General features: G+C 38.9%; 1 protein-coding gene and 1 non-coding gene across 2 annotated transcripts; one reads left to right on the forward strand and one right to left on the reverse strand.

Moving 5' to 3' along the window:
• The first annotated feature begins 277 nt into the window (after positions 1 to 277).
• On the forward strand, positions 278 to 104,190 carry LOC134657692 (dedicator of cytokinesis protein 1). Its single transcript, XM_063513255.1, has 44 exons — positions 278 to 424; positions 12,189 to 12,357; positions 15,543 to 15,645; positions 17,760 to 17,905; positions 21,404 to 21,527; positions 22,739 to 22,948; positions 28,437 to 28,528; positions 29,499 to 29,642; positions 31,286 to 31,409; positions 32,447 to 32,656; positions 34,130 to 34,228; positions 36,477 to 36,653; positions 37,864 to 38,056; positions 41,819 to 41,967; positions 43,747 to 43,910; positions 47,189 to 47,372; positions 48,043 to 48,173; positions 50,287 to 50,461; positions 56,640 to 56,744; positions 57,780 to 57,950; positions 59,713 to 59,930; positions 60,617 to 60,855; positions 64,142 to 64,294; positions 65,489 to 65,696; positions 67,650 to 67,748; positions 68,188 to 68,341; positions 69,767 to 69,868; positions 70,707 to 70,853; positions 73,634 to 73,769; positions 74,186 to 74,329; positions 74,950 to 75,048; positions 76,599 to 76,763; positions 78,040 to 78,189; positions 79,898 to 80,010; positions 80,117 to 80,238; positions 83,593 to 83,725; positions 85,041 to 85,187; positions 97,150 to 97,188; positions 100,798 to 100,897; positions 101,923 to 102,054; positions 102,094 to 102,225; positions 102,265 to 102,396; positions 102,436 to 102,567; positions 104,063 to 104,190. Exons 1-44 carry the CDS (start codon positions 379 to 381, stop codon positions 104,188 to 104,190), a joined length of 6,240 nt encoding a protein of 2,079 aa, XP_063369325.1. The 5' UTR covers positions 278 to 378.
• Trnat-ggu (transfer RNA threonine (anticodon GGU)) lies at positions 15,721 to 15,792 on the reverse strand. Its single transcript has one exon. It is a non-coding gene; the product is annotated as a tRNA-Thr (tRNA).
• Positions 104,191 to 129,163: the final 24,973 nt, after the last annotated feature.

Genomic DNA, 129,163 nt, shown 5'->3' on the forward strand with positions numbered 1-129,163 from the left:
CATAATTTTAACTAAAACGGTTTACTAAGTAATAATTAACTCGTCAATTTATGTGGCATGTTTTAAATAGAATACTTACAGAAGTTTTTGTAGACACCATCATGATTATTAATGATGACATTATAATATGCAATTTTAAGTTTGAGCATTTTATGTATTATCGTTAAAGATACGTTATTTTTACAAATGAAATCATAGACAATAACGTTAATAACGGTTAACGTTATCGTTAACCGGTACGCTTTGTGCTACACTACGATAGCAGGCATCACTACTCTCTTGCCATAGACAACATGTTTTGACAAAGTCTCATTCGAGATAAAAATGACGAGCCGTACGATTTACTAAAATTTAACAAAATAAAAGTGTTTTATCAGTATGACTGTGTGGCGAATTATCGAAGATGAAAACTGCTATGCCGTCGGTGAGTTTTTTGATTCATAAAGTTACTTTTGGCTGTAAATTTGTCGTAATCAGTTATGGGAAGTTGAACCACTTGTTGCTACTATGATGCCCCCCGCAGCGCGAGATAAATATAAACATTATATCAGAACGGTGTCCCTAATACTATCAGTGATATCACTATACTTTTCACTGATATTTTTATGCAATAAAATAGTGAAACATGGTTGTGTACGCACGGCCACTCCCTGTGTTACTGATGATTAAGTAACTTGATTGATAACTAATGCATCGCACTTAATTGAATCCAATGTGACATACGACTCCGTTTTCCTTGACCTTATAACGAAACTGCCATGAATTAAAGACTAATGGTGGCTGTAAGGTACTCTTGCCTTAAAAAACAAAATCAAATTTAAGAAATGATTTTAAAACTTAAGTTGGGTTTGAAAAAAAAAGTTTATTCTATGGTCAACTCTAAAAAGTATTTGCTTAAAAAATGACATCATAATCATAACATTCATAACCTTTGGTGTGTTTGTATTATTTGTTTTTGTTCAATAAGACAATGTAAACATGTTTAAATTCCTAACATCATTGTTTGTTCAACTCATCAACTCTTTGTGATTGTAATTGAATTATAATGATAAATACTGCTTTGTTTTACAATTTTCCTTTTACCCTTATATAGTATGCGGACTTCCTCGAATGAATAACTATACTATTTATACCTTTTATATCCCTTAGTACAATACACTATGGAAAAATATAAAAGCAGGTAAATAACAGCAATATTGCCTGTGTAAATAGGGCTATACCATCCATCCGGTTGGTCTCGGATTTGTTCTAGTACGAAGACATGTATATGACATAGGTTGTGGTTATCCCTATCCACCATTTTATTTTTGTAATAAAAAATATTTTCAATGGTGTGTAGGGAAATAAGTCTGGGGTTTTTGAAATCATAATCAGTATGGAATGCTCCCCATACTTAGTATGGCTAGAACAGGGTATTTGACTGTATTTAAAATACATTATTTTACACCATGCATGAAATAAAGCACCAAAATATTAATAGAGAAACGTAGACAGCAGTTATTTTTAGACACAATTTCTATTTTAAAACCCGTATAAAACTATAAAGAGTAGGTTATTTGATTGTGACGTCACATGCTAGTGTTTCATATAAATTCCATAGTAGCAAAATCGTTTTGACAGTTCGAAAAAAGAAACTGATTTGACTAGTAGTCAAATACCCTAATACAACCTGGAAATCCCTGTACAGGTTTTGTATAGAAAACTGCAATGGGAGCACATTCTACTCCGGTGGTAGCACCTCTGTGATGAAAGTTTAATATTATGTTATCATAACAATCTGTAAATTTTTGTCACTGACTATCTAGTCAGAAATTCCATTATTTTCAATAAATTGCCATTATTTTACTTTGACTACAGTAGAGCCTAGGAAATCCGGATTCTTGTTAATCCGGTGACCACTATATTTTCTATATGAGTTCAAAACTCTAATTTAATTTGTACTTGTACAAGTACACAGGGACTTACGAGGATACAATGACATAATATGACTGTGACACTATGTGAAGCTTCAGCTCAATCGAATAATGGAAAGTGGGTCTAATTTAGCTTGCAATTTTGACCCGAACATACCTACAAACATTGCAAGTTAAATAAAAGCTTGTAATAACGAAATTTAGATTTTCGGTGTTCGCGTTGGGCCCCCTGATTCGCGTATGTGACCCCTTTAGGCCCCTCGCCACCTGAGGAAGTCCAATTGTCGACAGTCAAAACATTCACGCTGTCAATATTAATATTCGCTCAATTGAATTAATTTTTATGCAATTCGTGCTTTACCGCCTTTACCGCTGGAGGTCGTCGGTTTGTATCCCGACTTGTACCAACAAGTTTAGGTATAAGAACACGGTATTTGGTACAGTAAATTGTAAAAATATGGGTGTATTGTATACCTACTCATCATACTCAAAAATATGTCTAATAGCTCTTATGTCAGCGAATTAAGAACTATAGGACATATTTTTGAGTAAGTTATATACACCCATTTTACACTTGACTGCGCTAAAGGGGGAATCTGACTCATTCTGGAGCCAGGTTTTGATTGAGCCACTTGTGTTATTTCGGTAGTTTCTGAGCGATTTTGTAGGAGCCTAAAGTCTGTAGGTGACGAAAATGTGGTGTTCTCCCTGACATCTTGGAAATCTTCTTAAGTCGGTCCCTCAATGCTGAGGATCGTGACATCATGTCCTTCTGTGAAGACCAGAAACACGAAACACCACGAAACGAAACATCATTTCAACTATTTGATGTTTACCAATCGCTTTTTGGAAATAATCGCAACAAAGCCGGGATTACCCTATAAGTGTGGCTACCACCAGTTTGGCACTGACATAAACGCTATCGAGAACGTAACTTACTTTGTATGCATGTCGCTCGTACCCGCATATTAGTGCGTAAACTAAATTACGTAGAGGTTAGCGTATATGTCAGTTTTGACGCTGTCAGTGACTCATAGTACGGGTAAAGGTCTAGTTTCCATTCGGTACTTGGTAGCTCAGTGGATAAAGCGTTAGGCCGGCGTCGCTGGCGTTGGAATAAAATTTTAAACATTACCTTAATTATTTAAAAAGTTCACTGATCACGAATATAACAAAATTTTCAAAGACTTATCAATCACGTACGGATGTATATTGCGTTTTCGCTGCGATGATATGTACCCGTACCATGAGTCACTGACAGTGTCAAAACTGACATACGCTTACGTCTACGTAATTTACTTTCAATACATCTCGCTCGAACTAATATGCGAGTACGAGCGAGATGCATACAAAGTAAGTTACGTTCTCGATAGCGTTTATGTCAGTGCCAAACTGGTGGTAGCCACGCTTGTCGTAACTTTGTAACGCTCCTCATATAAGTCCCACAAAAACGTTGCGTGTTCGCTATATCCGATTACGTTTACAAGCCATTTGCACGTTCGGCGTTTCCCTGTTTAGCTAATATTTCCTAGAGTCGGGCCAAAGCCAAGCTCTTGCACAGACTGCGGTGATAGTGGGAAATCGATTATAATGGTCAAATTCCTATGAAAATATGACAAGGTAAACGTACTGGTGCTCGACGCGGTCCCAGTACCTACATGTCATCTTGAAACTTAAGTCATTGTCAATAGAGGTGACAGCAGGGTGTCATCTATTGGGTTGGGCATTAGCATGTCGAGCACTTAGTACGTTTACCTTACCTCTGTACAGAATTTAATTCAAAGAATTTAATTTCCGAATAACATTAATAAAATAAGATTATTCTTAATAATAACAAAACTTCCGTGAGACACAGACATATTAAATATAGGTATTAAAAACGGGTCACTCACGTATTTTAAGATTATTCTTACTTCTCAATTGGTATTAGTAAGATTAGTTGCCAAGCGGACCCCAGGCTCGCACGGGCCGTGGCAAAATGCCGGGATAACGCGAGGAAGAAGAATAACATTATTCTTACCTGTAAAAATTAAATATAAATACAGACACTTACACGTTAAAACTAAATAATGAGAGAATACATCACAGTGCCTGAGTGCATTAACTTGGTAACTAAGTGCACTTACATGATTTGTATGCAATCAATTACCTATTATTACTGTCCTAAACACATCTAGTGACATAAGCATTATTTTACACGTGCAAAGAAATATAATCCTTAAGTTAATGCATGGTAATTATAATTAACTACGAAACGTGACACACACATAACATTTTCACATTTTGGCAATTTTGGTACTAAATTGTTAGTGAAAGACGCCAGCATTGGGTTTTCAAAGAATAATTATAAAAATCATAGTTCCCTTAGTACGATTTCACAGTTAGAAATAGTTTGACAAGTCTACATTTTAAATTTGTATTTTTTTAATGTGCGTACCTATGCAATAAAGTTACAATGAATATAGCATTACTCTCTATAAGCAAACTAGCAAAAAAAGCACAACGCTCGGTATCATAATCGCGAAATTCTGGCAACATACCAACACATTGCACATAATCTGCATAACGGTTACCATGTCTATTGAGGTGCCGTCGGACAGTTTCGAAAAATTTCGAAGACATCTCTTATTATATGTGGATTGATATTTTCCGTTTCAAAATTAAAGGATTCTAAAATGTATTTTTCGAGTATAATTTATTTTCCAACTCTTTCGAAACTTTCCACAACTTGCACATCTGAGGGCCTACCTAGAAACACAAACACAGAAATTCGCATATTGCAGACTTCTCACTTTTACTCCAATTAAGGCGTGATTGGAGTGATACAGTGTTCGCGGTACCCATGTCGAATTTCCTATTTTATGGAACAGACACATTAGAAATGCGGGACATGTAATAAAAGCATTCCACGAATTGTCTACCGTTATATCGTACAAATGAGAATTTTCCGAAGATTTGCCGGTATAGGAATTTCTTTTTCTGCCACAAAGAATACAAGAAATGCTCAGAAAAACAATAATTGAATTCAGATATCTTGCATTGAGAGAAAACAATCGCCAAGTCATTTTCGTATCTTTTCTAATGATCTAACTAAATTCAGGACAATGTATCCCAAATTGGATAGGGAATCCAATTTGGGAATGAACACTGTCCTGAATTTAGTCAATTTCAGTAATCGAAGATTGGGGTGTCCCGAAATCTTCGCCACGCCTGGTCACCCTAATCTGTATGCACATTATGTGCAGATGGCAGCTGGTGCAATTTGCACATATGCTAATGCGCTTGCCCAATTTTATCCGACGGCTTATCTCGTGTTAAGTTCCTTCGTTTGCAGTTTAAATGTTAAGAGAGGCATTCGCTTTTTCATACAAAATGTAGTCCTCATTTATAAATTTTTTTCTAGACGGCTGAGCCATGTGTGTTCGCGAGGTCTACAGCTCATAGAACCACTAGTTCTATACTATCACTCTCTATATATACTCACTATATATATAGCTGTAGATATATATCTGAGTATATATTGCTCTAGTTCGTTTTTTTAGCATTAGAAAGAACTTGAAAGAAGGTAAGCGATTTTGACATGTCTTTTAATTGAAAAACACTTTTAAAAATCAATAACTATTACTTATGAGAGCAGAAAACTATAAAAAATCGTATTAGATTCATAATTGTTACATATTTACCGTAACTTATTTTTAAAATGTGTTTTTCGATTAAAAGACACATCAAGATTGTTTACCTTATTTCTAATGCTAAAAAAACGAAGTATAGTGTTAATTGCAGGTAAAAAATACGCAAGTAAGTACATATAACGGGTTAGCACTGATTGACTGGCAGGTTAGGTATCTTTTCGCGGATTAGCAAAGTTATATTTTGGTTTTAAGTATTAATAGGGATAATCTGTCCGAAACCATAAGTTTCTTTGCAAGGACCTTCGCGTTACAAGACAACCGTGTTTTTCAAGATCATATTTGTAATTAGAGCGTGGGAATTTTCTCGTTTCTCTACCAATTGGAGACCAATTTAAACAATTGGAGGTTGACTTATGACTCGGTTTGAGATCATTTTATCTGACATCTATTTTATACCTAAATACTTACTAGAAGTTTAGTAACCGACACACTTTGTCTAGGATATTAGCCGCCATTTGAAATATCTCACTTTCAGTTATGTTTAGACTATAAATAGGAATCATTATTAAATGGAACAGAGTTGCGTTGTTTCGTTTGATTTTAAAACAAAGCAATCAACTCTATTTTCCAAGACCATTAATTCAAATTTGCTTGACAACTTTTACTGTATGGTGGGCCGCTAAAGGGTCCAAAAAATTACAAGACGAATACCCGACTCTCAGGATATTCTAAACACTCCATTGACGTATATCTCAGGACTGGCCTTACGAGCTATAAGAATGGTGCATGAATGAGGCCAGAGTACAGCGGTGTGACATCGCCAACGCGATTGGTTGATGAGTTTGCATCACGCGCGCGATTGGTCGCAACTAGTTGCGACTGCTCGAATTCATGAGTGACACCGCTGAACTTGTACCATTTTGAGTGCCCGTAAGGCGCGTTCTGAGATATACGTCAATGTAAACACTCACGTATTCCGAAGTACACTCGCCTAAATAAGTTTTTCTCAAACATGCTATGAAATGTCGTCGCTCCGGGCGTTATATCAGGCTTCGAAGTATCACGTTTAGGGCGGAGCAACTCCAGAGAACTGTAAAGGAATTTGATACGAAATTGAAGGCCTAGACCGGGAAGTAATTTTTTTTTTAATTCTAATGTAAACATGGGGTCTGTGTCCATGAACAGACTAAACAGCCGAATTATATTTTTTTTTATATTTTTAGTGAATGAATGGTTATCGGACCAAAATATCCGTGTTAACGCCTGTTATACACGAACGTACTGATATTAAGAATACGAATCTGTATGATTCAATGTGTTGATGAATAAATTTAAAATCTTGTCTATACATAAGTCACCAGAGACCATAGACAATATTTAAAATCCTCTGCATTTATTTTATTTTATTGAAATTGAGATTCTTTTTATCAGGTTGTGTATAATGGCCCTAATAGGGTCTATTCGAACACTACACACGCGAAATACGGACGACTTCCGTAAAAAAAAAGTCATTATGGCAGGATTGGAAGGAAAATTAAAAAACTTTTGTCGTGTAGCTATATGTGGTTGATATTTATAATTTGTTTTTTTGAGTGGTGATTTTTTTTATTTCATTGCATATGTTTGAGAAAAGCACTATACATGCCTAGCCGTGAATAGGTCTTGCCGACTTCGTATCACTATCCGGCCTCCCTACGGTCGGCCGTCTATACCTACTCACCCGGCAAGCCCTTCTTTCCCGGCGTCTGCAGTAATGTACTATACCACCCATCATTACATTCCTTACGACTGTTCATTGCGTATTCACCGCACCAGCTCGTTGTAAACGTCTTCGCCAATTGTTTTATTACACAACAATACGTTTTATAATGTACCACCTACTTCGCTTTTAACTTTTAGGGAGGCGGCAAAATATCTGTCTCTATATCTATCGGCGGGTAAAAGGTTGAACCAATATATTTCAATAAAATCACTTCATTTCCACATTAGCGCAGCTCTAGTAGACAATATTCTACTTATAATTGGTTCTTAATAAACACATTCCTCGCTACGCATCCTCGCACATCTCTTGTGGAAACGCAGCCTTAGAAATCGCTCAGCATCAAATCAAAAAGCATACATTACGAGTATTATGCATTTAGTTGTTATGAAAATAACGGCTCGTTTTAAAAGGCATATTGTCATTAAACATTCCGTTTGATATTAACTTCCAAAATGATGCTAAAAGCTCAGAATTTGGCATTTCGCTTAAAATTTAAATATTTCATATATTAACGAGAGCAAGCATGTGATAGGTACCGTACAGTCAGCAGCAGAAGTTGCTATGCGGCCGAGGTGTTCAAAATTACCTTGACACGCTCTTGTTCTCTTAACAATAAAGTCGCGTCAAGATCATTTTGAACACCTGGCCCGCTTAGCAACTTCTGCTACTGACTGTACTTACATAGGTATTGCTTGGTGAAAAATTTGTACAATTAGTAAAATCAAAAAATTAAAAATATACCCAAAACAATGTTGACTTTGTGTTGCCCGCTATTATTACTCAATCCTCTGATATTACGTATCAACTGCAACCATTGACTTTCTCCTGATTATGTTTCAGAGATAACATTATATTTTTATAGCGATAAGCTGCGCCGCGACTAAATTATCACTACGGCATCCTGTATCAGGTACTCGATGGGATGTTTGGAGAGTTAGAATATGGATCTGTGGTTAAAAAAAAAACCGGCCAAGTGCTAGTCGGACTCGCGCACCAAGGGTTCCGTACCACTACGCAAAAAACGGCAAAACATCACGTTTGTTGCATGGGAGCCCCACTTAAACATTTATTGTATCCTGTTTTTAGTATTTGTTGTTATAGCGGCAACAGAAATAAATCCTCTGTCAAAATTTCAGATGTCTAGCACGGTTTATTAGATACAGTGGTGACAGACATACAGACAGATAGACAGTGAGTCTTAGTAATAGGGCCCCGTTTTTCCCTTTAGGTATGGAACCCTAAAAAGTCAACGTAATTTTGAACATTAGCAAAATCTTAACAAATTTAACCCGACTACTGGGTCAAGCAAAGTAGTTCCATAAAAAGCGTATTGAGGAATTAATTCCCAGCCAGCTGGAAATAATTTTAATACCTTTATTTGCTCCTGAATACGTGTAATCAGAGTTTGCGCAATTCCAGGAGGTGTGCATACATTTTTGCTCTATTCCAGTTTTTTGTCTAGATCGAAAACGGAAAATTTGCTACGCAGGCGAAGCCGGGAGCAGAATCTATTATACATATTTATAACGCGAGATAAGCCGGGTGTCTGTGCTAGCTTATCGGCGGGTCTTGTTACCGTATCCTGTGTCAGGTGCGCTGCGGGATAGAGTTTCGATGGCATACACATGGTTTAGACGCGGCAGATTATGCACATCTTGGGAATAAATCAAATTATTTTATTACTTATTTTGCTTTGTGTTTTTTAAGTAGTCAGACTACTATACATATATATATCACTGCATAGTATGAAACAAAGTCGCTTCCCGCTATCTGTCTGTCCTGTATGCTTAGATCTTTAAAACTACGCAACTGATTTTGATGTGTTTTAGAGTGCTTCAAGAGGAAGGTTTATGTATAATTTGTTAACCCGTGCGAAGCCGGGGCGCCTGCCTTGGAATATCTCGATATGCCCGATTTTACGATTTGCCGCCGACATAGACATACCTAATACCTATCTACTCCACTTACAAAAAGGTCCGTAGAGCAGGAGCAGGCGTAGAACTCTTCCTTTCAGATTGTGTCAGAGTGTCTATTGTAAAGTTAAAGGTTAATAAAACACCATGTACAATACAATACAATAAAACATTTACAGAGACACACACATAATATATGAAAACAGAGGTATAAACAGGCGGTCTTATCGCTAAAGAACGATCTCTTCCAGACAACCTTTAGGTATGTACCATGTACGTATCACCTATCCAAAATACTCGAAAGAATCGAAGACTAAAAAGCTTAGCCAGTCTAGATTTTCTTAGTCCTTCGCGCGCGCACCGCACGGCGTGCGCAGAAGCACACGCGATTTAGGCGCGCGACCACATTCTTGCCATTGTGTGTAGGTCTTTCACATATTAATTGAGTGCGTCATATTGTATAGTGTGCGTTATCCTTTATTTTATAGTGATGTTGGTAAACATGTTTGTAATGGTGTGTGAGATATCCCAAAGAACAAAAAAGTTTATCGCGTCCTTGTATAGTCTGTCTATAAGTGACATTATTAACGTTATATTTTTATAGAAATTATATTGATTTTAGTGTAGATATTGTTACAATTTGATTAATAATGTTAATCAAATATTGGATGAACGTCAGAAAAAAACCCACTTATGACCATGACTCTTAGCTTTAATTATTTTTAGCTTTATTAGTTTAAATTTTAAAGCACATTAGGTACCTATAGATAGAGAGTTAGAAAATTATTACTGAAATGCAATCCCATTTTACTATACGGCAATTTTATTAGAGCCATTTCAAAAGAAGCCTGCTTTTGTGTTTCAAATCGTATCAAGTTTCCTACTTAACCTAATTTTACATTTTTTTGTTCCGAAAGCAGCTGCCTCACGCTTAGTGTTGTGAACAACTCGAGCCTTTTATTTGTATTTTAGAAAAACTCGAGACTCGAGGTTTTGTGGATTTATAACAAAACTTGTAACCAAAAACTTGGTGTACTTAATTATAAAAAAAAAACCACAAAACCACAATACCACGCAATTCCGACCGATCGTAAGTCGTTAGTTACTTTTTAAACAATGTTGACGGAACTTGTTGTAAGATATTTAAAGTATTTAAACTATACTCGCCCCAGTACCAATTAGTACCATACCAAGTGACGAGTCGGGCAATATAAGTCAGATACCGTACCTTTTATAAATGCGTATACTATACCTACCTGCACTACTGTTGCGAGTCCCGCTCTATAAGGCCGTGCAAGTGCGCAAGAGATATCATAATTCCGATGCTTAACGACTTGACTCGCCACTTTTCGGCAAGTTATGTTCATACTACTATATAGTACTACTACTACTACTATACTAGTATACTATACTAGTAGTACTATATAGTACTTCTCGATATTCACTCGTCTGAACTATTTTTGCTCGCGTATTGATTTGAAAAATAGAGAAATTAAAACTCGAGAACTCGAGTATTTTCGGTACAACACTACTCTCGCCTCGAACGTGTACTACTGAAAAATTCAGATCGCGTTCCCCAGAAATTCGTGTTATTAGGTGTTTTATTATTTTCATAACGGCCTGAAATCGGCCTTTATACAATTAAGGCTTGTTCGTTAATTAACTAGATTTGCGCCTCCGTTAGTTTGGACTTTATTTTATGTACGTGATTAATTAACTAATGTGATAACAATTTAGATAAGTAAATTAAAAATAAAGAGAATAAGGGAACATTGATTTACCTACAAAAAAAAAATGTAGTCTATTTTTTTGGCTGATGATAAAAATTGGCAATTTTGAATAGCTCATTCTAGGCGGAATGAACTATGAATACAAAATAAAAACAATGTGTGCAATTTTCGGTTGAGTCATGAAAATATCATACGTTTCGTAACTTAGAGGAAGATTTTTTAGGGCATACGGGGAAATTACGGTAAAATAAATACATGCCAACAAAATAAAAGTGGTTGACGTTAACCACGCTAACTTTGCAAAAAACTTAAAACAACTCACAATTTGCATCTGATTACTTTTCCTCACATGTGGATAAAATGCAACTTATCAGTTTTTGAACAATCAAGAGAGCCTTTACTAGCTGGTGTAGTGAAAATTAAATTTTACCTACATTAATTTTTAGCTAACCCAACCTATGCAACTCAAACGTCGTTGCAGTTCATTGATTTCGTCCGTGCGATAAGATACCCTTTTTGGTCGCCATTTGCTAATACTATTGTATGCCAAATCTGACAGCTGTTACAACAGGATGTATTATAGCCTGGTCTCATTAAAAAGTCATAGCATATGATTTGTGATTACATATCGACAGTGTAACGGTCACCTTTCCTTGAAATTGTGCTGGATTTGGTCGGGGCGCCTAAAATGTGGTTGCCATTGTTTATGATAATATGTTACATTACATGCATTATCTATTACTAGCGACCCGCCCGGCTTCGCACGGGTTAACAAATTATACATAAACCGATTGAATCACTCTATCTATTAAAAAAACGCATCAAAATCCGTTGCGTAGTTTTAAAGATCTAAGCATACATAGGGATAGACAGACAGCGGGAAGCGACTTTGTTTTATACTATGTAGTGATAATATACAGCCTAAGACGTAACTTAAACGAAAACATTAAGTACAGCCAGCGGCAGAAATTGCTAAGCGAGCGAGGTGTACAAAATTACCTTGACACGCTCTTATTCTCTTAACAATAAAGTCGCGTCAAGATCATTTTGAACACCTGGCCCGCTTAGCAACTTCTGCTGCTGACTGCACACGTGATTTGTACGTAAGGAAAATGTCGCAATTAAGCAAATCAAAATTGAAGAAAATATTTAAATAAATAGTGCGACTACTTGAAAAACACAAATCTAAATATTTGATAAAAATAATTTTATTGTTCTAATAAAACTGTTGTCAACAGCCATATACAATTACACCGGGCCGTCCCCCCACCTCCCCCTGGAAGTCGGAGAGCTGGTCCACTGCGAGAGAGAGACAGAGCACTGGTATTGGGGTCGCAGTCTACGGAGAGACGGTGTGGGCGCCTTCCCGAAGAACTACGTGCAGTTGAGGGAGTGCCAAGTCGAGAGGTAAGTCTCTTTCTATCCTAATAGGGCAAGAGCGAGATAGAGTAGACAGAGGCAGAAGCTCGTCGGTGAGCTGGTCCATCGCGAGAGAGAGACAGAACACTGGTATTGGGGTCGCAGTCTACGGAGAGACGGTGTGGGCGCCTTCCCGAAGAACTACGTGCAGTTGAGGGAGTGCCAAGTAGAGAGGTACTTAAGTCTCTTTCTATCCTAATAGGGCAAGAGTGAGATAGAGTAGACAGAGGCAGCTCGTCGAACAAGTCGGTGAGCTGGTCCACTGCGAGAGAGAGACAGAACACTGGTATTGGGGTCGCAGTCTACGGAGAGACGGTGTGGGCGCCTTCCCGAAGAACTACGTGCAGTTGAGGCAGTGTCAAGTAGAGAGGTACTTAAGTCTCTTTCTATCCTAATAGGGCAAGAGTGAGATAGAGTAGACAGAGGCAGGAGCTCGTCGAACAAGTCGGTGAGCTGGTCCACTGCGAGAGAGAGACAGAGCACTGGTACTGGGGTCGCAGTCTACGGAGAGACGGTGTGGGCGCCTTCCCGAAGAACTACGTGCAGTTGAGGCAGTGTCAAGTAGAGAGGTGAGTCTCTTTCTATCCTAATAGGGTAAGAGCGAGATAGAGTAGACAGAGGCAGGAGCTCGTCGAACAAGTCGGTGAGCTGGTCCACTGCGAGAGAGAGACAGAACACTTATATTGGGGTCGCAGTCTACGGAGAGACGGTGTGGGCGCCTTCCCGAAGAACTACGTGCAATTGAGGGAGTGTCAAGTAGAGAGGTAAGTCTCTTTCTATCCTAATAAGGCAAGAGCCAGATAGAGTAGACAGAGGCAAGAGCTCGTCGGTGAGCTGGTCCACTGCGAGAGAGAGACAGAACACTGGTATTGGGGTCGCAGTCTACGGAGAGACGGTGTGGGCGCCTTCCCGAAGAACTACGTGCAGTTGAGGGAGTGTCAAGTCGAGAGGTAAGTCTCTTTAAAAAATAAAATAAAAATAAAAAGATATTTATTTACCGACACAAAAAAATACAACGAATTGCAAGTACAGTAAAAAAACAGGTAGAATTTACAAATATTAGTGCAGTAAAATGGATGAGACTCAGCGAGACCGCTGATTTTCAGTCCCCAACCAGAAAAAACCTAAAGCTAATTCTTAACTAAGTTCTTAAATCTAACCTAACTAACTTCCTAACTAACCAGACGAATAGTTCGCTCCCAAGGCGATGTTATTGGACAGTTTATCATTTCAAAGGCTTTATTAATAATACATAGTTTGATAGTAAATAATGCATAGGTATTAGGCACTAATAAACGTGTTTGGTTTTAATAAGGATGTTGATTAAAGGCACTATAAATTGACAACTAGTTATCAGAAGGATTCATCGTGCAACTGGTACCTTTACTGGCGACTTTTACAGCCAGCTTTTACACAATGTTTTAAACATGCACTGAGATTTCGTTTTCTTTATCGGAGGAGGTAGGTCATTCCAGCATTTAGATGCTGCAAAACGATCTTTCTATCCTAATAGGTCAAGAGCGAGACAGATATGTATAGACATATTAGACAGAGACAGGAGAGAATAAAACAGAGCTCTTAAATTTAATTGAAGCTAATATTATTATCGTGGGCCGTAAGATAGTTAATATTTACAAACAAACACCAGCGAAACATGCGAATACGAAAGGTCGGTATGAGTCATTGCGCACGCGCTATCAAAGGTCGTTCAACTTTAATCTCTTTACATTATAAACTCGTACACTGACAATTTTTTTTTTTTTTTTTTTGTTGTTATTAATGTGTATTTTTAGAGTGAGTTGACGAAGCCTGTTGCGGATTTTATCGCTGTAGTTTTTTGTGACGATGCCTGTAGCTGATTGTAAGTTTGTGTTTACCTGACGAAGCCTGCGTTGCGGATATAAAAGTATGGTCTCTGAATAAACTTTAAGGCACGTTGTAAAAAAAAAAAAAAACTGACAATTATTACGATATTTGTTCTAACATTTTTTTTTGTTTTTCAATACCTACTTGCTTGATGCTTATTTAAGTATATTTTTTTTTATGATATAAGAGGCAAACGAGCAGACGAATCGCCTGGTGGTAAGCGATGACCGTCGTCCATAGACACCCGCAATATCAGAGGGGTTGTAAGTTCGTGGCCGGCATTTAAAGATGGGAGTACGCTCTTTTCTTGAAGGTCGTATCGGTAATACTGCGTTAACTTTGACTAAAATATTGATCGTCTAATTGTATTGAAACGTCAGGTGTCAAAATTGACTTCTAGCATGCATGTTACAACCTAAACAAACTCAATCAACAACATAGTCTCAACTCTGATAATTATCGTCTAACACTATAAATAGTCGGCCCAGTGCCCTCTATCGCCAATTGAAAGTGACAAATTTTAGGTCGGGACTTAGCCCCGATGCTCGGGTTAATAGTTTAATTGATTTCGATAACATGAATTCACTTCATAGCAGCCGCATTGAATTGTTTACTGTATTCTTGCGTAATAAGGTACAAATTCCAATTGGTTATCTAATACTTATTTGTGATGGGTCAACATTGAGAGATAATGTAAAGTGTTTGAGACAGTTTGTAAATGTATTGCAAATATTCCAGTATGGGTCAAATAAAAGCTGGTGACAGATGACCATAAGAGCTATCGATTCGATGAAAAAGACCAAATTCGATGATTTTTTCCGAAAACAGTAATTTTCGCTAAACATACGAATGGGGGTCGAATCGATAGCTCTTAAGGGACATTATCATTATATAGGCTTTGCTTGATCCACATTAGGGGTATTTCATGAGAATATCATTAAAAAATACCAGCCAATCTTCTATTTTTCAATATGCTGAGAAAGCTATATTTTATCTGATAATATTGGCTTTGACTTGACTAGCAAATTGGCAGTAGGTATATTATATTAAGCGGGTGCCCCGTAAAAAATATAACGTCGATGAAATAAAATAAGAAGCAACCTAAGGTAATCATAATCATAATTCTTTATTGCAACCTTTCTATATATTCTCGATCTTTACGCATTTGATTGAGCTGCCATATAAGGCAGTAAAATTTAAAATGCGACATTCCTGCGGAATGTGCAACATACTGTACACCCTGTATGCACCGATAGTAAACTGGGTTTTGTTATGTACAAGTTTTCAAGTATCAATTTTATTTACAGAGTCGGTGAAACAGTGGTTGCCTCCGCAGGAGGTTCGGGCGTGGTTCACGACATAGCCCTCACATTGAGAGACTGGCTACAGCATTGGAAGAAACTTTACACGGTAAGTGCGACCTGTAGAAAGCTATATACCGAAATAAATGTCATATACGAAGGAAAAAATGACCAAAGCCTCCAGTGTCCAGAGCTGGAATCGAACCAGCGTCCTCTGTTTACCGGACAGGTGCCTGAACCACTCGGCCATCCGCGCCCCATGAAAAAAGCTCTGCCCTGTAGAAAATTCTTAAACTTCCCTCACAAAATTATAACTGATTGTACAGTCAGCAGCAGAAGTTGCTAAGCGGGCGAGGTGTTCAAAATGATCTTGACGCGACTTTATTGTTAAGAAAATAAGAGCCTGTCAGGTAATTTTGAATACCTCGCCCGCTTAGCAACTTCTGCTGCTACTGTAACTTTGGCATAATTTCGGTTTCTGACATATGCTTCATGAAATGAATGTCACGAATAAAAAATATACACCTGAGTCTAATAATCATTTGTTTTTGAGGTGGGCTTATTATGGCATGGGAGGAGTATGTTTCTCAGCGGCCAGAATGACTTTCTCGTGTTAAGACGGAGCGTAAAGAATTTATAGACGCTCGTCTCATTGACCTTGACACGAAACGTCAGATACGTAAATCCCGGCCGAAACCCTCCTATAATTACACTTATAATAGTTCTGGCCAACTTCTCTGCCCCACCTGCGATAGTTTTTAAGAGTAAGTTCGACTTTGCCAGCCATATCAAAGCTCACGCGCGTAATTATCTATTAGGGTCGCCGTTGCCGATTTAGTACGGCATGGATCTATACAGGGTGCCCAGTAATTAGTGGATAACCTTCTAACCACCGACAGAGCACCTTAGGCTGGTCCAGAAAATGCACTTATAGGTCTAGTAAAAGTTTCGTGGTTTTCGAGATAATCGAACTTTTCTGTCTTTTTTAATGGCTAGCTCCATACTTCACTTTAATCACAATCTAGGCCATATCTTTGTCTGTAAAGATGTAATTAGCGTGTGTGATACCATTTTAGAATCAGTATTAGATAAACTATTTTTAAGAAAGTTATTTTTATGGTGGCCACACAAAAAATTCCAATCAATTTTTTCTTAAAAAATTTCAATAAGTTTGATCGTTTGTGGTGAAAAAAAAATGTATGGAGAACAGAATGGCCAACTTTCTTAAAAATAGTTTATCTAATACTGATTCTAAAATGGTATCACACACGCTAATTACATCTTTACAGACAAAGATATGGCCTAGATTGTTATTAAAGTGAAGTATGGAGCTAGCCATTAAAAAAGACAGAAAAGTTCGATTATCTCGAAAACCACGAAACTTTTACTAGACCTATAAGTGCATTTTCTGGACCAGCCTAAGGTGCTCTGTCGGTGGTTAGAAGGTTATCCACTAATTACTGGGCACCCTGTATAAGGCAGCACAATAGTGATATCTGTAAGTTGTTATTAATCACTACATAGTATAAAACAAAGTCACTTCCCACTGTCTGTCTGTCCCTATGTATGCTTAGATCTTTAAAACTACGCAACGGATTTTGATGCGGTTTTTTTTAATAGATAGAGTGATTCAAGAGGAAGGTTTATGTAGTGATTTGTTAACCCGTGCCAGGCGTGTCTCACTCCGCGATTTCGTCGCTTTGCTACAGGTAGCTAAAAGTACATCCGTTCGGCCCCAATTTTGGGGAAAGCCATAAGCCGCGCGTGGCGCTGTCGCCACCTAGCGGCCATATCTGTGCTGATCGTAACAGACGCGTTTTGTTAGAGAGTGAGTCTTCTGTACTTAGTACTATTATTTATTCTGTGCCCGTGCGAAGTCGGGGCGGGTCGCTATAGTCATAGAGAAATAAGTAAGACAAGAGTGCTCACTCCATACATCAGTTCAGACTATTAATTTCAGTATCTACATCTAGCATCGAGTAGCGGAACTATCAGTACTGCTATTTGACAATAGATGTAGCACCGACCGGAAAGTCTTATCTCAACAGCATAAGACTTTCCGGTCGGTGCTACATCTATTGTCAAGTAGCAGTACTGATAGTTCCGCTACTCGATGCTAGATGCTAATAGTCTTTTTGGTACTAAAACTGATGTATGGAGTGAGCACTCTATGTATTTTTTTCTCTATGCTATAGTAAATAATATTAATCTATTTAATTCCAGACGTGCGATGAACGCTTCAAGTTCATGGAGGTGAGCATGCGCGCGCTGCTGGAGTTGCGCGCGCAGGCCGCGTCCGGCGCCCTGCCGCTAGACCAGCTGCGCCGCGTCGCCAGGACCGCCATCTTTACCATAGACAAGGGCAACAGGTAAATTAATTACAGGGCAACACTCTAAGGACTAGCGATGGGCGAGTCGAGTTATCTGATTCGAATAATTCGAATCAGCCTACATATGAGTTAATTCGAATCAAGACTATGGGCAATTCGAATCAACTCGACCACTAGCTAACTCGGCGAACAACTCGCCGAGCCGAGTCAACGCTATCACACTGCTACTAAGACCATTCAAAAATAAACCTTAATACTGTAGCCCGAAGGCTCTTTTTACAACAACTGCCGCTCGATTCGCCGTCTCAACTCGAGTTGGTACTATGACCATTCAAAAATAAACCTTAATTCCATGACCCGAAGGTTCATTTTACAACAACTGCCGCTTGATTCGCCATTCCAAGTATCCCAACTCGAGTTCACTGCTAGTATGGCCATTCAAAAATAAACCTTAATTCCGTGCCCTAAAGGTTCTTTTTACAACAACTGCCGCGTAACTCGCCGTCTCAACTCGCTCCGCGCCTATGCCTGTGACCTTGTCGCGAACCACGCGAATCGTCGAGTCGAGTCAACTCGATTTTGAATTCGAATCAGCGGCCGAATCAATTCGAATGATTCGAATTGAAAAAAAGTGGACTCGTCACATCGCTACTAAGGACCACTTGCACCAAAAAGCAAAATCGCTAAGGAGCTTCTGGGGCTCAAAAGGCACAAAACTTGCGCGGTGACTACAATACTGACTGGACACTGTAAGTTGAACAAGCACATGTTTCAAATTGGCAAGAAACAAGATGCGACATGCAGGTTCTGCCAGGAGTCAGAGGAGACTGCAATGCACATTCTCTGTTCCTGTGGACCACTAATGTCAAAAAGAAGTACCTACCTAGGGCGGCACGTGACCAACCCTATGAGGTACAGAACGTTACGGCCCAAAGCATCTGTAATTTTCTGGATGCAACGGGCATTAGTAATGAACTTTAAAGGGCCGTCACAATAGATCAATACTTGGTCGACGTGACACTCAAAGGCCCGATACCACCCCAATAATAATAATAATAATAAAATTAATTAAAGGGCAACACTCTAAGGACCACTTGCACCACTCGCTAAAGCTTTGAATTCCTCCGAAAGCGGTGCCGTCATATAGCGGCCGCAAAAACACGGCCGTCTTTACGGTGACGACATGCGGAAAGTTCCACGGCGTCATAACTCACCGTCAGCCACCAAGGTCAAACGAAACGTATCCAGGAGAGAAAATGGACGATCTTGATTTAGCTTTAATAATTTACTTGGAGGATGAAATGTCATCAGAAGAGGAAAATATTCGTAGTACGGAAGATTTATTCAAATCTCGTGGTACAGAAGGTGCATTTGAGATTTTAGTACAAAATGGCTTCACCGCTATCAAATAAAACGTTCACGAAACTATCGACACCGTCATGACGGCCGTCATGCAAATGGCGGCACCGCTTTTTGACGTTAAGGTGTCAATCACCGCCCTCTAGGAAACCGCGCCATTTGGTTTACATAGACACCGTTCTAGTGACGTCATTCACCGCTATATTACGGCCGCTATATGACGGCACCGCTTTCGGAGGAAACCAAAGCTTTACCCGAGTAAACCTGGACGGGTATTCAACATGCGACGTTTGACGTATCGTGTTGAACTCCCGTTGAATCGGAACAATCCTGTGTCAAGATTTGACATGAGCAATCCACAGTTAGGTGACAACCAAATCAAACTATTATTAAACCTTAAAGTAGTAATAAAATAAAGTTTTTTGTTGAATTATTGGTTGTACCAAATGATATTATCCGCAGTCGATGAACATGCGATTTAATCAACTGAGGAGTGTCTTTTCAAAAGGGTTTATTTTTTCTGGGAATCTATTTCTAAATTGGACCTTAAGTTTTCTTGAGCAAGGTTCTCTCTAGAAGTACCGCTAAGAAAAAAATAAACCCTTTTGAAAAGACACTCCTCAACTGTTGAATTGAAGTTGACGCGAAATCTGACAGTTGTACATCTCGAATAGGGGTCCTGGAGTTACCATGGTTACCAGTACAATTTGACACTTGGTTAACGGTTTAACCGCTGAAACCTGGAGGAGTAGGTTGGGCCTAAAGGATTTACAAACGATATGATCAGCACGAGGGAGCTTCTCGTCATAGCTTACAGAGCTAACAGATTTAAGTAGCGATAGCAAGTGCGGAGTCCATATTCTCCTATACAGGTCGCATTTCTGAACATATCTTCGTGAGCATTAGCATAGAGAAAAAAATACATAGAGTGCTCACTCCATATGTATGGACTTTACTGATGTCAGTTTTAGTACCAAAAAAACTATTAGCATCTAGCATCGAGTAGCGGAACTATCAGTACCGCTACTTGACAATAGATGTAGCACCGACCGGAAAGTCTTATGCTGTTGAGATAAGACTTTCCGTTCGGTGCTACATCTAATGTCAAGTAGCGGTACTGATAGTTCCGCTACTTGATGCTAGATGTAGACACTGAAATTAATAGTCTGAACTGATGTATGGAGTGAGCACTCTTGTCTTACTATATTTCTCTATGGCATTAGTAAATTACATGCGAATTTTTGCTAACACTGTTTTGAAAATAATTCAAAATGGCGGAGCCATCGAGTTCTCAAGGTGTATGGCGTAAAGAGCCGATAGTTTTTTTTTATAGTATTTAAATGGGCTTACTCATGGCCACAGACTAGCCGAGGCGAAGACGTGGGCAACGATGGAGCGAGCCTGCCCAGAAGGTGCCTGTTTACCCTTGATTTGAAGGTTGCCGGGTTATATGAGCTCGGAAATATAGACGCCGGCAAGGAATTCCATTCCTTGGCAGTGCGCATAAGAAACGAGGAAGCAAAGCGCTTCGTGCGAGTTGTTAGGGTTCCGTAGTCAAATGGCAAAAAACGGTACCCTTATAGATTCGTCATGTCTGTCTGTCTGTCTGTCCGTCTGTCCGTCTGTCTGTCCGTCCGTATGTCACAGCCACTTTTCTCCGAAACTATAAGAACTATACTGTTGAAACTTGGTAAGTAGATGTACTCTGTAAACCGCATTAAGATTTTCACACAAAAATAGAAAAAAAGCGGCCAAGTGCGAGTCGGACTCGCCCATGAAGGGTTCCGTATTTAGGCGATTTATGACGTATAAAAAAAAACTACTTACTAGATCTCGTTCAAACCAATTTTCGGTGGAAGGTTACATGGTAATGTACATCATATATTTTTTTTAGTTTTATCATTCTCTTATTTTAGAAGTTACAGGGGGGGGGGGGACACACATTTTACCACTTTGGAAGTGTCTCTCGCGCAAACTATTCAGTTTAGAAAAAAATGATATTAGAAACCTCAATATCATTTTTGAAGACCTATCCATAGATACCCCACACGTATGGGTTTGATAAAAAAAAATTTTTGAGTTTCAGTTCGAAGTATGGGGAACCCCAAACGCACTTGGCCGCTTTTTTTATTTATATCTAACCACAGAGATTTATCTAAACGTGTATTTTGTCCACAGGGCATTGGATATGGAACTGGCGGTCAGGAACGCCAACGGGCAACTAGTCAACCCCCTAAACATGTCCACATACAAACTCAACGCGTTGCACGACGAAACTAACGCCAAGATAGACAAAAATATGGTGAGTGAAAATGAAAAAAAAAATGAAAAAATGAAAAAATGTTTATTTGTTAACAAAGAGGGTACAGTTGTAAAGGTTTGAGTCTTCTAGTAAGTATAAAATACTTGTAACAGAAGACACCACTCTTCCATATTATCTAAGGCTTTATTCTTTATTTCTTTATTGCTTAGAACTTAATTAACAAATTTAATATAAGTAACAACAATATTGTTGTCTAAGAAGAAAATAATATCAACTTAATATTGGGAATATTAACTAATTACTTAGCTTTTACTAATACAATTTTATTTGTTTTGATTTGATTGGAATAACCTGAGGGTTGAGTAACCTGAGGGTTAACATAAGCATTACATTTTGGTCGATCTGAGTCGACGTCTGCTATGGAATTTCTTACAATGGGGTTGGCCGGTCGAAGTATTTAGCAGATGGCGCCATCATAGCTTGCCCTGTCAATCCCTAGAATTGTGTAAAATTTTTGTTTTTTTAATGCCTGCCCTTTAAGCCAAATCTCATAGAAAAAGGGGCAAGCTATGATGGCGCCATGTATGGAAACCTTTGACAGTTGCCAATCCCATTTTTGGGGGCCGCACGTTAACGTTACCTTTTAGGTAATATTTTCGCGCACTTCCTGTAAGTTCGGATGAGAAATTAACGCGATCAAATTTCATTATTTTACCTTTTTAGGGTTCCGTACCCAAAGGGTAAAAACGGGACCCTATTACTAAGACTCCGCTGTCCGTCCGTCCGTTCGACCGTCCGTCCGACCGTCCGTCCGTCCGTCCGTCCGTCTGTCACCAGGCTGTATCTCACGAACCGTGATAGCTAGACAGTTGAAATTTTCACAGATGATGTATTTCTGTTGCCGCTATAACAACAAATACTAAAAACAGAATAAAATAAAGATTTAAGTGGGGCTCCCATACAACAAACGTGATTTTTGACCGAAGTTAAGCAACGTCGGGCGGGGTTAGTACTTGGATGGGTGACCGTTTTTTTGCTTGTTTTGCTCTATTTTTTGTTGATGGTGCGGAACCCTCCGTGCGCGAGTCCGACTCGCACTTGGCCGGTTTTTATTTCCAAGTTTCTTTGTTACGTTACCACAGTTAGTGCAACCGGGCTGAAACGGTGGAAAAAGGGTAAAATAATGAAATTTTTCATTGCGTTGGTCTGATGCTTTTACCACTATTAATAAAAACTTTAAATTTTTTCAGGAAACCACCCCAGCCTCACCACCCAGCACCACCCACCCTTCAGCCCGCTCCTACACCGTAGCCGTCAAAGTACACAACTTCGTCTGCCGCATGACGGATTCAGCAGAACTCCTGTTGTCCCTACATGATTCCAGTGGAAACAAGCTCACTGAACACTTGATGATGAGGTGGCCCAGTCCGAACATGTCTACTGGACAAGTCGTATTCACTGTGAGTATACCTTATCCCCTCCACAACCGTAGCTGTAGCTGTCAAAGTACACAACTTCGTCTGCCGCATGACGGATTCAGCAGAACTCCTGTTGTCTCTACATGATTCCAGTGGAAACAAGCTCACTGAACACTTGATGATGAGGTGGCCCAGTCCGAACATGTCTACTGGACAAGTCGTATTCACTGTGAGTATACCTCATCCCCTCCACAACCGTAGCTGTAGCTGTCAAAGTACACAACTTCGTCTGCCGCATGACGGATTCAGCAGAACTCCTGTTGTCTCTACATGATTCCAGTGGAAACAAGCTCACTGAACACTTGATGATGAGGTGGCCCAGTCCGAACATGTCTACTGGACAAGTCGTATTCACTGTGAGTATACCTTATCCCCTCCACAACCGTAGCTGTAGCTGTCAAAGTACACAACTTCGTCTGCCGAATGACGGATTCAGCAGAACTCCTGTTGTCCCTACATGATTCCAGTGGAAACAAGCTCACTGAACACTTGATGATGAGGTGGCCCAGTCCGAACATGTCTACTGGACAAGTCGTATTCACTGTGAGTATACCTTATCCCCTCCACAACCGTAGCTGTAGCTGTCAAAGTACACAACTTCGTCTGCCGAATGACGGATTCAGCAGAACTCCTGTTGTCCCTACATGATTCCAGTGGAAACAAGCTCACTGAACACTTGATGATGAGGTGGCCCAGTCCGAACATGTCTACTGGACAAGTCGTATTCACTGTGAGTATACCTTATCCCCTCCACAACCGTAGCTGTAGCTGTCAAAGTACACAACTTCGTCTGCCGCATGACGGATTCAGCAGAACTCCTGTTGTCTCTACATGATTCCAGTGGAAACAAGCTCACTGAACACTTGATGATGAGGTGGCCCAGTCCGAACATGTCTACTGGACAAGTCGTATTCACTGTGAGTATACCTTATCCCCTCCACAACCGTAGCTGTAGCTGTCAAAGTACACAACTTCGTCTGCCGCATGACGGATTCAGCAGAACTCCTGTTGTCTCTACATGATTCCAGTGGAAACAAGCTCACTGAACACTTGATGATGAGGTGGCCCAGTCCGAACATGTCTACTGGACAAGTCGTATTCACTGTGAGTATACCTTATCCCCTCCACCACCGTAGCCGTAGCTGTCAAAGTACACAACTTCGTCTGCCGCATGACGGATTCAGCAGAACTCCTGTTGTCTCTACATGATTCCAGTGGAAACAAGCTCACTGAACACTTGATGATGAGGTGGCCTAGTCCGAACATGTCTACTGGACAAGTCGTATTCACTGTGAGTATACCTTATCCCCTCCACCACCGTAGCCGTAGCTGTCAAAGTACACAACTTCGTCTGCCGCATGACGGATTCAGCAGATTTCCTGTTGAACACTTGATGATGAGGTGGCCTAGTTCGAACATGTCTACTGGACAAGTGGTATTCACTGTGAGTATACCTTATCCCCTCCACCACCGTAGCCGTAGCTGTCAAAGTACACAACTTCGTCTGCCGCATGACGGATTCAGCAGAACTCCTGTTGTCTCTACATGATTCCAGTGGAAACAAGCTCACTGAACACTTGATGATGAGGTGGCCCAGTCCGAACATGTCTACTGGACAAGTCGTATTCACTGTAAGTATACCTCATCCCCTCCACCACCGTAGCCGTAGCCGTCAAAGTACACAACTTCGTCTGTCGAATGACGGATTCAGCAGAACTCCTGTTGTCCCTACATGATTCCAGTGGAAACAAGCTCACTGAACACTTGATGATGAGGTGGCCCAGTCCGAACATGTCTACTGGACAAGTGGTATTCACTGTGAGTATACCTTATCCCCTCCACCACCGTAGCCGTAGCTGTCAAAGTACACAACTTCGTCTGCCGCATGACGGATTCAGTAGATTTCCTGTTGAACACTTGATGATGAGGTGGCCTAGTCCAAACATGTCTACTGGACAAGTTGTATTCACTGTAAGTATACCTTATCCCCTCCACCACCGTAGCCGTAGCTGTCAAAGTACACAACTTCGTCTGCCGCATGACGGGTTCAGTAGATTTCCTGTTGAACACTTGATGATGAGGTGGCCTAGTCCAAACATGTCTACTGGACAAGTCGTATTCACTGTGAGTATACCTTATCCCCTCCACCACCGTAGCCGTAGCTGTCAAAGTACACAACTTCGTCTGCCGCATGACGGATTCAGTAGATTTCCTGTTGAACACTTGATGATGAGGTGGCCTAGTTCGAACATGTCTACTGGACAAGTGGTATTCACTGTGAGTATACCTTATCCCCTCCACCACCGTAGCCGTAGCTGTCAAAGTACACAACTTCGTCTGCCGCATGACGGATTCAGCAGATTTCCTGTTGAACACTTGATGATGAGGTGGCCTAGTTCGAACATGTCTACTGGACAAGTGGTATTCACTGTGAGTATACCTTATCCCCTCCACCACCGTAGCCGTAGCTGTCAAAGTACACAACTTCGTCTGCCGCATGACGGATTCAGTAGAACTGTTGTCTCTACATGATGCCAGTGGAAACAAGCTCACTGAACACTTGATGATGAGGTGGCCTAGTCCGAACATGTCTACTGGACAAGTGGTATTCACTGTGAGTATACCTTATCCCCTCTACCACCGTAGCCGTAGCTGTCAAAGTACACAACTTCGTCTGCCGCATGACGGATTCAGCAGATTTCCTGTTGAACACTTGATGATGAGGTGGCCTAGTCCGAACATGTCTACTGGACAAGTCGTATTCACTGTAAGTATACCTTATCCTCTCCACAACCGTAGCTGTAGCTGTCAAAATACACAACTTCGTCTGCCGCATGACGGATTCAGCAGAACTCCTGTTGTCTCGACATGATTCCAGTGGAAACAAGCTCACTGAACACTTGATGATGAGGTGGCCTAGTCCGAACATGTCTACTGGACAAGTCGTATTCACTGTAAGTATACCTTATCCCCTCCACCACCGTAGCCGTAGCTGTCAAAGTACACAACTTCGTCTGCCGCATGACGGATTCAGCAGAACTATTGTCTCTACATGATGCCAGTGGAAACAAGTTCACTGAACACTTGATGATGAGGTGGCCTAGTCCGAACATGTCTACTGGACAAGTGGTATTCACTGTAAGTATACCTTATCCCCTCCACCACCGTAGCCGTAGCTGTCAAAGTACACAACTTCGTCTGCCGCATGACGGATTCAGCAGATTTCCTGTTGAACACTTGATGATGAGGTGGCTTAGTCCGAACATGTCCACTGGACAAGTCGTATTCACTGTAAGTATACCTCATCCCCTCCACAACCGTAGCTGTAGCTGTCAAAGTACACAACTTCGTCTGCCGCATGACGGATTCAGCAGATTTCCTGTTGAACACTTGATGATGAGGTGGCCTAGTCTGAACATGTCTACTGGACAAGTCGTATTCACTGTGAGTATACCTTATCCCCTCCACAACCGTAGCTGTAGCTGTCAAAGTACACAACTTCGTCTGCCGCATGACGGATTCAGCAGAACTCCTGTTGTCTCTACATGATTCCAGTGGAAACAAGCTCACTGAACACTTGATGATGAGGTGGCCCAGTCCGAACATGTCTACTGGACAAGTGGTATTCACTGTGAGTATACCTTATCCCCTCCACCACCGTAGCCGTAGCTGTCAAAGTACACAACTTCGTCTGCCGCATGACGGATTCAGTAGATTTCCTGTTGAACACTTGATGATGAGGTGGCCTAGTCCGAACATGTTTACTGGACAAGTCGTATTCACTGTAAGTATACCTTATCCCCTCCACCACCGTAGCCGTAGCTGTCAAAGTACACAACTTCGTCTGCCGCACGACGGATTCAACAGAACTTCTTTCTAGTGGAAACAAGCTCACTGAACACTTGATGATGAGGTGGCCCAGTCCGAACATGTCTACTGGACAAGTCGTATTCACTGTAAGTATACCTTATCCCCTCCACCACCGTAGCCGTAGCCGTCAAAATACACAACTTCGTCTGCCGCACGACGGATTCAACAGAACTTCTTTCTAGTGGAAACAAGCTCACTGAACACTTGATGATGAGGTGGCCTAGTCCGAACATGTCTACTGGACAAGTCGTATTCACTGTAAGTATACCTTATCCCCTCCACCACCGTAGCCGTAGCTGTCAAAGTACACAACTTCGTCTGTCGCATGACGGATTCAGCAGAACTCCTGTTGTCTCTACATGATTCCAGTGGAAACAAGCTCACTGAACACTTGATGATGAGGTGGCCTAGTCCGAACATGTCTACTGGACATGTCGTATTCACTGTAAGTATACCTTATCCCCTCCACCACCGTAGCCGTAGCTGTCAAAGTACACAACTTCGTCTGTCGCATGACGGATTCAGCAGAATTCCTGTTGTCTCTACATGATTCCAGTGGAAACAAGCTCACTGAACACTTGATGATGAGGTGGCCTAGTCCGAACATGTCTACTGGACAAGTCGTATTCACTGTAAGTATACCTCATCCCCTCCACAACCGTAGCTGTAGCTGTCAAAGTACACAACTTCGTCTGTCGCATGACGGATTCAGCAGAACTCCTGTTGTCTCTACATGATTCCAGTGGAAACAAGCTCACTGAACACTTGATGATGAGGTGGCCCAGTCCGAACATGTCTGCTGGACAAGTGGTATTCACTGTGAGTATACCTTATCCCCTCCACCACCGTAGCCGTAGCTGTCAAAGTACACAACTTCGTCTGTCGCATGACGGATTCAGCAGAACTCCTGTTGTCTCTACATGATTCCAGTGGAAACAAGCTCACTGAACACTTGATGATGAGGTGGCCTAGTCCGAACATGTCTACTGGACAAGTGGTATTCACTGTGAGTATACCTTATCCCCTCCACCACCGTAGCCGTAGCTGTCAAAGTACACAACTTCGTCTGCCGCATGACAGATTCAGTAGATTTCCTGTTGAACACTTGATGATGAGGTGGCCTAGTCCGAACATGTCTACTGGACAAGTCGTATTCACTGTAAGTATGGTTTTAAAAGTAAAGGCTGTAATAGGCTCAAATACTACCATCTGTTTGTTAAACACCTCTACGCTATAAAGATAACGGCGCAAGGTACTCGGCGGGACACAGTGTTAAAACCGTGTTTTTCTAAGAAAAACACAGTTTCATCAACATTACGAACATTAGTAATACTTATAACTAAAACTCCCGTGAGATTCGAACATAAATGTCGAGCGTTTATTAGACTTAATAAAACGTGAGTTAACCCGTTTACAATAATTTTAATATTACGAACATTAAATTAATAGAAGAAAGAATATCGAAATCTGACTGCTTAACGCGAACTACATACTTAAAAAGTTTGATATGCTTTCTTATCTCAGTTTGGTCAATCTCGGTTTTGAATTCTAGATAGTAGTAAAATATTGACACTAACATGTAAAATTTACTTTTTTTCAGGACCTCGGAAGTGAGATAAAGCGAGAGAAAACATTCCTAGTCTGCCACGTGGTCCGGATAGGCTCCATGGCTCCTGAAAACGTGGACTACAGGTAAAAGTTAAAACTTTTCAATGGGGTTGGCCGGTCGAAGTATTTAGCAGATGGCGCCATCATAGCTTGCCCTGTCAATCCCTAGAATTGTGTCAAATTCTTGTTTTTTTAATGCCCTGGATGCCAGCCCTTTAAGCCAAATCTCATAGAAAAGTTCCACGGCGTCATAACTCACCGTCAGCCACCAAGGTCAAACGAAACGTATCCAGGAGAGAAAATGGACGACTTTGATTTAGCTTTAATAATTTACTTGGAGGATGAAATATCAGAAGAGGAACATAATCGTAGTGCGGAAGATCATTCAAATTTCGTGGTACAGAAGGTGAATTTGAGATTTTAGTACATATAGGCTTCACCGCTCGCTATCAAATTCAAGCGGCACCACTTTTTGACGTTAATCACCGCCCTCTAGGAAACCGCGCCATTTGGTTTACATAGACACCGTTCTAGTGACGTCATTCACCGCTATATGACGGCACCGCTTTCCTAGGAAACCAGAACTTTAGATTTAACCCTTTGACCGCCAAAGACGTCAACTGACGCGCGCGACTGTAGCCAAATATCCACTGGCACGACAGGCGTGGTGAAAGGGTTAAGAAAATTGTTTTTTAGGGTTCCGTACCCAAAGGGTAAAAACGGGACCCTATTACTAAGACTCCGCTGTCCGTCCGTCCGTCCGTCCGTCTGTCACCAGGCTGTATCTCACGAACCGTGATAGCTAGACACTTGAAATTTTCACAGATGATGTATTTCTGTTGCCGCTATAACAACAAATACTAAAAACAGAATAAAATAAAGATTTAAGTGGGGCTCCCATACAACAAACGTGATTTTTGACCGAAGTTAAGCAACGTCGGGCGGGGTCAGTACTTGCTTTCGTTTTTTTGCTTGTTTTGCTCTATTTTTTGTTGATGGTGCGGAACCCTCCGTGCGCGAGTCCGACTCGCACTTGGCCGGTTTTTTTTTCCAGACGATCTATGGCCGGAGTGCCCCCCCCTCCCAACTCGGGGGGCGGTCTGCGGCGGCCATTCGGCGTGGCCGTGGCCGATGTTACAAGACCGCTGGCCGACCATTCGCATTCTCCCGACCGACACATACAGGCACCATTCTATGCGTAAGTATTTAAAAGTTCTTATACTTAGCTATTTTCTGTTCTTATACATGAAGCGTAGCGAAGGTTTACGTTTTGACTCGCGCATTTTGCTTTTGTATGTCCGGATGTTCTCTACAGGTCACAATTCTCAACCGATTCTTGTGAAATTTTGTGACCAGATTCTATGAGTAAATAAAAATTTTTTGTCGATCCCGTTTTTGGAAATTTTCAAAAATGGAGGAGTTGTGATACCTCGCGCTTAAACAAATAGTCGTATCGATATTATAAGAGTATTTTCTTTTTGAGACATATTTACATAGTAAATGGCAAAAAATGCAGAAAAATTGTATTGCTGGTTTAGACGGTATTTAGATATTTAGTTTGTACTCGAGAATGAGTAGCCGAATTTCGTCAGCTTAGCTAAGAACTATCATGGCGCATTTTGTATACAATCGCTTTTTTTGTTTGCACACAGAAAGTCTGGATTCGATCCCCAGTAAGACAACTTTTTGTATTTTTTTTTTTCACTTAAACTTCGTATTTTTTTTATAAATTAAAATTATTGTATTGTTGATTGATCAAACCGCTGTGTGGCGCTGTCATCGTGCACGGTCCCAATAAGCTATGCTCGCGAGGTCTATAGCTCACAGAGCCACTAGTTATATTTCATATATTTATATATTTATAGTTTTCATCTTATATCATTTGATATTGTTAATAATTTAGTTTATTAATTGATTGCTTATAATCGTTTTTAAATTGTGTATTGCTTGACATTTGTATAATTATAATCTATTGTTATTTTCCTACTTGACGATCATAATATAAATTCGTATAGATTAGTGTAAAATAATTTATATTGTTTTTTTAACATGTGTGGAATATGACTGTATTTAGAATTATGAACTTAACTAAAATATTGTAATTTCATATTATGAAATAAATAAATCTAAATCATATATGATAGATTTCCCTTCACAAACCTGCTTGCCTCTGTAACCTGCTCTAATATGATTCATCCTCCACATATTGGTCATCTCACTTAACTGCAAAAAAGTTTACGAGTCAACAAAAATAATACTTTAAACTTGTAGAATCATAATATAGGTAAACGAACCAAAAATATACTACTAAGATACGCGAGCAGCCGCGATACCTTCATACTTACGTGCGAGTCATATATTTGCGCCTTAAAATTACCATACATCAATGAACTATGACCTTTATTTTTAGGGTTCCGTACCCAAAGGGTAAAAACGGGACCCTATTACTAAGACTCCGCTGTCCGTCCGTCCGTCCGTCCGTCCGTCTGTCACCAGGCTGTATCTCACGAACCGTGATAGCTAGACGGTTGAAATTTTCACAGATGATGTATTTCTGTTGCCGCTATAACAACAAATACTAAAAACAGAATAAAATAAAGATTTAAGTGGGGCTCCCATACAACAAACGTGATTTTTCACCAAAGTTAAGCAACGTCGGGTGAGGTCAGTACTTGGATGGGTGACCGTTTTTTTGCTTGTTTTTTGTTGATGGTGCGGAACCCTCCGTGCGCGAGTCCGACTCGCACTTGGCCGGTTTTTTTTTTTTCATATAGGCCTATTTCAATATTTTTTACACATTCGACACTATCCTATATGCTAACAAAATGTGACTTGTTTCAGTTGCGAGAAAGAGACGATGGACACATTACTCAAGAAAGTAATAACGAATCGTGAGTTGAAGGAAACCAAACATCAGCAAGGCCTCTGGGTCTCTATACAACTTGTCGACGGGGATTTGAAACAGGTATATACTAGAAAAAAAAACAGTTTTTTTTAAATACAGAATGCGCATGAACTGTAGAGTGCAGTAACAGTAAAGATAAAAGATAATTTATTCAAGTAGGCATATTACAATACGCTTACCTCTGCCTCGAGAAGATTTAAATCCCCTCTCAATTGGAGGAGGGTATCCCAATATGGGACTGACAACAAACTCGGCGGGACACATATATCTTTTCCAAACATTTAAACAGTCTGTCCGGTCGGTCTGGCTGTCCGTCGTGAACTGATCTTATTTTGTCGTGTCGTTGTCATGTCTAATTTTGAATTTAAATGTCCGTAGTTCCAAATATGTATGTCAGTCAGCCAGACCGTCAGTTGGTCTATGTCAGGTCGCCACGGAGGTTGGAAGCCACGACATATTATTACATCTTATAATTAACATGCATTATGAGTAAATAAGACAAATACAATTTAAATTACTATACAATTCATGCAATTATACACAGTAGGTACTTTTACTTTATAGAAATTAGCAGTATAGTAGTGTGTGAAACAATTCGTATTTAGACCCCGGACTTTTGTCGCAATGACGTCGCAATAGGGTAGTCTGGGGAGTAAATGGAGCGGTGTTAATTAATACGCTTGTGTTAATCAGGCATCTACGGTATAATTATTACCTATAAGTTAATTGTCAATTGATTAATATACCGATATGGACGTTGTTCTTTCTGTAACTGACTCTCCGTAACAAATCAAAAGTTTGCGGTGAGCCTACGTCTTCTATCAGAATATTATCCTTTTCAAAAAGGAAAATCTTTCCACCTCGATAGATGTTATTGGTAGGTTGGTACATATTTGAAAAGTTTGCTTTTATCAAAGCAGGAGTTGTAACGGTTCCTTGGATTTATTTGTATTAACTTATAGATGATTTATATCGTGATTATTAAATTTTTATTAATACAGCCGTATTAATTAACACCGTTTCATTTACTCCCCAAACTACCCTATTGTGACGTCATTGCGTCAAAAGTCCGGGGTCTCATATTTTCCTTGTCCCAGGTCCGGGAAGAGAACCCCCACATCCTGGTGAGCAACACAGCCATAGCCCGGAAGATGGGCTTCCCCGAAGTCATCCGGCCCGGGGACACTAGAAACGACCTCTACGTCACGTTGTGCAGCGGAAGTTTCTCGAGGGGGGGGGTCAAGAATTCTGAGAGGAATATAGAGCTTTGTGCGAGGATTGTGGACAAGAATGGACAGATTGTGCCTGTAAGTTATAACTAGCTCTATTTTATAGTTCGTTTTTTAGGGTTCCGTACCTCAAAAGGAAAAAACGGAACCCTAATAGGATCACTCGTCTGTCTGTCCATCCGTTTGTCACAGGCGTCACAGCCTATTTTCTCCGAAACTACTGGACCAATTAAGAGGCAACAGGAGTGCTCATTTCTCCATACAAACGTACTCGACTGTTTCCTCCGTGGGTTTTGAAGCTAGAGGAATGATTTTTTCAACACAGATTAATATTGTCAATATCTGTGTCGGACCGTTTTGCTTTTTTTCATATTTTTAGGGTTCCGTACCCAAAGGGTAAAAACGGGACCCTATTACTAAGACTCCGCTGTCCGTCCGTCCGTCCGTCCGTCTGTCACCAGGCTGTATCTCACGAACCGTGATAGCTGGACAGTTGAAATTTTCACAGATGATGTATTTCTGTTGTCGCTATAACAACAAATACTAAAAACAGAATAAAATAAAGATTTAAGTGGGGCTCCCATACAACAAACGTGATTTTTGACCGAAGTTAAGCAACGTCGGGCGGGGTCAGTACTTGGATGGGTGACCGTTTTTTTGCTTGTTTTGCTCTATTTTTTGTTGATGGTGCGGAACCCTCCGTGCGCGAGTCCGACTCGCACTTGGCCGGTTTTTTTAAGGTTCCGTACCTCAAAAGGAAAAAACGGAACCCTAATAGGATCACTCGTCTGTCTGTCCGTCCGTCCGTCCGTTTGTCACAGGCGTCACAGCCTATTAAGTTGAAATTTGGCACACATATGTAAGTTTGTGACCCAAAGATGGACGTGTAACGTAAATAAATGAATTTTAAATATGGAGGCCATTTTTGGGGGGTAAATGACAAAATTTAAAAATAAAGTTTTTCAAACTGTATCGTGTTACATATCAAATGAAAGAGCTCATTGTAAGAATCTCAAATATATATTTTTTATAATTTTAGGATAAATAGTTTAGCAGTTATTCAAGAAAATAGGCAAAAGGTGACTATCCCCCCCCCTTGGAACGCGAGTCCGACTCGCACTTGGCCGGTTTTATTTATCATTAGAAAGAAGATAAGCGATACTGACGTGTCTTTTAATAGGGAATATTACGCGAGACTCTGCGTAGGAGGCGCCACTCCCACAATAAGTCACAATCTAAGGGTCTACCGCAAACGATTCAGTCGAAATTGTGTGTGACCTCTCGGTCACTCTGGCATATTCGAGCGATAAAGAGGCAGATAGCCGAGTTTCGATTTCGCGTTTCCCGGTAGACCTCTTTGTAAACAAACCGCTTTGATGTATCAATATCATATTTGACTGTCTGTGAAAGCTTGTCAAAAAATAATTTAAGGTACAGTATGCATGTATAAGTTACTCTATGGTTTACTAAAGGCGCTAGTGCTGCACTCTGGCGGCAAAACGCTTCACTTCTACTATGAAAAATGTTGATTTCTTATTGTTTTGTTCACAGGGCGTAATATCAGTAGGAGCAGGCGTCCAAAAAGTGAACGAATACACGTCTCTAGTCTACTACCACGAGGATAGACCACGATGGCAGGAAACATTCAAGGTATTTTTTCACACCACCTATTCGGAAAAGAGCTTTTTCACCTCAGCAGCTCGAACAAGGGTACTTCGCTACTTAAAAACAGTGAGCAAAATGGTATTTTGCTCACTGAGTGAGACAAAATGAGCAAAATGCGATTTTGCTCACTGTTTTTAAGTAGCAAAGTACCCTTGTTCGAGCTGCTGAGGTGAAAACTTAATTGTTGCTATATCTTAAGAAAACATAAGTGAATAGAGGTAAGTGATGAAGAAGGAATACATTTTTCGGGTTCTCTAATATGTTCTCACTGCTGAGGTGAAAAGTTTTGTGAACTACACGAGATCAAAGTTATTTACATCTCGTGCGCTTTTGAGTCCCTTACTACGCTCAAGATTCTAAATTAGATTCACTCGCTACGCTCGTGAATCTAGTATAGAATCTTTCGCTTGCACGGGACTCAAAATAAGCACTCGAAGAAATATCAAACTTTGATCTCTTGTTGTACAAATAACTATTTCTTCCCTGCTAGGAGGGATCAAAGTGGCACTTTTCCTCCCTGCTAGGAGGGATCAAAGTAACACTTTTTTGTTCTAGCACACTATTTTTAATTTTTTTTGCACATTATTTTTTTTAGCTTAAATAATCTGTTTAAGCATCAGATTGTGTCAACACTAAGATTTTTTTATTTTCCTCATAGTTGATGTGGAAAGCAGTATGTGTCACACGGTATCAAAATTATTTCGTCTTGGGCGTTAACACTTGAATCCCTCATTACGCTCAGGATTCTACTTTAGAATCCCTCACTACTTTCGGGATTCTATTGTAGAATCCATCGCTTCATTCAGGATTCAATGTACGCCCTTGACGGAAATATATCATTTTGATCCCTTGTAACACAAACTACTATTAACACATTCAGTGCCGAAAACCCGACTATCGGGTATTTTATGATTTCGTTCCCAGGCCGGACGACCCGATAGTCGGGATCGTGGTACTACAGCTTTATATGACGACATTTTTGTGGCTTGGCGCGGATGTCTTGTTTGGCTGGGTGGCAATGAATGTGTTAATTTGTTATAACAAGGACGTCGTACATCTAATTTAGTTTTCTCAAACTTTAAACTTTTAAGAAAAGAGGGTACTCCCATCTTAAATGCCGGCAACGCACTGTGGTGTTGTAGTGTCCATGGGCGACGGTAATCGCTTACCATCAGGCGATTCGTCCGCTCGTTTGTTCGTTCGTTTATACTAATACATTATATCGTCAGGTGACAACCAAAATTCACTAATTACCACCACACGTTCATAGCCATAGTGAACCGTATTAGTACCATGATAAGGTTGATTATTGTTTAGTTATTCTTAGTAATTAGTGAGTTTTGGTTGTCACCTGAGGATATAGTAGTGATTTAAAATCTTAGTTTTCTATGTCAAAATATTCTTTAGTTTGTTAAGGGCCACGTGCACCATCCGACTAACCCGGGGTTAACCGGTTAAACCTGGAGTTACCATGGTTACCAGTACAATATGACACTGGATTAACGGTTTAACCGCTTAACCCCACGTTAGTGGGATGGTTCAAGTGGCGTTAAGAGTAATAACTATTTATAGTTTGTAGCTTTCTAATAGAGCCCGATGGCTAATCCTATTGTCTATTGTTAAGTAAAACCGCTCGTGCCACGTGCCACAACCACCTGCATAAAAAATCGCTCGTTCACTTTACCCAGGTAATTGAATTACAACTCCTATGGAAATTGCAATAAGATTCAAAATGAACTAATGGATAAATATTTTGTTACGATGTGTGTGGTCAGTACATCGGTTACTGAGTGCCAGGAGAGTCGAACGCTACAGAACCAGTCTAAAATGTGTCATCGAGATGCGTAACAAAGGCGCGTTATCGGAGAGCGCACCTACACTGGTTTTTTGAGCGTTGGACTAGCCCGCGCTCAGGTGCCAAATAGAATAATTAGGACCCTTTTTTGCAGGTAAGTAGCACGTGCGGTTTTACTGAACAATAGACAATAGGATAAGCCTGTGCCGTGTGGTGCCGGCATCAGAAAAGAATAGCACCACCCCATCTCGTCCCGTGGGTGTCGTATAAGGCGACTAAGGGAAAACTGGCGACAGATATGCATATGAGCAAAGTTCGCCCGTATCCTTAGCGGGGTCCTTGCTCACAAGAGCTGTGCGTGCGCCACATCGAATAGGATAAGCCTTCGGGCTCTACTAGAAAGCTACTAACTATACCATAATATGCAATTTATTTCAGGTCTGTCTCGGTATAGAAGAGTTCAAAGAGGCCCATCTAGTATTTCTCTGCAGGCATAGAAGTTCAAACGAAGCTAAGGACCGAGCGGAGAAACACTTTGCGTTGTCATTCCTGAAGCTCATGCAGCGAGAGGGAACCACGACGCCTGACAAACATCACACGCTATGCGTTTACAAGGTTGGTTCATTGAACTTTAAAACATTTTGACTGGTTATTAAATTGTACAACGGGACTTAATCGCGTATCTAAGTTTTAAGATTTAGAGTGGCATCCCTAGTGCGCAAAACGTTCAAGCTGATAAACAAGACCAAGTGCGGGTAGTTCGAAAAACTCGCGCGGTTAGTAGATGCTGATGTCAACTTAAGCCAGTCTTCTCCGAGACCACGGGGACAACGCCGTCCTCGAAACGTCGGAGGTAAATCTTAAAACTTTGATACGCGATTAAGTCCCGTTGTACAATTTAATAATGTGTAAAAATCGTGAAAGTTTAAATCAGTATTTTGACTGGTGACAGACAGACACGGATGGACAGAGGACTCTTAGTAATAGGGTCCTGTTTTTACTCTTGGGTACGGAACCCTAAAAACACCCCTGCCCCGTGAAGATGGCACAATAAACCCGATGTGACCTATATTGTTCGTGTTGATTTTTACAAAAAAATACAGTTGTACCACCATTGCGACCAATCACGAAAGAAAATAAAAAAAAACTTATAGAAATCATTTTGAAGTTCCGTTGTACTTATTTAGGTGTCTAGCCAACGTGCCAATCGTTCGTGCTCCGTAGCGTAGCGTAGTCATCTCCCTATATCACTCTTCCATATTAGTCAGACAGAGACAGTTGCGTTTAGTTTGTAAGGCACCATGGGAAAACTTAAGAATATAGGATAGATTTTTTCAATTTTCAATTTAAAATATACTTTATTCATGTAGGCCTAGCAACAAGCATTTATGAATAGTAATTAGGTATTACATACATATGTAGGTACATATTATCAGAGCAATTTATTGAGGTTAATATTATTCCATTATAACATTGGATTATCATACAGATCAAATTTAAAACTAAGAATTTCACAAAAAGATCGTCAAACATACATTTTTTTTTATAATAATTACTAGTCAAGAATGTCTAGAATAAAATCTAAATGTCAAAAAAAACATAAAATTACGTAAGGTTTGTTCTGGTAATTCCGGAAATCGGGTAATCCCGAAAATCATTGTAAAATCACTCATATTCCGTTGTAGTAAGAGTTAGCTTTCGGAATTATCCGCCACTATCGTTCATTCGGAAATACCCGAATACGCCTTATCTGGAATTTTTGAAAAGGATAAACCGAGATAATATATTATATTTTTTATCCATATTCCCTTTTCCTTCATCACAGATCGACAGCAAAAAGGCAAGCACAGAAGACATAGAATCGGAAGCGGCGGCCGCCTGCCTCGCGCTGCCTTCCCGCCGCGATGAGTTGCCCGCGCAATCTGAACGAGGCCTAGTCAGGGGGCCTCTGTCTCTTGTGCATCGGGACTCGCTCGTCGTACACTCCAAGCTGTGCTCCACTAAACTGACGCAACGAGGTAACATTCAAACAATATATACCTTCATATATAACAAGATAGCTAAAAGACACAGACGGCAAGGTAAAATAGACTCTAGTACAGTAGATATAGAGTCAGTTCATCGGGATGAACCAACGAAATCTGAACGAGGCCTAGTCAGAGGGCCTCTGTCTCTTGTGCATCGGGACTCGCTCGTCGTACACTCCAAGTTGTGCTCCACTAAACTAACGCAACGAGGTAACATTCAAACAATATAGCTAGAAGACACAGGCGGCAAGGTAAAATAGACTCTAGTACAGTAGATATAGAGTCAGTTCATCGGGATGAACCAACGCAATCTGAACGAGGCCTAGTCAGGGGGCCTCTGTCTCTTGTGCATCGGGACTCGCTTGTTGTACACTCCAAATTGTGCTCCACTAAACTGACGCAACGAGGTAACATTCAAACAATATAGCTAGAAGACACAGGCGGCAAGATAAAATAGACTCTAGTACAGTAGATATAGAGTCAGTTCATCGGGATGAACCAACGCAATCTGAACGAGGCCTAGTTAGAGGGCCCCTGTCTCTTGTGCATCGGGACTCGCTCGTCGTACACTCCAAATTGTGCTCCACTAAACTAACGCAACGATGTAACATTCAAACAATATAGCTAGAAGACACAGGCGGCAAGGTAAAATAGACTCTAGTACAGTAGATATAGAGTCAGTTCATCGGGATGAACCAACGCAATCTGAACGAGGCCTAGTCAGGGGGCCTCTGTCTCTTGTGCATCGGGACTCGCTTGTCGTACACTCCAAATTGTGCTCCACTAAACTGACGCAACGAGGTAACATTCAAACAATATAGCTAGAAGACACAGGCGGCAAGATAAAATAGACTCTAGTACAGTAGATATAGAGTCAGTTCATCGGGATGAACCAACGCAATCTGAACGAGGCCTAGTTAGAGGGCCCCTGTCTCTTGTGCATCGGGACTCGCTCGTCGTACACTCCAAGTTGTGCTCCACTAAACTGACGCAACGAGGTAACATTCAGATCAGCAGGCCAAATTATTACAGTGAGAAAGAGACGGGTAGTTTATCTCGCGGGCGAGATATTGTCGCGCCACTCCTATGCTAGGCCTACAGTACAGACAATATATAACACGCCTACCTTCACGCCTTCAAGCTACAAGCATACCTTCATACAACAAAATAGCTAAAACGGCGGCAAGGTAAAATAGACTCTAGTACAGTAGATATACAGTCAGTCTTTCCAGCATAGTCTGAACGAGGCCTAGTCAGGGGGCCTCTGTCTCTTGTGCATCGGGACTCGCTCGTCGTACACTCCAAATTGTGCTCCACTAAACTAACGCAACGAGGTAACATTCAAACAATATAGCTAGAAGACACAGGCGGCAAGGTAAAATAGACTCTAGTACAGTAGATATAGAGTCAGTTCATCGGGATGAACCAACGCAATCTGAACGAGGTCTAGTCAGAGGGCCCCTGTCTCTTGTGCATCGGGACTCGCTCGTCGTACACTCCAAGTTGTGCTCCACTAAACTGACGCAACGAGGTAACATTCAAACAATATAGCTAGAAGACACAGGCGGCAAGGTAAAATAGACTCTAGTACAGTAGATATAGAGTCAGTTCATCGGGATGAACCAACGCAATCTGAACGAGGCCTAGTCAGAGGGCCTCTGTCTCTTGTGCATCGGGACTCGCTCGTCGTACACTCCAAGTTGTGCTCCACTAAACTGACGCAACGAGGTAACATTCAAACAATATATACCTTCATATATAACAAGATAGCTAAAAGACACAGACGGCAAGGTAAAATAGACTCTAGTACAGTAGATATACAGTCAGTCTTTCCAGCATAGTCTGAACGAGGCCTAGTCAGAGGGCCTCTGTCCCTTGTGCATCGGGACTCGCTCGTCGTACACTCCAAATTGTGCTCCACTAAACTAACGCAACGAGGTAACATTCAAACAATATAGCTAGAAGACACAGGCGGCAAGGTAAAATAGACTCTAGTACAGTAGATATAGAGTCAGTTCATCGGGATGAACCAACGGAATCTGAACGAGGCCTAGTCAGGGGGCCTCTGTCTCTTGTGCATCGGGACTCGCTCGTCGTACACTTCAAGTTGTGCTCCACTAAACTGACGCAACGAGGTAACATTCAAACAATATAGCTAGAAGACACAGGCGGCAAGGTAAAATAGACTCTAGTACAGTAGATATAGAGTCAGTTCATCGGGATGAACCAACGCAATCTGAACGAGGTCTAGTCAGAGGGCCCCTGTCTCTTGTGCATCGGGACTCGCTCGTCGTACACTCCAAGTTGTGCTCCACTAAACTGACGCAACGAGGTAACATTCAAACAATATAGCTAGAAGACACAGGCGGCAAGGTAAAATAGACTCTAGTACAGTAGATATAGAGTCAGTTCATCGGGATGAACCAACGGAATCTGAACGAGGCCTAGTCAGGGGGCCTCTGTCTCTTGTGCATCGGGACTCGCTCGTCGTACACTCCAAGTTGTGCTCCACTAAACTGACGCAACGAGGTAACATTCAAACAATATAGCTAGAAGACACAGGCGGCAAGGTAAAATAGACTCTAATGCAGTGGATATAAGAGTCAGTTCACCCCATCGTCGTATCTCCAAGCTGTGCTCCACTAAACTAACGCAACGAGGTAACATTTAAACATTATATACCTTCATATATAAGATAGCTAAAAGACACAGACGGCAAGGTAAAATAGACTATAGTACAGTAGATATAAAATCAGATCATCACACATACCTCCGTCGGAATAATTTGACACAATCTGAACAAATGTACGGCTCTTCATAGCACGCAGCATGCGTATTACGGATCGCTTTATCCACGTGATTTATTGTCACTTTTTAACTCCGCCGGATAGAAAGTGACACCGTTTTATCACGCCGTCACATAGACAAGAACGACCATCATATGCGTACTGAAATCGGATTTGTGGACGTTTGCTGATCTAATTTTAATTTTTAACAAGTAATCTAATTTTAGTTTTTAACAAGCAGAATCGTTTGCGAACGATGCTATTAAGCTTAGAATAGTGGAAAAATTACTGTCTTGGGTGAGACTTGAACTCACGGCCTCTGGATCGATACTCCAGCGCTCTGCCATCTGAGCCACCAAGACCCTCATCCATAGCCAGCAAATCTTTCCACCATATGGGTCAAGGAGACCCGAGCGACATCTACCGTAAGAGCGTCACACTTCTTAAACGCAAGCTGCTGATAATCTATTCGCAAGTTAAATCATCTCAAATACGTTAACTATTTGTATCAGGGATGTTGCGAACATCCGCATCCGCATCCGCAACCGCGGAACTTCCGCATTATTTTCAACATCCGCATCTGCATCCGCATCCGCATAAAATTGATGCGGAGCTTATGCGGATGCGGATGTCGAACAAGTCGGTACAGGAATGTCTTAGCGGCGGCGTAAGTGCTAGGAAATTACGTCATTACCTATAACGAAATCGTCTAGATCCAGAAAAGTCGGCCAAGTTACTGTTTATTAAATATAACGCTCCTATATGCTTGCTCAAATACTAAACGTTTCGTTTTTTTTAATGAAAAAATACTAAAAATGTGATATTTGACGTTTTCTAAGTACCTAATCTTGACATCCGCATCCGCGGATGTGAGCCTTTAAATATCCGCATCCGCGTCCGCGGATGTCAAAAAATCGGCATCCGCAACATCCCTGATTTGTATGTAACATATCTATTTTGTTTACAGAGGAGATCCTAGGCGTGCTAAAGTGGAACACGCACCACGCGGAAGGCACGCTCCGGCAAGCGCTAACTAGGCTCATGCACGTGCCGAGCGAGGAACTAGTCAAGTTTCTGCAGGATATACTGGATGCGTTGTTTAGTATATTGACACAGGTACCGTTTTCCCTACCGTTATATGTTCATTTAGACAAGGGTACATACTTGCTATGTTTACTTTTTTAGTACCATCTGTAAAAAGGATCATACGCTAGTTCAGATTAAGAATAAGTTCTCAAACGGATTTCAAACCACTCGTACGTCTGAATTAAATTGTATGTAATATGAAAACAAAATAATCAGTAACCAAGGACTGACTTATAAGCAGCGAAAAGATCTGACACCATAAATTAAAGATGAGATTTCATTTAAAGTGTAGCTCATATATTCTCATATGGAGGTATCTTGGTCTACATAAAATTGTTAAATTTTTAATATAACTCTCTTTTTTATTAGTGTATGATATCTTTTTCAGTTTATAACTCACGAGAGTTTCATTCGATTCTCTGATACATCAATTTATTTCATTAAATGTTTATCGTCTACCTAACTACCTATATTTAATCATACTTATTCCATAGAGAAAAAAATACATAGATTGCTCACTCCATACATCAGTTTTAGTACCAAAAAGACTATTAGCATCTAGTATCGAGTAGCGGAACTATCAGTACTGCTACTTGACAATAGATGTAGCACCGACCGGAAAGTCTTATGCTGTTGAGATAAAGACTTTCCGGTCGGTGCTACATCTATTGTCAAGTATAGTACGGCACTTCTGAGGTGAACTTTTCGCTTCAAACCGTAATCTTTCAAACAAAGGCCATTGTCTCTATTATCGCAAAAGCGCTTGCTCCCGACTTGGCACGTGCCAGTACAACATTCATATTGAAAAACAACCGGTATCGTCATAGTATTAAGGTTCAAATTGAATGTCACTGATATTCTAGATATTACGTTTTGGTAGTGTAGGACGATAAACCGCCCCGAAGCGATACGGCGCTCATATTATTTTGATACTTAGTGTGGTGTTAAAAATGAAACGCGGTTATTTATTATATTGTTTTATTTAAATTATTAGCTTGCGGTGGTAAATGTAATAATTTACAAAGGTGCAGCTGCAAGCATTGTTATTTTTTCTTATCTTTAAAATAACGATACTGTGAAATTAGCACCTCTGATGTGATGCCGACGCATAGTAACAATAAAAACACTGATAAGGCAAACGTGGAGCTTTGAAGCGTACAGCTTTTCTAACAAAACGTCACGTGTCAACGGTCAGAAGAAAGGTCGGTTATAATATAAGAAAGAAATTGATTATATCTGATTTTTTATGACACGATTTTATCTAGTAGTACGTATAACTGTTTATATACCTACACGGAAAAATTTTGATTATACCTATGTTAAACTTATTAATCTTAAATTTACATTGTTACCTTAGATTTTGTTATATAACAAATATACAACGCTTTATCATAAATAACCGTGTTTCATTTTTAACACCACACTAAGTATCAAAATAATATGAGTGCCGTATCGCTTCGGGGCGAACTATCGTCCTACACTACCAAAACGTAATATATAGAATATCAGTGACATTAAATTTGAACCTTAATACTATGACGATACCGGTTGTTTTTCAATATGAATGTTGTACTGGCACGTGCCAAGTCGGGAGCAAGCGCTTTTGCGATAATAGAGACAATGGCCTTTGTTTGAAAGATTACGGTTTGAAGCGAAAAGTTCACCTCAGAAGAGCCGTACTATAGCAGTACTGATAGTTCCGTTACTCGATACTAGATGTAGACACTGAAATTAATAGTCTAACTGATGTATGGAGTGAGCACTCTTGTCTTACTATATCTCTCTATGATTATACTAATCTTTTTTCAGGTCCCCGAAGAGCAAGAAAGCTACACAGAGAATAGCTACGGCGTGCTAGTTCTGGAAAGCCTGATGCGGGTTGTGTCTTTGGTGGCGGACCACAAATACCAACACTTCCAGCCCGTCTTGTACGCGTATATTGATGATAGCTTCTGTGACGCACTAGCATACGAGTGAGTATCTTTAACCATAGATATTAATACATACAGGGTGTAATCTAAAACGTGATACAAGATAATCAAACCTGAATCTTTTCATGATTTTGAACAACTTTTACTATGGGGTCAACTTTGTAAATTAACAATAAAAAAAATCTTTGCCATACATTTTGTCAAAATCAAATCAAAATCAAAATCAAAATATCTTTATTTGCTAGAATATGGTACAAGGCAAGATCTTATGGTTAAGTTTACGTCCATGCATATTCAACCTGCATGCAGGCGTGCAAATTGTTTACACCTTCATTATTATTCAATAACATGTCACTACAAATTCTAAACTAAAATATGATATTAAAATGACAAACAACTAAAATACATACGAATACTGGATAAAATATTAATCTAAATTACGAACAATTACAATTTCACTATTATCTAAATTTCACATGTCAAATACTCTTTAACGCTATAAAAACATTTGTCTAGTAGCCATTTTGATAATTTAGTTTTAAATGAAGTATTATTTTCTAATTTTAAGTGTTCCGGCAGGCTATTGTAAAGGACTATACACATGTTGTAGCAGTTTTTTTTATAAATGGCTGTTTGGCAGGAAGGTTGATGTAAAAGGTTTTGATATTGTGCCCGTGTATGTCTTGTACTAAAATCGCAACGATTGACAAAGTGAGAGGGGTTGTTCTTAACGTGGAGACATGCGTCTCTGATATAGAGACACGGAAGTGGAAGAATATTAAATTTCTTAAATAGAGGTCTGCAGCTCTCTAGAAACCATGCGTTATCTAGCGCTCTTATACATCGTTTTTGAATTATAAATGCCCGGTCGGAGTCCACGGAATTTCCCCATAACAGTAATCCATAGTTCAACACCGAGGAGACGTAACCATGATATGCTATTATGGCCGCATCAACTGACACCGTTTGCCTTAGTTTTTTGAGCGCAAAGATAAATCGGTCTAGTTTTTTGCAAACTTGATCAACATGAATTTTCCAGTTTAAATGAGTATCGATATTAAAACCCAAAAACGTAACCCTATCGACCATCTCTATAATTAAATTATCATATTTGATTTGTAACGGCAATGGACTTGAATTATAAGAACAGAAATTCATGGCTTGAGTTTTTGTTATATTAATTTTAAGATTGTTCTTTTCAAACCATTGAATTGCATCTGCTAATGTATTGTTCGCTATTGATTCAAGACTGGTATGATTCTTGCTATCGTCTTTTATTATAAGAGTAGTGTCGTCAGCGAAAATTATGCAATCTTGTATTATGGCCTTTGGGAAATCATTAATTGCTATTAAGAATAGCAGTGGTCCGAGAATGCTTCCTTGAGGGACACCAGTTTTGTTCATCAATACACCGGACCTATATTTTTTTCTTATAAGGGTGGTATCATTTATTCTAGCTATTCTTTCAATTTCCGTGTATTGCGTTCTTCCCCTTACATAACTTTCTATCCAGTCAAGCGCTTTACCTCTTATTCCGCATGTTTCTAACTTTTTTGTAAGTATTGAATGGTCAACAAAATCGAAGGCTTTACTTAGATCTAAAAAAAGAGCCATTATTGGGTGTTTGCTATTTAAACATTCTGTAACAGTTTGTAACAGTTTTTTTTACTCTCCTTTTTTTAGTCTACCTCTCCTTGACCATTTCTATGGAACAGCTCAATTTTTTTTTAATATTACAAAATTGACCCCATAGTAAAAGTTGTTCAAAATCATGAAAAGATTCAGGTTTGATTATCTTGTATCACGTTTTAGATTACACCCTGTAGACTAGGAATCCTCTAGACGGAGCTTAGAGCAATTATTTCATGAAACCGATGCTGCCAAAAATACTGGGGTGCGGGGGACGAGGTGAGCGAGTCCCGTGCCGTGATTGGTCCGTTCAAAGACACGGACGTCACACAAAGACACTTTGACTCGAAGATGGAGTAAAACTACCGTATATTTGTGGCAGAGGGGGTAGCGCTACTATGCTCAGTCTGGAAGATGTCTTGTCTGTGTATTAATACGTACAAGGGCCTTATGCGCTTAAGCTTTGGATTCCTCCGAAAACGGTGCCGTCATATGACGGCCGTCATATAGCGGCCGCAAAAGACGGCCGTCTTTAGGGTGGCGACATGTGGAAAGTACCACGGCGTCATAACACACCGTCATCCACCAAGGTCAAAGCGGCAAATTTGAAAAATGTAGGCGCGATGGGATAACGACCCATAGAAAATTTGAATTTCGCGCCTTTTCCTACTGACAAGATTTGCTTGATCATCTATCATTTACTTGGAGGATGAAATATCATCAGAAGGGGAAAATAATCGTAGTACGGAATCATTTATTCAAATCTCGTGTCATTTATTCAAAATGGCGTCACCGCTATCTAATAAAACGTTCACGAAACTATCGACACCGTCATGACGGCCGTCATCTTACGTTACGTTGACAATCAACGTAACGTAACGCCGTCTAGGAAACCGCGCCATCTTGTTTACATAGACAACGTTCTGGTGACGTCAGTCAACGCTATATAGCGGCCGTAATATGACGGCACCGTTTTCGGAGGAATCCAAAGCTTTATTGTGATTCTGTTTAGGACCTAAACTGAATCAGAAAGGACGGAGCTATATAACTCATATAGCTCCGTCCTTTAGCGATTCATTTTAAGTCCTAAACAGAATCGCATAAGGACGTCATGGCAAGGCCCCAGGTCTCACTATCTTAGGCGGTCTTGACTCTTCTGTGACGCATTGGCTTATGAGTGAGTATAATCTATCATTTTAATTACCTGGACTGGGCTTACATATTATTTGTTTGTACTGACGTTGCCGAGGCTGGACTTATACATATTTGTACAGACGTTTCATTCTGAATGGTACATTCTTATTCGCAGAAAGATATGTGACGTTCAACGGGTGAAGGTACCTTATGGCGTTTGGCGCTTACGCTATTATTAACGACACTCCATGCTAACTGCCATAAGTCACATATAGTTTTAAGTCAGGTCCCTACTGAAAACCAGCGCCATGGATTGCCGCGGCATTATGCTGTCCTATTTTAGCGTCCAATGTTTTTTTTTATGTCTGTATGTCTTCTTTTACATATGTAATATGTTGTGGCGTTAAATAAATGTATTTTCTTTCTATAGTTGCGCAATACTTTAAGGAACACCTTTGTAATATTTGGCTTTTGTATTAAATAAAGCGCAGGTTTTTCAAAATTTACGACATGTTTCAAGGCCGAAGTTTGCAGTTATTCATTCATTATCTTTTCAGGAAACTGATATCCGTAATAGTCTGGGTGATCACTTCGGCAGAGCAAGGGGAGTTAGCCTTAAAGAGGCTACTGCAATGTATGAAATGCCTAGAATGTCTGATCCGGTTCATCGTTCGGAGTCGGCAACTAAGAAGCGCGCTCGGCGACCCACAAGCTCATGAAGACTTCAGGTTTCAGTTTGAGGTACTTTCCAGAAATTGTGTTATTTCTAATCTTAAGTCTCGGAGTACCTAAATACTTGTCTACTCAACTGCCTTGTCCCGTATCCGTCCCAGACAATTTGGACTTTAATTCAATGAAAGGTTATTAATTCAGCAGCAAATTTTTGACACTGGCGTTCGAGGGGTTAAAAGCCTAATTTGGTATATTTGTCAATGAAGTCAGATAGACTCAAAGGTTAACTGGAAGAGATCCTTCAAAGGGATAAGTTCACCATTTTACTTCTTACTATTTTTTTTTGTTATTTTTAATATGTCTTTTTGTACAATAAAGAGACTACTACTACTATTAAATTCTAAATTCTACGTCCGGGTACTTTGCACAAAAATACCAATAAATCTATGTGTGCTGAAATGTTCTTTTTTTTACTTTATTGCACAAAATACAAATAGAATGTACAAATGGCAGACTTAAGGCCTTCTCTACCTAACCTAGGCAAACAGATGTAATAAAAAAGTAAGAGAATTATCAAGAGTAAATGCAGCAGATGGCCATAGGAAATGTCAACTGTGTTTGGGTTTGTTAGAATTGTCTCGATGAGTATTAGTTGTCCGTACAGAAAAGTACAGTCAGCGTTCTTGTTTTAAATATGAAAGTTTTGGCAAAAAACTTATTTAATGTTTTTTTTTTCTAGAGTCTAATGGAGGCGCTAGTATGGTTGATGCGGTGTGGAGACTACGCCCTCACGTGTCAGGGCTCCGCGTTGAAGTATTTACCACACGCCGTGCCGCACGCCATCAAAGTTTTCCCGCCCACCGAGCTCAGGTAATTAACTTATACGGCACTAGCGACCCGCCCCGGCATCGCACGGGTTAACAAATTATACATAAACCTTCCTTTTGAATCACACTATCTATTTAAAAAAAAATCGTTGCGTAGTTTTCAAGATTTAAGCATACTTAGGGAGAGACAGCGGGAAGCGACTTTGTTTTATACTATGTAGTGATACGGTGGACGGGGCCATTCTTTCTTTTTTCTACTCCCGTACTTTTAATTGTCATTTAAAGGGTCGTGCACACACCTTTAAAACCCTAGCTTATAGTTGTCAAGACAAGTCTTTAGTCTATTCCCTAAAAAAGAATTTGGGCATACACGCAGTATCTTTTTGGCGATTTTACGATACTTCGTGTAATGACCACTTAAAAAATATTGAATGAAATACAGTGTTGCCAACCTTATTTTAAATGTCATCTCTAACAAATAAATGAACCATAGACATTTATTTTTTTAAATTTCATTCATTCATTCTTTTCCCGCCCATTTTTAGGGTTCCGTAGCCAAATGGCAAAAAACGGAACCCTTATAGATTCGTCATGTCTGTCCGTCTGTCCGTCTGTCCGTCTGTCCGTCTGTCTGTCCGTCCGTATGTCACAGCCACTTTTCTCCGAAACTATAAGAACTATACTGTTGAAATTTGGTAAGTAGATGTATTCTGTGAACCGCATTAAGATTTTCACACAAAAATAGAAAAAAAAAACAATAAATTTTTGGGGTTCCCCATACTTCGAACTGAAACTCAAAAATTTTTTTTTCATCAAACCCATACGTGTGGGGTATCTATGGATAGGTCTTCAAAAATGATATTGAGGTTTCTAATATCATTTTTTTCTAAACTGAATAGTTTGCGCGAGAGACACTTCCAAAGTGGTAAAATGTGTGTCCCCCCCCCCTGTAACTTCTAAAATAAGAGAATGATAAAACTAAAAAAAATATATGATGTACATTACCATGTAAACTTCCACCGAAAATTGGTTTGAACGAGATCTAGTAAGTAGTTTTTTTTTATACGTCATAAATCGCCTAAATACGGAACCCTTCATGGGCGAGTCCGACTCGCACTTGGCCGCTTTTTGCTACTTCTTGAATTAAAAATATTTGTTAAATTTACAATTTTATTTCAAAGTAAGTAAGTGCTTGGTCGTAGAAAAAATATTGTATGCAACGTTGTTTAACTGGGTCAAAAAAATACTCGTGGCGTCTTTTATTAACAATTTTCGGCTTCGCCTCAAATTGTTACTCACGTCACTCGTCTTTTTTGACCTCTCTTAAACAACGGTTGCATAAAATACTATTGTGTATGTTATCTATTTCAGTTTATAACTTACAGCCGTTAAGTACTCTAGGTGCAGGCGGGGAAGGAGCCGCTTAGGGTAAGGCCCGAGTGGACGCTCGAAGCGGAGCGTTCGGCGGGGCGTGCAGCGTGGCGTCGGGCTCAAATGATATGAAATGAAATGATTTATTAATAACAATAGTTACATGTCATATACCATTTTTGGTATTATACATAATTTATACATAAATTTATTGAGTACACGTTCGCAACACTTTGACTTATATTAGAATAGGTAGGTTAAAGAACTCTTCATAACTATAAAATAAGTGAGTCGCGAGCCACATTTTTAATTTATTCTTAAAGCCCGCGGCGGTAGCTGCTTTTCTAATACTATCGGGCAAGCGATTGTACACGCTAGGTCCCAAAATATGTGTCAATTTCGCTGATTTGGAGAGTCGGTGTGTCTCGACTACCAGCCTATTTTTATGTCTGTTACTGCGGAGGCTGTACCTGTCGTTAGTACCTTTACATTTGAACCTGGCAATATTTTCTCGCGTGAACACCGCTATCTGATGTATGAACAGACATGGGAGGGGAAGGATCTTAATATCCCGAAAGAGGTCACGCGCGGGGGCATCCGCTGCCTTGCCGGCCATAGCGCGGACAGCTCACAAGTGATTTGAGCGGCGTGCACTAAGGCCGCTCCTATACGCTTGCATTTGTTTAACATGGACGCCGCACGCCCCGCCCCGCTGCACGCCCAACTCGAGCGTCCACTCAGGCCTTACACTTATGGTTAATGAACGTCTGATAATTTCCCGGCAGTGCGCTGGTAGTGCGTGCGCTGGACGCGCTGCCGCTGTCTCGGCTGGGCAAGCAGCGCATGCTGGCGCTGCTGGAGCTGGTGCGCGGCGCGCTGGGCGGCGCGGCGGGCGCGCGCGCGCTGCTGGCGCCGCACGTGGCCAACACCGCGCGCGCGCTGCTCATGGAGAAGGTGGAGGTGAGTGACGCACCTTGCCGGAACTTACTGGCCCCTGGGATGTTCTAGACGACACTAAAAATAATAGAGCCCGTGTACGATTTTGCCCCATACTATAACCCCATACCTCGATCGAGATTGCACGTAACAATAATCAACCGTATTATTATGTTAAATTAAAATTAAAAAAATTCAGTCTGTATACGATTTTACCCCATACTATAACTCCATACCTCGATCGAGATTGCACGTAATAACAATCAACCGTATTATTATGTTAAATTAAAATTAAAAAACTTCAGTCCGTATACGATTTTACCCCATACTATAACTCCATACCTCGATCGAGATTGCACGTAACAATAATCAACCGTATTATTATGTTAAACTAAAAAATTGACAGTCCGTAATGTCCGTATACGATTTTGCCCCATACTATAACTCGTTACCTCGATCAAGATTGCACGTAGCAATAATTATTTTTATTTTGAACTTAATAATCGTTCTACTTTTTTTACTTTACTAATTGGCGAAAACCGAGAGGATTCCTATTAGTTTTGGTGCATTATTATGAAATTTATGAAACAATGAAATAAATTCGCATTACATTCGAAATTAATGATTTTGTTTTTTTTTTTGTATTTGCTAAAAATATGCTTTTCAATGGTTGGTTTCCTATTAAGTACTAATAAATAATCCGATGTAAAAAATAATGTAACTTGTCGTATTTAACATGCCCCAGTGGCCAGTAACAGTAATGGGGTCAAGTCTCATTCTCACTGCAATATAATTTAGTCACAACAAATGAATGATATTTTTTTCAATCAGCGATGAAAAATAAAACTTATATTTTTTAAATATAAAATTTAATATTACAAAATTCCTCTGTTTATAATTGATGAATATTAATTTAGTGTCAATCCCAAGATTTTTTATTGAAATTCAAATAAATAATAAGTGCATTTGCACACGATTTTTACTTATAATTTTATATAGAAACCATATCAGAAACCATTCTTGTTATGGGTATAACAATAATAAATGTGGCGTCCTCTTATGTAATAACATTTGTCCGTCCGTGTCTAAACTTCGAAATGGTATGTACACTTTTTATTTTTACATCAACATTTATATCGCAGGAAAACCTACTCTAATTTCTAAAACATAAGGTATAATTTTGATTATTATCTTTCGGAAAAATATATAGTGTGTTAAAGAAATTTTAACCTTAAATGTAAAGAATTTGAGTCTATTTTTGCTGCGATAAAAATGTACTGCACAGCACCACATGAATTGGCTCGTAACAATCTAGCGACCGAAAATAGGTGACAGGCCCGATGCGAGCGAATTTGGAACATTTTATTAAAAAAACCAGCCAAGTGCAAGTCGGACTCGCGCACGGAGGGTTCCGCACCATCAACAAAAAATAGAGCAAAACAAGCAAAAAAACGGTCACCCATCCAAGTACTGACCCCGCACGACGTTGCTTAACTTCGGTCAAAAATCACGTTTGTTGTATGGGAGCCCCACTTAAATCTTTATTTTATTCTGTTTTTAGTATTTGTTGTTATAGCGGCAACAGAAATACATCATCTGTGAAAATTTCAACTGTCTAGCTATCACGGTTCGTGAGATACAGCCTGGTGACAGACGGACGGACGGACAGCGGAGTCTTAGTAATAGGGTCCCGTTTTTACCCTTTGGGTACGGAACCCTAAAAAAGATCTTGTAGGCTGTATTATTCTATTAATTTTATTGCAATGGATTCTTACCTTACTTTTTGGAAAATGATTCTATCCACAAAAAGCTGTCAATAAAATTTAAACTTTCTGTCAAATAGAAAAGTCATTCATTATTCTGACAAATTTTTGAAAATGGATCCTTTTTGCTAAACTACCGTAATATTACGTCTGTGAGAGCAATATCTATATTATACTCTATGAAAATAATACGAGTATTTTCCGAATGCTTGTACCAAATATGATATTTTTGTACGAAATGTGACGGCTTGTATCAAATATGATACTTCTGATTTTTTGCGTATAAAATGTTCCGAAATTCGCTAGTATTAGAGTCTAAAGTCGCCTGGCAGGCGTGTATATGTCGGCTCCAGTACTGAGGTAAGCACGCATGTCGATGCATGTTGACTGTTTGGCACAGTATTTGTGTTGTTTGTGTACTTACAGCTTACACTAAACATTGGGGCCTTTTGTATGACAGTCTCAAGTTACGTTCAGTAAAGGAAAGTCTTTTGGAACGCCTTAATGATTTATTTGAAGTTTCCATTGTTGTTTTGTGCGTAATGACAGACGTTGAGACGAACATTTTCTTACGCACAAAGCTAAAATGCAAACATAATATATAGAGCTATCGATGTCATCGCCCGGATAACGAATGTTTTATACATAATACTAATTTATTAAAACTGGTTAGATAACGGGTCCCTGGATATTCGCAATTTGAATAGGTATCACAAGTTATGTGTCGCACTTAAATTAGCAAGTAACTCGTATAAGGCGTTATTGGAGGTCTTAATAGAAATTCCTTTTTGATAGGTGACATCATAGAGAAATATAGTAAGACAAGAGTGCTCACTCCATACATCAGTTAGACTATTAATTTCAGTGTCTACATCTAGCATCGAGTAGCGGGACTATCAGTACTGCTACTTGACAATAGATGTAGCACCGACCGGAAAGTCTTATGCTGTTGAGATAAGACTTTCCGGTCGGTGCTACATCTCTTGTCAAGTAGCAGTACTGATAGTTCCGCTACTCGATGCTAGATGCTAATAGTCTTTTTGGTACTAAAACTGATGTATGGAGTGAGCAAACTATGTATTTTTTTCTCTATGGTGACATCGACAATCTAAATACGATTTTCATCAGCACTAGACAAAAATCTAACATTGTCACTATCAAAATTGACATTTGGAACTAACTATGTAGGTAGTCTTGCAAGAATAAACTGTGATATTGTAGTAATGTAAATTACTAGTTAAAGTGGATATATATAAACTAAAAGCGTATTTTTACATACGCGTAAAGTCGTATTGCACTTGGGCTTTGTTACTTATATTGTATGTACATTGTACATAAAGCCGTTCTGTTTATTCTTGTATGAGACTTCCTTTTTTATGCGAGGAAAAATAAATTTTAGATAAATATACTTTGTTTAGTAATTCTAGTTTTGTGATGAAAGATACTTATACACTTGCAGTCAGATCGCATAGAATATAGATGAATAGAAAACATAAAATCATATCAAAACTAATGTTTGCACTAAAAAATACTAATAAAATTATCAACATCATGCTATAAACACAAAATTAATTATCTCTTTTCAATCATTTAACAATTTTCGTTAATCGTGTTTCAAAATAGTTACTTCAAATCGGCTTTACTCAAGAATAAAATGGGGTAAAATACATGAAATACTCTTACTCACTTTTAATAGTGGTTTAGCATGTTATTTATAACTAACGTTAGGGGTTACTTGCATTTGGAATAACTAGTTTCATTCAATCGGCCGTCATTGGTCAACAGATTTATATTTAATCCACTATAATGACAAATGTACCGTACCATAGACACTGTGCTATATGTGTTATTAAATGCAATTAGCTGCCTATTTGATGTAATACTATTGTGATTATGTGTGTGTGTGTGTGTGTGTGTATGTGTGTATTGTGTGTCCGTCGTCGTTATTAACACCTCAAAAGTCCGAGTCGCACCCGCATCATGAGACTTGCACACAAAAAGATAATCTAACTTAAAAAACCACAAAAATAAAATTAATACCAACACAAATCTTCACACCATTATCTGGATCTATTTGTTAATATTATATGTACACTAACAATATATTTATGTGTGTGTCCACGTGTGTGCATGTTGTGTGGTCACCTACTATGTGTGTTCTTCTAGTGTTTCGAGTAGACCAGTTTTTTTTGGGTTAAGCACCTGTCTCTATCGCACAGTAGGTCTACCACATGATTGGCGTGACAGTATCTCGCGGCTAGATAGACTACCCGTATTTTTCTATGTTAATCAAAGAGGAACGGGTAGTATATATCGGCGCGTGATATTGTCGCGCCAATCATGTGCTAGGCCGAATGAAGTTGTGAGAAAAGGACTATTGTTTATGTTGTGTAGTCTTAGTAGCCGTTGGAAAATCACAGAGCCTTTAGTCTTCACTCGTTCTAGTTACAATTTCGCATAAAAAAATCCTAGATAAGTAGTTGAATTCTTAATTATAACTCTATTAATATTTAATTAAAGTAAATACTAAAGTTACAAAAATATCATTCTTGTATAACAGAAGATGCTCTTCAAATATTTTATTACTTATAAAATTATTACTCTTTGCATACATATTTAAAATTTATTTCGAATATTTTGAGTGAATTACACTGGTCATCACAAAAAGATAGCCAGAGGGTTAAGTAACTAATAAAATGGTCGGATGGCTAGGAAGTAGCACTTCCAAGTATAAGGGACCTGCAACAACTGGGGAGTTTTAAGGGAAGGGTAGTTTTAAAGAGTCTGATAGATGTGTGTCCTGGTCTATGTTTCAGTAACTAATCATTAATTAATAATAACCAAGTTATCACTTTAACTTTCAAACATCACTTCACTTCGTATTCCTTCTATCACATGTTTGGAACTTTATTATATTTAAATGAAACAAATAAATATTTATTTATTTCTCGTATTATAAGTATTTTTAAGTTTGTCGTAAATTCAACTAGTCTAGTCTTACCAATTCGTTTTTAACAATGCCTTAAATAAATTTAATAACACAAATGATTAGAACATCACTGACACTGCAAATTATATTTTTTTTCCATCAAAAGAATTCGATCGAGAATAGTTTTATATTTATTCAAAAGTAACCTTGATAGATTGGTGTTGATGAAAATCTCATTAAAATGTATTTTTTTTTTATAATTTTATGTTGAAGGGAATAAAACTTGATAATGATGTAACAATAAATCACGTTTCAGTGAAGTTCGTGTGAAGAGTCAGACCAAACGAACTATGCAGCGATTTTGATAGCACAGACTTCATAAGTGATATTTCAATCATCAAACTTTGAAATTATTACGTTTAAAATAACACTTACGCAGTCTGTGCTATCAAAATCGCTGCGTATTTAGCTGGTCTGACTCTAGAATTAATACCTCAATTAAAATTTGTATAATTCATAAGTATAAAAATCACGAGTTGAATTTACTAATATCTAATATATGTTTAAACCCTATATTTAAACAAGTAATAACGAAACATAACAATGCAATGATTTTTGATATTGGTGTTTAAAAATTTAAAAAAATAAAACATTTTAACATGAGCATTCGATGTAGCTCACTAAAATTGTGTGCAAATTCTTGATGTTGTCGCATGTTTCACGTTTGACAGTTTAAGGAACTGTCAAACGTGAATGTCACTGGTCATTTTATATATGAGTTTAATTGCTAACGTGGCAAGTAATGAGAAATACTTATTTTGATGGATAAAATGACCAGTATGCATTAAATTTGGTGTACACTTGTACATGATATCCGATACGCAATGTGAATCCAAGTAAAAATTAGTACGATCCCGTCCTTTTCATATTGTCCTATGAACCTTCAACTTTCCGTAACCTAACATCAATCTTTAGCAGATTTACTAGCACATGGGGGACCCACCCGCACTTCTGTCGTTAATTTAAATACCAAAGTTGGATTTTCATTAGCTGAATGTCACCCTGATGCGATTCTACATTCCCTGAGCGGCGGTAGCACGGTCGCATTTTTATCGCTTGTCACCATGCCTGTGACGTTCTTACAAGTATATAAGTGCGAAAATGACGGGAATAGTGACAGGTGATAAAAATGGAACCATGCTGCGCCCGCTAAGATGAACGGGATAAAGAAAAACCACTGACGCTAGTTACGAGTATTAAAGGCATTGTAGAGTCGAGAGACTCGACTGTGGCCACAAGAAGACGAGGCTGGCATGCCTCGCAATCGCTATTTCCCTAATTATTTTCTTTCTCCCTCGATTTAAATGCAATGTGTTATCGAACGAGTCCCTACTTCCTCTCCACTCTTCCCAGTCCAATCAGCCTGGTATTCTGTACACTCGGGGATCTGTGTATCACATTGGATACATTCGTATCGGGTATCGTTGCACCAAGCTATCGGGTGTGACAGTTGGACCGCGAGGCGGCGCACAAGTCTCGCTCCGTGGACAAGGCGGCCCGGCTGCTCGGCGCGGACTCGTCGCGGCTGCACGACCCTACACAGCATCAGCAAATCGTATGTATTGACATGGAAGCACAGACAAGACATCCTCCAGACTGACCATAGTACCGCTACTCTGCCACAAATATACGGTAGTTTTACTCCATTTTCGGGTCAAAGTGTCTTTGTGTGACGTCCGTGTCTTTGAACGGACCAATCACGGCACGGGACTCGCTCACCTCGTCTTCGCACCCCAGTATTTTTGGCAGCATCGGGTTCATGAAATAATTGCTCTAAACTCCGTCTAGAGGATTCCTAGTCTATGCATGGAAGCCACTGGTGGACCTTATGTCTTTACAGTAAGGTCCATTTATGGTTAGTTTACTGCGAAGACGTGTGAATTACAAGTTACTCGCATTTTGGTGCTCATAGGTAACGGCAAAATACCAAAATAAAGCTTGAAAGTGTTATGGAGCGGCATTTGTTTACAAAAAAAATGGTTTCATCGAGAGCATTTTCATCGCATTTTAATTTTTTCGATAGCTATAAGTTTAATTATTATTATTATTTCTAATTATGTTTAGAAAAAAATCTTTTTTTAAAGATTTAATCTCAGTTTTAGGTGTTTTAATAAGTTTCTTTGACTTTTCATTCCCTATTTTTGGTTAAGTAAAAAAATGTATGACTATATTAATAATTAAATCCTTTGATGGATAGCAGCCTGTGAATGCAAAAGGTCAGTGCAAAACTAAACACAACACACCTCTATCACCTACCCTACATTCTTCAAAATTACATTACATCGTACTAGGAATGTACAACCTAAGATTCCATTTAATGACATTACATAATAGTGAAACGGCGTCAAATAGGTACATCACATCGGCTACAAAAGATCCGCTGTTCAAAAGAATTGACGCATAATTTACGCAGCAAAATGTATCTATATTACAAAAACACTATACGTATTACGGTAAGATACGTCACTCGCTTACGCTGAAAAAAATGTCGGTAAGATTGGCATTGGAATTTTAAACGAGATTCCAAAACACTGATACAAGTTAGCTGCACCTCTATTTGCAAATTAATAACTTTCCTAAACCACTCCAGGTGGAGCTATGCGTGGAAACACTAGGCGAACTAGTTACTCTGCTAGCCAGAGACGACGTAGGCCCCGTGGAGGCCGATAGAGGGGAGCTGGCGAAACTTGTGTTGCCCACCGTACTCCGAGTAGCCGCTAACATGATGAGGGATGATAGAAACAACGATGACCCTTTACTGGTAAGTTAGATGTTCCATATTTGGTTTCTATGTAGATAAGGATGTAGGCCTCTAGAGGCCGACAGGGCTGGGGAAACTCCTGTTGCCCACCGTACTACGAGTAGCCGCTAACATGATGAGGGATGATAGGAACAACGATGACCCTTTATTGGTAAGTTAGATGTTCCATATTCGGTTTCTATGTAGGTAAGGATGTAGGCCTCTAGAGGCCGACACGGCTGGGGAAACTCCTGTTGCCCACCGTACTCCGAGTAGCCGCTAACATGATGGGGGATGATAGGAACAACGATGATCCTTTACTGGTAAGTTGTGTGTTCCATATTTGGTTTCTAAGTAGGTAAGGATGTAGGCCTCTAGAGGCCGACAGGGCTGGGGAAACTCCTGTTGCTCACCGTACTCCGAGTAGCCGCTAACATGATGAGGGATGATAGAAACAACGATGACCCTTTACTGGTAAGTTAGATGCTCCATATTTGGTTTCTATGTAGATAAGGATGTAGGCCTCTAGAGGCCGACAGGGCTGGGGAAACTCCTGTTGCCCACCGTACTCCGAGTAGCCGCTAATATGATGAAGCACGAGCGGAATAACGACATATAACGGACGCATTCTCTACCAGTCAACCTTAGGGCAAAGCAGAAAAGATTGTAGGCGATGCATTTGAAAACTAAAAGAAAACATTAATTAATTCCTTGTTTAAAATAAAATAAAATTTTGAATGATTCACGGTTAGTTTCACTAGACTTATATCGACCGGGATATGAACCGTGATTACCTTTTGTATTGTTTTCGAGCTCCCGATATTTCGACGCAGTTACATGCATCTTGTTCACGGGTAACTGAAGATAGCGGGTGGGTGTCAAAGTTGTGTAGACCGCGCTCGGTCTACCCTCATTCGTCAACTTTGACACACACCCGCTATCTTCAGATGCGTTCGCTTTCAACGTTACCACAGGTTATGTAACTGCGTCGAAATATCGGGAGCTGGAAAACAACACAAAAGGTAACCACGGTTCATATCCCGGTCGATATAAGTCTAGTGAAACTAACCGTGAATCATTCAAAACTGTTATTAGAACCTTTTTTGGAATTCACGGGCCTATAAATCCCGGTCTTTTGATAGGCTTGCGTGGGGATATAGATCCAAAACGTAGAGGGCAGTTTGGAGAGATTTAATGTCATATAGAACGCCTGCTGGGACCCGTTCACAGGTGCAACAACAGACACCCATGAACCGGTCTCAGCAGGCATTGGGACTTGTAGAAAATGTGAACAGTATACCGGTCTATGAATTGAAGTTTGGGTGGGCAATGAGACTGGGTTATTGCAAAGATGTCCGGAACCTTATTATTAAACCGATCCTGTGATAATGCTACTTAGTAGCAGCGCATGCATGTCTCGTTGCTTATATAGCTGATCAACCAAATCTTGTCAGTAAAAAAAAGGCGCGAAATTCAAATTTTCTTTAGGACGATATCCCTTCGCGCCTACCTTTTTCAAATTTGCCGCCTTTTTCTACTGTCAAGATCTGGTTGACCAAGTATATCTACCCGCTTTATATTTAATAAGTAATAGAATAGTTTTAGATAGTTGTATACTTAGTTGTTTAGAATTGGCTTTGTAATTTTTGTATAATGATTAATTATCCTCTCCTTAGTATTATGTTAGTGTAAACATGTATTTCTCAGGAAGTGATTATTCTTGTAATCTTTTGAGAAATAAACATCTTAAACCTGAAAACCTAAACACTCTTATTCTTTTCAGCGCCGCATCGTCAGCATCCTACTAGACATAGTCCGCCAAATGTCCGAAGAGCAATACGCGCTGGTCGTGAAGGCGTTAGAGCAAGAAACGGGCGGCTCCGCTAGTCTCGTGGTAGACGCGCTAGCGTTGCTGCAAGCGCTGCTACAGCGGCCGGTATTCCGCGCCCACTGGGCGGACATGCTGCACGTGCAGCATTACGTCATGCTGCATGCTCTAAGGTTAGTCTGGACTCCTGGTAGTTCGAATCCCTAGACGCTTTAAAGTAGTACTAATCTACTAATCCAGTTGTCTTGACAGTGTCAGGTTTTCACGTGTGAACTTAGTTAAGAAAGTTGTCTAGAAATGCGCAATCTAATATCAAATACATTAAAAACGGGTCACTCACGTATTTTAAGTCGAAAAACGCTCGACATGTTTCACTCCGTACCGAGTAGTGTCGTCAGGAGCTTGCGTAGGTGGACCGGCGCACACCATTTTTATTAATATATTAAATTTAATATGTCTGTTTCTCACGGAAGTTTTGTTATTAAAGATCAAATATCGCTGGAGGTGTACACTTGCGCAGTAAGCGTGCTATTTCACGCTAAATTCCATTTTACACGGGAGTTGTAAGCTTTTGTTATCTTAAGACACTAACTAGGTAACACAAGTAGGTTATAAGTAAAATACACCGAGGGTAAGAATAGTGCAAACTCGAGTCTTTAATTCACCCCAGCCTGGGGCAGTCGTGAATTAACACCCTTGTTTCCAATATTTTGCTTACAATTTTTTTTTACCGGCCACACCTTTGTTCACGTTAATTTCGGAAGAATCAGATCTTAAGTATGTGTTCTAGAAGCTAAAACTTGATGCAATATCCTTAAACATCTAAAAGATCCATATATTGAATTGTATTTTTTTGCAGACTCATCTCCATAACTCTCTGCAACCGCCTCCAATCCATCGACGAGACCGACACAGAAGGCATCGCAGCCATCCACTCAATGTGCCGCTCGTGGTTCAACACTTGCGCGTCTTTGGCCTCCTCAGAACCGCTACAGTTGGAGACGATGCGGGCCGCAAGGCGAGCGAGGGCCGCGGCGGTGTGTGGCGATGTCAGAAGAGCTGCTGCGGCACTACTGAGAGACCTCTGGTTTGCATTAGGTAAGTGGAGCCACATAGACCTGATCCATCGACGAGACCGACACAGAAGGCATCGCAGCCATACACTCAATGTGCCGCTCGTGGTTCAACACTTGCGCGTCTTTGGCCTCCTCACAACCACTACAGTTGGAGACGATGCGGGCCGCAAGGCGAGCGAGGGCCGCAGCGGTGTGTGGCGATGTCAGAAGAGCTGCCGCGGCACTACTGAGAGACCTCTGGTTTGCATTAGGTAAGTGGAGTCACATAGACCTCATCCATCGACGAGACCGACACAGAAGGCATCGCAGCCATCCACTCAATGTGCCGCTCGTGGTTCAACACTTGCGCGTCTTTGGCCTCCTCAGAACCACTACAGTTGGAGACGATGCGGGCCGCAAGGCGAGCGAGGGCCGCGGCGGTGTGTGGCGATGTCAGAAGAGCTGCCGCGGCACTACTGAGAGACCTCTGGTTTGCATTAGGTAAGTGGAGCCACATAGACCTGATCCATCGACGAGACCGACACAGAAGGCATCGCAGCCATCCACTCAATGTGCCGCTCGTGGTTCAACACTTGCGCGTCTTTAGCCTTCTCACAACCACTACAGTTGGAGACGATGCGGGCCGCAAGGCGAGCGAGGGCCGCGGCGGTGTGTGGCGATGTCAGAAGAGCTGCCGCGGCACTACTGAGAGACCTCTGGTTTGCGTTGGGTAAGTGGCGACACACAGACCTGATCCATCGACGAGACCGACACAGAAGGCATCGCAGCCATACACTCAATGTGCCGCTCCTGGTTCAACACATGCGCCTCTTTAGCCTCCTCACAGTGTTGGCCGAAAGTTAATGCAAATTGAAAATGCTGGCCATTAACCATTATAAATTGAATCGTAAACTATAATCGTCCGATACGGTTTAAGGTTCAATTTATAATGGTTAATGGCCAACATTTTCAATTCGCATTAACTTTCGGCCAACACTGCCTCCTCACAACCACTACAGTTGGAGACGATGCGGGCCGCAAGGCGAGCGAGGGCCGCGGCGGTGTGTGGCGATGTCAGAAGAGCTGCCGCGGCACTACTGAGAGACCTCTGGTTTGCATTAGGTAAGTGGAGCCACATAGACCTGATCCATCGACGAGACCGACACAGAAGGCATCGCAGCCATCCACTCGATGTGCCGCTCGTGGTTCAACACTTGCGCGTCTTTAGCCTCCTCACAACCACTACAGTTGGAGACGATGCGGGCCGCAAGGCGAGCGAGGGCCGCGGCGGTGTGTGGCGATGTCAGAAGAGCTGCTGCGGCACTACTGAGAGACCTCTGGTTTGCGTTGGGTAAGTGGCGACACACAGACCTGATCCATCGACGAGACCGACACAGAAGGCATCGCAGCCATACACTCAATGTGCCGCTCGTGGTTCAACACTTGCGCGTCTTTGGCCTCCTCACAACCACTACAGTTGGAGACGATGCGGGCCGCAAGGCGAGCGAGTAAGCGGAGTCATAGAGAAAAAAATACATAGAGTGCTCACTCCATACATCAGTTCAGACTATTAATTTCAGTGTCTACATCGAGCATCAAGTAGCGGAACTATCAGTACTGCTACTTGACAATAGATGTAGCACCGACCGGAAAGTCTTATGCTGTTGAGATAAGTCTTTCCGGTCGGTGCTACATCTATTGTCAAGTAGCAGTACTGATAGTTCCGCTACTCGATGCTAGATGCTAATAGTCTTTTTGGTACTAAAACTTATGTATGGAGTGAGCACTCTATGTATTTTTTTCTCTATGGTGGAGTCATATTCTATTATTTGACGTGGGTAGTGGGTAGTGACCCTGCCTGTGAAGCCGCGGTCCTGGGTTCGAATCCCAGTAAGGGCATTTATTTGTGTGATGAGCACAGATATTTGTTCCTGAGTCATGGTTGTTTTCTATGTATTTAAGTATTTGTATATTATATCTATCGTTGTCTGAGTACCCACAACACAAGCCTTCTTGAGCTTACTGTGGGGCTTAGTCAATTTGTGTAAAAATGTCCTATAGTATTTATTATTATTTATTAGTATTTATATTCTGATCCATCGACGAGACCGACACAGAAGGCATTGGCATCAGAAGTCATGGAGATCTCCGGTTTGCATTGGGTAAGCTGAGTTTTCTTTATACTACAAGCATACGGCCCGATGGTGAGCGGTTACCGTAGCCTATGGACGCCTGCAACTCCATGCGCTTTGCCGACCCTAACACCCCGCTAGTTGAACTCTGGCAACCTTACTCACTGGCAGGACACAACACTAGTAGTAGGGTCTAGTGTTATTTGGCTGCGGTTTTCTGTAAGTTGGAGGTATTTCCCCAGTTGGGCTCTGCTCTAATCTCCGAGTCGTAATTAGATTCCAAAAAAAGTAAGAGAATGTTGCCACTGCAATAATTTGATTGTAAAATAGTAAATTCCTTTTTATAAATAAACACGCTAAGATAATTTATTTATTGGTAATTTTACTCCTACGATTTAAAAAAGTACTTTTATTTACTTATTTTTACATAAATACAAGACGTGCTAGTAAAAAGTAGCAACATTGTCTTACTTTTTTTGGAATCTAATTACGACTCGGAGTTTAGATCTGGAATAAGATCCGCTGCGCTGTGCCTTACGAGATGACATTCACAGTGCCCATACCTCTCTTTTGGACGTAGTTTAAAGACATGCCCGGGAAAAGTAAAAAGTTACTCAGTTACCTTCTAATCTTCACGGTTATTTGTGGCGTTCCATGCCTAAATGGTCGCTATGATGCCTTGGCATTAGGATGACCACAAATATTCTGGACTTTTAGAAACAAATACGCAAGCTGGGGACAGTTTTCAAAAAGTGTGAATTTATTCACATCAGCATACGTATGCTAACACGGAGGAACACTAAATTAAATCCTACTTTTGTACTTTATTGACTGGGAAATAGAGGTCAAATATTTTTTTTTTTAATTTTTTATTCATGATAAACTAACATACATTTTATAAATTACATAAAACTCGCCAAACTGTGGAGTTTGATGGCGAGGTACGCTCTTTTTTTATGCTAATAACTTAACCTATTTGGGTCAAACCCGTTTTATAGTATGGTATGGTTACCTCGTTCCTGTAGACATCGCAAGGTTAAGGAAATCTAAGGGGTTACATTTTTCGAGTACTTGAGACTCAAGTTACAAAACAATAATAAAAAAAGGGTTAGACATGTACCAGAATCGTTAACTTTTATTGTATTGTCCACATAAGTGACCTTTTTCTAAAAAATAAATACTTGTTTCATTCCCTAGGTGACCACAAGCGCACCTTCATCCCGTGTCTAGTCGGTCCGTTCCTCGAAGTCAGTTTCCTTTGCGACGAAGAGGTCCGGATCACAACCATACCCCTGTTCTTTGACATGATGCAGACAGAGTACAACCATAGCGTCAGCACTGGGGATAGCTGTAAGTATACTTGAAACCAATTAAACGGGTCACCGTTTGTTTCAAATTCTGTACAAATAGGCTACATGACTAATTTTCATTTATGGTATCAATCGATCGGGTTTGATTTTAGGATCAAATGTCTATATGGGACCCATTGCATTAAAGTAACACAAAAGACAGAAATTGTAGTCAAAGGCCGACAGTCGCACTTCACTCGCGAAACGCCCTATACAAAACGGCCAGGGGCCGTGACGTCATCGCCCATCTTGTAGTATGGACAAAACAAGAAAATTGCGTTTTTGTCGGTGAAATATTGCGTTTATGTATATAGTTGCTGTACAATATTTTTTGGGTGAAATGTAAGGAATCGAATGGTACCCTTACTTTTATCGTTTTTGGAAGTTTAAAAAAACTTAAATTTTGAGACTTTCAGGTCCTGTATTTTTGTAATTTTTCAATATTTTAGTTTAATATCCACATTATTGTGATAAATTGCTCGTTTGATATCTATTTTTTTACTAGATTTTGTTATAAAATTCAACATGTGTCATCATCCCTATTGACTTGCGAGATAGCGGAGCGGTTATGTATTTTCATAGAGAAATATAGTAATACAATAGTGCTCACTCCATACATCAGTTAGACTATTAATTTCAGTGTCTACATCTAGCATCGAGTAGCGGAACTATCAGTACTGCTACTTGACAATAGATGTAGTACCGACCGGAAAGTCTTAACTCAACAGCATAAGACTTTCCGGTCGGTGCTAGCTAAGACATCTATTGTCAAGTAGCAGTACTGATAGTTCTGCTACTCGATGCTAGATGCTAATAGTCTTTTTGGTAGTAAAACTGATGTATGGAGTGAGCAATCTATGTATTTTTTTCTCTATAGTATTTTGTTGCTTATCATATCTATTTTGCATTATGAGAATGTTATTATTAACTGAAAGTTGGTAATTTGACATATAAATGTAATAAAATTTGATGAATTTTTATTTTGTATAAGATAGGGTTGTGATTGCCAATTAGTTTTTTTGTAATATGTGGACATTTATTTACTACGTGTATAAAATGCGACAGAATTTTGCACGCCAACAAATGGCTGAATGTAAATGGAGACCAGAATGATCACCCTAATATCTTGTACCTATGTACCTACATTCTTGCAATTTTTTTTTTTTTTTTTTCATTTATCTTATCTTATTTTCAGCGGAAAGCCCTCTAAAAGACTTGGAAAGCGAGCTGATAGACAAAATCGACGTGCTAGTCGAACGCGGTAGCGGTGACGTGGCGTGGCGAGCGCGTTTCGTTTCATTATGCGGGGCGCTTTGTAAAGCGGCCACGGGCGGTTTACGTGCGGCTGCCGCGGCGCTAGTCGCCGCTGCGGCTAGACAGTTAGACACGCTGCTGCAGTACAGGTACCATAGACTAGGAATCCTCTAGACTGAGTTTAGAGCAATTATTTCATGAAACCGATGCTGCCAAAAATAAGGGGCGCGGGGGGACGAGGTGAGCGAATCCCGTGCCGTGATTGGTCCGTTCAAAGACACGGACCAATCACGGCACGGGATTGACTCGAAGATGGAGTAAAACTACCGTATGAGTGGCAGAGGGGGTAGCGTTACTATGCTCAGTCTAGAGGATGTCTTGTCTGTGACAGGTACAGACCAGGGATGTTGCGAATATCCGCATCCGCAACCGCGGAACTTCCGCATTATTTTCAAATATCAAATATATCAAATATCAACATTTATTCAGCAAATAGGCCACAAGGGCACTTTTACACGTCAATATCGAATTTACATACAGCAAAAAAAAAACACATCAATAATTATAAAATACAACTAGGGTTTGCACGACGGATCCGAAATGTATGGGAAGATCCGCGGATCCGGATCCAGATCCGGATAATTGCATACATTTCGGATCAGGATTGCAAACCCTAAATACAACTAAGCCGTAAATATCAAATCAAACTAACATAGAGATGTATAAAGCCTCTAAATGTCGAATTACAAAAAAACGCAATACAATAGTATTGAAAAAAAGAACACAAAGATACAAAAACTATAATCTAAAATTATTTAGAGATGTAAATGTCTCTAAGTGTCATCATAACTAAAAGATTACATTATATAGTAGTTAATCAAATTATCCTTAGAGATGTATAGGGTCAGGGGTCAGGTCGGGTAGGGTCAGGGTCAAAATCCGCATCGGCATCCGCATCCGCATAAAATCGATGCGGAGTTCAATGCGGATACGTATGTGGAACAGGTCGGTACAGGAACGTCTTAGCATCGGCGTAAGTGCTAGACTGCTAGGTAATTTAGTTATTAGCCAAAAAAACCTATTAGAAATGAGCAGTCAAGCGTGAGTGGGACTTAATGTACGGAACCCTTGGAACGCGAGTCCGACTCGCACTTGGCCGGTTTTTTGAAATAAAAATTACTAAAATGTAATATTTGACGTTTTTTATATACCTATCTTGATATCCGCATCCGCGGATGTGAGCCTTTAAAAATCCGCATCCGAGTCCGCGGATGTCAAAAAATCGGTATCCGCAACATCCCTGGTACAGTCTACACAGACACCGCATTAGGAAGCGTTTCCAAACAGCACGAACTGGCAGGGTCGCCATGTGAGGTGGGACGTTGAAATGATACTACTTGCTCGGAGTATAGATCTATGTACTAAAATAACATAAGTAGCAGCTTATATAGTGAAGCGCTATACACGTGTGAGGGTAAGGCGTAGGCGTAGCTCACACCACAATATCACCACACATAGGCACATAATAAATAATAGGTACCTAGTACAAAAGGTACAAAAGATTCATTCTCTAAATTAACATAGTTGTAATAGCACTGTATTCGAATTGAATTAATTGTTTTGTTAGTGTTAGTTATGTAATGTGTATGCCTGAAAAGGTAAGATTTTAGTTATATAAGTTATTAATGTACTTAATGTGCTGTACATAGCTTAAATCTATTACACAATAAATTAAATTTCAAATACAATATAACGCGTCTTGTACAACAGATATGGCCGCTAGGTGGCGCAAGCGCGAGCAGGCGTCCGTTCCGTAGCGGTGCGCGGCAACTACTTTGGCTAGACACCAAAATTGGTGTAGGCCGCATGTACTTGTAGCGACGCGACGAAATCGCTGAGTGAGCCACGCCTGGCAATTTTACTTGCAAAATACTACGATTGGATAAATAAATTTTAAATAAATTTTGATTTGATTTTGATTTTGGAGCAGCACAACTGAGTTGTATATAAATAAACCATGCCAGCATACCATGCTGAGTTATATATTATAATTATTGCCAATAATTTTAATTTACGCGAAGAATGTCTTTATTTTATTCCAGAGCGGCTGCTCTAAAGTCGGCGATATCACATAGAATGCTTCTCACAACCAAAGTACTACATTTCTACGAACAAATCGAGAGGCCGCATATGTATATACGGTAAGTTTATGCGAATTAAAGCATTTAATAATAATTCTTCTTTTCATAGGTTTGTTTATCATTGAAACGCCTAAAACTGTTTTTAGGGTGCCGAACCTCAAAAGTAAAAAACTAAACCCTTATAAGATCACTCGTGCGTCTGTCTGTCCGTCTGTCACAGCCTATTTTCTCGGAAACTACTGGACCAATTAAGTTGAAATTTGATTTGATTTAAGACGGACATGTAACGTAAACAAATAAAATTCAAATATACATACTTTTGGGGGGTAAATGAGAAAGTTATGAAATAAAGTTGTTCAAACTATATCGTGTTATACAAATGAAAGAGCTCATTTTGAGAATTTCAAAAATATATTTTTTTTATCATTTTAAAATAAATAGGTTAGGAGTTATTTAAGAAAAAAAAATGACCATTGACATTTTTCCTTTTTTTCCCCAGCTACGTGCACAAACTATGCGACATGCACCGTTCATGTAACCAATGGGCTGAAGCGGGTCTAACACTACGGTTACATGCCAGACTATTATCATGGCTGCCTGCTCCCATTGACCAACCGACACAACCGCAAACTACTAGCGAAAGAGATCTTAAGGTAATGTTAACAAGCCTACTACACTACCGCTAATAAGTATTTAGGCACCCGCAATTTTCTTCATACAATTGTATACAGTAATTAATTGCAATATCATACTGTTAAATCACAGACACTGGTCCCTTTTACATTTTAGTTTGAATTTTATTTAGGTAATACACTAAGCCTCAAATCTGTGCGAAAAACATCACTTGAAAATGTTGACTCTCATAAAAAAAAAACAATAATGTACTGGACATAGGATTATCGATTGTTTAACGATTGCCAGACCGCCACCAGATCTATCAGATGGTAAATACCGCACTCTAACGCCTTGACAATAGAGGCGTGTTCAGATATTTGTGAACGCCTTGACCGCTCCGATATATCTGATGGCGACTGTATAACGGTACTCTGCACATCATTCTGAAGCCTCGATATGTCTGCTAAATTAAAACGGTAAACTGCACACGAAATTATTACGCGACTGTGACTTGGCGGTATAATTCTGAAAGTCGATTTTGTATACAATTGTATGGAAAAAATTACGTGTGTCTAAATACTTATGAGCAGTAATGTATGTCAACAATAGTATGATCTTTAAGGTATTTTTCTCAAAAATGGACGGCAAAGTCGATGTTGCCGGTTAAAAAATAGGTCGCGAAGTGCGTAGTTTATGATCATTCAAAAAATTAAAAAGTTAAAAACATTGCAGTCTCGATTTCGGGACTGCAATGTCGCATACAAATTCCATTATTTAACGAGTTCCAAACTTTTTAAAACTTTAAATGGCCATATCAAATGAAGGCATAGGTCCCTTAAACAGCCAAACAGATGATCAGCACTTATTATTATAAAGCCTATAACAGACTATCGCACCGCACCGCGACCTTAGAGCGTCGCACATGGGTGTGTTTCTCGCTCTCACTTATGGAAGTGAGAGCGAGAAACATATCTCTTTCTCCCTCTCACTTATGGGTGAAACAGATATCTCTTTCTCGCTCTCACTTATGGGTGCGACGCTCCAAGGTCGCGGTGCGGTGCGATAGTCTGTTATAGGCTTAATGTTGGTACCGCGACTATTTAGGTGTATTTTCAGCAGAAAAATACACTTTTTTTTTTAAGGCGGCAAGCAAATTTTTTTAATGGTTGTATTTTTTTCTGTGAAAATTAGAACGTTGCTTCTGTAAGTTCTGTAAAATATTTCTATTTCTTGCACCATTTTTGAGAAAAGCACTATATATGACTCGGCTGGAAGGCTACTTGCTGGCTTCGGATTCAATTAAACGGACTCCCAAGGTCGTCCGTTTAAAACGAATCCTCAGCCTGCAAGTAGCTACTTCCGAACCTCGACAATAATGTACTATAAATTGTTCTTGTAAATCCACATAGTCCAGCAAACAAAACCAAAACAAAATCACTAACGAGTAGTCCATTTGGTTTCAGGAAATGCTGTACCACGAAGTGGCAGACCTGCTCGACCAGGGCCACCAGTGGGAGGTCGCTGTGGAAGTCATTAAGGAGCTAGTTGAAGTATACGAAGCAGAGGTATGTAGTTAAAATTTCTCTCCATACATTGCCAGAGTTGCAAAAATTGATTCATATTTTTCGCTCGCGGTGATATACAGTGTGTAAATCCAATACGGGCGAATATTTAAACGGTGGTTAGCATAGGACCTAAAAAGTATATTGAGATAGATTTTACTTAGAAATGCATTGAAAATTATAACCATACAAAATAATTCGGCCCGCAATGTAATACACCACACACGTTACGGGATACGAGCTTTTTAAAGTAACTGTCAACGCTTGTTGGCAGTTACTATGAAAAGCTCGTATGTCGTAATGTCATTATCATCTTGTTTCTTAATGTTTACAGTACATTGCTGCTCGGTACAGGTGGAAAAAAATAATCACGGGGTCATAATTAAGTGTAACTTAAAAAAACATCTTAATGATAAGACGGGTAAATTCTATATCTGGTTTAATTTATTGCCCGTATTTGACTTACACACTGTATAATTATATATCACTCATTTCGCTCACTTCGCTCAGTGGATCTGTAGACTATATTGTTCCCGAGTGAGTAGAGAGAGAAGTCAATCAATCAGATACATACAGCCATAAGTGCGACCAAGATGGCGAATAGGGAATGCAAATCGGTTATTTTTTGTGTGGAAATAACCGCGGTTTCGGTTAATAACCGATTATTTCCATACAAAAAATAACCGATTTGCATTCCCTAATGGCGAATCACGCGATACGATCCCGCCATGTTTTTCCGAAAGCCTCCGAATTCTTCCGAACCGCTCCGAAACCTATTCGCAGTCTCATTCGTGTCGGATGATGGTCCTATAATATTTTTATCATTATTTATTTATTTCAGGCACTGGGATACGCACCTTTAGCAGATCTCCACTCACGCTTGGCCGCATTCTATACAGCAATGATGCGTACAGTACGATCACACCCGGGGTATTTCCGGGTAGTATACTTCGGAAAAGGCTTCCCGGATCATCTCAGGGTGCCACATGTTAGTATCTACGTGTAACCTTAGACACAAAACAGATACAGTACAGAAATCAATCTACATCATGGTATAATAATATACTCCGCCTGGTACTCTATTCCGAGATTCGCGAATGACCTAACTGGCACTTGCCTACGTCATCATGCTGTTTACAGGTTCTCAAACTTTAAAATGTGGGAGAATTTTAACCAACAGTGAAAATTATTTTAACGGCATTAATTTTAAGTTATTCATGTAGAAACATAGTAAAATAAAACAAATCTATACTGCACTTTTCACTCCTACTCTTACAGTTCCGAATAGAGCAGCCAACCATTTTCGTAACAAAACATTAATTACGAAGCTTACGACGTGAAAAGTTTGGAAAACACTGCGACTGCTGACACTGAGCGAGAAGGAAATAACAATTAACACGCGTTCGACAAGGACGGTCGGTCAGGGACAAAATGGCGGATTGTCAAATGTGACAGCGCTATCCTGTGTTGCCAGTAGTGTAAACAGAATTACCCGAACGTCTGAAATTTCTTTTGTGAATCGGAAGATATTGCTAACGAATAATTAAAAATGACGTGTTATTGTAAAATTTAAGATAAAATACATATAAATGAAAATTATTAAATTATAAAGAAATAAATTAACTTATTAACCATAGATATAATGTACCCATGTAACATGTTATGTTGAAATAAAGTGGCAATGTTATTGTGACGTAGGCAAGTGACACTCTGGGAAGAGAAGACCATGTTTTATTAGACCATGATCTACATACAAAGTGCGCTCGAGCAACGCACACATAGACACTGCTCACGGACACGATATCTCGGACCGGTTGGGACCAGTGCGAGCGCGAGTGTCAACCGCTTGAGACACGCGTCTGTGAACTTTTTTGTGCAATAATGGAGAAACAAAAACAAAGTTATTATAACTGTTCAGTGGACGGTTGTTTAAATTCAACATTAAACAGTGAATTGTCGTTTTTTAAACTACCAGTTGTTTCAGAAAGGTAAGTAGGTATCTGCTTGTATTTCGATGGTTCGTTTTAACGTTAAACAGAACAGTTAGGTAGGTATAGGTATAGGTAAGCACCCCGCCCCGGCCACTACTAGATACGAGTGCCACTACCACGATAGTTTTTTGTGCATAAGTCATAGTTGACAACCCTAGAGCGACCGCCGAGCGTAGGTATGAAAAGTGAAGTACATACATGTGATTGACTTCTGTACTGTATCTGTTTTGTGCCTTAGATCACCTCCATTACAAAGGGGGCCAGGGGGGGCTAGAAAATTAGTAAAGGATAAAAGATATGGCGCGCCGCACGAAACTTGCGACGCTAGTTTTAACGTTTTACCTCTATAACTCTAAAAGTATACTTTTGTTTAAAATTTTGTTAGTCTAATCCCTCTGCTATATCAGTAACAATTTTATGCTAAAATTATGTTGCTGTATACAGGGTAACGATATACAATAGGTAATATTACACGAAACTCTGCGCAGGGGGCGCCACTTCCACAATCAGTCACAATCTAAGGGTCTACCGCAAACGAGAGAGTCGAAATTTCGTTATCTCACCTCTCCATCACTCTTGCATATTCGAGCGATAAAGAGGCAGATAGCAGAGTTTCGATATCGCGTTTCTCGGTAGGCCCTTTGTAAACAAACCGCCCTGATGTGTATCAATGTCATATTTGATTGTCTGTGAAAACTTGGCAATAGTTATTTGTACAACAAGAGATCAAAGTTTGATATTTCTTCGAGTGCTTATTTTGAGTCCCGTGCAAGCGAAAGATTCTATACTAGATTCACGAGCGTAGCGAGTGAATCTAATTTAGAATCTTGAGCGTAGTAAGGGACTCAAAAGCGCACGAGATGTAAATAACTTTGATCTCGTGTAGTTCATAAAACTTTTCACCTCAGCAGTGAGAACATATTAGAGAACCCGAAAAATGTATTCCTTCTTCATCACTTACCTCTATTCACTCATGTTTTCTTAAGATATACCAACAATTAAGTTTTCACCTCAGCAGCTCGAACAAGGGTACTTTGCTACTTAAAAACAGTGAGCAAAATCGCATTTTGCTCACTGAGTGAGCGAAATCATATTTTGCTCATTTTACCTCACTCAGTGAGCAAAATGCGATTTTGCTCACTGTTTTTAAGTAGCAAAGTACCCTTGTTCGAGCTGCTGAGGCGAAAAAATAGTTTAAGGCACATTATGTATAAGTTACTCTATGGTTTACGATGTGCTAGTGCTGCACTCTGGCGGCAGAACATTGCAGTAATACCAATACCCCCTATTATAGTGCGTCAAGCAAATCTTGTCAGTAGCAATGTACTGCAAATTAAAGTAGGGTAACACCATGTACCACCCAATGAGCAGAATTGCGCTAAGAGAAGCAGCAATGTACATCGAACCAAAACGTGTTTATTTTTCCGCCCTTCATACGTCAGTTCGAATGAATTATCATAACCTCAAATTTTAGTAATATTTACCGTCAACGAGCATGATTGTACATTGTAGGCACCTTAGCTTTGCTTGAGGTCATGCATAATCTTGGTATTTAATGGTGACAGCAGAAATTTCTCTTGAAATAGAAACGATTCAGAATGTAAACAATAACATGATGGCTGTCATTCACGATCCACATTCCACAGATAACACACGGATGACACGCGATTTTGGAATTATTCGAACACAGTGTTGCTAACCCGCGATTTTTCAAATTTGCCGCCTTTTACTACTGACAAGATTTGGTTGATCCAGTATAACATGTTTATTGTGGTAGGGTTTCGTGTACCGCGGCAACGAGTATGAGCAGCTCGGGGACTTCAAGGAGCGGCTGCTGGACGAGTGGCCCGAGGCCGAGGTGCTGCCCAAGCTGGACCCGCCGGGGGACGAGGTCACCGAGGCCGAAGGACAGTGTATCCTTTTGTGGACAAAACAGTATTTAGGCACAAGAAATGTAATAACAGGGTATTTGACTACTAGTCAAATCAGTTTCTTTTATCGAACTGTCGAAACGATTTTGCTAGAATTAATATGAAACACTAGCATGTGACGTCACAATCAAATTACCTAATCTTTATAGTTTTCTACGGGTTTAAAAATAAAAATTGTGTCTAAAAATAACTGTTGTCTACGTTTCTCTATTCATCTTCTGGTGCCTTATTTCATGCATGGTATAGAATATAATTATTTTAAATACAGTCAAATACCCTATTGGTTGTTACATATTAAGAATAACTCTTATTATGAACGATTATAGGGTGTTGATTTAGTTACCTGCAATAATTTACGGGGTGAATATATAGGTAATTCTCCTTATATCGTAAATCAGATTTACAAATAAACGCCGTAGAGCCAGTAATGGGTGACAAGCTAAAGCGGTTATCCGGTAAACCGATATCGGGGCAGATCCTACAGTACTACAAACATAATCACGTCAGCAAGTTTATATTCTCAAGACCATTCCACAGGCCGGGTAAGTAGATTTAAGATTTACCATACTGTGACCTGGCGCCCGTCTCTCAAAAGCTTGCAACTTGTAATACAAGCGGATGTCATTTTTTGACAGCTTTTGTTAGAAAGGGAATCCCACTTGTAATATAATAGCATAAGTCTAACAAAAGAGAAAGGAATAATCTTTCCTCTTATAGGAAATTAAAGTGTTCTCTCATCATCATCAACAATCAAATATAAACATATTTATTAAACATATTATTGCGCTTTTATCGATTTAAAGATTAGTCTTATACTGACATATCATTTTGACTTAGATTTTACTGATTAGGATACTAGTCTATGCCCCATAGTATAATTCCGTATCGTATCTACGATCAAACACGATCATAATTCGCCAATGTTTATTACCCCTCTACTGCTTTATAAACTATGTACAGTCGCCATCAGATATATCGGAGCAGCCGAGGCGCTCACAAATATCTGAACACGCCTCTATTGTCAAGGCGTTAGAGTGCGTGTTCAGATATTTTTGAGCACCTCGCCCGCTCCGATATATCTGATGGCGACTGTATATTAATTTTGAAGGTGTATAAAGCTTTCTACCTTATATTTGTTTTATATGTTGCTGTTTTTGAACAGAGGAGCAACTTGATGGATCTAAAGACGATCTATCTGTCAACGAGTTCGCTACGAGGTGGCTTGAGCGGACTGAATTGGAAATCAGTGATATGCTGCCAGGTGAGTTTTGACAGTCACAGTTTTACAGTAGTGTTAACTTTAATAGGATTTGACTGTATTTAAAATAAATTATTTTACACCACGGATGAAATAAAGCACCTGAAGATTAATAGAGAAACGTAGACAGCAGTTATTTTTAGACACAATTTCTATTTCAAAACCCCGTATGAAACTATAAAGAGTAGGTAATTTGATTGTGACGTCACATGCTAGTGTTTCATGTTTAATTCCATTGTAGCAAAATCGTTTTGACAGTTCGAAAAAAGAAACTGATTTGACTAGTAGTCAAATATCCTATTAAGTACCCACCTCTTGTTGGACAGATTGTGATTATATATACGGTCATAGAGAAATATAATAAGACAAGAGTGCTCACTCCATACATCAGTTAGACTATTAATTTCAGTGTCTACATCTAGCATCGAGTAGCGGAACTATCAGTACTGCTACTTGACAATAGATGTAGCACCGACCGGAAAGTCTTATGCCGTTGAGATAAGACTTTCCGGTCGGTGCTACATCTATTGTCAAGTAGCAGTACTGATAGTTCCGCTACTCGATGCTAGATGCTAATAGTCTTTTAGGTACTGAAACTGATGTATGGAGTGAGCAATCTATGTATTTTTTTCTCTATGATACGGTATCTACGTGCCATAATCATATCAACAAAGAGTCCTTATACACATTTAGCATAAGGACTATTTAGGCATGGCCTGCCACATATCCTTCTAAGGCCCAGCCATACAAATGAAAAATCCGAAATTTGCTACTGAAATTTGAACTTATAGCGTAAGAAATAGAGTTGATTTTGCGTTGTTTGAAAACTAAACGAAACAAAGCAAAAGCAACTCTGTTCCAATTGAATATGATTTTAATTTCACCGAACTGAATAAGTACTATAGATAGGACCTTGGGCTATAGGAGGATATGTGAATTACAAGCATCATATTATTGGGCGGCATATTTTAAATATTTTATATCTATTTAGGTAGTTGAAACTTTCTTAAATAATAACATTGGCAGTCGATTTCAAGCTTTTAATTTTTTTTTTGTACTTGAATATAGTTGGTCAAACCAAATTTGACAGTATATAAGAACAAAAAAAACTACTCATCCTTTTTTTTGGGTGCTACCTATTACTAGTATGTATAAGACAAATATAGTATGATTCTCTCTATCTATGTTTGAAATGAGACAGTCCTTTGACAAACTATAGTTTCGTCAAACCAAATTTGACAGTATATAAGAAAAAAAAAAACTATTACTCATTCTTTTTTTTTCGGTGCTAGAACTAGTGTAAGACAAATATAGTATGATTCTCTCTGTCTATGTTTAAAATGAGACAGTCCTTTGGCAAACTATTAGTTTTATCTTTAACCTTTTAGCCATAGAATAAGTCATCGAGCGTGCTCGTGTCGCCGGGAGGTACGAAATTACACGAAGTTTTGTCTTATTTATAAGACAGCGGCGAAATGAGCCCGATTTTGTATATCTTATATATCATCAGTCTACGGCGGTTAAAAGGTTAACGAAATGTTTTTAATTTGCAGGAATCCTGCGATGGTTCCCAGTAGTAAGGCAGCGGACATTCTGGGTGTCACCAGTTGAGGCTGCAGTGGAAGCCTTGAGAGACGCGAATCGAGCCTTAAAGCAACTGGTCCTAGAAGCGCGAGCCAGCGACGCGCCTTTACAGCCGCTTACCATGCGACTCAGCGGTAAGATTATAAATAAATAATAAATAAATAAATATTAATGGACATTTTTACACAAATTGACTAAGCCCCACGGTAAGCTCAAGAAGGCTTGTGTTGTGGGTACTCAGACAACGATAGATATAATATACAAATACTTAAATACATAGAAAACAACCATGACTCAAGAACAAATATCTGTGCTCATCACACAAATAAATGCCCTTACTGGGATTCGAACCCAGGACCGCGGCTTCACAGGCAGGGTCACTACCCACTAGGCCAGACTGGTCGTCAAAATTATATACTTAGAATACATTTAAAAGTGAACAAAACCGGCCAAGTGCGAGTCGGACTCGCGCACGGAGGGTTCCGCACCATCAACAAAAAATCGAGCAAAACAAGCAAAAAAACGGTCACCCATCCAAGTACTGACCCCGCCCGACGTTGCTTAACTTCGGTCAAAAATCACGTTTGTTGTATGGGAGCCCCACTGAAATCTTTATTTTATTCTGTTTTTAGTATTTGTTGTTATAGCGGCAACAGAAATACATCATCTGTGAAAATTTCAACTGTCTAGCTATCACGGTTCGTGAGATACAGCCTGGTGACAGACGTACGGACGGACGGACGGACAGCGGAGTCTTAGTAATAGGGTCCCGTTTTTCCCCTTTGGGTACGGAACCCTAAAAATTACTGTCTTGGGTGAGACTTGAACTCACGGCCTCTGGATGAGTTGAAGTCTCACCCAAGACAGAAACTTTTCCACTTTTACATTTATTCTAAGCTTAATAGCATCGTTCGCAGACGTTTCTGCTTGTTAAAAATTAAAATAACATTATACTTATACATTATATGTAGTAGAGTAAGTCAGGTCAATCTATAGCAAGGAGAATTAAGAAGACATAGAGTGCTCACTCCATACATCAGTTTTGTTGCCAAAACGACTATTATTTTCGTAGTCTAGATCTAGCGTCAAGTAGCGGAACTATCAGTACTGCTACTCGACACTAGATGTCACATGTGTCGCGACTGACGAAAAGTGTATTGCTCAACAATTTATAACGTAATATTATAAGCAGAAGGAGTTGAAAATAGAGTTCCGATTATAATATTCGCTGAAAATCGTTGAGCATTGACTTTCCGCTCGCCGCGAAATTTATTGTCGAGTAACAGTAATACGCAAATGCCCTCAATCGGGTCCCCACTATTTTTGTTACTTAATACACCAGGATCGAAAGTCTTTTCTGAGCGTAGACTCAGATTAGTGTCTTGAAACACGAAATCGGAATTCTTACAGGAATATTGGACCCAGCGGTACAAGGCGGCATCGTGAACTATGAGCGCGCGTTCCTAACGCCGACGTACGCGGAAAAACATCCCGACCACGCGCCGCTCCTCGCACAACTCAGGGACCTGATCGCTGACCAGATACCCCTGTTACAGTTCGGTACGTTAATGTTCAGATAGTCCATCCGTCATTCCATCTTCCACCCACCTTTCTATCCACATATCTATCAGTCCATCTTACTATCCAAATATCCATGCATATATCTATTAATCTCACCTTTTATTGATCCATCCAACAGTCGAATCCATATTACTATCCACATATCCATTCTTCCATCCATCCATGCATATATCCATTTCACCTTTTATCCATCCATCCAACCGTCGATCCATACGCCGAACCATCGATCGAGCCACCAATCCCATATCCAACCATATAATCTGAGACCCAGCAGTACAAGGTGGTATATTTGAACTATAAGCGCGCCTTCCTGACGCTGGCGTACGCGGACAAGCACCCCGACCACGCGCCGCTCCTCGCACAACTCAGGGACCTGATCGCTGACCAGATACCCCTGTTACAGTTCGGTACGTTAATGTTCAGATAGTCCATCCGTCATTCCACCTTCCACCCACCTTTCTATCCACATATCTATCAATCCATCTTACTATCCAAATATCCATGCATATATCTATTAATCTCACCTTTTATTGATCCATCCAACGGTCGAATCCATCTTACTATCCACATATCCATTCTTCCATCCATCCATGCATATATCCATTTCACCTTTTATCCATCCATCCAACCGTCGATCCATACGCCGAACCGTCGATCGAGCCACCGATCCCATATCCAACCATCTAATCTGAGCCCCAGCGGTACAAGGCGGCATCGTGAACTACATCCTCTAGACTGAGCATAGTAACGCTACCCCCTCTGCCACTTATACGGTAATTTTACTCCATCTTCGAGTCAATCCCGTGCCGTGATTGGTCCGTGTCTTTGAACGGACCGCTCGCTCGCCTCGTCCCCCGCACCCCAGTATTTTTGGCAGCATCGGTTTCATGAAATAATTGCTCTAAACTCCGTCTAGAGGATTCCTAGTCAATGAGATAGGTCCATTCGTCATTCCACCCTCCCTTCTATCCACATATCTATCAATCCATCTTACTATCCAAATATCCATGCATATATCTATCCATCCCACCTTTTATCCATCCATCCAACCGTCGATCCATACGCCGAACCGTCGATCGAGCCACCGATCCAATATCCAACCATCTAATCACGAGACAGGTATATGAGACCCAGCAGTACAAGAACTAGAACTTGAACTAGAATATTATAAATATTAGTACTACCGTATAGAAAGGAAACTTCCTACAAATACAAAACCGAAGTTTGACGGCGGTTCAGGGACTCCACATCCACTTATATAATAATATGTGGCACTATCCCTTTCGGCTAATTAGGGTTGTCAAAATTCCATTATTTTATCTCTGGTTGTGCACGCAAAGGGACGTCAAGTTGTGCCAACCCTAATAATTGCTCGGAGCAATGCTGAGCCGAACGGAATCGAAAATGCCCGAACGCTCTAGTTTCCTACACCTGGTTGACGTACGAACAAGCGTCCTTCGGTTTAAAAATCACACTTTACCATTAGGCCACCAATGGCGTTATTCATAAATGGCTTCTAATTTAATCAGTTGATGATCGTCGTTTGTCCCTATCGATCATTATGCCAGAGAGAGGGACAATCGACGATCATCAGTTGATTAACTTAGCAGACGTTTATGAATATAACGCCGTAAATCTTCGAATGATCCAGTATACGTATAATTTATAATTTTCTCCGTCCCCACAGGTCTGGATGTCCACGGGGCGCGTATGCCGACTGCCCTAGAAGGGCTGCATGCGCACATGCTACAGTGTTTCCGCAGGATACAGAACCATGTCCACCAACGATATGGCCGTAAGGTACATAAAAGAACTTCGTTTTGTTTAGTAACTCCGGCTCTTTTTTAAAAACCCTAATTATGTACCAGTTGCACAAAATACTATAATTCAACCGTAAATTGTTCAGGCGTGCGACTTTGAATCGGAGGCGGCAGAGGTGCAGCTCCGCATGCCGCCTCGAGACCGATCCTATACAGAGACACAGACAAGCAACCGAGTTTCAGACATATCCACCGGAACATCCACAGAGTAAGTAATAACTCCTAAGGCCCAGCCCACTGACAATCCAACCTCTAGACTGAGCTTAGGCCAATTATTTCATGAAACCGTTGCTGCCAAAAATACGGGGGTGCGGGGGGACGAGGTGAGCGAATCCCGTGCCGTGATTGGTCCGTTCAAAGACACGGACCGATCACGGCACGGGATTGACTCGAAGATGGAGTAACGCTACCGTATGTGTGGCAGAGGGGGTAGCGCGACTATGCTATGTCTAGAGGTTGGATTGTCTGTGGGCCCAGCCATACAAACGAAACATCCAAAATTTGCCACTGAAATTTGAACCTAAACTTTAGGAAATAGAGTTGATTTTGCGTTGTTTGAAAGTTTAACGAAACAAAGCAAAAGCGACTCTGTTCCAATTGGACTTGGTTTAAATTACATCGAACTGAAGAAGTATTATTAGGTAGGACCTTGGGCCTTAGGAGGATAGGATAACATCTTTTTTTAGAATACTTGACGTTGTATGTTTAGAAGGTGGAAATCTAGATCTCTCTTTAGAAGGCTGTATTTAAGCAATTGATAACGCGTGTAGTGTTCTAGCGTCATCTGTTCAAAAACTGCGTTGGTAAGGGAAGTGGCATAATTGTGGGGCTAAATAGTATGCTAAAGCTGATCAAAATGTAAAACTCAGAATTATGCTTCCACTAGTATCCTTATTACTTGCTTTGGATCCTCAAAATAGGTTCCTTGAGAGTTGCCCCACAGTATCTAGCCGTACGAAATTATTTAATACACGTAGGCGTAATAAATCTCTTTAAAATTTTGTTTGATAGTGAAATAATTCATTTTTAAAAATATAAATTTATTTCATGAATCTCTGACTTTTCGTGTATCGTGATTGCGTTTATTTTCAGCAAGGAAAAGTGTTCGATTGACCGTCAAATGTCGACCCAGTCGCAAAATGACGAACCGAGGACGTGCAGGTCTGACCGGCAGACACCTACGTTTGTATCTGTGTATTTGTTTTATGTCGGGGCTATCATGTGTCTTATGCTCAAATAATGGAGTTGGCAACTGTCAAAGGTTTGCATAGATGGCGCCATCATAGCTTGCCCCTTCTATGAGATTTGGCTTAAAGGGCTGGCATCCAGGGCATTAAAAAAACAAAAATTTTACACAATTCTAGGGATTGACAGGGCAAGCTATGATGGCGCCATCTGCTAAATACTTCGACCGGCCAACCCCATTTCATATCAGTTTCATGAAAATTTGTTTATATTTTTATGTCGGTTTACTTAAATTAACAATGCGGGATATGTGTTAGTGATTAGGAACTTAGAATTGTCTTTTATGATTAAAACGATGCTTATTAGCTTTTGTGTTGTGAATAAACCTAAGTGGGTTTTCGTGTCGACCAGCTCTCGATTTTGACTTTCGCGAGTTCGCTCCTGGGGCCCGTTTCGCAAAAGCTTGTAATACAAGCGGATGTCACTTTCTGACAGCTTTTATTAGAAAGGGACTTCCAGTTGCATTACAAGTTACAAGCTTTTGAGAAACGAGCCCCAGCTCGGTATTCGTCCAATCAAAACGTTTTCGCTTCCATTCCAAGGGATGCTTTCTACTTTTGCTTTTCATTTTCATCATATCATTGAGATTGTTATGTATGGTTGTATTTTGTTTGTGCTCTTCGTCAAAATATACATCTACTATAGTGGCATACGAATCTTCATTATTGCATAGTTAGTTAGTTTAGTTAGTTTATTTATTTCATAATGATAAATTACAGTATAAATTATTCTTACGCTAATCTATATGAATTTACATTATGGTCGTCAATAATGTAGCATGCAAACGTATAATTATAAAATGTCAACAATGATAATCAAAAAACAATACAAACTATTAACACTAACAATTTATAAGATAAGTTCAGAAATTTCAGAATACGTAAATAAATAACGGAATACATGTCAAACAAAATATATATAGTAGGTATCTCATAATGATCGTCATACTTATACTAAGAGCGGTAAGAATAATAAATCAGAACGAATGTCAAATAAAATCAATTTTACATAAACAAAGTAGGTATACAATTTCAAACAATTATTACAATTTTAATTCCATATATTCGTCCACTGAATACAATGGGTTATTCAATAAAAATCAATTTTGTGTATAACGGGTATTTTAATTTAAAAATAACTTGAAACTACTAAAATAAAAACCGGTCAAGTGCGAGTCGGACTCGCGTTCCAAGGGTTCTGTACATTACCCAATTTTTAACAATGTATTTTTTCATGTGAAACGTGAATGAAATGTTTTTAAAAAACCCGTAGGGGTCGGATCAAAAACTACGTAATTAAGTCCGACTCACGCTTGACTGCACATTTCTAATAGATTTTCCTGTCATATATAGGTAAAGAACATTTTGTGTATTTTTGTCAAAATTTTAGACCTAGTAGTTTCGGAGATAATGGGGGGAGGGGGGAATGGTCGGACAGACAGACAGACGAGTGATCCTATAAGACAGCGGTCGGCAACCTGCGGCCCATGAACCTGTCACTTGCGGCCCGCTTGTATGTAATATTGACAAATGACAATGTCTTATCAGACAGTACAGTCGGCTTTATCAAGCCATAAATACTAGTGGCTCTGTGAGCTGTAGACCTCGCGAGCATAGTTTATTGGGACCGTGCACGATGACAGCGCCACACAGCGGTTTGATCAATCAAAAATACAAAGATTTTATTTTATTAAAAAAAATACGAAATTAAGTGAAAGAAAAAAATACAAAAAGTTACGTCTTACTGGGGATCGAACTGTGTGCAAACATAAAAAGCGATTGTTTACAAAACGCGGCATGATAGTTCTTAGCTAAGCTGACGAAATTCGGCTACTCATTCTCGAGTACAAACTAAATATCTAAATACCGCCTAAACCAGCAATACAATTTTTCTGCATTTTTTGCCATTTACTATGTAAATATGTCTCAAAAAGAAAATACGCTTATGATATCGATACCACTATTTGTTTAAGCGCGAGGTACCACAACTCCTCCATTTTTGAGAATTTCCAAAAAAGGGATCGTCAAAAAAAAAAATTTACTCATAGAATCTGGTCACAAAATTTCACAAGAATCGGTTGAGAATTGTGACCTGTAGAGGAGAACATCCGGACATACAAAAGCAAAATGCCCGAGTCAAAACGTAGACCTTCGCTACGCTTCGGTCAATTAACAAAGTGCGGCCCGCGTCAACTTCGTTAACTACTATGTGGCCCGTGGCTGCTAAAAGGTTGCCGACCGCTGCAGTAGTAGTTAGATTTTTGCCTTTTGAGGTACGGAACCCTAAAAATGTAGTAATTATTTGTTTCTGTTTTCAGTTCCGCGTCGAAATCCAAGTTCTTCAGTTTTAACGCGGCCATAAACCCGCTGGCTAGGAACAGCGCGGCCAGCAATTACTTCGGAACTCTCAACAGCTCACCCAAGAAGAAAGAGAGGAGACGAGCGAGGAAGGTAAGATACTTATTGCTAATAGGGGTCGGACAAAAAGTGCGGATGACGTCAAACCACTTATAGGATGATTTCAAATAGTATTTTTGATTTTCATAAACAATTATCACTTATCACTTATTAACCTCTTTATTAAACGATATCGCCACTTGAAATGAGTAAGTACGTTTTTGACTGACACATTGTCAATCAGATGGACAATAAATTGACTTCGTTATTGTTTAGCTATTGTATCTTCACGATTATATTTAGCTAAAATTTATATTTACTAATGTATAAGAAAACGCTCTAAAATGTCATCTTTACTCGAATATTGTGGCAAGTTTCGTGAAATTTATTTTATTCACTACATCACCCTACCACCTGTATTATTAATTCCATGGATTTATTTACGATTATTTTGTTACTTCATTAATACTACTTTGTTACTACATGTCACACGGAAGTTTAAATACAAACTCAAACATCATCCTGTGTGCAAGATTACGTCATTTTTACGTCATCCGCACTTTTTGTCCGACCCCTGCTAATAGGACATTTTGCGAATTAATTTTTTATTTGGCCTTTGTCAATATTATTATTTATTTTGGATTTCACGGGCCTATAAATCCCGGTCTTTTGATAGGCTTGCGTGGGGATGTAGATACAACACGTAGAGGCCCTTTGGAGAGCTTTAATGTCCTTGAACGCCTGCTGGCAATAATAGACGTCCATGAACCGGTCTCAGCAGGCATTGGGACTGTTGTAGAAAAAGGTAACAGTATACCGGTCTATGGATTGAAGTTTGGGTGCACCATGAGACTGGGTTATTGCAAAGACACCTGCCGTAACAATTTTTACACAAGTTACTATTTATTATTTTTACAAATTGCAAGGTCTCGTTTGATATCCTGTTGGGTCTTGCAACAGGAAACTTTATCAGGAACCAGTGGGGGGATCTACTACTCGTATTTCTTGACCATATACTCTACCATTCTCTACCTTCCATACACTACCACAAAAATGCATGTTTGATTAGATGATTAGTTGTAATACCATAAAACGGGTGAAAAGTGACCAAAGATAAAACAACCGTGGCAATATGGACCTATCGTGTACTTTGGCCTTTTGCTAAACATATCATATCTTTGAATAATTTTACGGTTTGGACTAACTTGTTTTAGGTCACTCGCGCGACATGTTTCGGAGAGCTTAAGTCTCCTTTCTCAAGCACTAACAGTGCGAGCAGCGTTCACGACGGCCGTGTATCGCGTACTGATTTTGTTAGTATGTCTCACAACAGTTTAATTTCGAATATCATATCTTATTCACTTTTCAGAGTGAAATCGGCACTCAAGCCAGCGGCAGTCAATGGTACACCAGCCCTTTTGCGAATGGAACCAACAACAGCATAAATACCAGTCACGCGAGCAATACCAGCCTCGCCTCTCAATCGGACTCGCCTCTACGCGAGCTACGGCAAGAGGTACATACTATTATTATCACTACAACAAAACTAAAAGCCTTTATAGCGCGAAGTCTGGACGCAGAAATGATGGCAATACCTGCCTCGATTTTTAAAAGGACTCGCCTCTACGCGAGCTACGGCAAGAGGTACATACTATTATTATCACTACAACAAAACTAGAAGCCTTTATAGCGCGAAGTCTGGACGCGGAAATGATGGCAATACCTGCCTCGATTTTTAAAAGGACTCGCCTCTACGCGAGCTACGGCAAGAGGTACATACTATTATTATCACTACAACAAAACTAGAAGCCTTTATAGCGCGAAGTCTGGACGCAGAAATGATGGCAATACCTGCCTCGATTTTTAAAAGGACTCGCCTCTACGCGAGCTACGGCAAGAGGTACATACTATTATTATCACTACAACAAAACTAGAAGCCTTTATAGCGCGAAGTCTGGACGCGGAAATGATGGCAATACCTGCCTCGATTTTTGAAAGGACTCGCCTCTATGCGAGCTACGGCAAGAGGTACGTAACACATAATAATATATGTAAAAAGTGCATTGATATGTTTCAACCGTAATATTAAGGCATTACGGTCGACATCTATCCATGCAGTTTTGAACGCCACTATATTATTTCTACAACAAAACTAAAAGCCTTTATAGCGCGAAGTTTGGACGTAGAAATGATGGCAATACCTGCCTCGATTTTTAAAAGGACTCGTCTCTACGGGTGCTGAGGCTAGAGGTACGATATCTACAGCTAAACTCCTTCATAGCAAAGATAATTAAGAAGACATAGAGTGCTCACTCCATACATCAGTTTTGTTACCAAAATGACTATTATTTTCGTAGTCTATATCTAGCGCCAAGTAGCGGAACTATCAGTACTGCTACTCGACACTAGATGTCACATGTGTCGCGACTGACGAAAAGTGTATTGTAATCATAATCATAATCATTTTATTCGTAAAGCTAATTTACATGTCAGTTTGGATACAAATTTAAAATTATACGTAAAAATAAATAATCCTTACATAGTAAGCATAATCCGATTAAATATCAATTTGTAAATGTAGTTCTATAAAGCTAGAATATACGAAATAAAAAAGTCAATTATACAAATCTAATAATAAAAATGTCAACACTTTCAATAGAAAGTAATCAAAGTAATTTACAATAATTATTGCTTGGTCATTGTTGAGTTTCAAATTTGATATTTTTATTTAAGGTAGTTTTTTCCTATTATTTTAAATGTAGGTACTTGTGAAACGTTCTATACCCTTCCAAGCTACCTATCCTTTGCCAACGCGCACAAAGCCGTATTACCGTCTCGCTTCACGGCAGTCCTATGAGACGCCATCTTGTCGAATCAGTTCCTGAATCGATGCGGACCTAAACGCATCTTCTAATTGAAATAAATCAAAATGTAATGTGAAATTAGCAAAAACTGTTACAAACGGAGTGAAAGTGGCACAGGTGTACTGACGCTGAAGTTTGGGAAAAGTTTTATAAAGTGCTGGCCAGCTGAAGAATCCTACAACGAGATCACCAGGTATGTGCGCAGGCATTTCTCCTAATCCTTAAATCTGGGCGTCAAACAAGTACTTTCTTATTTTAATTTCCTAACATACAGTCCACTTAAAATCCCTTCTGGTGTCTTGAGGGCTCCCATACATATTTCCCCGCGTATTTTTATTTCCGCATAAATATTGGTTTAAAGGCACTACCATAAAATTTTGGTCCATTCGTACCGGATTTTTAACCATTTGTCATAAATATCCCGCTAGCTATATGGTCATTGTGCTTTGTAACTGAAATATTCTGTCAAATTATCCTATTTTATCTCCCGCATCGGCAGTTATTTCATTTTGTTTCCGCTCCGCGTTGCGAAGTACGATAGATCGTAGGTTATTACCTATTTTATTTTATTTTTATGACAAACATACTTATACACGTGTTCCACTTTTCCTTTGTTCACGTTTCATAATTGTTAGCCATCTTGGAAATAGGCAAATACTTATTTCAAGTCATTCGTGATAGTTCGGTTTTGTTCGGCTACGTTCATTCATTCCGCTCGTTTCGCTCCTATACGATTGCACGGCACAGTATAACGCCACACCGCTCACTCAAATATTTCGGGTAGAAAAATATTCCGTTCGCTATATAACGGCGTTGACCGCAGCTAAGTATTCGTTAGGTATACCTATTTTCAACAGGAACTCATTTATTTAAATCGCATATATTTTATTCCATCCATATAAATACTATAAATACGTTTAGTCGAATTGCTAAACTAAATAGTACACTACACCTTCATACAAATAACTCGTAGGTACATTATTTATTTACGACGGTTTAATTTTAGTTTTATTGCAAAACTTATTCATACCTACTCAATAAAAATGACAAAGAATTCAAAGAATAGAAAAGGCAGCGAAGGCTTTTCTAGCGATGATTACAATACAAACAAAAATCAGCTAGCCCTCTATACAGTTCGGCGCGACGTTATATACAAGCGCGTAGAAAACATCTTGGAACTTGCTTACAAGGCGGAAACCGATCCTACACAATATAGGGCATTTCACACGAGTGCATTAAATTTAGACAAGATGCGTGAAGACTACCAAGCCGTCTTAGAGTCATATAATTTATTGCAATTGCAACTGCACCCTGACTCTGAAATAGATTACGAGTCATGGACGACCTTTGAAGAAATGTTTTGTTATATTAAGCAAGTTCTGATAGATAACGAATCCAAGATTCCCTCTGAACCGGCAAATTCTCCGAAACCAAAATGCCGCCTGCCTAAATTGGAGTTAGTTTCTTTTGACGGAGATGTCAAAAACTGGCCTTTGTTTTACCAACAGTTTAAAAGTATTATTCACGAAAACGCATCGCTGACTGACAGCGAAAAGGTGTACTATTTGGTTGGCAAATTAATTGGCAACGCAGCAAATGTTTGCTCCGGCTTGCCCACGACCGCTGAAAATTATCCAATTATTTGGAACGCATTAATACAAAAATACGATGATCCACGTTCGTTAGCGTCAGCGTATTTTAATCAGCTGCTAACATTTAAACAATTAACCGCAACCAACGCCGCCAGCTTGGATTCATTCATAAATAAATTTAACTCGTCTGTCGAAGCCCTTAAGCAGTTGAATCTGAGTGACTTAACCGACTTCATGTTGTTACATTTAGCGCTGCAAAAGTTGGATTCCGATACAATTAAATTGTTCGAAATTACATACCGCAAAGAGAAGATTCCTTCTTATCAAAATTTAATTGAGTTTATCAAAGAACAAAACAAAGTTTTATCCCGTTCGCCAAATGCGACAATTAGTAAACCGGTTGATAATTCCGCTAAACAACGCTTGTTGCAAAAAACTAAATCGTTTGTAAACACAGATGCGGCCAACGGCACAAGCGCTAGCGATAAATGTTCACTGTGTAAAAATAAACAACATGAGCATTTATATTCATGTCAATCTTTTAATAAAATGACACCGCACGACAGGTTTAATTTTATAAAATCAAACGCTTATTGTAACAACTGCTTAAGTGTGAAACATAAGACGAATGCTTGCACTTCCAAGCGCCATTGTTCTCATTGTTCGTTGAGACATCATTCGATGTTACATTTCAATACGAAAGAGAAATCGCACTGCAACCTTAGTGCAGTGGTATCCGCACCCGCTTCTAATAATTGTTTTCCCGCGACAACAAATAATGTTGTCACTCCCGCACCCGCTACCGCTTATGACTCGACCCCCGCCTGTTCAGGTGTACGGGCCGATAACCCCGCTCAAGCTAATGTAGACTCTGCGATTGCCGCAGTTAAGGTCGAAAATAGCTTGCCGCCTCCTCATGAGGTAAATTCCGCATCCATCCGCACTATGGCATGTAAGGACAATAGTGGTCCATGCCTAACCACCGCTTTACTCGCAACCGCTAAAATTAAGGTTATTGATTCCTTAAACCGCACGCATATCCTTCGCGCGTTAATTGATCCGGGATCAATGTCGGACTATATTACTGTCGCTTGTTGCAAACGTCTTTCGCTTGCTATGAATAAACCGCTACATATTACTGAAGCCTCTGGCTTGGGAGAAATAACTCTCAAGACAAAGGGCAATACCGCGCTCACCTTTTCATCTTTATTAGATGATTCTTATAAATATTCGATCCGCCCGCTGATAGTAGATCGCATAACTTCACAGTTACCCGACTCGCGTGTAAATAAGGAGGTTGTGGATTTTGCTCGTGACTTAACGCTCGCCGATGATGGTTTTTCGGAACCTGGACCTATAGATATACTCTTGGGGGTTAATGTTTATTGCAAAATATTGCTCTCTAAGAAAATCGAGAGTTCGGATCCTACCATACCTACCGCTTTAGAAACGACCTTAGGGTACGTAATAATGGGTGACGCCGCTATAGTTAACCCGCCTACCGCTTCTCGCACTCTTTGCGCGTTTACTAGCGATCCTCTTCATAGGCTCGTTGAGAACTTTTGGGCAGTAGAAGAAATACCTTCGCGTACTTTTTTAAGTCCAGAAGATCAAAAATGTGAGAATATTTACGCTTCAACCACTGTCCGTAATACTGACGGCAGTTATACCGTGGACCTTCCGTTTAAAGACGATCCTCAAACATTGGGCGATTCCTTTAACACCGCAAAAAGGCGTTTTTTACTTTTGGAAAAGAAATTCGCTAAAAATCCTGAACTTAAATCTGGATACGACGAAGTTATTCGCGACTATCTTGATAAAGGTATACTCACCCGCGCGTCAACTGATGACGAATCTAACACTCCTGGATTTTATCTACCGCACCACCCTGTATTACGTAGCGATAAAATAAGTACAAAAGTGAGACCGGTCCTGGACGGAAGTTCAAAGACAGATACAGGTTTATCTTTAAATGATATTTTGTATTCTGGATGTAACCTACAGGCGAATATTTTTCACATTTTATTAAATGTGCGAATTTATAAAACAGCATTTTTCGCTGATGTAAAACAAATGTACTTATGCATTTATGTGAACTCTTCGCACCGCAAATATCAACGGATTTTATATCGGTTTTTTGATACCGACCCGCTCGAAGTGTTAACGTTCACGCGTGTGACGTTTGGACTTCGACCTTCAGCTTTTTTGGCAATTCGGACTTTACGTCAGTTAGCTGCCGATGAGCGGCACAAATGGCCGAAGGCAGCCTCTGTGCTCGAAAGAGATGTCTATATGGACGACCTCGCTTCTTCTGCTTCTTCACCCGAGGAAGCCGTTAAGATAGCAGATGAGTTGATCGCCCTTTTCAAGGCAGGTGGATTCGATTTACTTAAGTGGTCGTCGAATTCACGCGAATTGCTCGAACATATACCTGAGTCGCACCGACAATCTAAATCTATTTCCTTCGATGACGGAAGTACTTTTAAGGTTTTAGGTTTGAAATGGTTACCTGCACGAGACAGCTTTGTTTTTGACATTTCGAGTCCTCCGTCCGTTTGTACCAAGCGCGCCATTCTTTCGGCTACCGCACGCCTGTACGATGTCTTAGGACTCGTCGGCCCAGTTATTTTGTATGCCAAATTGATTATTAAGCAGCTTTGGCTTCTTTCTATCGATTGGGACGAAGAGCTCCCCTCGCACATTGTTAAGCAGTGGCAACAATATTTAGCCGAGCTACCGCAAATATCTCAGCTTAATTTTCCTCGTCATTTAGGCATTGAAATGAGGTCTCAAGTTTCGTTGGTTGGTTTTTCCGACGCCAGCGAATCCGCATACGGCTGTGTTATATATTCACACGTCGTGAATAGCGACGAGCCGCCCGTGGTTACGTTGCTTTGCTCAAAGTCTAGAGTCGCTTCCGCTAAATCCAAAGTCACTCTTGCTCGTTTGGAACTTTGCGGAATATTACTTCTTTCTAAACTTCTTAAGGAAGTTTACGAGACTATGTCGAATAGGCATAAAATAAATAATATTTATGCATTTTCAGACTCAGAGGTCGCCTTATGTTGGTCGGTCGCCTCTCCACATAGATTTGACACTTACGTCGCTAATCGCATTTCGCAAATTCAAACAAATATTTCACCTGACAACTTATATCACGTTGCAGGTTCGCAAAACCCTGGTGACTGCGTGTCACGTGGTCTTACTCCTTCGCAATTGCTCCAGCATGAGCTTTGGTTTAAAGGTCCCGCTTGGTTATCACAACCCGTAGAGTGTTGGCCTATGCAAAGGTTCGTTCCAAATCGGTCGCACCTGCCCGAAGAGAAAACTTTGTCCCACGTGACCACGAAGGTCACTAAAATTGATCACCCTCTTTTGACGCTCGCCCTTCGCTGTTCTACTTGGAGCAAACTTCTTCGAATTTCTGTTTATGTGCTTCGGTTTCTAAAGAAGTTACCGCGAAATGATGTAATTACCGCTAATGACCTAAATACCGCTGAACTTGAAATTATAAGAGCGGTACAAGATGCACACTTCTCAGCTGACATGAAATCCATTTCAAAAGGACGCAAATGCTCGTTAAAGTTACAGAAACTGTTTCCTTTCCTTTCCGATGGAATTTTACGCGTTGGAGGTCGCTTATCGAACTCATCGCTCGATTACGCATCTAAGCACCCTATAATTTTACCTAAAAAAGGTCATATCGTAGATTTAATAATTGATTTTTATCACCGCAATAACCTGCACGCAGGGCCTCAACATTTAGTTGCAATATTAAAAACTAAATTTTGGATTATATCCGCGCGTCGCGTTGTTCGGCAACGCACACAAAAATGCAACCGCTGTTTTAGGTTAAATCCTAGACCTACTTTTCCTCTTATGTCAGACTTGCCGAAATGTCGCTTAGAGCAATGTAAGGCCTTTATGCATACGGGTATAGACTTTGCTGGACCTCTGTATGTTACTCCTTACAGAAAACGTGGCGTACGCAGCGTTAAGGCTTATATATGCCTTTTTATTTGCCTCGTTACGAAAGCCGTTCACATAGAACTGGCCTCAAATCTAACCTCTGCTTGTTTCATAGACGCTTTCAAGCGCTTTTTATCGCGACGAGGTCCCTGTAGCTTTGTTTACTCGGATAACGGGACAAATTTTGTATCCGCAAAGGCTTATTTTAAAGAGCTTCACGATCTTTTACAATCGGACGATTACTATAAAACTTTCAGCGACGAGCTCGCGAAACATCGCATTACTTGGAAAATGAATCCTCCTACCGCTAGCCATTTCGGAGGTATATGGGAAGCTAACATAAAAAGCACCAAGACCTTACTGTTCAGAGTAATAGGAAAGCAGATCCTAACCTTTCAGGAGATGGAAACAGTCCTTACTCAGGTAGAAGCTTTACTTAACAGCCGTCCTTTGTATGCTTTAAGCTCTGATCCTTCCGAACCGCTCGCGCTTACTCCTTCTCATTTTTTGACCACGTCTCCGTTGGAATTTTTACCCGCGGCTGATTTATCTGATGAACGCCCCGATTTGCTGTCACGGTTTTCATTAATGGACTCACTAGTGCAGTCGTATTGGAAGCGATTCAAAACGGAGTATTTACATAATTTGCAACAACGTGAAAAGTGGAATACTCCTTCAAATCCAATTAAAATTGGTACCGTAGTAATATTAAGCGTTGATAACGCTCCGCCTTTACAATGGCCAATAGGAATTATAACCAACGTCTATCCTAATAGCCAAGACGGAGTCATACGCGTGGCGGAAGTAAAGACGAAGACTGGAACGTATAAACGTCCAGTCATACGGTTATGTCCGTTACCGACTCAATAGGAGTCTTATTTTAGTTAAGTATCTTAGGTTTAGCTCGCGTCTAATATAGACCAATTAAATATAATACTTAAGTTAGCTTAGCTTATATGTACGTTGTACTTCTTAGTTTATTGGCACGATTGTTGTGCATTATTATTTTTTAACCTTTTTTTTTTTTTTTTTTGGTTGAGGTGTTAGGTTAATTTATTGTTTTGTACTTTTACTACGAACTTAGCAAGTAACTTGGCACAATGACCATATGCCGCGATTATATTTTTTATAGTTTGAGCACTTTGGCTCTTTACATCCTTTTCTTTGAAGGGTTCCTTCAAGGCCGGGGGGATGTTGAGTTTCAAATTTGATATTTTTATTTAAGGTAGTTTTTTCCTATTATTTTAAATGTAGGTACTTGTGAAACGTTCTATACCCTTCCAAGCTACCTATCCTTTGCCAACGCGCACAAAGCCGTATTACCGTCTCGCTTCACGGCAGTCCTATGAGACGCCATCTTGTCGAATCAGTTCCTGAATCGATGCGGACCTAAACGCATCTTCTAATTGAAATAAATCAAAATGTAATGTGAAATTAGCAAAAACTGTTACAAACGGAGTGAAAGTGGCACAGGTGTACTGACGCTGAAGTTTGGGAAAAGTTTTATAAAGTGCTGGCCAGCTGAAGAATCCTACAACGAGATCACCAGGTATGTGCGCAGGCATTTCTCCTAATCCTTAAATCTGGGCGTCAAACAAGTACTTTCTTATTTTAATTTCCTAACATACAGTCCACTTAAAATCCCTTCTGGTGTCTTGAGGGCTCCCATACATATTTCCCCGCGTATTTTTATTTCCGCATAAATATTGGTTTAAAGGCACTACCAATGCAAGGCACTATGAACTCGTCGTAATTGTAGAACGGGCGCTCAATAAGCCAACTTTTTAGGCGATGCTTAAAATTTTAAAATTTTATTGCTCAAGAATTTTAAAAATTGACAATTTATAACTAATATTATAAGCAGAAGGAGTTGAAAATAGAGTTCCGGTTAATCCGGTTATAATATTAACTGAAAATCGTTGAGCATTAGACTTTCCGTTCGCCGCGAAATCTATTGTCGAGTAGCAGTACTGATAATTCCGCTACTTGACGCTGGATGCCGAATACGAGAATAATAGTCGTTTTGGTATCAAAACTGATGTATGGAGTGAGCACTCTATGTCTTCTAAGATATCTTTGTTCATAGTTAGTGCACTAGGCCACTAAATGGGACCAGCAACAGCACAAATACCAGTCACGCGAGCAACGCTAGCCTCAACTCTGGTACCGATACCTAGTTATCAGTTTAGATACTAGACCATGGTCTCCAGGTAAGGCCAAAGCGCAAACTCTAAGTAATATGAAAAAAAAAGCCGGCCAAGTGCGAGTCGGACTCGCGTTCCAAGGGCTCCGTACATTAAGTGCGAGTCACGCTTGACTGCACATTTCTAATAGGTTTTCCTGTTATCTATAGGTAAAGAGTTTCGGAGATAAAGGGGGGGAAATGGTCGGACAGACAGACAGACGCACGAGTGATCCTATAAGGTTTCCGTTTATTCCTTTTGAGATACGGAAACCTAATAGACTACTCAAGTTTAGGAAAAATAATCCAAGAAAGGTGTTTTTTCTTAGAACAATATTTATAGCAAACAAATTATGACAACTGTAGTGTTTTTGTCGATTAGATGCAGCTTCCGGTGGTGGTGGTTATAAAAAAAATAACAGTATGTTTGACGCTTGCCAATATACTTTTTTGCTAGCTATGAGTAAGGAATGTAAGTTTATAATAATTCGGAATAGTTAAATGTGTTCATACACCTACATTTATTAATCATTTGAATCAATATCCCTAATTCCCCACTCTAGAAACATAAATAAGTGAATTCAACGTCATTTTCTAGAGTTGTAATGTCCCCCAATACATTTGTGAATTAATACAATTGTTCATTAGAATGATATTGACGTTCTAGGGCAGTTTGCAACCGAGAGGCAACCAGCCGCGGGGACCTCGCAAACGCATATACAACGTTTTTGTCGATTGTTTTGTATGTTCTTTTGATTTTGGTCCCCTTTTAACAAGTATTAATATTGTATGTAAAAGTTTAGCGCGACTGACTGTTTAAAAAAAACGTACAGTCAAAGAATTTAATTTCCTACTCATTATGTATTTTGTCACAGTGACAATAGTATGAGGTCTCTAGCAACTTTCATATTGATTGTCACTGTGACAAGGTACGAAATGGGTCGGAAATTAAATTCTTACACTGTACCAAATTTAAAGATGCTTCAAAATAAATTGATAAAAATTGGAGCTGTAAATTATTACGTAACAGTAAAATATCAAAAATCATCCCTTCCGGGTGAGATTGGAAATCAGATTATAAGCAAGCGGTAGCATAGAGAAAAAATACATAGAGTGCTCACTCCATACATCAGTTCAGACTATTAATTTCAGTGTCTACATCTAGCATCGAGTAGCGGAACTATCAGTACTGCTACTTGACAATAGATGTAGCACCGACCGGAAAGTCTTATCTCAACAGCATAAGACTTTCCGGTCGGTGCTACATCTATTGTCAAGTAGCAGTACTGATAGTTCCGCTACTCGATGCTAGATGCTAATATGTAGTCTTTTTGGTACTAAAACTGATGTATGGAGTGAGCACTCTATGTATTTTTTTCTCTATGGCGGTAGTTCGGTGTCTCCAGAGCCACAATTCAAAATAATTGAATCATTGATATAGTATAAAGAACTGGATACCCAATCAGCCGCCAAAAATGGCCCCACAAAAGTGATGTCAAAACAGATCATGCATTACTTTTTCGTTTAGTCTTGTTTGAAACGCTCAAATGTGAAGTTGTCAACAATTACGAAATGTGCCGTTAAAATATGTAAAAATAACAATGATAAAACAAGGAAAAAGGATGGAATGGATTTCTTTCGGTTAGTTCTTTGGATAGCATTACATAATTTATGTAATCTGGTGGTAATTTTATGGTTTTGAATAAATTAATTTGTTAGTACCAAAGAAGGGATGTTAAGGAACAAAAATCTAATGAGTCGATGTGAGGTCAATATTTTTTTATATTTTTATATGGAATTCATAAGAAATAATATTATGTTTAAATTCAAGATTTCCAAGAAAACCTATGCGACGTGCAAAGTGGACTCCTATTTAATTATAGCAAGAGATAGGGGTGATGCAGTTTTAAACCAGGCAAAACGGCACTTGTGTGTTCGGGCCATTTCCCTGTTTCCGACATATACACCACCAATAAGGGCTTATATCGACTAACTGTAAATGCTAAACCTGTCGGAACACAGTGACAACCACAGGATTTTTTTATAAAGTATAGGTAGACTTTATAAAAAAAATCCAATCAGTATCTAAATGTCCCCGTACACCCGCGCTATGAGTAAATGTAGATCTTAGATACACAGTTATTTAATAAGTAGAATTTATTTCAAGGAAATTAGTATTTAAAGACGTATACTTACGAATTAAAAATTTAATTTGTTTGAATTTGAACCACGAATTAATTTTATTTGAGCTCCCGATTAAATTAAATTTGTTTTATTTATTACTTCTATTGGTTTTCCTGTACAGTAATACATATTAAAGTGTACCAAAGTGACTCCATTCGTTAATTATTCTCGTTTGACGTTGTTTGACGTAAATACGTTACGTTTAGTGCCATCGGACTAAATTTTTTAACAGTGTTGGTACTTATGTTTGCAAATTTGACACTTAATGCTTACGACATTAAGCTCTTTTCTGTACGAAACATTTATCTTGACTCAAAATTTACGTAAGCGTTTTTATCATCAATGCAAATGGTGCGAAACGTCATTGGGATCCACATTTCTTGACGTTTTTGTTCTGCTTTGTGTGTCTATTTCTTTTATATTAAGTCAGTGAATTGAATAATTAATTACGTATGCTGAGTAATAAAAACAATATTTCAATGTTAGGAAAATAGCCATTTCTAGATATTTTGAATTTAATTTACGATCCTCTTCGACCTTTGTATGCAGTCATTAGTCATTAGACCAAATGTAACGAGCTAGTTTTTGTGTGACCATAAGTTTATTTAATGTAGTTTTTAGACATTTTTTGTGTGTGATTTTGGGGAGTGTGCGCTTTTTACATCTAACAATTATTTCTGTGAACAGAACTTTCAGTCCACGATGGCTGCCCGAATTCAAAACGCTGTAAGTGACATTTAGAATTACGATCAGCTGAATGTGGATATAACTAATGCCATTACACGATTCTGTACATTACTTGAGGGTGTCTGTACTATTTCTAACCTAACCTTGCACTTCGTTACACCATAGAGAAATATAGTAAGACAAGAGTGCTCACTCCATACATCAGTTTTGGTACCAAAAAGACTATTAATTTCAGTGTCTACCTCTAGCATCGAGTAGCGGAACTATCAGTACTGCTACTTGACAATAGATGTAGCACCGACCGGAAAATCTTATGCTCAACAACATACGACTACATCTTGTCAAGTAGCAGTACTGATAGTTCCGCTACTCGATGCTAGATGTAGACACTGACATTAATAGTCTTTTTGGTATCAAAACTGATGTATGGAGTGAGCAATCTATGTATTTATTTCTCTATGGTTGCACCTAGTTCGTTCGTGTTAAGAATGCAGTAAATTCATGAAGCATTTGTAACGCGTACGAACTACAACTTACACTGACTACTTGACGCATGGTATAACATTTTACGATTTTAATTTTTAACGAACAGAAACATGATTTTACGATTTATTACTAGCTCAGAGTCTTTCTAATGAAAGGGATTGGTAAGAGCTAATTTACAATAATAAAATAGTAGGTACAGTCGCCATTATATATATCGGAGCGGCCAAGGCGGTCACAAATATCTGAACATGCCTTTATTGTCAAGGCGTTAGATATTTTTGAGCGCCTCGGCCGCTCCGATATATCAGATGGCGACTGTATAAATTAATTGACATTTTGTAATTATGATGTAGCGATCTGTCTTACTCAGTCTCAGAATAGATACTTACATTGATTGAGTAAGGTGTGTAAAATCTAAGACAATTTCGTGCTTCGAATTTGACAGGTATACATTTTGCGGTAACTCTGATTGTCAAAAGTTGACGTTTGACAATTCAGTGACCGCAAAACATATGGCGCAGTACAGCTCCATCTATTTCGGATGTCAAACTAAGGGGCACGTTTTTTCTTAGACTTACCTCTCTATTACAATCAATTCTCTTTGGTCTTAGTCAAAATATGACGCTATGGTAAATTAAATGTTATAATTTAGACGTCACAAAGTTCCAAACCTTAACATATTTTATAGATTTGCATATTTTAATAAAACTATGGAATTTGTTAATCAAAATTAGATTAACAGATGTCAACTTTCTTTTAAACCCTTCCAGGACACCCTCAAAAGTACAATCGGCCGAACACGTCGTCACATCGATCACAATTAATAAAAATTTCGCTTTTATGTATAAAGTCCGTCAACCAAATCTTGTCAGTAGTAAAAGGCGGCAAATTTGAAAAATCGCGGGTTAGCAAAACTGTGTTCAAATAATTCCAAAACGCGTGTCATCTGTGTTTTATCTGTGGAATGTGGACCGTGAATGACAGCCGTCACCTTATTTGTTTTCATTTGGTTTTCATTCTGAATCGTTTCTGTTTCAAGAGATATTTCTGCCGTCACCATTAAATACCAATACATTAAATAAGAATAAGCAAAGCTAAGGGGCCTACAATGTACAATCATGCTCGTTGATGGTAAACATTACTAAAAATTGAGGTTATGACAAGTATTGGAAGAACTCTTTCGAACTTTTAAGATTATGTTCAGTTTTTTTGTTTTAGGGTTAAAAGGCATAAATAAAATTAAAACGTATGCCTAAATCTATCCAACAAGACCATAAATTGTGTCCTGGAAACCGTCCATAGGCCCACATGTCTAATATTTTCAGCAATCAGTTGTGACTATTTACGAAGGTAAACCTTTTAAACAGTATTAAGAGCCTTGATTATATCGCCGTTCTTTCGCAATATCTACCTAATCCATACATGTTTGTTGCAGGATTAAATCTTGCCCAATATAAGGCGTTCGTAGTAGGTAGTATCTTTTCAGACAATACTTACCTATGGCGGTTTATGTACGTGTACAACGCAACCAAGTCGAAAAGTGACCCTTATCTTATTTACCTTTAAATTAAATAAACACCCAAATATCAGTTGTTTTATTTTTAATATGTATATTGTACAATATATACCAATCAAAAAAATTACACAGGTATGTCATATTCATCCAGAACAGTACACTAATTTACATTAACAAGTGGCATATTATATTGTAAATAACAAATATATGCACTATCTAATTATCTGCATTTTGATATGATTTTATTTTAGTAAACTTAGAAGACATAGATAGGGAACAAAGAGAATATAAGCACTACGATAGAGAGTTGTTTTTGATATCTTCAAATTTGTTCATCATTTTGATTAACATTGTTTTAACATCGCTTTTAAATTGTCCGTCCATGTTTCAATTTTTTTCAATAAACCGCGAGTGACAATTTGAATTGACGTACGCAGGGCGCGCTCAGCGGAAAAAAAAAACTGTTGGTTCGATGTACATTGCTGCTTTTCTTAGCGCAATACTGCTCTTTGAGTGTTGCCCTACTTTAGTTTGCTTTACATTGCTACTGACAAGATTTGGTTGACGGACTATAACAACATTGTCATTGTAAATAACACTAAATTGACACCAAACTATATGTATTGTATTAATTGGCTTTACATGTCAGCTTTAATAATAAAAATGTTTTACTTGTCATTATGTTCGTGTATTATGTTTATAAATAATGGTAAGTTTTTATGTAAAACAATTTAGTTAGTAGGTAGGTACAATAATCGGTGCAAAGTAGGTACCTAAACCTATTGGTTGTTATTTTCAATAAGGCCATTTTATTAATATTTTCTTTCTAGCTAAAATTAATATTATTTATTTACATAAAAGATATAGGTATACGTACAGTGATACTATAGACTATATTTAATAATTCTGACAGGTGAAAGACATTAAAATTTAACAATTATTATTTAATTTTATTTAATGTTCATTGTGTTTTAATTTTTTCAAATACCTCTTTCTCATATACATTACTGACATTACGTAGATTTCGGTATTTTAGTCTATGGTTTACAGATTTCTATATAACTTACACTAGTAAATATATTGCTTTCAGGCCTAGCTTTAAATTCGGGCAGTCTCTATGTATATACCGTTCAAAGCTTGGGATAACCTCTTAAGGCCCACGGTCCTACCTACAGTACTAATTACTACTAATTTATTTAATTTTCAATCAGAGCATTTCTTTTATTTCGTTCGATCCCAAAACAAAAGAAATCAATCATATTTTCTGCGCTATTGATTTCAATTTTAAGTGCCAATTTTGCTTCTATGGGCCTTAGGAGGTTAAGAACTTTCATCGTTGTCAGGATATCGGAGCGGCCGAGGTGCTCAAAAATATCTGAACACGCATTCTACTGCCTTGACAATAAGGCTTAGAATGCACTGCGACTAATTTCTTGCGGTTTCGGAACCGCAAAAAGTGTAACGTAAGGCATGCTTCATAAGCGCACTCACTTGCAAGACACCACAAGAAATTAATCGCAGTGCGTTCTAAAGACGGGTTCAGATATTTGTCAGCACCTTGTCCACTCAGATGTATCTGATGCCGAGTGTACCCCAAAGTTTGAACGCTGAACTAACACGACTGACATACGCTTGTCTCTGTCTAGCTTGTGACGGAGCGACCGCTGCGCGCCGAGGTGGAACAGAGACGGATGTCACAGCGCGCCAGCCTGGTGTCCGCGCCGCCGTCGAATAGGAACTCTATTGGTAAGGGTTTAAGACTTCAAATCGCTTGTTGTCTAGTTTGTGACAGAGCGGCCGAGGTGGAGCATCGAATGTCGCAGTGAGCGAGCTTAGTGTCCGCGTTGTCTTCAATAGGAACTCTATTGATAAGGGCTTAAGGCTTCAAATCGCTTGTTGTCTAGCTGGTGACAGCGGTCGAAGTGGAACAGAGAATGTTGCAGCGAGTGAGCTTAGTGTCCGGGCCGCTTTCCAATTTGAACTCTATTGGTAAGAGTTTAAAGCTTCAAATCGCTAGATAATAAATCATACAAAATGATGTTTTCAATATAGTTTTTACTTGGCGCAGTCGGTAGGTTTTTAAATTGCATGAAATTGCCGAGTTAATACTTTAGATAATTCTAAATATTGTCTTTAGTTTGTGCTTGCTGGTTTTTATAAATTTGACCCTTGTTATAATCATAAATTGGATTTAACGGCGTGTTTTATATCGTCATAGGCAACCAAAACTCCCTAATTACTAAAAAATAACTGAACAAAAATTAACTTTATCATGGTATTAATACGGTTCACTATGAACTTGTGATGGTAATTAGTGGGTTTCGGTTGTCACCTGAGGGGCTACCGCGAAAACCGAAATTCGCAAATTGTGGGGATCTTTCTCTTCTACTCCAATGCAGGCGTAATTGAGAGTGACAGAGAAAAATGCCCGCAATTTGCGAATTTCGATTTTTGTGATATATTGATTCCCTTTTATTTGCATTATGAAGGTAAATAAATATGTGGAACTCAAACTAACTTTGAAATAACATGTTTTCGTTGAATTCTCAGCCAGATAAAGTTGGTTACATGGCTAGGGTCTTATAATAAATAAAATAAATAGTATAGGACATTCTTACACAGATTGACTAAGTCCCACAGTACGCTCAAGAAGGCTTGTGTTGTGTGGGTACTCAGACAACGATATATATAATATACAAATACATAGAAAACACCCAAGACTCAGGAACATATACATATATCTATCTATATTATATTTTCACATATCGCAGGTACAACGGACTCGAACCAAGAGGACGAGGAGCCCCCGCCGCTCCCAGAGAAGTCCGGCAACCGGAGCACCCTCGACAGCGACCACAACAACAACCCCGAGCCCCTCCCGCCGCGCAACAACTACGACACTGGTAAATACATTGTATTTTATTACATATCACATATCGCAGGTACAACGGACTCGAACCAAGAGGACGAGGAGCCCCCGCCGCTCCCGGAGAAGTCCGGCAACCGGAGCGCCCTCGACAGCGACCACAACAACAACCCCGAGCCCCTCCCGCCGCGCAACAACTACGACACTGGTAAATACATTGTATTTTATTACATATCACATATCGCAGGTACAACGGACTCGAACCAAGAGGACGAGGAGCCCCCGCCGCTCCCGGAGAAGTCCGGCAACCGGAGCGCCCTCGACAGCGACCACAACAACAACCCCGAGCCCCTCCCGCCGCGCAACAACTACGACACTGGTAAATACATTGTATTTTATTACATATCACATATCGCAGGTACAACGGACTCGAACCAAGAGGACGAGGAGCCCCCGCCGCTCCCGGAGAAGTCCGGCAACCGGAGCACCCTCGACAGCGACCACAACAACAACCCCGAGCCCCTCCCGCCGCGCAACAACTACGACACTGGTAAATCTGGGGGCACGGCAGTGCCCCCGCCAAGTCGAGCGCGAAGCAAACACTGCCGTACCATCCTTTACTGGAACCATTTCGCCGCATTTTCAGGCCCCTATTTGAGAACCTCTGGATAAGAACAGAACGCAGAAATTTTCGTCATCCAGTAAGCTATAATCAGTAATCACATACTTAAAATCCAAAATTTCAAGGCTGTAGGTAATTGAGTTCCGAAGCTAAGCGAAAGCAAAGTTTCGCATTTATGACACTCACTCACTCACTCATGATCATCAGAATGGAACTAGTACTTCCCATAAACTCAGAGAGCTGAAATTTGGTACAGAGTTAGGGTTTAATGGCCACATAAAGGGAAAACCTAAAAATATTGCAATATCAGTCACGTTTTAAAGATATAAGAACTGCATAAGTAAGTTTGTAATCCCATATAAATATATGATATTACAAAGTTACTGTTGCAGTTCCTACAAGTAGTAGGTAAAGTAAAGGTACACTACGATGTACGATGTGAGTATGAATGAAGATATGTTTAGTTATGATATGTGTATACATAGTATGGGTATGAGTACCCGAAAAGAAGGACTGCCTACAAAAAGAGATGAGATCCCATCAAAAACATTACATGTAAAAAGGTGCAAGTCTCGCAACGCTTTTACTACAAAAAAGGTTTGAGATGTAATGTGAAACCAAGTCGGTTATTTTAATCAGTGCCAGGGGGTGTAAAAACCGTATCAATAAGATATCTTTAATTTGTAATACATATAATGACTTGGCAATCGCACATAATGCTTAACTCGTGCTGTACTCGTAAATATGTGTAATGCTCAAACTGCAATTAGCGCTAGCGTTATGTTCAATTAGATTTTTTTTAATAGGTGACGATGATCCTTTTGTTATTATGCAGCCGTGCGATGGCCAAGTCATTATACGTATTACAAATTAAAGATATCTTATTGATACGGTTTTAACACCAACTGGCACTGATTAAAATAACCGACTTGGTTTCACATTACATCTCAAACCTTTTTTGTAGTAAAAGCGTTGCGAGACTTGCACCTTTTTACATGTAATGTTTTTGATGGGTACTTATTTTACAGTACATATGGTGCTACTTTACCGCCCTAGTACCGCACTAGGGCGGTAAAGCAGGATACGTGCGTATGTCGAAAATTTAAAGGGCCATTATGTACTGTAAAACGTTGTATGTACAATACACATGCGAAAAGGTAATTGGCAACGAGTGGCGATAAATTAAAACACGACCGAAGGGAGTTCTTCTAGCATGTACTTGCTCGAAAAAGGTCTTATTTCATCCAGGTGTACTGAAACACTAAATCTATAACTCCCTATACAGTAAGAGGCGTTCAAAATGATCTTGACGCGTCTTTATTGTTAAGAGAATGAGAGCGCGTCAAGGTAATTTTGAACACCTCGCCCGCTTAGCAACTTCTGCTGCTGACTGTACAAATAATAATGACTATTATTGTTTCAGTATTGACGCCTCGGGGATCCTTCCTCTACAACTCCATGATGCGACGAACGAGCGCCGGCATACCAGTCGGACTTACCCCTCCCACCCCACCGCCCAAGAAGAAACATCAGCAACAACATCAGAGTTAGTGGAAAACCATACTGTTGCGAAATATGCAACTGATTATGCATAAGTAATAAAACCATACTATTGCGAAATATGTAACCGCCCAAGAAAAAACATCACTCCCGAGTTAGTAGGCTTAGTGGAAAAACCATACTATTGGCGATTACATATTTCGCAATAGTATGGTTTTATTACTTATGCATCAAGTTCAGTTACATATACTGATCTTGATGCATAAGTAATAAAACCATACTATTGCGAAATATGTAATCGCCCAAGAAAAAACATCAACAACATCACTACTGAGCTAGTAGCTCGGCTTAGTGGAAAAACCATACTGTTGCGAAATATGCAACTGATCCTGATGCATAAGTAATAAAACCATACTATTGCGAAATATGTAACTGATACCGCAAGTTAGTAAGCATACTGTGAAAAGTGGATTATATCGTTACTTGTAATTAAGTAACAATGATTTTTCCGAAGCGGGCTAGAACTGTGAACGGCAAATTTTTATGCCAAGATAGTTTTGCCTCTTAGGCAGTATTTTACTGCTGTTCTCTTATCACTTTTCTTTAACTTGAAAAATAAAGATAAGATAAAATATAGTTTATTCAAGTAGGCATATTACAATGCGCTTATGAACGTCAAATAAAGCTACACCGGCTCCAACCCTACACCTCTGCCCCGAGAAGATTTAAATCCTCCTTCAATTGGAGGAGGGTATCCCAATATAGGACCGACAACAAACTCGGCGGGACACATCTTTTCAAAAAATTACATCTTATTTCTTAAGAATTTTATTTCTTTGATTGATTGATTGATTTTAATATTGTAAATAAGAGTTATGTTTATTTCATGAGTTACGTAAACTCGACGAAAGAAAACTTGAATAATTACAAATAGTAATACTCAATATGACAAGATGCTATCGATTATAAGATTGAGGTAACTGCGTCTATGGGACAATTGCGCTTTCTAGAAATACTAGTAGATACCTTTAGACGCGATTACATGTTGGGCGCATTTTCCCTATCATGACACCATGCTATGAAGCTCACAGATTACAAGTACACAGACACCGCATTATGAAGCGTTTACAAAGAGCACGAGATCACCACATACTGCGCTGCTTAATTTAAAATAGTGGCACAACTCAAATTGAAACGCTTATCGCACTTACTATGGCTTTTACTGGTAAGATTTCAAATTGAATGGCGGTCCATTTTTTGTGTCACTGTTATTGATAAGCAACTTTACTTGCAAAATGCTACGATTTGAGCAGCACAACTGAGTTGTGTTTCTACGCCATTTTGTACTAGAAAAGCCCAGGTACAGCTTAATTTTTGTAAATATTTTTAATTTACGTGAGTAATTGTGAGCGCAACTGAAATACGCGGTCGCGCTTCCATACTTTTGTACAGGAGCGCTTATGTGCAGTGACCTCGATTGTCTCATATGCTCCGTCTAGTGGTCGAGGTCTGTGATGAAACTACTTGGATTCTAGTAAATGCGCATTTATCCCATACACGCATTTACTTCAGATTTATTTGTGTATGAAACTACATTCGTTTGAATAATTGTAAATAATGTGTTCTTGTAAATATGTTAAGAGTTGATTATTTGTCTTTACCGAGTTATGAATAATACAGGGTGGATGTGACCGTGGGCCATTAATCCATTTAGAACCAATTCGCGTACCAAGTACCATTAATTATATCCAAACGGGCACAGCAGGCGAGCCATTGAGACAATTTGGCACTTTATTCTTGTAGAAAAAGTTAGCTAAATTGGCTTTGTTATGCCAAAAGAACAGTAAATCGCCTCGCCGCTAATATACTACCAAATGCGTTACAACAGTAATAAATATTAGGTACATACATAGAATAATGTAAATATTACTTAAGTATTATATAATTAAAATTATTAAGACAATGTTGAAACTCAAAACACATCAATAAATCATTTTTTTTGTGTATACAACAAATTATTATATTTATAATCAGTGAAGAGTTAAGAACTAATACGTATCAAGTAGAATTATATACGACATACACAATAGATAGGTTTAACATAAATAGGAATCGACTCTTCCATTTTAAATTCCCTAGGTCACATGCATCCTGTATACAATAGTAAGTAGAGTGCACAAAACATTATTATAGAATAGATGCAACCACATGTCACATAATGAACTCACACAATAGAATATGGACTCTATTAGTTTGTAATAAGGTCGATATTCAACAATTGTTAATAAAGGTAAAGGCAATTAGTAGACGTATACCCACCATTAATATAATGTAGTACTTACCATACTAGTTACCACTCTCAACATATATAGTGATAATAATACCAGGCCATAGAAATGTGGATAATATTATGTTTTGTTTGTAATCCTATATAGAAATACGGACAAGCGTAAGGTAGTAAATATTGTATTCAATTTGACAGCTAAACTAGATGGCGCTGTAAGGTTACCAAGCGCAATCGATTGATAATCGATTAATTCCAGTACATCGCATTGGTTTCGTCTTGTCAAATTTGCGGGCACAATATTTTGCAACAATTTATGCGTCTTAGCATTATTTGGTCTATCATTTTGTATGAAAATAGCTAAATAATGTTTTATAATTCCGGTAATAATGTTTAAAACCATTTATTTTATTTGAAAACTAGGCATTTTCCTCTTGAATATTTTAGTTGTCACATTATGGGCTCTAATACGGTTGACCAAGACTTGATCGATAGATTTGAACCAAAATGTTTCAAATCGCAATTTTTTCCAATCCCTCTCTGAAATTTTCTCAAGGGCTTTTTTATAAATAAAAATAGATATAAATACGTTTTGCCTTAATATTTTATATGATAATTTTTTAACCACCTGTATTTTATACGTAATTTTCTAATAATGTTTGTGATAGTGTCACTTCACTTGATGCCATTTTTCCAAAGGACTTTAAATGATATTCAGATTATGTGAAAGAAATTATATTTAAAGTGTGATTTTAAAATCATATTATTATGAGATATAAATATAGAAGAGTTATGTAATTGTAAGTGGTGTTAAAGGCATATTTTCGATTAGGGGTCATCCACATATTACGTCACAGCAACAAAGGGGAGGGGGTCCACAAAATCGAAATTTGTGTGATGTAATATATGGACGACTCCTTAGATGATTTAAGATTTATTTTGTAGAATGTTTTATTAGTTTTAAAATTTCTTAACAGTTATTATAGCACAATATTTTCAAATGTGTGTAATTATAGTTTTCACATTAAAATTTTGTTTAAAATTAGAGGCTAGATTTAATTAGAAAAATTGGACTGCAGATATTAGTTTGGTGATAATCTGGAATAATTCAAGTATTTGTATATAACTCTATTTATTTTATAAGTGAATAATTGTTTACAGTATTCGATATAGGAATTAGGTATAATATGAGATTTTGTTGAGATCATTTGAACAAGCTGTTTCTTTTATGATTAAGGTTATAATTATTTGACTATGAAGAAACAATATCGTCACAATAACGGTTGTTAAGACGCCAAATATACAGGGTGGATTTTCTTTTTGGGTCAGTGAGGGCAGCTACCAGATCCCGTGCTGCTACAAGAAAACGGTCTAAGAAGACCTTCCCTCGATTTCAAATTAATGAAGATTGGCGTTTATAGATTTTGGAAAAAACATACAGGGTGCGAGAAAAAGGTCATTTTTGACAAACTTTTTTTTTGATGCCAAGCGATCCCATTCCTATTAAGGATCAAAAGCTTGTATGGAACCAAAAAAAAATTTCCGGCTAGAAAAGCCACAAATCGAGGAAAACTTTTCCCATACAATTTGTATGAAAATGAAAACTTTTATTTTTCACATGCTATTTTTGTATGCCAATCGATTCCATTCCTATCCAGTATCAATAGTTTCTTTGGGGTCAACTTACGGTAATGTACTAAAAAGCCACAAATTAAAGAAAACATTTTCCATACATTTACTATGGAGAAAACGTGAAATTTAATTCACATTTTTCTATCTGGCCAATCAGTCCTGTTACATTTAAGGACCATAATACTGTATGAAGACATTGCTGTAGGACTGATGGGCGAGATAGAAAATTGAGAATAACATTTCACATTTTCCCCATAGTAAATGTATGCAAAAAGTTTTTATTAATTTCTGGCTTTTTAGTACATTACCGTAAGTTGACCCCAAAGAAACTATTGATACTGGATAGGAATGGAATCGATTGGCATACAAAAACAGCATGTGAAAAATAAAAGTTTTAATTTTCATACAAATTGTATGGGAAAAGTTTTCCTCGATTTGTGGCTTTTCTAGCCGGAATTTTTTTTGTGGTTCCATACAAGCTTTTGATCCTTAATAGGAATGGGATCGATTGGCATCAAAAAAAAAAGTTTGTCAAAAATGACCTTTTTCTCGCACTCTGTGTGTTTTTTCCAAAATCTGTAAAAGCCAATTTTCATTAATTTGAAATCGAGGGAAGGTCTTCTTAGACCGTTTTCTCGTAGCAGCACGGGATCTGGTAGCTGCCCTCACTGACCCAAAAAGAAAATCCACCCTGTATTTGCGTCTTAACCGAAACAGCATAATTTTATCCACCAATAGAAAAAAAAAACTATGTAATGAAAGGGCTTCCATACAAACAAAATTATTGCTGCTGCATATCAAATGTAATTTAAAAAAAAAGTAGATTCAAGTTCTAGTACAATGTTATGTATTTGCAAAAAAAATTGATATACATACCTATTTTTAGTGTTTGAATATTCAGAATTGATAACTTTAAAAGTAAACACAACACGTAGTGGCCATAAGACACCAAATAAAAATGTTATTGTGTATGTATAGATATTATAGTTGTATAATCATGGACAATAAATCACGAACAATAAATAGATTTTTCTATTATGTTGAGTTTCCATTATAGCCTTATTTCTGTCTACTGACCAGGGACCGGAAAACCCCTTTTAAAGATTAATCGTATCGATAAAGTAACCCTATTAAATGCTTACCCAGAGGTCATGGTTACCCTATCGTTTGGCTTACCGTATCGTTATGGAAACCATTTTGAATATGATTAATCATATTAGATGTGGTTACCAAATCAAATAGGGTGTAGATAAGGTAGTTAAGCCTATAATATTTACCGCTTACCCCTTCATAGGGTAACCCTTTTCCCGTCTCTTTTCTACGTAGGCGGCGATTCTACCTTTCTCATTGAACAGAACAGGATAGATAGAGATAGGTAGGCGGGGGGCGGGGGGGCGGCAGCCGCAAAAGCGAAACAAGTGGAGTGAATTGGAGCAGTCACATCACATTCTGGAGTCCTCTCTAATTACTCGTGTTACTCGCGTCCTGAGTTTGGTGACACGACGTCATGGAATATACAGAATAGATTTTCTTTTTGGGTCAGTGAGGGCAGCTACCAGATCCCGTGCTGCTACGAGAAAACGGTCTAAGAAGACCTTCCCTCGATTTCAAATTAATGAAGATTGGCTTTTACAGGTTTTGGAAAAAACATACAGGGTGAGAGGAAAAGGTCATTTTTGACAAACTTTTTTTTTTGATGCCAATCGATCCAATTCCCATTAAGGATCAAAAGCTTGTATGGAACCAAAAAAAATTTCCGGCTAGAAAAGCCACAAATTGAGGAAAACTTTTCCCATACAATTTGTATGAAAATGGAAACTTTTATTTTTCAGATGCTATTTTTGTATGCTAATCGATTCCATTCCTATCCAGCATCATTCGTTTCCTAGGGGTCAACTTACGGCAATGTACTAAAAAGCCACAAATTAATAAATACTTTTTCCATACATTTACTATGGATATTTTTTTGGTTCCATACAAGCTTTTGATCCTCAATAGGAATGGGATCGATTGGCATCAAAAAAAAAGTTTGTCAAAAATGATCTTTTTCTCGCACCCTGTATGTTTTTTCCAAAATCTGTAAAAGCCAATCTTCATTAATTTGAAATCGAGGGAAGGTCTTCTTAGACCGTTTACTCGTAGCAGGACGGGATCTGGTAGCTGCCCTCACTGACCCAAAAAGAAAATCCACCCTGTATAAATGCAAGTGTCCGGACGGACTGACTGATTCATCAACGCAGAGCCGAAACTACAAAAGATAGAAAGTTGAAAATTACACACCAGATTACATTTATAAAGTGTACAAGAGATAAGAAGCGATTTTGAGAAATTCAACCCCTAAGGGGGTTAAAAAGGGGAGGAAAGTTTGTATGGGGTTAAAGTTTTATTTTAAGCTAAGAATTTGAAACTTCGTAAAAAGATATATTATTATAATACAAGAAAACTAATTTCAGCGGTTTTGAAAATTTATCCCCTAAGGTGGTGAAAAAGGGGTTGAGAGTTTGTATGGATATCAACCATTTTTTCGAACGCGGGACTTGAATCTTTGTATTTGGGAATATTATTAAAAGACAGGAAAAGCAATTTCAGCGTTTTGTAAAATTCATCCCCTAACAGGGTTAAAAAGGGGTTGAAAGTTTGAATCCATTACAAATGCTTTGAAACTTCTTAGAAAGGCATAATTGCCGATTACAAAAAAAAGTAATTGCAACGGTTTTGGAAATTCAACCCCTAAGGGGGTTAAAAAGGGGAGGAAAGTTTGTATGGGGTTAAAGTTTTATTTTAAGCTAAGAATTTGAAACTTCGTAAAAAGATATATTATTATAATACAAGAAAACTTGTTGCAGCGTTTTTGAAAATTCATCCCCTAAGGTGGTGAGAAAGGGATTGAAAATTTGTATGGATATCAAACATTTGTTTGAGTGCGGGACTTGAACCTTTGTATTGGGGATATTATTAGAAGACAGGAAAAGTAATTTCAACGTTTTGTAAAATTCATCCCCTAACAGGGTTAAAAAGGTTTTGAAAGTTTGTATGGGGTTTAAATTTTATTTTAAGCGAGGAACTTGAAACTTCCTAAAAGGGTATTATTTCAAAACGGCAAAAAACGAATTTCAGCGTTTTTGAAAATTCATCCCCGGTGAAAAAGGGGTTGAAAGTTTGTATGAAGATCAAACATTTTTGTGAGTGCGGGGCTTGAATCTTTGTACAGAGGCATATTATTAGAGTACAAGAAAAGTAATTTCAGCGTTTTTAAAAAAATCTTCCTTTATAAGGGTTAAAAAGGGGTTGAAAGTTTGTATGGAGATCAAACATTTTTGTGACTGCGGGGCTTGAATCCTTGTATAAAGGCATATTATTAGATAACAAGAAAAGCAATTTCAGCGTTTTTAAAAATTCATCCTTTAAAAACTTTTTACAAAAAAAATAAAACCGACTTCAAAAAGGATGAAATAAAATATTATCCTTTTTGAAGTCTATGCGTTACCAACTGATATGTTTGAAGTCGGTGCCAAGCCAAGTAGTAACAATACCAGTCAAAAATGGGATTTATAGCCGTAAAGCTGATTATTTTTGACTGGTATGGTAGTGTTACTACTTGGCTTGGCACCGACTTCAAACATATCAGTTGGTAACGCATATACTTCAAAAAGGATAATATTTTATTTCATCCTTTTTGAAGTCGGTTTTTTTTTTTTTGTAAAAAGTTTTTATTTTTCCATTTTTAGTTTTAACGCATTGTTAATAGCGCGACACATGAATGAAAAAAATCGGACTACTCTGTAAAAAGTTATGCGTGGTCATAAGTTACAATCGGTGAGTGAAAAATCAATCATCCCCTATTTTCCTACCCTTAAGGTTGGCTTTTTTTTCCAAATTTATATGGGACCAACTTCGGGGTATACCAAATCCAATAAAAAAATAATTATCAAAATCGAACTACTCTGTAAAAAAAAATATGTTATCATACATAAAAAAAAATACGCGTCGACTTGAGAACCTCCTCCGTTTTTTCGTCGGTTAAAAAGGGTTAAAAAGGCCGGGGTTGAAAGTTTGTTTGGGGTTCAAATTTTATTTTAAGCTATGAATTTGTAACTTCGTAAAAAGTTATTTCATTAAAAAAGAAGAAACCTATCTCAGCGTTTTTCTAAAATTCATCCTTTAAGTTAAGGTGATGAAAAAGGGGTTGAAGATTTGTATGGAAGTCAGACATTTTTTTAAGTGCGCGACTTGAATCTTTGTAAAATGGCATATTATTAAAATACGAGAAAAGTCATGTCAGCGTTTTTAAAAATTCGTCTCTTAAAGGGTCGAAGGGGGGTTGAAAATTTTATAGGGTTCCAATTTTATTTAAAGCTACAAAGTTGAAATTTCGTAAAAAGGTATTTTATCAATATAAAACTAATTTCAGAGTTTTTGATAATTCATCCCCCGAGGTGGTGAAAAAGGGGTTGAAATTTTGTTTTTTGTTTTTCGTGTTTTTTAAATATTACTTACGGGTTTCAAAGGGGAACGAAAATTTGATTATTTTTGACTACGATAAAGTTCTTTTTTTGTTTTTTTTTTTTATTTCTCATTTGTGTTTTTTTTTAAATATTTATTAGGGGCTTCTTACAGAGGAATGAACATTTATTATTTTTGCGCTACGACGCACGGTTTAGGAGATACAACCCATAAACATTTTTCTTTATTTTTTTAATTTTTTTTTTGTTTTTCGTGTTTTTTAAATATTACTTACGGGACTCAAAGGGGAACGAAAATTTGATTATTTTTGCGCTACGACGCACGGTTTAGGAGATACAGCATTATAAAGTTTTTTTTGTTTTTTATTTTTTCTTTTTTTTTATATTAATTAGGGGTTTCTTACAGAGGAATGAACATTTTATTGTTTTTGCGCTACGACGCACGGTTTAGGAGATACAACCTATAAACATTTTTCTTTCTTTTTTTTAATTTTTTTTTTGTTTTTTGTGTTTTTTAAATATTACTTACGGGTTTCAAAGGGGAACGAAAATTTGATTATTTTTGCGCTACGACGCACGGTTTAGGAGATACAGCCCTATAAAGATGAAAACTGATGATGATGATGATGATTAACCAAAACATGTCTATGGTTCACTCATCTGTCAGAAATGACAATTAAAATTAGGTTGGCAACAATGTATTCCATACAATATTTTTTAAGTGGTGATTACACGAAGTATCGTAAAAGTGCCAAAAAGATACTGCGTGTATGCACAAATACTTTTTTGGGGAATAGACTAAAGACTTGTCTTGACAACTATAAGAGAGGGGTTTAAAGGTGTGTGACACGACCCTTTAAATGACAAATAAAAGTACGGGAGTAGAAAAAACATTTTTTTTTAATTTTGGCCATATGAAACGTAGAAATGTAGGTATATTATTATTTACCAAGTCCAGCCTCCTACTAAATAACTATGATTTTTAAGCCGGGACAATTTCCTTATCGGCCGGGACGCCGGGACACCGTGCTTCAAACCGGGACATGTCCCGGCGAACCGGGACGTATGGCAACCCTACCTTAGGGGCTTGAAACTTCGTAGGTTGTGAACACTTGTGAAAGAGAAGTCTCATGCGTTGTATAATATTAATAATTAACAACTGATTAACCGTCCTACTGCAATCTTTTGCTGCATAATGTTCTAAGCTAACGTAGAATATATATATATAACTACCAAGTGAAGTAAGTATTCACAATATTTTGCAATTTAAAATTCCGCCGACCGCAACGCACTATTACGAGCTCCGTCCGAACAATTCTATAAACACAAACAGCAAGCTCGGACTTGTTCGCCGCCGCCGCCCGGCAAATCACAACGATATTTTCGCGCACGGACAAGCAATAATAGCATCTTGATCAAAGGCGTAAGCGCTACGGCTAATGCATAAAGTCTGTTTATTTGTGTGTGTAGGCTCGCTCGTGCCGCCATACTTGTACCTATTGTCAACCATGCGCTTGTATGTTGCTGCAATAATCAGCCGAAAGCCTTGGTCACAGAGATTAAAATAGCTTGATCGCATTTGAAACCCACTTCATAGGGAAACTTTAATAAAGGGTTTTTGGTTTTGGTAAGCGCTTACCCGAGTTAACTGTATTCAATTTGGTAATTTTTTCGTTTGGGTAAGTCAATGATGTGCTTTCCGAATTGATAGGGTTTTTAAAAACCACTCTATCATTAACCCGGGGTAAAACCCTCTTCAGGGTAAGCGGTTCCGGTCCCTGCTACTGACAAGTAAGTTTAAAGTGAGGTTGTTGAGGCAGTTGTGTGGTTTTCAATTTTAAACACGCTTGGAGCCACGGCCTGCAGGACACACCTATGCTAAAGCACAGAATAACGAATAGTACTACCGTACAGAAAATTCACTCCTTCACAATTTCAGGTTTAGGTATAAAAATACACCTATATCGCCGCCTGCAAGCAAAATTTAAACTTATAACCGCGCACGAACCGTGAATCTCCTTTGCGCGCCGCAGTTTTATGACCGAGCTGTAAGTGTCGGCACGGGGTTATCACTTGACAAGTTTTTATACCTATACCCACTGATTTATTGTTTTTAAGATAAATATGTAGGAATTACAAACGTTGATTATGTAAACATACATTTTTTATCCGAAGATAGCATGTCTGATTCTCACGGAAGTAAGTTTCGAAGCCATTGTGTATTTTCAATTTTGCGCGAGCGCCACGTGACACGACTATCGTGCGCGCCGAGCGGCAGCCCACTGCTATACGCCAGTCCGATGGGCGCGCCGGCCAAATGTACCTAAACTGCGGAGTGACACCCCCCTGGCTAAAGCGAGAGATGGATACATTGTTCTGGTATAAGTTTAATACCAAACCCACAAATCTAAATTAACCAAATTGTCCCTTATCTCCTCTAGATAAACAGGCAAATTCGTGCTTTAGTTACATATTCGATCTGTTTCCGATATGATACTGATCCTTCTGTTTGACGTTGGCGAAACACCGACAGTATCGATGGAGCCATATTACCCAAAGATTGATTGATTGAACTAAAAGTCGAATTGGCCTAAAACTACACGAAGGTACCTACATTATTTACTATTACATACTGAAAAATCATTTATTTACAAACAAGATATATACAGTGTATTACTAAAAGAAATTAAAAACTAGCTTAAATCTAAAATAGGCCCTTGAGGCATTGTACCAAGGATGCTGGCGATACATACATTACATACTTATTTTAATTCCCTATTTGACTCATACCACTAATCAATGTTTAAATTGTCTCAACTTTTACATAAACATCATTCCAATCTCAACTACACTTTGTTATTAAGGTTCAAGATTTAATAATGTTTTAACGAGTATAGTTCGTATAGCAAAGGTGTCAGTAGGTAAATAGTGCTATCTGTGTAGGTGAAGGCATAGACTAGGAATCCTCTAGACGGAGTTTAGAGCAATTATTTCATGAAACCGATGCTGCCAAAAATACTGGGGTGCGGGGGACGAGGTGAGCGAATTCCGTGCCGTGATTGGTCCGTTCAAAGACACGGACCAATCACGGCACGGGATTCTGACACTTTGACTCGAAGATGGAGTAAAACTACCGTATATAGTGGCAGAGGGGGTAGCGTTACTATGCCCAGTCTAGAGGATGTCTTGTCTGTGCTTTGTCTGTGAGGTGAAGGTGACGGTTATTTTAAAACTGGTTTAATTACAGTTTTATTATGTTTACAGGTAATTTAGATATTTTTGGAGAGGTCGGTGATCTGTTATCATTTATCAATGCAGTTTGCTGGGAATGTGCGTTTTGACACGATTGCCCCGGGGGGCTACCGCAAAAACTGAAATTCGCAAATTGCGGGGATCTTTCTCTTTTATTCTTAAAAAAAACATTTGCGACGCTATCTATGAAAAGGAACCTTATTGTCGATGACGCTTACGCCATTATTAACGATGATCCGATATAAATACAATGCCGCGCGACGCTGTGCGGCGTAAGCGCCATCGACAATAAGGTCCCTTTTCATAGATAATGCCCCATTTATTTCGTTAAATAGTACAACATAGCACTCTTAGTGTAAGGCCTGAGCGGACGCTCGAAGTGGAGCGTTCGGCGGGGCGTGCAGCGTGGCGTCGGGCTCACAAGTAATTTGAGTACCGTGCACTAAGGCCGCTCCTATACGCTTGCATTTGTTTAACATGCACGCCGCACGCCCCGCCCCGCTGCACGCCCAACTCGAGCGTCCACTCAGGCCTTACACTTATTAAGACGTAATTAGAGTGACAGAGAAAAATTCCCGCAATTGACGAACTTCGGTTTGTTCGAACGATTTAGCACATTGTTAATCAAGGAATGAAAGCCACTCATTTCTGTCGACGTAGTTTGTCGCCCGAACGCAGTGATAGCGCCAATAGTCCGAGGCTGAATTATACCTTTCAACCAAGTTAAACACTCTACTTTTCATTTAAAGTACGAGGAAAGTAAATTACTTGTGTTTAAAAAACATGGCTAAGTATAAACTTTTATAGTATTTCTTGACGGTGCTTTCAATTAATAATTTAGGTAAAAGTAGGTATCGTTTATTTATGGAATGGAAAGTTAAACATCAGAATGGAAACTACAACAAATCCATTTAAAAATAAATTTTAATTTGCTTTCGTAATAAAACGTATCAAACCTACTTTGAAAGTAAAATGCTCTAGAGCAGAAACGTATCACTTTCTGCACACTACATAGAACAACAATGACCCACTTTCAGAGCAGGAGAAATGAAAAAAATAATCCACGCACGAATAAATAATGAATGCACGCGCGAATGCTAAATGGCATTATGTCGATGTCGATGTCAGAATAAGTAGTGCTACCGTACGGTAGTACAGAAAGGACACTTCCTACAAAACCGAAGTTTGACAGCGATTCAGGGATGAATCATGCTATCCCTTCCAATTTATGGTTGCCAAAATTCAACTCATTATCAGTCATATCTGTGGTCGTGCACGCAAAAGGACATCAAGTGGTGCCTACCCTAAGAGTGGGCGCGCACGAGCAACTTTTTCACCGCAACTTTATATTTTGTCTCTGTCGCACTTGACTTCGACACTTGAGCGCGACAGAGACAAAATATAAAATATAATAATAATTGTCTCTCCACTGCTTCTAGTAGAAATAGCTGAAGTTTCCTCAATAATAGTTGCACAAAACTATTAACAATGGACTTATGTTAATTAAGGTCATGGAAAGTTTTAATCTGTGCAAATCAGACGCAGTGCGGGGACAATGACGTACACATAATTATTTTAATTCTTGCACAAACAACATTGTTATCAATTTTCCTTCTACTTGGCTTGGCTACTGATGTTTACCGCATTTTCGCGAAAGGTTCCCCTTAACGCGTTCAGCGCCGGTAAACGGCTATTACACTCGAGCGTCTGTCTGTCCGTCTGTCACAGCCTATTTTCTCGGAAAGTACTAGACCAATTAAGTTGAGGTACACATATACATTTTTTTTTTTTTTTTAATTTATTGAATAATACAAGTTACATGCATGTTAATATTACAGGACCCATCGTGGGCAAAACCTTGAGGAGGTTTGTGTGCCGATGGGGAGTTCAAGAAAAAGAAATCATGATACATATCTATCTTATAATAACTAAAATTATTATTATATGTAACTAAGGTCGTTAGATTGCAACAAGTGCATTTTAATAACTTTTTTTATATTTTTCCCGTTTACATATTTTGCTCTAGCATCTTCTGGTAAATCATTTAATATTTTAGGCAATATATATGTATACAGCCTAGTGCCATATATGTTATTATATTTGGGTAAACAATATTTGTTTTGGTTCTGTAGGCTTCTTAGTTTTGTACATCTTTTATATTCTCTTAGTTTAGTGACATGGTGATATTCTTCAGTTAGTATGGCTAGTTTACATTTATTTTGAACTGGGAGTACATTACAGTATTTGAAAAGTTGTGCGTAGTCTGTTTCGTGCTTCTTTTTTATATGCTTAGGTACAAGTGTCTTTAATAGTCTTATCTGTAAGTTATATATTTTTTCTATATATGTTTTAAAGGTTCTACCATATGTGCTCAGAGCGTAACCGATCACAGAGTCAGCGAGGGCTAAATACAACATACGTAAGGTTTTGTACGGTAATTTGTACCTTAGTGTTGACATTTTACTTAGAATTGCTCTTAATTTATCGCACACATAATTAATATGAGGCCCCCAGTTGAATCTGTGGTCGATTATGAGCCCAAGATACATGTGTTCTGTGACTACTTCGATTTTATCACAGTTACACGTTGTGATATTAGGTTGGTGCAGGCAGCTATGTTGGTGTGCAACCACAGTAATGTCATGAGTAGTTTTATTCTGAGCCGAACGAATATGCATTATTTTCGTCTTTTGCGCGTTAATTACTAAACCGACGTCATGCGCCCATTTGCAAAGGGTGTTGAAGTTAGATTGCATTGTACGCTCGGCGGCCACTATGTCACGGTCGGCTGTGATAATGCATGTGTCGTCCGCGAACTGATAGACCGAGCCCTCGGTTATTATGTTGCACATATCATTAACATACAGCAAGTACTCAGTTGGGCCGATTATGGATCCCTGCGCTGTGCCTTTTTCGGTTTTTATTTCGTCACTGTATGTGTTGTTTATCTTTACGCGTGTATGTCTATTTGTGTGATAGTTTTTCAGCAAGTTAACTAAAGGGCCCTGTATACCGCTCTGCTCTAGTTTGTAATACAACGTTTGATAATCTAACATTTCAAAAGCTTTGCTGAAATCAATGAAAACAACGAGCACATGCCTTTTTTCATGCATGTGCTCGTTGATTTCATTGTTAAAGTCACAAAGTAGCTGAGAGGTACTTCGGTTTTTTTGGAAACCGTATTGTTTACTGTTTATTATATTGTTTTCAGTCAAAAAGTTACTGATTTCGTTACCGAGGTATCTCTCAACTATCTTATCGATACACGACAATATAGTTATTGGTCTATAGTTGTTATAGTCTTTATGCACTCCTTTTTTGTAAATAGGGCGTATTATACCCGTTTTGAGTTCGTCGGGGTATACAGATGTCGCAAGGCAGGTGTTAATTAAGTGAGTAAGAACTGGTGTAATGTTAATACAATTTTTTTTAATGTCTATGACTCGAATTTGATCATACCCCGGGCTTTTTCTATCATTTAGGGCTTTGATTATTTTCGAAATATTGGCACATGTCGCTTTTTTAATCCTCATTGCCACCTCTGCGGCCCCGGCAAACCCAGTATGGTCGAGAATTTGTGATTTACATTGAACTGATATTTTATTTACATTATTATGAAATTCTCGGGCAAAATTACTAGAAATCTCTCTTTCATTCATTTTAAAATGGTTCATAATTACATCATCAATAGAACAATTTATTTTTCCGCACAGTTCATTAATTATGCGCCATATTTTTCTTGAGTTTTTGAAATTTTTAGTAATTTCTTGTTTAATGTACCTATTTTTAATAAAGTTAATGTATTTATTTGTTTTGTTACGATACTTATTATATAAAATTCTGTTTTCAATGTTTTCCGGCGATTTTTTCCAAATTTTGTACATTTTATCTCTTTGTTTACACATTATTAACATTTTTTTATTTACCCATTTACATTTTGTTTTTATATTTTTACACCTTATAGTCTTTTTACATTCATCGTATGCAGTTTGTATTTTTTCCTTAACGAAGTTAAATATTCTATTCGGGCAATTGTAGGCAAGTGCTTCATCCCATTCAACCTGCTGCAGCGCAATATCGACCTTATCGTTATCTAACACGGTGACTAATCGCGCCGCGGGCGCACGGGCGCTTGCGCCGGCTATCTATGTAAACATGGAGGCCACTTTTGTGGGGTTAATTAGTTTTTCAAACTATATCGTGTTATAAATCAAAATAGAGAGCTCATTTTGAGAATTTCAAATATATATTTTTTATAATTTTAAACTTAATAAGTTATCTTAGAAATTATTTGCCAAAAAATGAACACCCTATTTTGTGTAGGTATTATGAAAAAAAATAGACATAATAGTTCTTTATCTATAGATGACAGGAAAACCTATTAGAAATGTGCAGTCAAGCGTGAGTCGGATTTAATTTACGGAACCCTTGGAACGCGAATCCGACTCGCACTTGGCCGGTTTTTTCGGATCGGTTGTCCTCCGTATCCACCGTGGTAAAAGCAGCAGTGTGGCCGACCCTTAACCTTTTCGACGCCGTGTCAAACACAAAAGCTGTCACGCTGACGCCACGTCACCGAAGTATCAAAACTGAAATTGAACTTTATGAATATGCACGCAGGTCTATATTGGTCTGTGGTCTGTGACGGTCTGACGGATTAATCGGTCTTTGGCGTTGAACCTACGGTGCCGATATATCGGTCATTGGCGTCCAAAAGGTTAAAACAGTCTTTATGGTTTCCTGTAATAACAATAGTCAATCGATCGATAATCTCACAACACGTCTCGGAGGCCGCTTACTGCGAAATAGACATTAAATGTTATGTGTGTTGGTAACTTGGTACACAGAAGTGATACGGAAAACTAAACTATTATGCAACCTTCAATACTTCAGTAAATTAGACGTTTATCCCGGCATGAATATGAACTCTGCAAGAGCACTGCTTTAATTCTTAACAAGATATGTAATATTTATTTACAGTATTCATTTAAATATAGCCCTAATAAAGGCCTAGGACTTCTAGAGACATTTGCCCTATTCATGATACAAATATATGCCCCTTTAAATATTTGACATAGCAACGGAAAGTACTTATTTCCGCACTAGTGCGGCAAAGTAGTACCATATGTACTGTAATAGTTATTTTCGATACAAGTGCGAAAACGAGGAAATTCGAAACGAGTGGCGATAAATTAAAACACGACCGAAGGGAGTGTTTTAAATCGACACGAGTTGCGAATTACCTATTCGCACGTGTATCGAACAACGTTTTACAGTACATATGGCACTTTAAAGTTTCGACATACGCACGAAAAGTGCTATTTTACGCACTAGTGCGGAAAAGTAGCCCCATATGTACTGTAAAGATCATTACGTACGCTTTACGAACTGACCTTTGTACCTAGTTATTTCTCACCCCCACACCCCACATAGATTACTCAATAACAAAACCCATTTGTCTCCGGAAAGATTTTAATTAAGGCAAATAACTAGGCCCGATTCAGATTTTACATCTTGTTACGGTTTTGATCTTACTGTGATACGATCTAGAAGATTCACTCAAGCTGATTGGTGTGTGTGTAATGAAGTGAAAGTGCGTGCGCGATCACCAAGGCGATCGTGAAGGTCGTATCAAAACCGTAATGAATATCTGAATCGGGCTGGTCAAATATCTAATCTTCTAATGGGATTTAAATTGGTCTAAGCATGACAAAAATAACCTAAGTGATAACGTAAAGTTAAAAATATCTAGTAGGTAATTGGATTATCTTCACACATTGTAAACAGTCTACGTAAATGGGCTTTTTCTAAAATAAATATCGAAAACCCGATTCTTTCAAATCTGGACGTTCTTGGGCTCATTCTACTCAGAATCGACAGTACTCTCAATCCTACCATTACAAAAAGATGTCCCAAAATGTCCATTCCATTACGTCACGTTTTTAGTATGAGAAAATTTTTCACTTGTATATCGTGACGTAGTGGAATATACAATTTTCATACAAAATTTTGGGACAATTATTTTAAGTATCATCAGGATTGAATATGCTAGTGATTCTGAGTTGAAAGAACCCAAAAACACCAGGATCTGGGAGAATCGGGTTTTTAATATTTATTTTAGAAAATGCCCAAATTAGAGATTTGGATCAATTAGTTACGTGTGATTTATTTATTTTTGACGACCCTGTCTGGCCTAGTGGGTAGGTAGTGAGTGACGTGGTGGGTACTTAACTAACAACAAGTTACGATATCAATATTATAGTCCGACAAGAAAATGTAGTAAATTATTGAGGGCGCCACTTCCTAAGTAACTATCACATTTTTGACGTAAAATGCTTAAACATGGCAACAATTTATATTTTTTTAGTTACATTTAATTTAATTTTTACTATATTTTATGTCTCACTATAAATATTTTTTTAGGGTTCCGTACCCAAAGTTTTACCCTAACAGGCCCTATTACTAAGACTTCGCTGTCCATCCATCTGTCACCAGGCTGTATCTCATGAACCGCGATATATAGACAGTTGAAATTTTCATAAATGATATATCTCTTTTGCCGCTATAACAACAAATACTAAAAATAAAATAAAATAAATATTTAAGGGGGGCTCCCATACAACAAACACGATTTTTTTGCTCTATTTTTTGTTGATGGTGCGGAACCCTCCGTGCGCGAGTCCGACTCGCACTTGGCCGGTTTTTTTTTATTATAATACCTACAGATGTAGCAGCAGCTATGCAAACATTATAGACACCAAGTTTTTGTATGTACCTACAGCATCAAGTTAAAAAATTATAATTACTTTAAGTCAATAATGTATAAGTAGGTATATTATTCTTATGACAATAAATGTCTTAAGCTATAAATCTAGTTACAAAATCTAAAACCCGCATATACCAGAAATGTAGCACATACGCACAAATAAAGTCACATGAGGTATATTGAAGAACGCCAAGCTGTATGCACAAAGATTAACTTGGTTCCAATGCTTCCATTGCTCACACATAGGACATTTTGCTTTTGTAAAATATAAGACCGCATGGCGTCCGCGTGGGCATCGCATGCGCATACCTACAGCCTACAGCTGTAAGATTTTGTACAGGTAAAATAACTTTTCAGTATTTTATGTCAGGCACTTCTGTACCTCGTTTTTTTAGCATTAGAAAAGATTACACGATCTTGACGTGTCTTTTTATAGGAAAACGCTTTAAAAAAATAGTAGGTACCTACCAATTACTTATGAAACCAAAATACCTAATGAAAATGAACATAATATATTGTTAACATATTTGTTGTGACTTATTTTCCAAAAAAGTTTTTCAATAAAGCAAAAAAAAAACGATGTATACCTTTGAGTAGAAATTCCTTAAAAAAATACCTTTCAATTATTTCTCCGTCCACCTAGCCAAGATGACAATCGTTTGCAGAAAAGTATTTTGAAGGGTGACATCGAATGTCGGTCTGTGAGCCGTACCTAATAAATATATGAATGTATAATGAAATTAATAGGACTGACTTTCAAACTTTAAGTAGGTAGGTAGTACCCTATGGACTCTTACAACTCCAGGGGCGATACATGCGAAATACTTTAAATAAGTTTAAAAACCTATAAGTATTCGTCTATTTTGAAAGAACCCCAGGCCTACAGGCAGTATCATCGAGTTAAAATACTGCAAGAAACTTTACTCTGGCAATGTCTGATACTTTACTGTAAGAACAAATAACTTTTGTATGTTTGTTTGTAATTGGATTTCAGTATTTGATTCTAAATTACGTTTGTCATAATGGCTTTGGAATATTTTGAGGATAATTGGAGTAGTGTGCGGAGGTCAGATAAACAAATTCGTACACGGATTTTTACTGTTTACATTCACTTTTTATTATTACAGTTTTTTCGTAAAATTTTCATAAATACCGCAGGTGACAGTTTATTCCACAGTTTAGCTGTGCGAGGCAGGAAGTTTCTGTAGAAACGTACAGTTGAGGAATTGTGGACTGCCAACCATCTAAATATTCTAAGTGGTAAAAAAACTTGATCAAATCTTAATGTGTGAACTTATTTTTAGTTTGCACTATCGAGAATCCTTATAAGGAACCGCTTCTGTCATGTCATCTTCAAATTTGGTGATTCGCTACGTAATATTTAAATAATGATCAAACGTATATAGGTACACACGTAATATGTAGTACAATAACTTTAGTGTACCTACATATCATTATTATCAATTAGCATGATCCAAACTAGATTTAAACAAGTTTTTCACTTATGCATTCAATTGTTAATATAATTAGCACTGTCGTCTGACGTAGAAATGTCAATGTCAATATTCTTTGACCCGTTTTAGAGCGTTTCCACACTGTCCGATCCGATATCAGTATCGGATGACCATTTAAAAAACCGGCCAAGTGCGAGTCGGACTCGCGCACGGAGGGTTCACCATCCAACCAAAAATAGAGCAAAAAAAAAATCGTGTTTGTTGTATGGGAGCCCCCCTTAAATATGTATTTATTTTATTTTATTTTTAGTATTTGTTTCAACTGTCTAGCTATCGCGGTTCATGAGATACAGCTTGGTGACAGACGGACGGACGGACGAACAGCGAAGTCTTAGTAACAGGGGGGGGGGGGTCCCGTTTTTTACCCTTTGAGTACGGAACCCTAAAAAAAACATCAAGTCCTTTTATTTTGCAATAATTCAATGTAATACAAAATAAGTCACTTTTTGCTTCTTTCGGCCTGGTTCGAACTTTAAAGATACCTACGATATGGATCGGATATATCTAATACCTTTAAACGAGCAATTCTTGTTTATTTATTTATTTATTTATATATATATATATATATATTTCGGGGATCTCGGAAACGGCTCTAACGATTTCGAAGAAATTTGGTATATGGGGGTTTTCGGGGGCGAAAAATCGTTCTAGCTAGGTCTTATCTCTGGGAAAACGCGCATTTTCGAGTTTTTATATGTTTTCCGAGCGAAGCTCGGTCACCCAGATATTTATGTTAGTCTCAAAAGTGAAGTTCTTCAAACAAAAAGGTCACTTTTAACACTGACATATCCGATTCATGTCGTATCTTTAGCAAATTATTGACGTACTTATCTTAAATTTCGTCAGGCCGTTTGTAGTCGCGAATCCGACCTCCGATATCGCATCGGACAATGTGAAAGAACATTTTGTATATTTTACTGTAGTTTTATGCATCCAAAAAATAAATTAAATGTTCTGACGAAACGAGTCGCTTTTAAATGGCAGTGATTCACGGGATTAACGATGTTTAGATAGATATGTAAATTAATTTGCAATCAGGTTGCAGAGTCGGCTTAGGTAGACTGTTATATAAAATCTATTTCAATTCAAGAACCTTTCTACTACTTAATAATAGGGTGGTGTATTGACCTGAGACCGGCATTCTGTGATGTCATAATGAATTATAGCATTAGCGCAATCGATTTATAGTTCGTTTTTTTTAGCATCAGAAATAAGGTAAACAAACTTGATGTGTCTTTTAATTGAATCTAATACGATCTTTTATAGTCTTCTGCTTTCATAAGTAATAGTTATTGATTTTTAAAAAGTGTTTTTCAATTAAAAGACATGTCAAAATCGCTTACCTTCTTTCAAGTTCTTTCTAATGCTAAAAAATACGAACTATAGGACAAAGCTCAAAATCTCTAGAATAGTCCTAAGTTTTGGTATGTATAGGTACTATGTTAATTAAGGGTCTCTTTCTCATGGCCATGTCATTCGACATTTGGGGACCTCAAGGAACCGCCGCCATCTTGGAAAATGTGTATTCCTGGAGACATTCGCCTTTTACTCTGAATGAATATACGCGCTCTATGGGCATGAGGTCTAAGAAAACATTAAAGCTTATTAAATTCTACACAAAAAGTCTGTTATGCGGAAAAAATACTTCTTAAAGACAATACCTATCCGCTGATGTGAGACATATTATTTTTCTATAGGAAACAATTAACCCTATTCTAGTTAGGTATTTACTATCACGGACCGAGTACAACAGTACATAATATAGCTTACCGGTTGAGGTGTCCAAAATAATGTGAACACTTCATGTTTCCGTTTATTCGCGGGGAAACGCGGAGCGCGCAGCTATTTTCTTTGGCTTTTCTTTACCGTGTCACATAATAAATGTGTAGATAATATTGAACACCTCGCCCGTTTAGCCACTTCTGCCAGACAACTAGGTACATAATAATATTCTTCATGCACAGATTACCGTGTCACTAACAGGCAGTGTGTTTGTTGTCTGCAATGACTAACAGTCTCACAATCAGACTAGACAAATATAACCAGATTTTGCAGGAAAAAATGATGAATGGTGAAGTGGTGAAAGTGAAAATATTTGAATAAATGTTATCTTATCAAAGATCAGAATGTTTGAGTCAGGAAGCGGATCGTCACGACATACAGAGGGGCTACCGCGAAAACCGAATTTCGCAAATAGCGGGCCTTCATTGGAGTAAAAGAGAAAGATCCCCGCAATTTGCGAAACTCGATTTTCGCGGTAGCCCCTCTGTTGTAGAAGACGTGGGTCATCCGAATCCTGGCTCGAACAGTCATCATCAAATAGAGTGTTAGAGCGCGTTCACACTGTCCGATCCGATATCAGATGTCGGAATACAACCAAATACAAAGAAGTAAACATTTAAAGGGCGCTTTTTAGGGTTCCGTACCCAAAGGGGAAAAAACGGGACCCTATTACTAAGACTTCGCTGTCCGTCCGTCCGTCTGTCACCAGGCTGTATCTCATGAACCGCGATAGCTAGACAGTTGAAATTTTCACAAATGATGTATCTCTGTTGCCGCTATAACAACAAATACTAAAAATAAAATAAAATAAATATTAAGGGGGGCTCCCATACAACAAACACGATTTTTTTGCTCTATTTTTTGTTGATGGTGCGGAACCCTCCGTGCGCGAGTCCGACTCACACTTGGCCGGTTTTTTTTATTTATTTATTCATTGTTTAACGGCGTTATTCATAAACGTCTGCGTAAGTTAATCAGCTGATGATCGTTGTTTGTCCCTCTCTATGACATAAGGACAGATATGGGCAAGCGACGATCATAACTGATTAAGTTGGCAACCGTTTATGAATAACGCCATAAACCTTTATTGTTCAAAAGATACCCTTAGACCAAAAAAGAAGTAACTACTGGTAACAAATTGGTAGTGTAACTGGTGAGACTGATCGGACGACCATAGACAGTTGACCAATTATTTCATGAAACCGATGCTGCCAAAAATACTGGGGTGCGGGGGACGAGGTGAGCGAGTCCCGTGCCGTGATTGGTCCGTTCAAAGACACGGACGTCATACAAAGACACTGACTCGAAAATGGAGTAAAACTACCGTATATTTGTGGCATAGGGGGTAGCTTGTCTGTGCGGACGACCAAGAACCCATTGTAGAGACAGACAGATTAATTAATTAATTAATTAGCAATAAAATTCACGCTTATTTTTCTCGCGCTAATGGTTCGGGATGCATACAGATTTTGATACTTAAAGAATCTACAACATTTCCTGAAACTGTTCTTATACATCATTTTGTATAATTTATCACTATAATTTTTTGATGATTTTTTAAAAACTGCCCCTTCTCGTCATATATTGCCGGTGACGCACGCTCGGGACCTCATTATTAAAAGGCAAGATGAGAAGACGTGCTAATAGAAACCAATACTTGTTATTTTTATTTATTGATAAACATGTTTACATGACTTTACGGCTAAACCAATGCGTCACGAAACTTAGACTAACAGCAATAATATTTATAGCAACAACAATTATAACAACAATAATAGCACATTACACTAGCATATAGACAAATTACATAGGAACAGTTGAGCACCTAGCATCCATCGCCCCACAGAATCACAAGCATTCATTATACACGCAAAATAGGTCGCACTCAGGTGTCATTGATGCCAGGAGCGCATTGAGCAGTGAAAGGATTTAGATATTACCTAACAAAAGGTGTACAATTTCAACGACTAAATCTATTAATTGTACATTTTGGCTCTAAAGTCGTTAACGGGCTCTTAAGTTGCGCTCTTTATGTGAGCACTAAGTAGGTGCACTTAATTTGCACTAAGTTAGGTGCGCAATCTATGCGCACTTGCGGCGTATTCGCTATATTAAACATCAAACATCAAACATCAACATTTATTCAGCAAATAGGCCACAAGGGCACTTTTACACGTCAACATCGAATTTAGGTACATACAAACAAAAAAAAACACATCAGCAATTATAAAATACATCTAAGCCGCAAATATCAAATCAAACTAAAGTATTCATAGAGATGTATAAAGTCTCTAAATATCGAAATACAAAAAAAAACTATAATAATAGTATTAAAAAAAGTGGCCAAGTGCGAGTCGGACTCGCCCATGAAGGGTTCCGTATTTAGGCGATTTATGACGTATTAAAAAAAAACTACTTGCTAGATCTCGTTCAAACCAATTTTCGGAGGAAGTTTACATGGTAATGTACATCATATATTTTTTTTAGTTTTATCATTCTCTTATTTTAGAAGTTACACAGGGGGGGGACACACATTTTACCACTTTGGAAGTGTCTCTCGCGCAGACTATTCAGTTTAGAAAAAAATGATATTAGGAACCTCAATATCATTTTTGAAGACCTATCCATAGATACCCCACACGTATGGGTTTGATGAAAAAAAAATTTTTGAGTTTCAGTTCGAAGTATGGGGAACCCCAAAAATTTATTGTTTTTTTTTTCTATTTTTGTGTGAAAATCTTTTAATGCGGTTCACAGAATACATCTACTTACCAAGTTTCAACAGTATAGTTCTTATAGTTTCGGAGAAAAGTGGCTGTGACATACGGACGGACAGACAGACGGACAGACAGACCGACAGACAGACAGACAGACAGACAGACAGACATGACGAATCTATAAGGGTTCCGTTTTTTGCCATTTGGCTACGGAACCCTAACAAAGATACAAAAACTATAATCTAAAATTATTTAGAGGTGTAAATGTCTCTAAGTGTCAACTAAAAAAATACAATTAGGTATAGATGTTAGGGGCTAGTGAAAATGACGATTAAAGAATGACTCACGTTAGACCGGGCCGTGTCCGGGCCGGAGCTTACTTTTTTACGACAGACGACAGGTGATCACGTGATGCTTTCCATAGAAAACGAAGCTCCGGAAGCTCCGACCCGGACACGGCCCGGTCTAACGTGAGTCATCCTTAACTGCACCCTTCGGGTACGAAGTTATAAAACCGTCTTATTCACCTTATCATATATCGGTAGGTAGGTAATTAAAAACTGAAAAAAAGCAATCATAAGAAATATAAGGATTTGATGGAAACTTTCCATGTA

Source organism: Cydia amplana, chromosome 20, assembly GCF_948474715.1.
Source record: "Cydia amplana chromosome 20, ilCydAmpl1.1, whole genome shotgun sequence".
NCBI lineage: Eukaryota > Metazoa > Arthropoda > Insecta > Lepidoptera > Tortricidae > Cydia > Cydia amplana.

Excerpts from the sequence above, each read along its gene's own strand:
- LOC134657692 (XM_063513255.1), top strand. The coding sequence starts at position 379 with ATGACTGTGTGGCGAATTATCGAAGATGAAAACTGCTATGCCGTCG. Across the intron at positions 48,174-50,286 it reads TTCCCGCCCACCGAGCTCAG|TGCGCTGGTAGTGCGTGCGC; the intron begins GTAATTAACTTA and ends ATTTCCCGGCAG. Across the intron at positions 102,568-104,062 it reads GCGCAACAACTACGACACTG|TATTGACGCCTCGGGGATCC; the intron begins GTAAATCTGGGG and ends TTATTGTTTCAG.